This window comes from Vidua macroura, chromosome 9 (assembly GCF_024509145.1).
Source record: "Vidua macroura isolate BioBank_ID:100142 chromosome 9, ASM2450914v1, whole genome shotgun sequence".
Lineage (NCBI taxonomy): Eukaryota > Metazoa > Chordata > Aves > Passeriformes > Viduidae > Vidua > Vidua macroura.
In genome coordinates, this window is record NC_071579.1 from 26,741,473 (window position 1) to 26,862,758 (window position 121,286).

General features: G+C 41.2%; 3 protein-coding genes and 1 long non-coding RNA gene across 9 annotated transcripts in view; 2 read left to right on the plus strand and 2 right to left on the minus strand.

The window, feature by feature from the left end:
- CDKN2C (cyclin dependent kinase inhibitor 2C) overlaps positions 1–55 on the plus strand; it is a 6,348-nt gene extending 6,293 nt beyond the window's left edge. Inside the window, exon 3 of the mRNA XM_053985688.1 lies at positions 1–55. This exon is cut by the window's left edge and continues 1,863 nt beyond it. The gene's annotated coding sequence lies outside the window, so the exon portion shown is untranslated.
- A 17,215-nt stretch (positions 56–17,270) lies between these two features.
- On the minus strand, positions 17,271–22,930 carry LOC128811476 (uncharacterized). 2 transcript variants are annotated; one of them, XR_008438355.1, is made up of 5 exons: positions 22,701–22,930; positions 21,133–21,271; positions 20,541–20,732; positions 18,080–18,166; positions 17,271–17,918 (listed from the first exon to the last, which is right to left on the minus strand). It is a non-coding gene; the product is annotated as an uncharacterized LOC128811476 (long non-coding RNA). The 2 variants fall into 2 exon arrangements; XR_008438354.1 differs by having other exon boundaries at positions 20,541–20,748.
- A 12,681-nt stretch (positions 22,931–35,611) lies between these two features.
- On the plus strand, positions 35,612–65,996 carry RNF11 (ring finger protein 11). Its single transcript, XM_053984734.1, has 3 exons — positions 35,612–36,243; positions 64,217–64,386; positions 64,771–65,996. The coding sequence occupies exons 1-3, from the start codon at positions 36,121–36,123 to the stop codon at positions 64,940–64,942; spliced, it is 465 nt and encodes a 154-aa protein (XP_053840709.1). The 5' UTR covers positions 35,612–36,120; the 3' UTR covers positions 64,943–65,996.
- Positions 65,997–75,322: 9,326 nt separating this feature from the next.
- On the minus strand, positions 75,323–118,289 carry TTC39A (tetratricopeptide repeat domain 39A). 5 transcript variants are annotated; one of them, XM_053985500.1, is made up of 18 exons: positions 117,941–118,289; positions 107,484–107,588; positions 100,592–100,723; positions 99,846–99,922; positions 99,278–99,345; positions 96,902–96,966; positions 95,475–95,574; positions 94,512–94,577; positions 88,404–88,512; positions 87,716–87,783; positions 87,527–87,586; positions 86,599–86,760; positions 84,936–85,027; positions 83,861–83,981; positions 81,221–81,332; positions 79,277–79,391; positions 78,466–78,582; positions 75,323–75,511 (listed from the first exon to the last, which is right to left on the minus strand). In XM_053985500.1, exons 1-18 carry the CDS (start codon positions 117,973–117,975, stop codon positions 75,391–75,393), a joined length of 1,725 nt encoding a protein of 574 aa, XP_053841475.1. In that variant the 5' UTR covers positions 117,976–118,289; the 3' UTR covers positions 75,323–75,390. The 5 variants fall into 5 exon arrangements, with proteins under 5 accessions (XP_053841475.1, XP_053841477.1, XP_053841478.1 ...); XM_053985502.1 differs by lacking the exons at positions 84,936–85,027; positions 86,599–86,760; positions 87,527–87,586; ... (8 more) ...; positions 107,484–107,588; positions 117,941–118,289 and adding an exon at positions 84,148–84,230; XM_053985503.1 differs by lacking the exons at positions 83,861–83,981; positions 84,936–85,027; positions 86,599–86,760; ... (9 more) ...; positions 107,484–107,588; positions 117,941–118,289 and adding an exon at positions 83,508–83,557.
- Positions 118,290–121,286: the final 2,997 nt, after the last annotated feature.

Here is a 121,286-nt window from a genome sequence, read left to right on the forward strand (position 1 = left end):
TTACTATAAGCTCTGTCACACTGCTGTGTTCTGATTAAAAACCTCTGTGAAATATGAAAAATTGTGCTATGATCATTAATCGGAGCAGCACAGCACATAGGAAGCATTTTTGGGGAAATAATCTTAAAATTCCCGGTAGAAAGAGCACTAAACCACTTGAAATATTAAACCGAGCAACATAATCCACAGGTCCCCGAGGTGAAGTGACCCAAATCGCTCTGTGTTGCTCTCAATCTTCCTTTCCTCGTGTCCTGGAGGATGCTCCAAGCCTTTTCCTTCTCCATTCCTCTCAGAAAGACGAATTCTGTGCTACACCAGAAGGTAATATCCAGCTTTCCCACGTTTGTTATTTTTTTTTTTTTTCACCCATGCTACTAAAAAAACTCATTCCAAACCCGTTTGGAGCTTCACCAGCATTTAATTTACTCTAAGGCGAAGTTTAAGCAGTGGCTTAATAGAACAACTTCTCTTCCGAGAAAAATGCCCCGCCTAGTCAGAAATAGCGGCGTTTATTGCGTGCCAGGAGTTCAGGGTTAAAGCCAGGACGAATCACCCCCCGGCCATGCCCAAAGCCTCGGCGGCTGAGTCACGGCTGATAGTCTGGTGTAAAGGTGCGTTTTATCTGATTTCACTGCTGCGTTTTCTCCGTGAGCCCCTCAACTTACTAGAAACAAGATGATCAATTGAAAATCCTAGTTAGATACTTGGAAAGCAAAAATTGCTATTATCCCTGGAAGTTAACAGTTACTGCGAAGAGCCTCTGGGAAACCAAAGAAATCAGTCAGCTGGTGGGTTACAGGTACCTTACAGGGCTTGTCAGTGACAAAAGGTGCCTGGTTGCTGGGGAATGGCTTTCCTCCAGCAGTCTTCATATTTACAGGGCGAGGAGAAAATAGTATAAAGCAAGTCTCATTAATACAGAACCTTGACACCTAAACCAGATTGTATTATCGCATGTGGTTTCAGAAATTGCTTTGGCGCTTTTCCCCCAGTATTTTGGCAACATCAAAAAGTTCAGTTTCAAAAACTCGCATAATCCTGAAAATGTCGACAAACATATTTACCCAGAGATGCAAAACTGCAGCGTGTGAGATGGAATTAAAGATTTTTGAGAGCTTTTATTGAGATATAAACCAACTGCCAAGTAAGTCTCCAGGCAGGAGCAGAGATCGCCCTGCAGCAGCCCAGGAATCGACAGCAAAGAGTGCAGTATCGAGATGAGAGGTATAAATAGAAACAAATACAGCAAGCACAGAAAAATGTGAAGAAATAGAACATAAAATGTAGCTATACTAGGATTCACAGCGACCAGGCTGTATGAAGACACAACTGTGGGGCAACAGCCCTCTCCCCTATTTCAGTCACACGGATGAGCAAAGCTGTTACACTTGACCTTTGTTTCTAAATTATCCTCGGAACAACGGCGGGGGCTGCTGAGCTCCTTTTGGAAAGGGGCAGATCCTAAAGGGATCCTACAGGGAACGAAGAGAGTTTCATCTGTGGCAGCAGCGCCGTGAGAGGGTGAAATACCCGATCTGTGTGTGCTGGGGAGAGAGGGGCAGAGGTGCAGAGCTAACCCTGGCACTGCCCTGCCCTTAGCCGGGGGAGAGTGAATGAGAGGTATTTGAAGGTGAATTTTCCTCAGCCTCCAGTGCAATAAGGCACAGCACATTAAAGTACAGGAAAATACTTTCTTTCCAGCTTTCAGTGTGGGGAGAGGAATGGAATCAATGGTTTATTCCATGGTGGGGTAAGATATTAGCTCCCTAGGAAATGCTATTGCATTATTCACATGAAAAGAGAGTTAACACTGGAGAAAAACTACCACTTTTCATCTTCTAAAAGAAAGAAAAGGGTTTCTTCCACAAATGTACCTGGGAATTCACTGGGCAGCCAGAAGCAGCCGGACATTACTATCTCCTGACTAAAGTGCTGAAATTCCCTCGAAAAAGCGAGAGAAGGAAAGCTTTCACATTTATCCGTGGGGACTGCTATCCTGTGCATGGAGGAAGGGGGGGGGGGGGGTGGGGAATTAAAAAAAAAAAAAAAAAAAAAAGGAGAAAGAAGGACAGAGAGAGAAAGAAAGATTTCTCACCGGCTCTCAGCACAGCCTGCCCCACCACACAGGCACTCAAAATGTCGGTGCTCCCGGAGGGCTCTGCCGGGGTCCCCGGGGAGGAGGGAGGGTCGCGCCGGCCGAGGTGCGGGCAGGTCGGGCGGCCCCCGGGGAGCGCCGGGGCGCGGGGCCGCGGGGCGGGGGGGCCGCGCCCGGCTCCGAAACCGTTACTTTGGCTCCTGCGGCTCCGCTCCCCTTGCTCTTCCTGTCCAAATAATTTTAAATTTACGCGCCTTAAATAACAGTCTGATTTTATTTATTTAGTTTCCTCCGCGGGCTCCGCCGCCGCTTCGCTGCGCCCCGGTCCCTGCCGACAGGCCCGGGGCGGCCGCCGGCCGAGCAGCGCTGCGCGGCCCCGGGGCTCGGACACCCCGGCTGCCCCCGCCGCCTCTCTCCCGCCGCCGCAACTTGCACTGCGCCCTTTTTTTTTTTTTTTTTTCCCTATCTTCTCCTTCCTTTTTTTTTTTCTTTTCCCCTTTTCTATTTTCCCCTCCCTTTCCTCCCTCTCCCCGCAGCCGGGACTGGAGTCTCCTCAGCGAAACTCCGGTGCTTTCGCAGCCGCAGTGAGTACAGAGAAGGGACCCACGTCTTGCCGGGGGGATGTTTCTAACGCATCTTTGTGGCCGCTGCCGGGCGGCGGCGGCGGCGGGGCTCCCGCTGCTGCGCCGGGCTCTCCTCCCCAGCCCCGCGTCCAGAGATGCAGAAGCATCTTCTCCCACCGCAGCTCATGTAGAAGACAAAACCAGGTTTGTCTCCAGGTTTCCTTAAAAAAATGCGTAGCAAGGTGTATCTCCCAGCCGGAGCTTTTCATGACCTTGTGTTGCATTTTAAAATCAGGCAGGCGAGAGAGGGGGAAGGAAAAATCCACGTTTCTTGGCTTCTGTGTCACAGAGGTGAAAAAATTATCTTCGGATGTAAAGTACATGGCACATTTCTGAGAGCCAGATGTGCCAAGTCTGGCTCTGAAGCCCTGATCTGCAGAGCCCCACTCGGAAAAAAAAAAAAAAAAATCACTTCTGCCATGGCTCTGAGTGGTAAAATGGCTTCTGCGTTTTGAAGAAGCACTAAGTACAAATCACCAGGGACATTTTACAGTGCCAAAGGTTCCTGCTTGTCATTTTGTACTTTTTCCCTGTTTGAATTACCTTCCAGCACAGTATCAGTTATAATTGTGCGAAGTTCAGCTTAAGGATCTACAAGAGACCTCTCCTATGCTGGATACTTCAGAATAACCTTGACCTTTGATTAGTGCTTATCCTACAAGATAAGTCATGCAGGGAAAGCATGGAATTGGGCAAGGCACCTGCAAAACCACAAATGAAATGGCTCTATTTTTAAACTAGTGTTAAAATGGCTTCTGAATCTGACCAAACAAGGGGCACTCAGAGGCTAAAAGACAAAATCTAGAGCTCGGTGGCAAATTTCAGTTTGACACACAGAGGACCCCGAGCCAATTTCCTCATCCCCAGATACATTTTGTGCCGTTGGTGCAACCAGACTCAAACTGCCAGAAAGGGTAAATTCCCTCTGAAAGAAAGTGAATCAGCCAAAAGTATAATCAGCTTTTCAGGGAAGTACAAGACCACTGAACCATGTTTCCAGTTGCATTTCTTTGTTCCTCTGTAACTGTTTTTTGATATTTGTAGCAGCAATTATAAGGGCCACTAGCATTTATGAATCTGTTAAATTAAAGAAGCCTAATTCGGGGTAGGAAGCTTGAAACATTTTCTTCACAGTGCAGCCACTAAAAGGTTAAAGTCGATTCACAGCTCCTCTGAAAGTTTTCCTTCAGCAGATAGTGCCTATCAAGATGGTCTTTCTTTCTCCTGTTACACCCTGAGAGCAGGAAACGGGGCAGCATTTCTACTGCAACACAGCCCTCTTCACTCCTTAATATTAAGATTATTACCAGCACAATGATATTTTAATGAACACTTTTATATACACGGAGCTAATGAACATTTAAAGGAAAAGATACACTGCACAAACCACAATAAAATGCGATGCCTTGTAGGAACACTGAGTATTCAAAAGCTTTTCAGGGTTTGACCGTAATGAAACACAAGAGCAGTCCTGGGTACAGATCACATTTATATGCAGAGTATATTGCAGGCCTGAATGAGAGCTTCTGCTAAAGTTAATTGTAATTTTCTGGTGAGGGAGGATCCATGTTCAGGCCTGAAGTTATTAACATCTATTCTGATGGAAATAGGGACATTGGGATACACTTTGTCAAATCAAAAAAGAGTACTTTCTGCTTCAGATATGTCACCCTAGAGGTGATGTAGCACCATTTGAAAATCTGCACTTCCAAATCAGGCATGCCAGGATGGGACTGAATTGATCAGTCAGGAACTTTTGCTTGCTTCTAGTAATGCTGGAGAACAGGCAGAGGAGATGTTCAGTCCACACTAGCTGAATATACACAGGCCTGGAAACCAAGCTGTTAATTGTAAATGCTTCCTACAGAATGGACTTTTAAAATTTTTCTGAAAGGCGAAGTACACTCTGCTAGAAAAAGCAGTTTTTTCTCTGTACATAACATAGTCCTTGAGGGTGTGACTGTAGGTACACAAACAAAGCTGTATTTAATCTCCCTAAGAGAATTTTATAGAGAACATCTGTTAAAGATAGAAGTGTATTTGTTTCAGGAGCGCTGTAACATTTAGTAATATCACCTCCTTGCACCAACATATATGCTTGAAAATAGTGTGCTGTCTGTGGGTTTTTCAGATGCAATTTGTTTTAGCTCCTGTAAAATAAGGGCTGCAAAGAGCTGTGCTACACTTTGATACAGTCACAGTATTCACAATCCAGCACTGTATGCATGTATTACAGACAACAATTTCCTTCCTGTACGAGCATTTTAATTTATGGAAACATACTGTTTTGTGTAAAGAAGGTGGTAGATAATTAACAGTATTCATTTAATCTAATTATAGGCCTCTGAGGCAAAAAGCTGACACTTTTCATTGTGGTATATTCAGGGAAGTTAATTGAAACAACATTGCAGCCACAAGGCATAACATGCCCATCGTATATTTGATACTAATTCTTTTCTCAAAAATGGGACGAATCTGATGCTCCCTAGAGATAAGAAGTGCTGTTACTCACTCAAGTAAGGAAAGTCTGGGGAACCTCATTATGCAATGCTGCAGTGCACTGCAATATCTCTGCAATTCCAGAGCTAACCACAGACAACTTAATTTGCCAAATTGCAAGACGATTTTGTAATGTACACAAGTATCTACTACAAATTAAGAAAAAATTGAACACATTTTTAGCCAGGACGTAGGTCAGAATTTGAACAGAGATCTGCCTCAAGAAACAAGAGGTCAATGTACCAACTTTTAGCTCTGTTTAATCTTTAGGAGGAACCAAGCAGTAACAGCAACCTTCTCCCTAGGAGTTGTTATTAGAAGTGTAGTTTGTGGATTTAAGCTATCAGTATGACAAACAGATAAACAGACAGCAAATCAACACCTGCAGATCCCAAGTATATATTAAAAAAATATGTCAGACCATGTGCAGAGTAATTTTTTCTATCAACACACCAACAACTCAATCTTCTGACAGCAGTGCTGCTTTCATTCCCAAAAGGAAAGTAAAGCTCAATTCTGCAAAGCTTGCCTTCAGCTTACAGAAAATGTGACAGACCAAACACACTGTTTGTGGGGAAGCATTTGCCATTTATATATAAAAAAAAAATGGAATTTAACATAAATGGCAAATGCTTGCAAGTTAAAAAACCATGGTAGGGGCAAATTTCAATGTTTCCCCCTGTTTTGCCACTGGAGGAGTAGAACTGGTGTCTCTGCAGCTCCAGCAGTACCACAGGGCAGGACATCTCCCACTCCCCTCCCTGGCTGCTGCTCAGTGACCTCCAGCTCTGCTTTGCCCGTGGGCAGCACCCAGCCCTTACCCACTCTGCTCCTGTATCTCCAGGCTGTGTTCCTGGCTGGTGGGAGGTAAAATTGCCAAGGCAGTGCTGCTGACCCCTGTGATGAATTACACACAATGTAATGGGGATTACATTGTGTGTAAGGGTGCAAGCCCTCTTAGAGGACAAACACCCACAGTGAAAGGCAATCAGGCCGAATCAGGGCCTTGCTTTGCTCTGCCAGTGAGAGACACTGGCTGGCAGCCCTGCCTATCATTTCAAAATTACTTGTAGCATTTTCAAATAGATTTCGCAGACATACTTTTTACTATGATTTAAAAAAAAGCCGTATATTGTACTTTAGGCACTTGAATGTTTGTTAACAAAATCAGAGAGAGGAAGCCTGAAAAATAAACAGATAATGTGACACACGGTCACCTTAACTCCAGGGCTCTGGCTCACGAGATCCAGAATATGCGATAAAGATCTCTAACAAGAAAAGAAAATGTGGCTATAGATGTTAGTCATACCTGATTCCTGTTCCTATACCATTACAGATAAATCACAATTTGCATTTATGTCTGACTCAGAAGATCAGCCTAGTCTCAGAGTTCAATCTGTACTCACACCCCTTCTTTCCCTTGATGCTCTTCCTTCTGCCTGGCTCCTGCCTTCTCTTTCTCCTCTGTGCTGTTTTAAGGTAACTCCCAGCTCTTTCTCTTCCACACTGTTTATCCATCTCTTTCCATTTCCTGGCTCCTGCCTTCTTACACACTTCACACTCTATTTTCATCTCTTAGTTTCCCTTGCTTCAGCTGCACATCCAACCTCTTATTTTTTCTTAATTATTTCCTCTGGCATCTTATCTTTATCTCCATGACACTTATTCATCTCCTTACCCAATATATCATACCTTTTCCCATGGCATAGCAGAATCTCGTTATGTAAATATGTGTAATTTTTTTTTTTCCTAGTCATGCAGAACTGCTTCCACAACTGATTTCTGTCCATGAGGTCCTAGGAGAATTATTACTGGTCAGCAGTAGTTGTCTCCTTGGACTCTGCTGTCTTCATCTCCTTCCTCTCACTTTCTGCTCCCCAGTTGCAGGCCTCCTCCCAAACTCTTTCATCTTTGTGACCCATCCTCCTTTTCTCAGCAGGAGAAAGGGAGGTGTTGCACACAGGAGAGGCAGGCGGGAGGAGCACTCGTGGTCCCCACTGCTTTGGGCACAGACTGTACCTGGCTGCCCCACAAAGCCCCCAAACGCGGAGCACGCTCTGTCAGCTTGGGCTGCCCTTTGGAAAACTCAGCAAAATGACAAAAGTAAATTATTCTTAACCAATCACATACAAACTGAGATTTTCTCTTTTTTTGAGTATTTTAACTTTTTTTTACATTTGGATGCACATCTGTGAAACCACAGCAGCAGTGCTGCCAAACTCCAAGTTGCTGCTTAAAAGGTGCAAGGAGGAAAGTAGACCAGTGACGGTGTTCCATTTTTCAAATTCCTTCTGTAATGGGGATACCAACACTTCTGAATGAAGCAACCAGATTATTATTTTTTAATATGGGCAAAATATTTTTTTAACCTTGTTCTTGAAAATTACTACAGTGGTTTAGCTGGCAACTGCCAAAAATTAATCCTGAGGCAGATGCTTGGCTTGGAAAATACCAGCCCAAACAGTGACAAGCAACTGAAAACAAGATGTTATTATAAGGCACTGGACAAGGTTAAGCAGAGCAGTGGAAGACTTTTAAGTGACCTGCAATGAGTTTCTTAATAAAAACTTTACTGGAGTAAGCAGAATTAAGTCAGATTTCATCTTTTTGGGTGAAGATATTTCCTCTGAAAATCAAAATGAAAATAAAGGAAAATACCAGAGTGTTCTGATGTGAAGAGGGAGAGGGGAGTGTGCTCAATTGAGACTGGGAGCAGTATAGTTGAGGACTGGACCATTCACTTTGGCAACAAAACCAATTTGAAAGATCTACAGAAGTGCAGAAATAAATGATCCAAAAGTATTCTGTGAAGGTGAAATTTTTCAGAGACAGCAGAGTGAAGGGGGAAAGGAATTGCTTCTGGTGGGATAATGTCAAAGCAACAGAAAGGGATGTCCAAATATTTTGTTAGCTTTGGGGTTCCTAAATATCCTCATCAGTGCAGTTTACCATCACTAGCCCCAGGAAAAGCATCATCTAACAGTCCTCAAAGTGCTCCACATCTCCCACAGCTGACTGTTTGCCTTCTGTGAAAACTGAGGCAGCTCAGGAGCTGCTCCCTACACTGAAAGCACTGATTCAGGGCACCAGTGGTGGCTGTGGGAGCAGTGGCAGGGAGGGCAGCTGAGGTGTGCCCTGTTCCAGTCCTGTGCTGACACGTTCCACGTCCTCCCTACCACAGACTTCCAGAGCAGGTTCACAGCAAGAGTCACAGCAATTACCACCCAGTGCTGTTTGGCACCAAAAATTGTCATCCCATTCCTCTGCTAGGGATGAAAGTATGAGAGTCACAGAAGGCCCTTCTAATGTACAATGAACTGCCTGTTAATTTGCAAGTACAAACATTTTTTGTCTATAAAATTAATACCTTTAAATATTTTTAACAGATTTAGTGGGTTCTCTGTCACTTGATTGTACCATTGCCTAAAAGATATGCTCTTGCTTGAAAATAAATTAACTCAGGAGGTCCTGTGGCCTTTGTTTTGCAGGAAGTCAGAGGAGGTGAAAGTGTTGGTCCCTGTGGCCATCTCATCTCTATCAGTCTGTCCTGGATTTTAACAGCAAAACTACACTAATGTAAACTTTCTCTGCAGTTAAAATGTTCTGAAATATCTTGCACAGCCTGTGTTTGAAAATTTTTCATTGCATTTAAGCAAAATGCTTTATCTTAATGGTCATGATTATCCAAATTATGGTCAAAATGGATAACACCAGAGATCAGTATGAAATTAAAACTACTCAAATTAAAAAAAAATACATCTGTTTTCATAATTGAAAATTTTTGCTAGGTGCTGTTGTTTGGCATACAAATTCTTTGGCCTTTCTTAAATATGCATGTGTTTGTTATGTTTAGATTTCTCTTGGGTTTAATACTAGGCCTGGTCTGGCAGTGTTCAGTTCTGGGACCATTGCAACACTTATGCAATGTACCTTACTCTCAAAGGTATCTTATACTTAGCACATTCTTCCTTCTGATACAGTTTCTCGTTAAAAAAAAAAAAAAAACAAAAAAAAACAAAAAACAAAAAACCAAAAAAACAGGGAAAATTGAGGTTTAAGGATAGCAGAAAACTTGGCCTGACGACATGATCTAATGAACCACAAAGCAGCTTTCAAAGAGCAAAAGTAGCAGGAAGTTCTTTCATACCAGGTATTAAAAATAGATTGCACCAAGTCCCGGAATGCACACGGCAGTTATGTAATGATTTTTCAGTGACATGCATTAGGAAATATTCTCAGTACATGTTTTTCCTTCCTAGCACCCAGTTTACTTCTCTGAAGTTTGGAAATTCTTCACATGGATGCTTCTAAGAAGTCTAAAATTACAATGTTCATTTGAATAACCTATCAATTAGCCAGCCACATAATGACAACATCTAATGGTACAATTGAAGTATTTGAATTTAATATACCATTTTCATAATGGTAAAATATGAAACACACTATGAAATCCAATTTTTTCCCCCCACAAGTTAGGCTTAATTTATTCCTGGCAATGTAATGATTTTGCACTGGAGACACTAAAAGAGAGAAATCATTTTGGGTACATATCATAAATATTGAGAACACCAGCTCCCTTGGAGCACAGAGAAGTCTCCCAAACATTTCAAAAAGGTTTATATGTTATTGGGTACTTTCTATAAATGGAAAGACTGAGGCGAGGCAGAACAGCTCTATCTAGTTTCTACCCTGCTGAGGAAACTAAATGGTAAATTATTTTGAAGAATGCCTTCCTCAGACTTTTCCTTGGAGACTTCCCACAGGTCTAGGCTCTGGGTATTTGCAGTATAATTTGAGAAGGTAACAAAGGAGTTGGAAAACAGCTGAAATCTAACTTTTGGGTTTTCATAGTTGTATTGTTTTCTTGAATTAGTCAATGTTCAGAACAATCTGCAACATCCTCAGCCTATAGCAAGAGTAACATAAGGAAAGCAGCATTACTTTCTTGTTTGCCCACAACCTTTTCTGCCTTTTCTGCCTTTTCTGTTAAAAACCACAAGCCCTCCCACGGCCTCTAGCCTTTCATGGCTACCATGAACTTAATCACTAACAGTTTTAGTTTCAATTTATACTTCAAAACCCAGGAAAATTCCCTGATGGGAAAGCTCACACATCTCTCCCACCTGTGTCACACACAGTGTCAGTATTTCCTAGATTGCCATGTATCAGGATGCACCCAGAAGCACAATTACAGACATTTTTCATCACCCACTTCTGTCATTGATGGATAGTGATAGAAGTATTATGGCAAGTGAAATTTTGTCCAATTTTGCCTCCTACTCATAAGTTTTTCCCAGTTAATGTAATGGAGATTAAATACCAGGAGATCCTAAATGGTCATTTATGACCATGGTAAAACAGTAAGAGTCTTTTTTCAGGATGAGTAGAACTGTAAGTGTTGGGTCTGGCTTTCCTGAGATATCTTTAAAATATTTTCAGAGCTAAAAATGCTTTTTGTGGAGCAAGTGAAGCTCCACGCTGTTCTTTTTGAGAACAGAGAAAAACGTGATCAAAGTACAATCAGATAAAACATCTGATTTATTTTCTCTCTTTACTGTTCTGGGGAATGACAGAATTAAAATATCCATGTTTGACATGTGAACACACTGTACCACATCCAAAATACTTCATTTTGGAAAGACATAAAAAAACCCCCCGAGAACAAGTCAGCATCTTGTAGGGAACCTGTTTGTTTGATAAAATATTAAGAAACATCTTAATTAGCAGTCTGAAATAAAATGAAAAGGGGCACACTGAATTGATGTCAAAAATTGATTTTAGAAGAAGAGGTAGGAAGTGAGCACCAGAGCTGAGATGACAAACATGATTTTATAAGATCAAAGTGTCTTTAAGGCCATAAAATGAAAGAAAAACTGGTGGTTATTAACACATTCATTTGCTTCTAAATGCTGTTATACAAATATATTTCTGGGAATCCAGTGCCTAAAAAGTAATCTGTGAATAAGTCAATACTTATTTTTCTGCACTGATACATAGGCAAAGCTCGAGCTGTTTATGAGGGGAGGAACAGGATTTCATGCATAGTATTCAGCAGTGCTCCCACTTACAGGAAGACTCATCATGCAGCCTGATTAGCTTACAGGAACTGAAGCAAACAACATTCTGTGTTTTCTTACACATTTTATGACTATTTTCATATAAGCAAAAATCAGACTTTGTCCTTATTAAGGAAATTATAGAGCAAATAGAGAATTACAGCCTCTTGTTTAATCTAACTCTTCTGCAAGCTTTCTGCTCACTTCACTTGTGAATATTTCTGAGTTTTACTTGATATATTAACTTATTTCTCTATGAGATTTGTTGCCACTTAATGTGATATTCAAGGTCAACACTGCAAATGTATTTGTAAATGAAAGTTTCTGGTTTGGCTGAATTTAAAACCTCAAGTGTTTTCTGTCCCCAAACAAACATGGGAGGCCTCATTTGCATATTCAGAATAAATTTTTTTTTTTTCCCACCAAATTTGTTACTTTGCTTGCAATTTTCCTTTTTTTCACAAACCTTTATTCCCTCAATTATTGTTGCTGATGTGTCTAAATTAACAAGTCCAATTATTATATTCATAAATGAGGCAAATTTGAGCTCACCTCTGAAACCCAAAGCAAAGCTCTGCCACACCACATTTTCATCTGCTTTCCAGAAAGGCAGGGATTATTCTGTAGCACTGAAGCTCTGCTTTCATGGTGGGAAGGAATTCTGGATTTTACACTGTTTGCTGGCTGTGCACAACAGAAGAATAGACAATACCATCTGAGCTTGGGACAATTAACAGGATGTCTTTAGAATATTTTTATTACGTTAATCTTTTCTTTTGCTTGAGCCAGCATTCCCCTCGAGAGGAAGAGAAATGATGCTGAGACAACTTACTATTGCAAATTAATTGTATGGTCCATTTCCCAAGCATTTAATTTGGCCACAGCAACCTGTTTAACTCAAATGAGTTGTCAAAAAGTGACACAAAAGAGAGGCCAAGTTCTTTAGAGGTGGCCAGTAATTTTAAAGGATGAAGGGAAATGGCTGGCATTATTGCTTTAGTTCAAGTAAAGCCTCTTCTAAACAGGGCAGGGGAAAATCAAGTGATTTGGCCTCACCAAAATTCATGCTACTTGAGACCTTTCGGAAATGTTGAACTCTGGACTGGAACAGAAAATAGCAAAACCATAGGAAACATAAAGAAAATAAGTGTAGCATTTCTTACTTCTCATAACAGATAAGTTGGGATCTAAGTTTGGGATGGGAATTGGGATAGATGCACCTGCTCCAATCTGAGCCACTTACATGCAAGGCAGGTCTCTCTACTGCATGAGAGAAGAGGCTGATACATGAGATCTCTTCTGCTTCAAAGTCAGCAAGGTCTGATCTGATCTTTTACAGCATGGCTTGTCTTTTCATTCTTAACTCTGGTAATCTAGAAGTATTTCCATGTGTGTAGCCCCTGCCTGAGTCCACTCTTGGTATGTGGACCTCTGTGATCAAGCCATCCTGGATTCCTTAACCCATTGCTTCCAGTTTTCCCAGCCTCCTGCATGGGTGCTTCTCCACAGCTGTATGGATTTCAGCTTTTCAAAGTACAGTTTGATTCATTCTCTCAACACAGGAATTTATCTTCAGCATAAATATTTTTGGAACCACAAAGGTATAATTTTATAGTTAAATAATCACATTTTCCTGGGAAAGCTTCGAGGCAGTGGGTAATGCAGATTAGGATTTGGCACTTTGTCAGATGCTCAAAGAATCTCTCTTTCACTGGCAATATTTATTGTTCAGGAAGCAGCACTTAGTCTTTGCCATAGAAGAAGGTGATCTATCACATCAAAGATGAATTTCACCAGCCTGGTCACTCTCTATAATGATGTATCCCTCTTCCATGAAGCAGATATAACAAAATACTTCTGATAAGGAATTACTCTTTGACACTAGGACATAGATACTTCAGTTATAGGGAGTAGAAGACTAATAGACATGAATAAAAATTTGGAATGGATGGAATACTTATAATGCTGCATTTTGAAGATAACCAGTTCCCTTTTTGTTTGCGTGTCCTAGAGATGACTTCTTTGCAGATAATTACTTTTCATAAATTTAGATTCCAGAGCAGTATGATTCACAGAAGTGCAGGATTCCTTTTACTGAGCTGACCTTGAAGAACAGATCTGTTTCATTCTGTGCTTAGTCTCTTCTTTCCTGCCTCCTCTTATCACTTTGGAGCAGCCAGAACCATCAGTGATGTTCCCTCTGCAGGCTCCATGCTCCAGCCAGCTCCACTGCCCTGCAGATGGTGGCCAGGAGCAAAGCTCTTTGCATGGTCTGGGCACAAACTTCTTCTAAATGTTACTCAAAACCCCTATCTGATTCTTGGTACCAGATATCCATTCATTTATTAAGAACAAACACAGCAGACAACTAATGCTGCACTTTTTCTGTTATTCAAACCTGCTGCTAACAATGAGGAAGATGATGTCATTCCCTGGATGTGACAAAGGACTAATATTATATGCAGTAAAAACAATGAGTCAACAGTTTCTACTCCCTTGAGGTCAAACCATTCAGCAGTTTTGAAAGTAGACTGTTCTTTTTTGTGCACAGAGCTTGTTGTCTATTAACACAGAATGTGTAAAATCAAGATATAATTTGAAAAAAAAATTCATCCTTTCAAGGGGAATTTTTCAAACTGGAAGGCAAATTAAAATATCTTACAACATAAACCAACAGATATTTTTTTCCCACATATACTTATCATAATATTGCAAAAGTACTTTATTTTTTTTAGGTCAAAGATACATTATCTATGTTAAGTAATTATTTGTATGATCCTGAGAGGCACTTTGCAGTTCCCAGTAACAGGAGTATGAACTGTGAATATTAATGCATAACTAAATAAAATGAAATTTTCTGGAGATATTTTGTAATGATCTGAAGACAAGAAAGACCTTTAACATGAAAATGTGTTTTGACAGACAACTGAAAGCAAGGGGTCTAACAATGAAAATTTCCCAGATTTTCTGGGAGTAGATGAGGAACTGACAAAATCCTGGCCACCTCTAACCACAGCTGCACCTAGCTCAGGCTAGTGCAAGAAATGTTGTGGTCTTACAGATCCATCCTTCAGCAACTCTCAAACCTTTGAGGAGGATTATTATCCTGCTCATACCGACTGTGAAACTGCAGCACAGACAAGTGACAGTTCAAGGTCATTTAAAAGTCAGGAGAGTTTGGAAGAGAACTCAGATTTCTCAATCCCTGCCCAGCACTCTCCCCACTGGGTTCTAATGCCTGATAAAGCTCCTCTTCCAAACTGGACAGAATTTAACAATTTTGAGGAGTTTCAATTCATAATGTTGTTGCTTTTAATAATTTTATTTGCTGGGAAAATAGACTTGCCTAATTATATGAGGTTCAAGTGCAAGGGAATCCTGGGCCAGCTGCAATCTCCATTCCTGTTATCCTTGCAGACCAAATCTAGAGACAGGAGAGAAAACTGGATTATATCTAGATGGGCTTTTATGTTGGAAGAAATACCATTTTGCCTCATTGACACTGTCTGACCATGTTTTAGATTAAAATGCGCCTTAGAGTGGAATAAATAATATTCATCATTCTGACAATTAATTGAAATGAAATCTTAGACTCTGAATCCCAAGGAATTTCCTCTGGCATGCTGTCAAAGTGCTGGATAAAGTCTTTTAAGCTTATGCTGACCACTTTAGTATGTCACCTAAAGTAACTGCAAATGGCTTCAGGCATAGTTTGCCCAGTAGATCCCAGGCCCAAGTGATTACTTACCCAAAATGTGGAGGAGTACATCTGGCAGCCCAGCTGGTCAGTGTCCTGACAGATTTATTGGAGAAGTAAATGCAGGAGGCATGGCTAAGTCTGATCTTTAAACTCTCTGTCTTCTGATGCTTAAGGAACTCTTACCTTCTCAAGTATTCAACAGAATATTTAAACCAAATATCCAAGACCTAAAGACATCTCAGTTGTTTTGGGTGTTCTGTTACACTCTCAAGTGAGACCAGAAAGCTTGCTGAACATTTCCACTAACAATTGTTCTTATAAACTAAACAAAAATCAGTCAGATTTCAGAAAAGGCAAAATAAAGAGACTAAAGCAATTTACAGAATTTCCTCTGGATGTCTCAAGTTAATTGCAAATCCCGTGGCCTGGTATTTTCATTTCCACAGTCACAATTAAAGGCACAGTGATTTTGATGTCATGTAAGAGGGATGAAATAAATTTTCCATATGAAATTAGAGTCTCCTTTTCAAGTTGTGTGATGTTTTTGCAGGCAACATGTCTTACTGCCTAATGAAAGCCAAAACCTGAACAAACTGCAGGAAGAGTCACACATGCTGCAGCCATGTAGGTGTGCTGTTTGACTTCAATGACACATGAAAATATAAATATATTTGATTAAAGTTATTATTGTCTATTTAATAGACTTATAAACTAAAAAAAAAAAAAAAAATAGAGACTCATATCCTAGTGTGTTCCATGAAAAGGATCTTCACGTGATCTTTGTTTTTACAGCTCTCATCCCAGCAATCAACTGTGAAAACTTGCATAAGTACTCTCAGTATGATTGAAGCTGCTCCTTTGTTAAACAGGGTATTACAAGTTAAAACTAGGGACAGAGATTCCTATTCAGGAAAATAGTGAACATCTTAATTAAAATTAAACATATATTAGCATTACTTTGTAAATCAAGTCTTACTTAAGCAGGTGACACTTCCAAAAAAGACTGTAATGAGGCCACCCCAATGCAAAGGCATATTAATATCAGGAGGCATCAGCAGGACTATAATTTCAAAATTTTGTAGGTATGACATCTGGAAAAACTATACTTCTGTTCAATGTTAGTTTGACTGTCTGCACAAGAATTTCAGACCAGTAGCATTAAAAATTTATAAAGGAAAATGTATTCTTAATGTTAAATAATATAGACAGAAAACAATAAAACATTTTTTCATGAAACTGTGAAACAAATCATTAGGCTTTGGATTACTTTATATGTGTGCTTGTCACATCTTATTAGATGTTTTTATTAGATTGGTTTTATTATTAGATCTTTAGTAGGTCAGTCCTTTATTCTGTTGCAGGGTCTGTTTAGAACCTCACCCATAACCATCAATTCAACAAATCAATGTATACAGTATAGCATTGTATTATTGATCTGCAACACTATTACAAATAAGAATATAGATTTAGCTGTGGTCCACGGGTCAATACTTTTGATGTTTTGATTTGTTTCACAGTTCTACTGTTACTTTTCTCATCTATTAAGGCAGGCAAGAATGTTTCATAATATTAAAAAAAAAACCCCAACATTTAGTTGGAAGGCCTTTCTAGAGAACAAAATCTGTCTTATTTTCTCTTCCCTGGTAATTTTCTATTATTGGAGGAACAAGAAGGAAAATTAATACCAATTTTAATCTATTTTCTCTGGCAAAAGAAAGTAAGAAATAGGCACAGCATGCATAATATGTTACCTGTGTTCTGTCAATTTGTGTTGTCTGAGGAGAATAGGCTGGCACACAAAATTTGGAATGGTAATTGCCTCCCTCTTCTGAACAGATCCATATCTCCCTCCAGGAGGGAACCTGGGTGAGCCCTGGCTGGATCAGTAATTTCCCTGGGTGCACAGAAAGGTCTGAAGCCTACACTTTTTAAGAGAAATGGGGAGAGAGGCTCTGAGAGGGGCCTCCACACACACTGCCTGCAGCTGCAGAGCTGAGGGTCAACCCACATCCCACATCCTGGGAGCAGCAGCAGAACAGATTTCTCATTCCACACCAAGGTTGGAGGCAATGTCTTCCTGAACAAGGCTGGTTTGGGGATGTAGGATGGAAAGCAGACCTGTTCCTGAATCCTAAAGCTAGGCAAGTATGGATAGAGCAGCTTCAGCTAAGTGGGTATGGTGGGTGGGCTTTCTTATTGCGCTGAAGAAATAGGGCAAGACTTTGCCTGGGATTATTTATTTTCTTGCAGAATACATAATCTGCCCTATTAGGTAGATGGAATTATTACCCATTCACAGCAACCTTTGCAGCTAGAATGCTCTTACTCATTCTCCTTAACAGAAACCTAGCACTCTGGTTTTGGTGGCACACTGAAAACATATTTTGATCTTTGTTGTGTTTCAGATGGCAATGCATTGTCTCCTTCCTGATCTTGGATTACAGTCCATACAGAAAAAAAAAAAAAAAGTGATTAAAAGTTTAAGTGGATTTATTTGTAAATGCTGCTTGTGGCCTTCCCATAATGAATCGGCTTTTCCCCTAAAATAATGCTAAGTACTAGTCAGTAAATAATCCATTTTCCCTTGCAAATGCTGCATTATGTACAGGAATAAAATATTGCTTTTTAAACAGGAGTGGATGTTATCACTTCAGATGTGCCTATATGTGCTTCCTGTGCTGAGATGCAGCCCAGCAATAACAATACCACAATTACCAGAATGTATAGTCTATAATGTGGCCCTGTGTAAATCAAGCCCCCGCTGAGCAGTCGCACACATCCTGCAGGATACCACTGCCATCCTCAATTGCTTCCGGTGAGCGCCCTGCCTCTGCAGGAGGATTTCTGAGCCAGGCTCACACTGGCTTCTAACCCACAACACTGCAAGTCTCCTCCTCCCACGAAGATTCAGGCATAGAGCTGAAGCAGGTTTTGTTCATGACTGCCTAAATGGGAAACCAGAAAATCAGGCTTAGGGGAAAAACAGTTTTGATCTTTTAAAAATACTTATGGGATTTCCAATAAAAGCAGAAAATTGTTGCAAATACTGCAAGGGAGAGTGTTCAGGATTTCAACTCAGTTGTTAAACTGCTAAAATAATGCATACCTGGAGTTTCCACACTGTGGAGACTTATATGTATGATCTTAGATACTTTATCATTCATTCCCTTCAGAAGAGAGCATAATTTTTTCTCTGTGCAAAATATATGAAAAGTAAACATTTTTGAAAGAATTTTGCAAAGTTAAAGAAAAAGCAAAGTCCAAACTAAACTAGAAATATGTTAGTTTAATTTCAAGACACACTGTAGCCATACAGTCAGAACAATCTTACAGGAAAACTCTGACTGTCATGATTCAGTTCAAGCTAACTCAAAAGACTGACTCAGAAATTAAATCTACTTGACCTGTTCATGACTTTGTATTTTTAGTTAGTTCTCAGGTTAGATACTGACTTTTTCAAACAGATGTTGAAACCAATACAAAGTTTCAAAATACTGTAAAGCACTTTAAAATATAATTTATAGATATGCCCCTTAAAAACAAAATAGGTGGCCATTGTGTTATTTGACAACTTTTAGAATTGGACTCAATAAGCTTCTAACTCTCATTCTACTTCATAACTGGGGGACAAACCATCTTTCCTGGGTATACATAATTTCCACTGAGTCTCTTACTAGCCAGAAGAATTTTAGTACGTTTTAAAATAATAATGTAGCAATTTAGAGGAAACATTATGCAAACCCTGTTATTTTTCTCTTTCTGATACAGGCCTACCAAAGAGAGATTCTGGCTGGAGGCAAGTCAATGCACTGCTTGCCTGAATGGTATTTTAATGGATCCCTTTTTCTTGCTGCTTTTAGTACAAAATGAATAAATGATTCAAACTCAAATTGTCCACTGCAGAAGCTGGCAGGGAGTATTTCTTGTGCTAGCACAAATACCTGGATTTCAGAGGCCACTGAAGGGAGCAGGGCAGGGGTGCAAGCAGCACCATGTGGCCAAGGGTAGCTGAAGAAGTGGCACACACCTTCTCAGGGGCATGGCCAAATCCTGCTGCACTTCAGCTCTTCTGGGACATACAAAAGTCATCCAGATCCCTAGAAACAACTTTTTCCTGGAAGTTTTATTGTCTTTTCTGTACTGGACAGGTGACATCTTACATTCCCTGTTACTGCCTTGTACCTTCTCTAGTCTGATCTTTTCTAGAAAGATGCTCAGAAACTTGAGCATCTGTGCAGGTCCCTCTGTAAGCACTTCATACCCTTTGGAATTAATAGTCAGCTGTAGATTAGCATAGGGCAGGGAGCCTGGCTATCCCTGGCTCTAGAAAAAACTAGGAAATTCGGGTCTGATGTGCCATAGCTAGCCCAGGGTAAGTGAAAGCTGTCTTGGCTGAAGTTGTGGATGAACTATTCTGCTTGTCAGGATTCAGGCCGATTCCTGGTGAAGTGACCCAGACAAAAACATAAAACATGTGCCAGTGTTGGCACAGGTAACCCTGCTAGGAAATACACAGCTCTTTATCAGCCTGTCTGCTAAACCCTGAGCTGCCTCTTCATTTTTGTACAGGATTTGGGACAGTCACAGGCGTGTGGATGCTGCTCTCGCTCAGCAGACAGACCCACCTTAGTTCACACAAGTGGTTTAAAAAAAGAGCTTGCAAACATGCGATATTTGGCTTATGAAACAATTATTAATTCTGTAATGATGCAGATACTTTAGTCAGTTACAAAATTACTTTTGCCTTATTTGTTGCAAATTTCTTAGCTGTGGCACCACCTTGTGGACATTGCTATGTGGAGTGAGAACTCGACTGGTGGCACCAAAAGCAGGTAACCCAGGCGTTTTGGAAAAACAGCTGTGGTCACACATGGTTTGCTAAAGAAGAGTAGAATAATTACAGTTTAAAAACTATTCCTAAAAATCCACCTGCAAAATTAAATGTATAATAAATACCATCATTAGTTTGCTCAGCTGTCTTTGCAGCTTTTACAAACTCTTCTGCCTGCCAGCCAAGAGGAGAGGCAGCTTTCAAAACTACTTTTGTTCCTTCTCAACTGACTAAGGAGCAGCATCCACAGTCCAGTTCTGTTCTTGCTGTACATGCAGACACGACTTTTACACCTGTCCCAAGCAACAAGACTTGCAAAGTCAAAATCATAATACTGAATGCTTGGAGAAAACCTTGGGTCCCACTCCATAAATGTAAACTCAACAGTGAGATTGGTGTCCAAGCTAAGCCAAAAGAAAAACAATCTCTGACAAAGATAAACTGGGGGATCTTTTAAATGCTTGCTGAAACACAAGCCAAACAAAAATAAATTTAAATTCCACTCTTTTGGCCATTAGATTCTCAGAACCTTTTGCAGCTGAGGTAACGGGGTTCCTGTTATGAGTTCCCTTATCAGCTACAGGCAAAGCAGGAAAGCACAGGGGAGCCAGGATTTCTAACACTAGATCTCCAAGCTGAGTGCAGCACACATTGTATCTGTCTGAGTCACCTTGGGGAGCATGAAATAAAACATTGAATTGCATTTTCTATTTCTCTCTCTTCAATAGCATACAACCTGGTACTTGCATTAGTATAAAGTGCAGGAGGAGATGAAGACTTGGAGCAATCTCAGACTTGCTAAAATGAAACACTGAGCACTGCAGCCAGGGAAGCCAACTCATGTCCAGTGGAGCTCATCCCTCACTCTAGAACAGACACTGCTCTTGTTGCAGCTGGTGTCCCTCCTCTGCAAACAGCAGCATTGTACCTATTTTATGAAAGAACTGACAGTAAAATGTATTTTTTTTTCTTTATTATAAAATCAAAATATCTTCTAAAATATGACAATGACAGCACTACTTCTACAATTCAGATATTTTAAAAATGTTTCTTAGAAATGCATTTTTATTTTCTCTGTTCTCCATCTCAGAAAGATGAAAGAGTTTATGCTGGTAATTTTTTTTCCTTTGGCATATTCATACAGTAAGTATTAAAGTTATTTTAATTTTTGTGCTTGGAAATTCCTTAGCATAAGTGCAGTGTTTTGAAAAAAAAAATATAGGGCTTTCAAACTCTTAGTGATTATTCTCAGAGATCAACTATTGCTTCCAATTTAACTTAAATATTTATTTTGGAAATATATAAGGCATTGGCTACCCTTTACTCACACTGAGTGTAGAGATTCTCTTTCTCCTCAGGCACCATTAATGTGAATTTGTTCTTCATTGCAATTAGTTGCATAATGCATCCTCATTACTGCATGTATCTGCATGGAAGTTTTCATCCACAAAACTGCAGGAGCTGTTACTGTAAACATGGGGTGAGTGACACAGAAAAGACTGAAGCAAGTTTATTCTTATACAGAACTCAGTTTTAAAAAATATCTTATTTCTTTTTTTTTTTTTTTTGAGCACATGAAAATGTCATATTTGTGTCAATCACATTCAGCTTATTTGCTTTCCAAAAAAAAGCTAATAAACTGTGAGACAAAAATAACCTTAAATCTCCAAAGTGGTACTTTTTCCACAGACTTGGAACTCCCTTGAATATTTTAATTATCTCTTTCCTAAAAGCTAACAAAGTAGAATGGCACCAGATTAAAATAAGTTTCTTTGCCTTTCTGCTAGAACTGATTTCTTGCTGAATTAGCATATCAACCCCAAAATCAATTTCCACAGCATCAGTGACCTTATGTCACTTTATGTATTACAGCAGCAAGAGAGAAATGTTTTCAGAGGGCTGTAACAGTTTAAAATTATTCAGTATAAATCCACTTATTGAACTGGTTACATGCAGGAGACAAAGCCCTGAAATTATGTTGCTAACCTGTATGGCCTAAAGTCAGATTTCTGCATTTTTAAAGGCTGCACCAACTGACACAGAGCTGTGGTGGGTATTACCAGAAAATGGGATGGAACAGGCAGGAATCTGTTCAGGCTGGAAAATCCTGGGAGAGAGAGAATGAATGAGAAAGCAGCAGCACCCCCAGGATGAGATCATGGGGGACACAGCCCTCTGTGGGAACAAAGGGAGAAGTGGAGAAAGGGACCAAACCCTACATGAACATTTCAGGCGGTCCTTTAATAAGAGGAGAATTTTTCGGGTGAAATTCAGTAAGTCAGCAAAAAAGGATGGATAAACCCAGACTCTTCAAGCCCAAATGCAGAGCCAGTTTGGTCTACATAAAAACTAAGTGCACAGCTCTCTAGCAATCAAAAGACAAGGTAATATTATTATGTTATTTAATACTTTTTACAGGGAATGAAGGTTGCATAAGCCTCTACGCTTATTAGACATTAGATTTAATTTCCTGTATTACTGAGAAATGGGTGACTTGGAGCTCAGCCAAGCTTGGATAGCTATAATAGGTTACACATTTATAAAAGGGAACCAATACAAGTAGGAACTGCTGCTAGAGGTGTCAATTTAAAGTAATACTCTCCCCCCGAAAAACCCCATCCCACACAGGGTAGAGGAGACTGAATCAGAGATGTGCTGTAAAAGCATTAAGTCAGGGGAAAGTGGTGAAGAGACAGCAACCAATGACTAATTACATTTGACCTTCATGTGTTATTTTCTTCTAAAGTCTTAATTTTATGGTTTCAAAATGGGCTCATCCCCAGCAAAATCTAATGTCCTCTAATAATTACCACAGGTGTTATTTATACATTTATGCTTTGATCTGTCAGACCCAATGTGATTCCATATACTGATAATAAAGAAAAAGGTTATTTACCTATTGTTTCACTTGCTGAAGTGCAAAACCAAAATGAAATAAAATGCTTTATAATCTATATATTTCCTAATTACTTCTGCAATGTTGGTCAATTTCTTGCTTTCCAGTGTGGTTTCCTCTTTCCTTAAGAGGCAATATAAAAGACAAAGAATTTTCAAAAGAAGGACCTGGGGATTCTCAATACTGCAAGTTAGCTCCTTGGAATTTTCATAAAGAAAAACCACAGGTGAATCTCCCTACCACTATTCAGCTGATTAAAAAAAATTATCTTTGCCTTTCAACATAAATCTTGTTTCAACATAAATAATTCTAAACTATGAAAGCCCTTTGTGAATTTCATCTTCCTTCTTATTTTGAAGATACTGTAAGAATAGTTACAAACCAAGTGCCATAGAATATGCAATGTAATTATGTTTTGATTTTACCTGGCTCAAATTATGATATTTTCAACTCCTTGAGACATATTATGTGCTTATTACTGAAGTAATAAGTCAAAATAGATTGTAATTTGTTAATATCAGTAACAAAGTAGCAAGGAAAGAAAGTGTGGAACAAACCAGCAAATAAATTCTGCACCGTAAAGCACCAAGTATTAATTTCTAGAGTAAAACATATGTAAAGATTTTACAGAGCAAGGTTAAACTAAAAAAAAAAGTGTGTTCAGATAGAGAGAGGTTGTTACCATCTGCAGTCCAGCTGAAGTGAGAGAACATTATGAGTATTCAGTGTCATTAAGACCCCAGTAATTTCTATTTTGCATTTTCAAGTGAAATATCACTCTGATGAGACATTCAGAACACTTAACAACTCCTATTATGCTTTTTCTGGGCCTCAGCCACCTGGATGAATTTCTGGGGTCACAGCCTTTGCTCTCCTTAGGATTCCTCCACAGTCAAGTTGCAGCTAAAACACTGACAAGACACAAGCAAACTGCCTCAAATATTCCCAGTGTGGAAGCATCTCCAGAGATCACTCAGCCCAAGCCCAGCTCAAAGCTGGATCACCCAGGGCAGGGTGCTTGGGACCTTGCCCAGTTGAGTTTGGAGTTTCTTCAATGATGTGAACATCAAAACCTCCCTTGGCAGCCACAGGACAGATGCTGCTCTTGTCCACCCTCACAGCCCTTTCCTGCCCTCCCTCCAGCATCTCCATGTCCTTCCTGCTGTGGAGAGCCCAGAACCTAGCAAAGCACTCCCACTGAAGTTTTATTAGTGTTGGGCAAAGGGGAATGATCACCTCCTTTGACTTCCTAGCAATGCTCTTCCTAATTCAGCCCAGGATGCTGCTGGGCCTCTCTGCCAGTATACATGTTTACAGATATAACAGAATTTTAAGGACATGATGAGTTATGTATTTCCAGGGTCTGCTCTATATCAAGGAAATACAAACTATATTATTTTGCTAATACATGTTTTATGTCAGTATCAGGGATTGTATTTATGTTCTCATTACATGCTTTCCCAAATAACTGGCCCATTAAAACCATTGTTTGGGATGATTACACAGTGCTTTGTAAAAACATCTGTGCACAGATTTCTAAAGGTAACACTGAAAATCTCTAAATGCAGACCAGGGTAGGTTCACAGGAATGAAGGCATCTTGGAAACTGCAATTCTAAAAGATAGCAATTCTCAATCTCATTGTGTTGTTAGTGTTAAGATCTAAAGATAGCAGATTAATTACTATTATATTTAACTCACAGATAACCTTTTGTAGCAGTAACATCCAGCTTATAAACTTCCACTGTTTCCAAAAGCACTTCACACTGTTTCAGAAGCCAAAAATCCAGTTCTCCCTAATGTATTCCTGAGAACCTTCCACTTCCTCTGCAGCTGCCACAGTGTAACTGTGGACAATACACTTATGTATTGACAATACACAAATTTTCTGTGGAAAAAGGTCCATAGACTTTCTAGTGGGTCCTCAGGCAGCCTAAAGCAATGAGATGGTCTATCAGATTTGTTTGTCTTGGCAAGGAAGACAGCAACCTTGTTCTTGAAAAATCTACATTTAGTTCCCCATCTATAAACAATTTTCATCAGTTCTTCCATCTGCAGTATAAGTCTTTGTTTGGCAAACAATTTGCAATGTTTCTTGTTATACATGTCAAATTGTTTCTGTTCTGCATGAGCTATAATGACTTAAAGGACCAAAGTTCCTTGTGGTGAAAGGCGTTTGTTCCCTCTGAATCCAGGGGTACCTTTACTGCCCTGGTTGGTCCGTGATTTCTTTGAATTTCTTACAGTCTGTGACTGCAGAAAGCAGGAATAAAACTCCTTCTCATTAGTGACATAGCAGTACATGAGCCAACACACAGTCTAGCTAATGTCCTTTTACCTTCTGGAATAGTTTAAAGCAGGATGCAAAATATTCTTCCAAAAATATACAAAGTCCTTTCCATCCACTTTCCTGTAAAACTATGCCAAAAGCCCTGGGAAAGCCTTTTGACTCTAGCCTACATGCTCAAAAGAAATCTGGGAGACTGGCAAAAACCCACAATATAATTAGGACAATGCTGGGACTCAGATAAACATTATGGAAAGCAAACACCTTTCATACCACTCCCTGCTCTCACATATCCATGCTTAAGGGAGATTAAAATTCAGATGCTCATGAGCAGAGTAGCTCTTCCCAAAACAACACTAGATTGGCCCAGGTGGCCACAACCTGCACGATTTTTCATGGACTGACTTTCAAACTGCCTCATGGCTGCCTCGGTCTCAGAGATGTTGAACATCTTTCTCAGCTTTTTCCAATGCAGACCAGATGTTCTATTGTGATAATTCTCTCATGGGCCTTTCCCATTTTGACTCTCCATCAGCTAGGGATCCAAAAAGACATTACTTGAAAAACAGGAACCATAAAAGAGCCAGGAACTTATAAATTAAAACATAAACATTAATTTGTTTTCCAAAATACAGATGTCTTTTGTCAGTTCAAGCCTTGATCTCTCCACCAGTTAAAGGCAGCAGTTGTTCTGTGGAGGCATGCACTGGAAATTAGCCAACGGGCATTAACTTTTGGTTCTGATTGAACTGAGGAAAATTTGAAACAGAAACACAGAATTAAAAGTTGTGATAGCAATTATTGCCTGATAGCATGTTAAAATGCTCACAACAATAGCAGAAGTGTCCTGCCATAAGGAACTGTACATTACGGAACCTTTTTGGACGAGGCTCAGGAGAGATTTGGGGTGTCCTTGGTGACAGCAGGGGCCTGTCCTTCTCCTCTCCTGGCTGATGCAGCACAGGCACCAGGATCCACCCCTGGGGAAGTGGATCCTCTGGTGGTGACTGGTGCAATGGGGTCACAGCAATGTGGCACCACCGCAGCTCTGGACAAAGGGACTGCGCTGGAAGAGGAAGGGACCCAAGACAGAGACAGCTTTAAAAGAACAATTTTATACGTTACAAACACAAGTGCTCAAGGTTCAACTGCATAGATTTAGTTTTGTATTGACATAACACATCAAGCCTTGTTTTCAAATGGCCACTGAAAATCTGTCCTTTTTAATGCTAAATCACTTGATGTATCAGTATTATTACATCTCTTAACATTTTTATCTCAATAAAATTTTGAGAATATTTAAAATAGCAGAAAGGCTACAGGCAACCAAAGAAAACATCTATAAAAATGTGCATAATAAAGAGATAAGGACGAAAAATTACTTTCTTTTTTTAACATGACCTACATGTGAACTAATTTTTCATCTTTAAAAAGTAGCAATTCAAAAGTCACACCTCTTCATTCCCTTTGAAATCAATTTTATACACCTACACAATTCTTCTGACAGTGGATTACTGCAGGTTTACACTTAAACTTTGCGTTTCCAGTTCTGCTGTATTTTCTTGAAAAAATCTATTCGTGTGAGAGATAAATACTACTCTGCAACTTTTAGCAAGGAACCCTCTGCAACTGAACATTTTATTGTGCCTAAGCAGGGAAGGTACAACAAATTGCTTTTCTTGATGTAATCAGTTCCCTTCCTTATCATATGGGCATAAACAAACACCTGTAATTTATAATACAATCCAATACAAGAAGTATCATTGAATTATATCCTTTTCTTCTATTCCTTCAGAGACTTTGTTTTTACTAATAATTACTTTTTCTAGAGCCTTCTGCTCAGAATAAGGCAATAGTCTGTCCTTTACACCAAGACCTGTCCCTCCTCTGTACTATAATGAACTCACCTGGTAGAGCACGGATCGAGCAGCCTTTATTCCCTCCCCTGACACTGCTGGAATAAATCCTTGCTTTCCAACACCCTTTTATGACAAGCTTTACATCTTCATTTTCTTTTCCTAGGCTACAGCTCCTCTAGATTTCACACCATACTAATATCTGTCTGTACTTCTCTTGCTGAACTATTCATGCTTTATTATTTAAATGCAGGGAATTCTAAGTAGCTGTTCCCACTTCATCTGCTCTTCCCTTGAGGGGTCAACCAGCATCTGCTCTTCCCTGTCTCCTGAGGAAGAAACAACTTCCACAGAAAGGAGCTGTAAAGATCCTTTTATGGCTTCACTTCACACTAAGAAAGATTTTGGTTCCAGCAGAATTTCTCTCAGGTAAAAATTGTAGTCCTGTATATTGCTAAAGTTTTAATATTCTCTTCCTTAAGGAGAAGACTGAGGTAACAATTTGGAATATACATTTTTCTCAAAGGTTTTGCACTGGCTCAGACAATTCATCGAAGATGCCCTTCATTAAAAATGTAGAATTCTATTCCAAAAGAATATGAGAAGCAAAAGGAGTCAGATATTTCTGATATACTGATAATGTGCATTTATAGTTGTACCTGTTAGCTTATTAAGGAAGTAGATTTTTTCAGATCTATATATGTTACAAATGAGTTGTTTATGAAATTCCCAGAGTACAGAATGATGCAAATCTAATTATTTCAATTCAATATGAAAGAAACAGTTATTTTAAAGTTAGACTGTAAAGTACACTCACTCCTAAGGGTAATTTTAAATAGTAAAATGTATTGCAACTGGTATGTCTTAAAAGTGAACATTCATCCAGACTATTATGGGTAAGAACTAAGAAATTATTTCCTGGCTTTGCAATGACCAAATTCTGAACTTCTGCCCCTGTTAATCCCCTTGCTCAGTCAAACATCCACGTGTAGGAAAAGCAACCCCTGTCCTCCTCCCAACAAAGGGGCTGCAATGGCACCCTGTTCACATGCCAGAATCTTCTTTACTCTTGGCATGCCTTCCAAATCAGCCACTCCAACAAAACTTTCCCTGGATACATCCCCTTCACAGGAAAAGTGGCCACAGTTTCAGTGGGAGGTGTTTCAGTTGGAGGCACTTCTGCCAACCTTTCCCTAGATGTCGCCACATTTACTGGCTCCTTCGTTACAGCCTTAATTACTACATGGAAAACTATCAGGAAGGTTCCTACTTTCTTCATATGGAAGAAACAGAAAACTGTCATAGAGCAACTCAACTCCTTCAGAGCAGCAAAAAGAAATTCTAATTATATGTATATATTATTCTATTTAATAGAATATATCTAATATATCCTACCCAATGTCATATTGAAACCTGAAAATAGCTTTTTTTTTCACACTCTTTTTACTTCCTACTAAGTGTGTTGACTCATTGAGTCTGGAGTTGTTGACCTCATCCACTACTTTGTGCTGAAACAAACACTCTCCTTAAGGATATTTCCAAATTTTCCAGATTCAGTTTTCATGCATACTTTGCTATTCTTTCTCTCTTAACAATTTTTTTAAAAGGATGTCCTTCTGCCCTTATTTTTTATTTTTGCCACTAAAGACTCATTTGTACAATCCAAGTGCTACAGGATACTATTTTGGGAATTCAAGGTAGGATTCAGGCTTGTGTTTTAGCTGACTTGGACTTAAAACAAGGTTCTGAGGGCACCATCCTTGTTTCCACCCCAGTGCTAATACCTCTCTGCAACTCACAATTTCTTCCTGTGGAAATAGTCTTTGAAAAGCACATGCTGATTTCTACACATGAATGAAGTTTCCATATTGTCCAGAAATATGAAGACTCTCCAGTTTGTTGCAAAAACTACCAAAATATCTCCAGATTTTCTAAGTATTTCAAATTTCAGTTGTGCTGAAGTAGTCATTGATTGGTTGTCCACAAGATGGGGCTTCTACAACAGAGATCTTTATATCCAAATTTAAGATTCTGATGTAAAACCTATGAATGGCACCACAGTTGACGGGAACGTACTTTGAAATTTTGGCACAGGAATGGTCCTCACTGCATTCCTCATTTCTCATGTAAAAACAACAACCCCTCAGGAAACCAAAACAGCAGCAAGTGATTTTATCTTGTCCTTAACCCTTGCACTGTGCTGGTGTACAGCTTGTAAGCCAGAGGCAAAATGCACCATTGCAATCACCCTGTGTCTTGCAGAGATTCTGTGCAGTCCCCTATGTCTAAAGGAGTATTTGTGGAACAGCACACAGACCAAAACACCAAATGCTGTGCTTGTGGTTTTGGAGACATTTTCTAAGTCAATATGCAGCCTTCAGAATTTCTGAAGCAGTGTGCAAGTCCACTGCTAAGATGATAATGCCTCCAAATAAAAGTTAAAGTAGCTCCACAGAGTGTGTAATTTTTGTAAACTTAACTGAAAGAGGGAACAGCTTGCTGTTACAACAACTAATTGTAGGGATGCACTTCACAATAAATGAAAAGAAAAATAATTTATTCTTAGACACAAAAAAAATCTAAACATTACAAAAATAAAAAAGAATAGACTTACAGTACCTTTAGCTGTCTTATTTCACTGTGGTGTTTGTTTAAACACTATGTTCTGCTAAAAAATTAAAAAAGACCTTTCTCCTCTTTTGTCATATAAGTAAACAAGCAAGATTTTCATGTCTTATAGGAATCTCCACACAACCAAAATCAGAACAGACTAAGGAATTGTACAATTACCTTCTTGTATTCCTATTCATCCTGGCAGAGGTTTAATTTATGATAACTTCTGTTTTCTGCATGATATAGTTGTTTTCTAGAATTTTTTTTCAGGAAACACAGTAGGGTTTGAACATGCAAAAGCAAATACTGGTACAAATTTCCAGCCTGTCCCTCCAAGAGGAGGTTGTACAAACACAGACTAATCAAAAAGTAAAACTAAATGTTAAGAAGAAACATTTCTGGCCAGAGGATAAAGTGAATTTCCCAAGGGCAGTCATTCACAACCACCTCATACTTTTAGTACAAAATCTTCAATGGTTCCTTCTCACATTCCTTCTGTTCAGTCTCCAGTAACTTTGTCTGCTGCTCTTTCTGCAGCTCAGCCAGCTAAGCTGTCACAGACCAGAGCTTCAACAGGAAGTGCAACATAGTACCCTTCAGAATAATCATCTGGAGAAGCATAAAATAAGAAAATCTGAGTAGGCAGGAATTACATGGAGAAGGATAAGGGAGTGACAAGAGCTACAAACTGCAGGCAACGATGTGTTAGGAAAAAGGAAGGACACTAAACTTGATCAATGGCATTTTTGTACACACTAAATAGTATTCCTTTATTAAACCCTGAGGCTTTAACTGGATCACTCTGTGCAGCTTGAGGTGCCATGCTTACTGGAAAAGTGGACCAAAGAAGGAGGCTGCAGGGAATCATCTCAGAGAATTGCAAATCATGATCCACAAGGAAAAACTGAAACAAAGCACTGTAACGGTTTTCAGATACCTAAAATTGTTTTAACAATACAAACAGAACACCTAATAAAGAGTTGGACTTACAGCAGTCTCAGGAAATTTTTTGAAGAACCAAGGGATTACAACACAGTACCTGTAGCCATCATTCAGTATCCAGAAAGAGTTTCAACAGTTTTCTATCAAGGAATGACAAAGACATGGGTCTGTCATGTCAACCAGAGTTGACAGCTCACACTCCCTAGGTTCTCATGAATCTGTTCAAGGGTCATTTTATCACTCTGTTATTGCAGAAGACCTACAGTTACCTACAGGAAGAAAATAAGAGATTTTAGGCTACAGCAAGATTGGTGAAAATTAGAAAAACAGGAAGAGTATGGAGAAGGTGAACAAGAGGTGAACAAAATTTTCAGCAGAATGCATATTTAACTAGAATAATTAACTCCTCAACTCTGTTTCAAAGAATTACAAGCACTTTGGATACTGCCTCACTGTTGCAGAGAACAGGAGTAACAAGAAGTCTAACAAACTGGCTTCTAGTGAACCGTGGAAAGAGTTCACTCCTTGCAAATTCAGGAAATACTCAAACACAGCAAAAAGTGAAGCTCCAACTAAAATTTAAAACATTTATTTCTGTGCATTGACTAACCACCACTTGTTGAAAGCCAGCCCAATACTTGTGTCCCACAGCCTGTCAGGAGGACATGTCAGCATGTCACTCTGCTCAAGCACACCAGCTTTCCTGCAGGAACTGTGATTTCATAGTATTCTGCTACTGGGAACGTCCCCACCCATGCTACTTACCCAATTTTTTGCCTACTGACATATTTTCTTCCTGGCATTTTTTGAGCATATAAAGAATGAGAATCAAAATAACACAGCAGTAAAGCATCTCCTATAAATCACCTGAGAGAAACAAAACATCATAAACCAGCCAGGAAAGTTCTGGGATTATCTCCATATAATCTACTGCAACTAAAACCATTCCTGAGACATGTGACCTAATCTGCCTTTCAAAGCCTTCAACAAATGGGATTCCCAGATAATAATTTTCACTGCCAAACTACATTTTCAGTTTGAAATAATTTCCTAATATCTACTTTAAATCTCCAAGTCCATCACCTCTTGCCCTAGACCCACTGAGCATGAAGAAAAACTGATTTCTTCTCTCTGCAGAGAAACATTTTATATTTTTGAAAGATCATTACCATTTTTCCCAACACCTTCCTTTTCTTCAGACTAAACAACCCCAATTCTTTCAATCTTTCCCCTTAGATCATGTTTTATAGGTCTCTGATCATTCTTGAAGTTGAGACTGTGGCAACATGTGGTACAAAGGGGAAAAAAAAATATTCCTACACAGAATTCCCCAGGAAGCTGGGCGACAGAGGCTTTGTTTGAAGAGGTTACTTTTGTATGATGACTGTCTGCTTTGTTGCTTGGGTGTTTTAGTGCCAAAATACATGTTCTTTCTGTTCTCTGTGGCTCAGAGAACAGGGCAGGTGCCCCAGTGCACAGAATAGGCAGGCATTACACTCCTCACTGAAAAAACATTTTGGACCTGGGGAAAACCATTATTATGGAAGGCAAGTTATTCTTGCCAGTCAGGGAATACTTCTCCTTACCAAGATGGTATCTTTGGGATAAATTGATATAAGTGGCATATTTGTGATACCAGTATAATTTAGGCATTAGTTTAAGTAATTTTTAGAAACATGAGTAAAATCCTGCATCACAAAGTACATTTCAGGGAAATATATTAGTTCCATAATTGCTTTCTAGTGCTGCATTCACTCTGTCTCAGAAAGCAATATGCAGTTGTAACATACACTGAGAAATGTCTACGGTTCAGCTAAAATCAACAAAACTAAAAATAATCATGTGCATTTTAGAAGATGCCATGTTCTTTATAACCACATAAATTAATTCCGCCATCCTCATAATCAGATTCACATACATAATGGAAGAATGTAATTTACTTCCATTCTCCAGAGGTATACAAAGTCTTTTTTTTTTTTTTTCCTCCCAGAAAAAGGTTTTAAAATTGCATTGTGTTCTATTCACCAACATTAACCGAGCAAACAGAGTTATCTCTGAACCTCTGGGTACCATGGCATGGAAAGATTGCACTCAGAAATCAACTGGGCTTCTGTGTATGAATTGGGAAAACAATCCTATCCAGAAGAAAGATAAGACCTAATGAGAGATGGTAAGTGCTGGGAAAATAAGCTTGATGGAAGAAAAGGAAGTGAAAAAACTTTTCCATGCTGAGGACAGAAAAGGTCTTTCAAAAACTTTTGTTAAGCATGGCATATTAAACATATCCAAAATGTTGTCCAACAATAACATGAACATGGATCATGTAAAATGGTGTTATCAAAGGGTCTTTCATCTAAAAATTAGGCAATTTATTACATCAATTTTATAGAGGAACTCCTAACAAGAAGGACTTTTTATGTCCTCAGAGGATTTTAGATTTTTAACTCAAAAGGAAATGGATTTTTCAGTAAAACAGTTCATCATCTCTGGCTACCTCGTATGAGCCTTAAGAATACATCAATATGTCACCTGCCTCCTCTCACATCAAAAGCCTGTAAAATAAAACATAAACGTTGTCTGCATAGTTTAAAACTCTTTTTCTTGAATTTCCACTCTGTTTTGAAAGAGAGATATCACTCAGAAGATGCTAGCTGCCACAAGGTGGTGAGGACAGACCCATGTGTGACATTGTTGTATTGAGGTGTACCAGAACATTAATTCTGTACACTGGCAAACTTCAGAACATCCCCATTTCCATTCTGATAACAGATTACAGCCAACTGTTTAAATGTCTAGATGTGAGGAAAAGTTTCATTGACTTGCCTTGCCAGTTCTGTATTGATATTAGTCTGACACAAATTTTTGTATTTGCATTATCTTTTCTGTCTGTAGTATTTGTGCAGCCCTAAACCACAACATGAATCTTTCTTCCTCTACAGGAGCATTTTAAGCCTCTAGAAAATCCATTCTGACTATTACTTGTTCCCCAAACTAAACAGAGGAAGTAAAAACCAGAGAGAACTGAAGTAGTCAGTTAAACTGCACTATGGTTCTGCTAAAGCAAAGAAACCATACTCATAAATCACATCTTCTGAGGACCCATCCCTCTGCTTCCTTGTCCCCAACCTGCAAAAAGTGTGGTAGCAAAAGGAGCAGGCTCACAGCTACACCTCAGCATAAGCAGGGATATTAAAAGACATTTGTGAACACTAAAATTTTTCCATTTTCCATCTCCTGGACCTTTGTACAACTTTTGAGTCGGTGGTGCAAAACCACTATTAATGACCTATCTGACAAAACAGGAGTGAATAGCCAAGAAAAGCAGTGCCTTCAACCACCCCTACTTCAAATCCAGGCATGACTGGTAGTAGCTCTTCCCCCTTCAGAGCTCTCACAGGTGCAGTGTGTCTTGTTGCAAGGCCAAACATGAACCTCTGCTTCCTCTTTGGCCTCTGTAAGTCTACCATGAAAAGCAGGTCTCTTCTGGCACTTGACAAGTCTGCATTTTTTAAAACACGCCCAGATTTGGAGCATCCTCTACCTACTAAGGGTAAATTTTTAACTGGGCTTAGCAGCTATGCCTTCTGGAGATCAGCCTCAAAGTAAATAAATGCAACATCTCTACCACGAGATGCAGAAGAAATCCCACCTATGTCCTGACTGCATATCAGGATGAGACCAGTTTGCACTCTGGTTTCCAAAGGCTACTTTGGCACGTCAGCCAGCAGGGAGGCACCACAGGTTTCCATAGGACCTCCTCACTGTGGAGGATCAAAACTGTGATCACAGCCCCACACCACAGCACAGTGTGACCTGTGGTTTTCACTGAACTACACTGACAACACAGGCTCGAGCCTCACAGAGAAAACAAAACACGAGATAACAGCTGAGTAACTCAGTCCTTCTAGCTGCCCGTAATCTCGCTCCCAATGGTGCAACTGCACAAGAAAATACCCGTGACAGTGCTGGAGTTTCATCACCAGGTTCTCACATCAGACAGCTCTGACATTGCCTTAACCTTGAAAATCATGACTGGGTAAGGCAGTGGTTCACTGGATCCCCTCCAACAACTGCTTTGCCTAATTCTATTAAACCAAGCCAACAGACTCATAGGATAAACACCCAAATGAGCAAGCCATGTACCACAGTCATTATTTACAATGCACCATTGCAAAGCCTCTCTATCTTGAGCAACACTCACAATCCTGCCCCATTTTCAGTTTCTGTTTCCTTGAAAAGACTGAAACCGTGTTAGAACACCATAAATGGCAGCAATCACAGGCTTTACCCAGGGTTGTTTAACTTACCCATTGACAAGCAGCAAAACAAACCATCCTAAACAGTAATAAAATGAAACCTACAAGAATGAACTCATAAGGATAATCAGCAAAAACTCTGATCTCAGACAGAGGTCCACCAGCAAAGGTTGTGGAGGCAAATATATCACTGTGAACAGCAGGTCTGGAAATACTCTGACCCAAGAAGGTGCAAAGCAAGCCTGAGCTGTATCAGCAGACAAACTGGTGATAAGCAGCAGCCACGCTGTACTGTTTTACAGACCAGACTTCGCAGCTGCTCTTATCTGCACCATATTTGCTTCACCTTAAAAAATACTTCACTTTAAAAATTGGATTTTAAAGTATTTCCCATTATGTGACTCTGAAGGCCAAGGATGCATTTTGAGGAACCAAAGAACACTGATAGGACCATCGTATATTGCACTCTGTGTGGGTCAGTGCTGGCACACTAACACAGCGACACAAGGGCATTCAGTAACCTCAAATTTGCATTTATCAGTACTTACCTGGACTTATATCCAAGTATATTTTTATGAAGGAGAAAAAGAGGAGCTAAATATATGGCTTATTAGAGTACCTGCTCATCGCATAAAAAACCTTTAGAAACGCAAAAGCCAAGTGCCTGCTGCTGATTTTGCTCCACTCTGGGGTTCACTGCCCTGTGCCTACACTGACCGTGCCCCTGGGGTCACGCCAGCGACCAGCACGGGGAACCCTCTTCCCTGCCTGGGGACCCGCCCGCGGGGGAACCCTTGGGAAGGTCCCTGGGCCTCGCACAAAGCCCCTCAGCCGGGGTGGGCCGGGGTCGCCTCTGCGCTCCGGTCCCGCCCCGCCGGGCCCGAGCGGCCGCCGGCTCCGCCATGCCCGGAACACAAACAAACACCGCGCTCGGGGGCGGAGCGAAGCGGCTCCCACCATCTTGGGGCCGGGGGAGCCCAGCAGGCGGCTGGGTTCCCCAGCCCGTCCTGTCCCGCCTCGTCCCGCCGGGGGCGGGCAGGGCTGTCCCCGCGGCGGGGCCGGGGGGTGCGGAGCCCAGCGAGGCCCCGTGGCTGCTCCCCGGGCCCGGCGGGGAGGGGTGAGAGGAGGAGCCAGGGCGGCCCGTGCGACAAAGCCCAGTGCGCAGGGAGCTGGTGACCGGGAAGCAGAACCGCGCCGGGCAGAACTGCGGGGCGGGCGGACCCACCGGAGCCCGCTGCCCCACGGGGGGTGGGAGGCCCGTCCTGCCGCCCCCCCGGCTCAGGGGTCGGGGCGGCTGCGGAACGGAGCGGGAGGCGGCCGGGCTGCAGCTGCTAAGCTGCTTAGGGCCGGGGCTGGCATGAGCCTCCCCGGCGGGGCGGCTGCGGGCTGCGCGCTGCGGCGGGGAGGCTGAGGGCGCGGATCCGGAGCGGGAGGAGGCGGAGGGGGGGCCGCGCTCCCCCCGGGAAGATGGGGAACTGCCTCAAGTCCCCCACCTCGGATGACATCTCGCTGCTCCACGAGTCCCAGTCGGACAGAGCTAGCTACGGAGACGGGGCTGAGCCGGATCAGGAGCCGCCGCCGCCATATCAGGTAGGGGAGGGGGCGGGAGCGGGGCTGAGGGCAGCGGGGCCTCGCCGCGGCTGGCGGGGGTCGCGGGGCCGCTCGCCCGGGGGCCGGTCCGCACCGCCCCGGGGCCGCCGCCTCCCCGCCGCCGCCGCTCCGGCGCTGGGCGGCCCGAACCTCTCCCTTTCCGCCCGCACGTAGCGCGGGGGAAACCGCTTTGTCTCGGCCGGTGCCGGCGCTCCGGGCGGGCGGGAGGCGCGGTGCCGCCGGCGGGGCGGGGGGCGGAGGGCAGGGGCCGCCCGGCCGGTGCCGCGTCCTTTGTTGCCGCCGGCGGTGACATCACCGTCTGGCGCGGGGACGCTCCGGGACGGGGACCGCGGGCCCTGCCCGGGCTTTGCCCGGGCCCGCTCGCACCGCTCCCGTATTTTTAGCAGCATCTGATCCCCACTAAGTAACTCCACCAGCGCAGGGGATCCTGTTTCCCTCCGTCCTGTGGGGCACCGGCGGAGAAGTGTTTCCTATTGTTCGGTGGGTTTTTTGGTTTTTGGTTTTTTTTTTTTTTGTCTCTGAGAGAATCTATTAATTTACATCTTGATGACGGATCAAGGGGGAAAGAAGGAAAAGGTCGAGCATTTGCTTTGATGGGTTTGCTGTCAGCGGAGGGTAACGCCGATGTGGAGGGAGGATGGCGTTGGTGTGAAAGTCTGCGCTTGGCCGCCTCTGGAAGGGATGGACACGAAAAGGGAACCTGAACTTGGGGTTGCACTTGTCTGCTCCCGGAGATCTCCACCCCCACCTACAGAAATGTGTACTGACCTAAACAAGCAGTCTACGGCACTGAGAAATGAAAAGGAAAACCATCGAGCGATAGAACTGCACGTTCTATTCAAGTTTCGAAAGTATACGTACCAGAGGCATCTACAGAAACACACATTCTGGGGGGGTAACTTGAGAGCTGTATGTTCTCTAGGATGGGAGTCATTCCCTAATTGCAGAGCCTGATGTATAATTAACAAAATTGCAGGAAGTATTTAACCAGACAGGCGTGTAATCTACAAATGCTTTAGCGAGTTCAAGAATTCCACCCTGATAGGAGCCCCGTAAGTGTTGAAGAGAAGCCCTACACGTAGCAGCCCTTGGTGGTGCCCTGAAGCTGTGCTGATGTTTCTTGGCAGTGTGTGCCTGATTGTTGTTTTGAGTGCAAAAGCTGAATGTCACAATAAATTCCGTGAGGAATTTTTCTGTTCTGATTTCTGACCTATGTCTGCTGAAGTCCAAGGTTTTAAAGGTTGTGTTGTTCTAAATTAAGTCTGAATGGTCCGTGAGGTTTAGAAGTGCATTGTATTTTTATCAAATCAGCATATAAAGTTTGACTGTTTGTGCAATTTATTGCATTTATAGCTATGATTCTGGGAAGACTTGTGAAGGTTTTTGTTTTCTTCTTCCCTTTGAAAGCAACCTTTTAACTCTTGTAAGAGTCACCAATCATGTATATGCCTTATACAGGCCTTCTAGTGTGGATGTTGGCATAGAGAAGGACTCTGTCGCCAGAGGTTTTTACAATTTTTTTCTTGACGAGGAACTTGTCTGTAAGTGTGGATGGTTGACTGAGAACACGACAGACAGTAAAATAAATGAACCCACAGGTGTGTATTATCGAGTAAGTGTATTCATAGCAAGCCTTCCCTCAGCTGAAGAAGCTGTGCAGCATCAGGTGATGTGCCCACAGGCACTTGGCTGTGTCGAACATCACTGTCTGTCCTGAAAACTCCTCCACTGATCCTGGTGGTTCCTAAAGCTTCACCTTAGGGTAGCCTTTAGTGTCTCATAGTCAAAATCAAAGCTACTCTTTCCACAGGTTTTGAGCCACAATGGATTGTGACTTTAAAAAAAAAAATAGGCCTTAGCTACAATATTATGCAACATTTGTGCACTTTAGAGGTTGAGGGGTTTTATAATTTTAAATTAGTTAATGTTTACAAGATACACAAAACTCTTAAGTATGAACAATTGCTAATGCTCCAGTATTACTTCTGTGCTAGAAATAAGTCACCCATTTTGACTTCCAAGTGGCAGCTCAGAGTCACTGTTACAAATGGGAAAGTTGTGCCCTTGTTCCTGGTAATTACTTCTTTCAATATCTTAACCAGAGTTAGTGTATAATGAGTAGACATTAGGAATGAAAGCAAGGAAGGAGATAAAACAAGTTTGAAAACTTACTTGTGGCAACTAGCCTTGAGAAACTGGAAGGTGAACAGTTTTGAAGCCAGCTGCTGAAATGTCAGCTGCATATTTTAGAAGAAAGTAAAATCTGATGTGTCTGTTGCTCTTGGGTTTGCAGCAAGTGTGTCAACTTCCTGAATAGCTCTTGCAAGGTATGCAAACTAAGGGAAGGAGGTTTGCTGGGGGAAGATACGCAGTTGTAGAAGATGACTTCTGAATTATTTTGACATTTAAAGTACTTTTTTGTGTTCTGACAGGATTGTGCCAGGGATATTCATGTGGGACTCCTGTTATGGCTTAATATTTATTTACCTATTGAGTTCCAACTACAAAATGTACCCCCAGTAAAAATTGCAGTATAGCATGTGAAATTCCTTTGATCAGTGAGTGCTATTAGACTGGCTGTGTAAAATTCCTACTTCCAAAAGTGAGGTTGAGAATTGGATTGACAGTATGGACACATAGAATAATGGGCAATAACTTCCATAGAGAGGCTCTGCAAATACCTGTGTCTTGGTTCCTGTGGCAGTACCTGTTACCAGCTGCTTCAGAAAGGCCTCAGAGAGGAAGCATCTTTTTAAACAGGTATCTGAATTAATAAGAAAGTGGCCCGTTAAATATTTTCCAGCGCATTGAGCTTAACTACTAACACGAGAAAAAATGAAAACACACCAAAAAAAAAGAGTGTGTTTTCATAGCGGGGAGGAAGGAAGTGATTTCAAGAGTGGACCAACATTTTCATAGACAGATGCTAATTTTGAATGCCTCCATTTTAGAACTCAGAAATTACAACTGCTTCCCTAAGTGTTAAGAACATGCAGCTCCATTTTTAACCAGGGAATCTGTGATTAGGAAGACGTTAGCTTTGGTTTTGTTTTTTTTTTTCTCAAGTCCTCAAAATTGAGTATGCTTTCAACTTTGTTTTCCTTTTTGGTGTATGACTTCTTCACCATCTGTTGGCAATATGCCTTCTGCTGTTTTTCCATACAAGTTCACTGGGTTTTTTTCACTTTCTCTTATTTCTAGTAATTCTTCTCCTCAAAGACTTTTTTTTTTGCAGAACAGATGTGTCCCTTTTCTTAATCCTTGTCTCATATTTCTGTTCTTAAATAGTTCCTTAATAGCTGTAGAAAATAATTTGCCATTTTATTCAATTTTGGAAATTTTATCCAGTAAAGTACAAAATGCTTTGCTTCTTTTCTCCCTATGTTTCTAAAAAGTATTACTGTGGACAAAATACACTGCAGTCTTCTAAAAGGATGTATGACCCTTGCTAAATTACTTAGCTAAAAATATGAAAAATAAACACAACATCTTGGTGTTGATAGTAACCTCATACAAGCTCATTTGATATTTTGATGTGGGAGATAAACTGATAAAATATTTTACCTGAAGAGCTCCAGAGCACCCTCTGGTACTTTGTACCACCGTGTGTTGTCTTACAGGCCCAGATAAAATGTTTCAGTAGATCTAGTGGATTTTTAATTTTTTTTTTATTTGGAGGGATTAATTTAAAACCTTTTGGCCTGGATACTCATTTGATTTGGCTGTAGGCACAAAATGAGATGAGAAATCACAAACATGAGCTTAACCCAATGCTGTGCTCCCATAATCCTCCAAAAGCTGTTGGGGACAGCAGGTTTTGAAAGTGTAATTTAGGATGTCTCATGGCTTCTCTTAAAGCTGAGGTTGGTGCCCTCCTTGGGCCTCCTCTGAGCTGAGTGTCACCTGTACACAGTGTACATGTCCTCATGCCTCTGGCTTGTGCTTCATTCCAGCTGTTCCCAGTTCAGGGAGGTGGCACATCAGCCTGTCCTGGCAGTGCCATAGGCCAGTGAGGAGCACAGCACAGGGGGTGCAGCCTGGAGATGCTGAAGAAGTGCCCATTTTGAACAGTCAGAGAATCTTTTTTAAAGAGCCCACTGCATTTCTGTGTGAACCTTGCCCTGTGGATGGGAGTGTTGCATATTTTTTTGCTCAAGAGAGAAACCAAGCCTTTGTTACTCTCTCCTCATAACTTAAGTAATATGTTACATTGGTGTTCTCATGCTGTCTTTTCAAAGGCGTGGTAATCAATATAATTAAAAATTGCTAGCCAAATGAATTCTGATCTAGGAGTTGCACCCATTTATAGAAACAGCTGAACAAAAATTCCCTTGGGCCCCAATGGAAATGATCTGTGACTGTGTGTATTGTACAAGAAAGGAGACTATGGTAGTGTAACAGGTTATAATCTACCATGGAGTGGTTGTGCAAAGCTGGAACTCTTGATCTATGTTGGAACAGCATAAAAGGGGCAAAGATGCAGTGGGAAAACGTTACATACAGAAAGCTATCCGTGAAAAAAAGCAAACCAGTTAGTAGGGTTACTTTCATATAAGAGAAAGCAGTATATTTAAAAGTTGCCTATGCATGTCTTGCCCTTTTTTCTGCTTGTCCTCCACATCTTGGTGATGATGTGTATGAATTACAGTTGCACTTGTAGATGTGAACTGAAATATAACTCCAGTCCACAATTCCTTAGTCTGCTGGAAACTTCAAAGGGCTTCAAACTCTTAGTTTTTGTTGCTGTGTTGCTGGTTGGTGCCTTCTGGCAGCAGTGCCCAAGGTGAAAATCAGCTGCAGTGAGGGGCTGGAGGAGCTGAAGTTGAGAGTCTGCTGCATGGAAAAGAAGTGGTAGAGTAGCCAGTGATGTTTGGTACTTCTCTTCAAGGATGAGATTGCTTGAGTGACCTTATGTAATTAATTCTCAGAAATGAAGTGTTTAGTAGTTTTCTGGAATAACATTTTATCTGTGAAAGACCAAGCATTAAGTGATAAAGTCACTCCTGATAAATAGTTATGATGTAATTTAGACCTGCATTCAGAAAAGCTGTAAGTGTTCCATGTTTTATACTGCAGTTCTGGTAAATTATTTGTATGTGCAATGCAATAAACCTTTTTTTAAATATCAGTATAGGGCTATACAGTTCATTTTCCATACAGTAATGAAATATATGTATTATGACTGTCATCATAGTAGCATTGAGGATTATTTGGTTAGTGAACAATATGCCATGACGCTTCTTATTCTTCCACAGCTGAAGAATTTAGCAAGTTGTCTCGAGAATTGTATTGCTGCTAATCAGTTTTAGGTGAAAAGTTTCTTGAGGGTGCTAAGTCTAAACTTCCTTTCCAGACAACAGTTAGAAAAAACCTGCACCTCTATTTCCTGTCTCAATGCATATTGGTTCCAGCATAGCCTGCCACACTGACTGATGGGGGCTGTCTTTCATTTTGCTGGTGAAAAAATCTGGTGGGGGCAGAGGGAGAAGAGAGGAAGGAAGACAGACCTGAAAGTAAAGGTTACCAGATAGTATCACAGAGTCAGGTAACTTCAATCTTGAGAATACCCATTCATGAACAGTTTAAATAAATAATTAATATTGGTTGAATATTGTAATTCTTTATCTGCTTAAAATTGATTTTAAACTACAGTTGGTTAAAAATGTGTTAGGCATGGCTGGAGGAAGTGGGAAGAGTATGCTAATGTTTGATTTCTCTGTGTTACCACCTTTCTTATAAAATTAGAGCTGGTTTCTAGATTCACTGTTGTTGAGTTGGCAGTTGGTAAGGATCTGTTCCTAACCACTCTGTCCAGAAGATTTTCCAAGGGGCATTATGCAAAGAAGATAATATGTTCATAATCACATTTAACAGAGTATTGCTTTGTGCTTCACATGGATTTCTGCAAGAAGTGTCTTAAGTTGGCTCAAGATGCTCTACAGAGTCTGTCCCTGTTGTCCTGTGTCCCTGTTCATCACTTCAACAAAGGAAGGAAGCTCAGCTAATGAGCACTTCTGCAGACCCTGTTAATGGCTGTAGTCAAACTGGTTGCAGAATGTAAGGCAAAGAAACTAAAAATAACACCTCTTGCTTGTGGCAGACTCACATCTTCTAGTCTTTGTGCTTGTCCTTGTTTCTGCCTCCCCATATGCACAGAGAAACATATTTGTATTTTGGAGAAGTAAAAGTCTGTGGAGTAGACTAAAGCAAGTCAGCCATGACTTTTCTATGAGCTAATGAAGCAGTTCCTCAGAGACCAAAGAATTACAAAATGAGCAGGTTTTTAGAGATGTCATGGTTGAATAAGAATGAAACCTTTTTTAGGGAAAAAGCTGAAGAGTCACTATTCTCTTGACTCTGAAAGGCAAAGCAAGCTTCGATCTTGATTTTAGACCACAAGAAAAATTGGCCCTGACATTATGAAGGTCTCAGAGGTAAAGATGTGTCTTGCTCCCTGAAGGTAGGATGTGTTTTTGTAGAAGATGCTGTCATGTTCTGGCTGCCTCTTCAGGGACAGCTATAGCAGTGACCTGTCCCAGCAGAGCTAGAGTTGTGTAACTTCTTGCTGAGTAAAACTGCACTTCAACCAAAAAACTCCCAGCCCCAAGACTAAACAAAACAAAATCCACCAAAAAACCCCACTCTAACAACCTTAGGTAAGTTATCATCATCCTTATTTAATGTGTTCTGTTCTGTTTGTAACTTTAGCAAACCACTCAACTGCTCTGTGCTTTACTTTCTTCACTGTAAAAAGAGGATTGAAGGAGTAATAAAGTTTATCTTTAGTGCAGGCATGCTTAGTAATTTAATTCAAGTTTGTAAAGTGTTCAATGGTAATTTGATTTTAGTAAAATAATGTTCCTCTATTACAAAAGGAACCTCTGCAGAAATTTATGACAAACCTGATGCTGGAGAGAGGGAGCTTTATCAGAAGATCTGTTTAAAGCAGTAGATAAGTCTCCTAAAATCTGTTTTGGAATCTGATAGTTCAGCATTTATTTGGCAGCCTGCATTCCAGATGCTTGATTAGTAGGATGAAGAGTCTGTGGAGATGGTAATAAGAAATCTTGCCTAATCAGGGTGATGAATCTTTGCTATGCTGGAAGCTCATGCATTCTTTTGGACAAGCCAGCCCAAACATGCAATACCACCCTCCCTAAAATCTAGGACCACCATGCATTGAGGAAGCTCTTCCTGTATGTTTCCCGTATGTACCTTGGGTTCAGTGCTGTGATCAGCTGTTGCTGGCTGTACATCTGGAGTCAGTTTCTGACCCACGGAAAATAAACCACTTTTATGTTTTGAAGAGATAATGATCTGTGGAATGGACTAAAGCAAATCAACAGTGACTTTCATATGAACTAATGAAACAATCTCCAAGAGACCAAACAGTTACAGAGAGCGATTATTTTATTTACCAGCCCCTCCACAGGAATCTGCCAACCACTCTGTTTCTCATCAGTGAAGAAGAAAGTCAGAATGCTGGTGGCATAAAAGCTGCTGGGCCAGGATCCACACACGGTGACATGGACAAAGAGCAGATGCGTGCGGCAACTGGAGGAGGAGATAAAAGAACCATCCTTTAACGGCGGTTGCGCCAGCCAAATCACAACCAGCTGGGGTATTGCACTGGGCATTTCTGCTGATCCACCACAACGCTCACGCATGCTCTGTGCATATTTGCACCCACACGTACCCTCTGTCAAAGGCCAGGCTGATTTCTGAGCCTTCTTGTCCTCCCTCTGTTTTGAGCCATTGGTTTAGTTGAGGGCTGATGCAGACCTGAGGTGCCCGGGGGAGGACTGAAACTGTTGGAAGGATGAGAGAAACTGTGACTCAGGAAATGGAGTTCCTCCCTTAGCCCCAGCATGCAGTGATGAATGTGCAGACTATTATCCTTGCAATACTGAAACCTGTTTCCCTTGGTTGTATTTTTGGACACTGGAGTGGCCTCTGTGTCCTCTCATCTGCTTTTTGCTCAGAGGGAGCAATTTGTATTTTTAGAGACAAGGTTCAGGAGCAGTCCTTGCATGTAGTACCCCGTACTCCAAGGCCAAAAGCTCATGCAGGGACAACTTCATTCACACTCAAAGACAAGTTTCAGGTGGCTGACAGGGCTGAGTTTCCCAGAGCTTGGGACTGTAGCTAGCCCACATCCCAGTGGAGTTTGGACTGCTAAGAGAGGTTTTAGAAGCATCAAGGAAACGCCTGGTTTATGACTAATAAAATTTAATAAAGCTGCTTGACTATCCAGTTGTAAGCAAAAAATGAGTCAGTCTATGCTGGTTTGGACAAAAGCAAGGAATTGACCATCCTGCAACCATGATTAAAACCATTACATCTACCACATGCCGCCAGTTTCTAATCTGCGTCATGGCAAAACTGCATTAGAAGAGAAAATCAGACTAGAATATATCCCACAAATATATTATAACATAACTACTGTCCAAGTAAATAGCTCTGTGGAGACTGTAAAGTGTCCCTGTAGTCCTCACCACTTTCACTCTGTGTGGCTTCCAGATGATTTGTGTACAAGCTCTAGCCAGAAGGAAATGGAGCAATATTTCTCTGTATTTATTCCCATAAGATGTATCTTGGTAGTGGGGATACAAATCTCTTATGACTCAGTGTGCGAACGCTGCAGAATTGGATGAGATTGGGTGCTCTTGCCCTTTCGGAGCTGTGGGAGGCTTATCTAAGAGATCAAAGTGCATCAGATTCCATTATTTCAGTATCTATGGGACAGTATAATGCATGAATACTCTGGGCCAATGCCTGTGTCTGACTTCTATTCATCACTGTAATTGAAGCCAGATACAGAGCTTGTTCTGTGCACTGAACGTTAATCACAGTGTTTTATTAACACAGTTGTTGAAATCTTTAATTCAGACATTGTGTAATTTTGCAATATAGATTAAGACTAGTATTTATTTTGCCCGGATGCATTAATTTTATTTAAAGTTCAGAAAGAAAAGAGACTGCTCCCAGGTTTTGAACAAATGAGTGCAAGCATTACTTGACTGCAGACGTACCAAACTGCTAAACTGGTTTGGTTTGCACTGTTGCTTAACAAAAAGCAGTGAACTGCTGTATTCAGTGGAAAATACATAAAAGGCTCAGCAAACTAGTGCTCTAAATTCAGATTTAGTTAAGACACTGAAATTAATATTTTAACATCTGTAGACTTTATTTTATGCTCTGTAGTAGTACTTGCTTAATTGTCATTGCCAGTTTCTGATGTTTTGGGATTTCCCTTGTTTGTTTTCTTTTTATATATTATGATTTGGATTGCAGTTGCATCCATTTATCTTCAGTTTAGCTTATGAAATATGACTAAGACATTGCTTTAGTTTCTGCTTCACAGAGTTCTTTAATGATGCATCTATATATTTGGAGACCTTGAGGCTGTTGTGGATTGTCCCGTGGAGAATGGTGTCCTTGAAAGTATATTACTCTTCTTGGAAGGGAAGAGAGTCAGTTTTAAAATTCAAGCACAAATACTTAACTTTAAATTAACTGTTAATTCTTTTCTTGGTTAGTGCTTATTCACCTCTCAGTTCCTGGCTCTCTGAGTCTCTGTGGGCTGTTTTGATTGTTCTCACAAGAACTAATGAAATCCTCTCTGTAGTCTCCAAACTGAAATACAGGCCCACACCTCTACTTGACACTTTTTAGGGATTTGCTGATTGGAAGTGGGTGAGGAGGACTGCATAGGTAGTGTTGCACTGAGGTCTGTCCTGAGCTGAGAAAACTCTTCCTGCCCTGGTCTCGCACCTCTTCAGCTGATGGCACCTTCATGTTGCTGCAGTGGCTGAGTTAGATGGTGGCCCTTGGCCCAGACGTGAGTGAGATCCTTGGTTATTCTCCCACCTGCCCTTGACTGGAAGTGGGAACGTGGTCTTTAATCCATCGGAGTGGATTCATATGAAAGCTCGCCTGGAGCTCTGCTGGATTGTGTGTAACCATTCTAGCCCCCTGTAAGAATCACAAATGAGGTGCAGGGAGGGATTTTACATTATGTCTGAATATAGACAAACTCCCTGAAATTTCTGAGACCTGAAGTTGTATTTGCTTCACTGTATGGCTAAACTACTGAAAGTAAGTTTACTAAAGAATGCCCATTCTTTCTGAAAATATAGCGAGTTTCTCAGTTTAAAGTGGATGAAGTCAGGTATTCAAAGAGACAGTGTTTCATAGTGAGTTTTGTTTTTAAAAGTCCTTTAGGAAACAAAAAAATACTATCCACGCAAGATTTCGTGCTCCAAGTAATCTTTTATTTCCTTTAGAAACTGTATTCTTGTTCAATGAGTAACCTGGTTTTTTCTGCCTCCCAGAAGAAGCAAGATGACCTAGATCTAGAGCTTCCTGGGGAAAAGTTCACTTCACCCTATATATAGCATTTCCTGAAGTGTCTTTATGTAGCTGTCATTTACTCTGAGCTGATGAACTGAAAGAGAAAAGACCTGAAGTTTTAGGCTGAGGTAGGAAAGGAGGGTGTTTTATCCCTGCTTTTTTTGGGGGTCTATCTTATGCACATATCACTGACTGGATTACAGCCAGGTGAAGGCCAAGACTGCCCAACTTCCAGTTGTAACACTGAATTTTATGTCTCTGTGTCTCCTCAATGTGCTGCAGCTGAAAAATGACCAACTCCCTCTGTAAAAAGGAGTGAATTGGATCCTGCCTTTGTGCCAGCAGGAGTTTCTGCACAGGACTCAGAACGTGATATCCTGGGGTCAGTGTGTTCTTTGCTCCAGTCAGATCACGCAGATGGAGACTCCTGCAAGCGGCACTGCTGGCACAGTGGTGTTTTTATTGGAAAGCAAAAACTGGGAAAATGGTAGTAACAACTATACAACAGAGCTACCAAGCAGGCTGTTGGTGTTGAGGGATCAGGCAAGTGTTTCCACCTCAGGGTGGTGAGTCAAACGGTGAAGTGTACTGCAGGCTGAGGGAAATCTGCCTGTCCTTTTGTCAGCATAAGGCTTTTTTTTTTTTTTTTTTATCCAGGAGAGTTTATCTGAGTGCATCAGCAACTTGAGCAGTTTGGACTTCTGCAGCCTTTCTGGGGAGAGAAGGGAACTTTCCAAGTCCCTACAGAAAGTGCCTGCCTAAGGACACTGCACACTCCTCTCCTGCAGCTTTCCCATAGCGGGGCCAGTGCCGGTGGAACCCATCGGTGCTCCTATGGTGGGCTGTGTACACCTCTGGCATGTGGAGAAAGCAGCATCTGTGGCTGTGTTCATTTAACTTGATGGCAGGATCCTGCTCCAGCACTTACAAATAATGACTTCAGCAGGCCCAGCTCAGGAATTAACACAGCCAAAGCCTGAGGAGGGGCTTGGAGGCTGTCTCGGTGTTCAGCACACCACTGACTGAAACCAGGCAAAAATGTGGTGTGCCTTGTAGTGCTGTGTGTGTAGATGTTTCTGGGACAAGAAGGTCTGATCTAATCATCCACTGCTGCCAAAAAGGGATTGTTTAGCTTTTCCCTCCTCTTTTCCACATGGAGCCATGTTCTCTTCAGTCACTCATGGTGGCTCTGGTGCTTGGTGGGTCAGCTCATACCGTTCAAGTGTCTGAAGTGGGTTGTCTTAGTCTTCCTCTGGTCAGATTAGTGAAATTAACTGACTTCCTGGTGGTGATTTGATTTATCAGCACTCTTTGCCACCTGTAGATTGCATTTAACTTAGTGACAGCTGTGGAAAGATCTAGAAGTGTCAGGTAGATGTGTGCTATTGCTGCCAAGCACTACAGAAATTTTGGCTTTTCCATGTTGAAATTAAGGCTGTACTTGGACTCAGCTATGTACCAGAGCATGCACAGGATGAGTATCTGATACTGGTTTGGGCAGCGAGTGCATTTGGGAATGGTCTGCACATGAAATGCAGTCTGAAGTTGCCATTTTTAACTTCAGCAGGGTGGTGATTTCAGTTGAAGGGATTTTACTGCTTCAGGACAAATGTCTGATGTGGACAAAGGCTTAATTCTTTATTTCTTAAATGTGATCTTTGTGGTTAAAAAAAAACCCCAAAACCAGAAAAAAAAAACACAAGAAAGAATCTTAAGTTTGTCTACCACAACCACCTTTAAAGATTGAGTGCTTTTCTTTGCTATTTTTGTTAAAGAAGTTTCATTAGTGTTATCTAACAGTTCATGGGTAGACTTGGTAAGTGCAGGAGTGTCTGAAGGCTTGGGCAGCCTGTTCATATTGTGCAGCAGACTGTGCTGTCCCTTGGGACACAACTGACCACAGTAACATCATTGATCTGCGTCCTGGGTTCTGCTCTGCCTCTTTCCTCACACAAGCCTTCCAGTTACGACTCCGTGGATGGTTTCCAAAGTCTGAATGTTGCTTGGCAAGCTTTGTCACTGCTGTTAGGAGTTTGATTACCTTTGTGCATATGTATGTGAGGACTGCCAGTGTCCGTGGCTTTTAATAAAACAACCTCCTTGTAGTCTAAAATGTTTAGAATTAAGAAATTATATAATTGTGCAAGAGCAGGAGCTAGGCTGGCTGCCTCAGTTTGACTGTCCTGCTTTATATGTTGTTTCTCCTTATTCTAGTTTGGCATCACTCAGAAGAGGCCACTGGCTTCCTGTTGAAGCCAGTCTTACTTAAAGCAAATAAAGAGACAAAACCCTGTTTCAGAAAATAAATTTGAGAAACAAATCGTGCTGATTCTTCATGCATCCACTCATGCAGCATTACCAGTTCTCCTTGCTGGAGTAATGCTGTGCTCTTATGTATCTCAGTCCCCCTTGCTCAGAATCTTTCTGTTCAGCTTTCTGAATTCAGAACCAGGAACACTGAACACGAGCAGTAAATACCATCTTTACAGCTTTTTTTGCATCTCATTAACTGTGTTGGGTCAGGCTTAGCTTTTGGCTTGGAGACTACCAAAAAAACACTCAAAGCCACAGGAGATGGGGCTGCTGAGGCAGAGAGCACACCCTTCCTTGTCAACATTGCCAAGGCTGTGGGGCACTGCAAAGCTGTAGAAATTGTTTTCTGAATGAGACCACTAAGGTTCCTTGGATTATTTCACAGAAAATGCTGGCCAGGTTTCAGTTTGAATACAGTTACGCATTTCAGCTGGACAGAATATAACTACAGAGCAGTAGCTAGTGCCCTTTCTGCCTTAAAAATACTTAAGTAATACAGCAAACTAAAGTAAGACAAATATTTAAAATCCTAATTGCAGAGTGGTTACAGCAGTAAAGTGCCTGTAGATTGACACAGACTGCAATAATGCCATGTACACTTGTTCACTGATGGCCTTACATTTTGCTTGCCATGGGCCAAATCCTCACTAGTGATGCAGCTGCCTGGTGCTATTCAAGCAACACAGGTGGAACTTCCAGCTAGCATATATTCAGCAGAAGAAAAAAGTATGTCTTTTATTCAGCCCTGCCTTCATTCCTGCTTCTGCCTGTAGATTGTGCTGCAGGAAAAAGGGTTTGGCCAAGAACATTTGTGCTCCACTGTAGGTATTTTCCACCAGTGGGCTATCAAAAGCCTCCCTGAGATCAAACCAGAATTCCTAATGGAAAATGATTTTGCCCAAAAATTTATTTTCTCACATTTAAAGCTTTTGTTTTGTTAGTGTCTTAAACTTCCAAGTGGGTATGACAGTGTTTGCTGACTTGGCTTCAGCAAAATGAGGCTTGGATTTAATGAGCATTATCTTTTGTATTTTATTTAAATTAGCTTTGAGTTAAACATGACAAGCATTATTGCTAGTTTTAACACTGTGTCAGAGATTATATTAATTTGGATAACAACTGTTTTCAGTACAGTCTTGAAAACTGGATATTAGCAAGTGTGTAAATTGGGCACTTTCTGGTGTCTGGACAAAGGAATATGTAGATAATTTTGCATATACTCAGTGAAGTTACTTTCTGCAGACCATGGATGATTTTGAAAGACACTGGTCAAGCTTTGCCCTGTTACCCCTACAGGGAACCTCTTTTGATCAACCAAGAGCTAAGGCTCAAGAAGCTTATTTCACAATTCTAGATTATTAATGCAAAATTGCACCTGTTATTCTTCTACCAGATAGGTCTTTAGATGTTTACACTCCTGATTTATTTAGACATCCTATATCCCTTTCAGCCTTTGTTTTTCTGGGCTAACACTTCTATTTTTATTTTGTTTATTAGCGGATATGATATTCAAACAACTTGGTTTTCCTGAAAAACAAAATGTCTCATCTATAGTCAATGAAACCAAACAAAAACAACACTGAAAGAAAGAAAATATTAAACTGGGGCATGTGCTAAGTGATGGAGGGAGCATTGACTGATGGCTCAGCATCTTGCACTGAATTTGTCATGGGGACTCATGATAGAAGTTAGAGACAATACTGAACTCCAGATCTGCAGAAAGTGCAGCTCCAAGGGGTGAGCACCTTTTCATGTGCTGCTGGATGTTATCCTCTCTCACTGGGGTAAACCATTGCATAACATGATGAAGACCTTACCAGGAGTGCAGCACTACATGGAATGATACAAAAAAATTATAACCAGGACTGTAAGTTATTTCAAGGCTAATTTCAGTATAAAGCTTGAGCAGAGCAAAGAAATTTTCTTTAACCTGATTTCTAGTCTAAAATCATTCTGTAGCGTACTTGCTTATGGTGTTCAGCAGACTTCATTTGATGAACACTGGACTCTTTTTTGGCAAAGTTCATGGAGAAGGCCATGCCAATCATTTTCTGCCCCCAAGGAAGAACACAGAGCTGCCCATCTCCCAGAAGGATCAGTTTATTTCTGTTTCTACTGTATGATTAAAAACAAGTGACAGAACAAAAAACTGTTTGCTGCAGTAATTTCTACTCATGTCTTTACTGCACTGGAGATTCACCCATAAGAAAGGCGGTATCCCATTTAAAGACAGGAATTCAGGTTCATCTTGTTACTTTGCCTGTTAGGTTCAGCACATCTTCTGGTGTTCCCAGGAAGGCACATTCCCTGACTTCACTTAACTGCAGCTGACCATAAGGAGACAGAGTTTAGTCCTGTAGACTTGCAGGAGTGGCACTAAAGGCCATCTGCTTCCCAAGTTACTCTGCTGCACCCACTGCCTCTTGGAGAAGTCTCCATTCAGGGATCAAAGGGTGAGCTAGAAAGTCTAGAAAGATAACTAAAATATTTCATAGTCATTGAGTCATGATATTGCTGCTTATGAAGTTTGAGCAACAAGCTGCTTTTTCTCTTGGAGCTTATCTAGGTATTACAGTTACTTCTGTAGTTACACCCTAGTAACTCCCAAGGTAACAAGACTAGATGTCCAGACTAATGTCATAAATTAAACATAAAGAACTCACAGGTTTTCTTGATAGCTGTTTTGTTTCTTTTTTACCTCTAAAAAAAAGCTCAGTGTTACTCCATTCTGGTGTTTTGTCGTGACTGCAGTTTTTCTGTGTGAGTATAAACTGACAAAACTTATTTTAGTGAGCGTGTAGGTTGCAGCAGGACATGGTTATTCAACCCTAAACATTAATGCAGGGGAATACAGTGACTACGAGTGTTTCTTCATATTTTCATAAAGCCTGAGAGTGTTGGTAGCATAACGTTAATGACATCAGGCTCTTGTTGCTGACTCAGGGGGACAACAAAAGTAGCATGAACCTCACCCAGAGCGGTGGAGTTACATTTCAGTACAGCACCTGAGCTGTATCTTTGTATGTGTGTGTAAATGTTCTTGGTAAATTACAGCTTTTAAATTTGCCCAGACAAATTTTGTATTTCCATGAGACTTTCTCACCTCCAGCTGTAGAATTGCCTCCTGTGTGTCACTGTATTTAGTGTTCAGGGTTTCTGATGTTCCTCACACAACGTGAACGATGGGTTGTTGTGTATGGATGAGCTGAGGCTGGAAATCTCCAGGCTTTGCAGCTGCCCTCATGCGGGTGTGTCAGGGTGAAATGGGGCTTTGTCTTCCAACCAGTCAGTCCATATTTGGAAAAATGACCTCTCTGTTCTCATGTCCCTCCTCTCAAACAGTTTTCTGTTCTTCTGAGATTTTGTGGCAGCCTGAGCCATAATTCAGGCAAGTGCTTAAGTAGGTGCTCAAGTGCCATGTCCCTGGTAGTATTTGAAATTCTTACTAAGTGTGCTGCTGGGGCTGTAGTGGGGACATTGGTAGATTTTACCGATCCATGCAGACAGCAGGATGAATTCACTGTGGAAACTCCAAGTTTTCCTTCAGAAAGGCAGCTGCATATAAACAAAGCTCTGTCCTCCATGACAGTGGGTGTAAGCAGGGGAACGGTTGACAAAATAGAGGTTTTTCTTCATCCCATTGCAGCTGAACAAGATGAAGTGGGAGCTGCAGAGGCTGGGGTGGGCTCTGTGCTCCCCATCTCCCCCCTCACTTTTGCAAAACCTTGGACCTGCTTCAGTTCCTCCTTTAAAGCACCTACTCTGAAAGCACCTGTGCTGAAACAGATACAGGTATTTTTGCTGTGAAACCAGCCCAGGCAAGATCCAAAGATGAGGGTAAAAAGCTCCATTACACCATAGATTGAAAAGGCTGGTTTGATGGTAGCTCCACAGGCCTTTTTATTTTCTTATTGGCATCTGAATAAGAAGAGCCAGGTGTTTGCATGTACAGTTAGTGGTGAAGGTTGTACCTTATTTGTCTGTGAAGCTGAACATTTGCAATTTGTCCTGCTTGCACCAACAACTGTTTCATACATAGCAGTGAAATGAATCCGTGTTGTCTGGTGACACATTAAAGGGATGACCGGGTGCCCATTGAACTGTCTCTGTGCATTTAAAACTTCAAAATAGTAGGAAAAATGTATTCTGGAAATATTTCACTTGTATAACCAACTCCTGAGAGAGCTGTTTATGATTTCTCTACCTGTTCTTGGCACAGGCTTTTTTTCTGTTAGAAGGGGTTTGACAGTTGCATGAGATCACACTTGGATTTGTGCCCTGTGAGCTGAAAACGCAGAGTCATTGCTTGCGAGGACAAGACTTAGTTGGAAAAAATAGAAACACTGCCCTTGTGTTCACTGCTAATACTGCATCGAGAAGTGCAGCTCCGTCAGGCTTTAGTGTGCCTTGAAATTCATGCAGGCTTATAAATAGAGAGCTGCTTTAAAACAAAACCCAACAAACCAAGAGATTTAGAAATATTCATTTAATGCCTGGGACGTTCCTTTAAGATTAATAAATGACTGGATGAGATGAGCCAATAGGCTGACTCCGTGCCTCTGGCTATTTACAGCTGCTGCTTATTAACTCAGAGATGAAATAATTAATGTTATTATCAAATGATGCTAAACAAATAGATCACATTTTTTGTGTGTGCTCATTCTCTCTGAAGTGGGAGATGGCAGGGAGTGGGTGCCTGGGGGAAATGTCAATGTCCATGGAGTGCCCTGAGCTGTGCACAGCCCAGCAGTTCAGGGTGCTGCTGGCACCAATTCAAACCCCAGTTCCAGCCTCAAGATGTGGCTGAAATTGCAGAAAACCCCAGTCAGTTTCCCAGGATCTGGTGGAAGAGAGGAGCTGTTGGCTGGGTGGATGGTAGGGACAACTTCTCCAAGCCCCCTCACTGCCAGTGGTGCACAGAGACTTAGGCTATGTTTGAGGTGCCCCAGTGCATGGCAGGTGTATGTGAGGCTTTCCAGCAGGCTGATGCAGAAACATGCTTTAAAAAAAAAAAAAAAAAAGCTGTGGTTATGCTGTTGCAAAATGCAGCCTTGATGTATCATTTAACTGGCCTCAGGAAGCCTCCTGGCTGCCTGTGCACAGTCCCCTGCTGCACGGAGGCTTCTCACACACCTTGATCTCAGGGGTATCCACTGTCCATTAGAAATTCAGATGCCAAAAGAAAATAAAAAGGCCTGTGGAGTTGAGTGTACCATCAAACTGCCAAGGTGTGGCAGCTTTCTGCTTGAGCAAGCATTCGTAATTGAGGATGGCTTTGCTAAAAAGGCAATTAAAATATTTCAAATTGAGTACAAAGTTATGATGCAGTGAGCTATAGCACAGATTCCTGGGTTTTGGAACAACCCCTGCTGTCACGGGCTGCCTCACTGACACAGTCTCACAGCAGGTGCCCCACACCAGCAGTCTCTCTGCTGCAGGTTTTCTTGCTCTGTGGTTACACAGACCCAGCTCATCACCAGCCCTATCTGCTTTTTGAAGCTCTTCTGCAATACAGCGTGGACTGCTGCCCCTTTTCTCCCCCAAGTCTTTCATCCTTAGTAGAGCAATCTGTTTTCTCTCCTTTCCTTTTCCTGTGGCAGAGCTTTTTACTGCATGAGATTCCCACTCTCCTGAGTCCCTGTTTGCTGTGAGGCCTGATGGAAAATTCTTCTGTCAGGTGTGGCAGAGGTTTGCAGCGTGTGAGAGTCCTACGCTGCAGAGTCCCTGTTTGCTGCCTGTCCTGATGGAAAAATGTTCATCAGATTCCTGCTTGGCTTCCCTTGCTGGGGGAGCCATTGCTGGCCCACCTTCCCAGGCTCTGGCACAGCTTGGCCTCATCAGCTGGGCCCCGGTAAGGAGAAGGTCCCTATCAAGGTTTGCAGCAGCCCTCTCTTACGTTGCCTCTTCTGTGAGGTAACAGACTTTAAAAAGGACAGCTGTGTCCTCTTTCAGACCTCTCTTTGGTGCTTGCTTACAACCGGGTGGCTACAAAAAGGCAGTTTGTGTCATGGGCTAGGATAGTGCATGAATGGGGGGCAGATGATCTGAGGGAGCTGCTGCTGTTTGGTTTTGTTACCTGCGTTACCTCTTAGCTGAAGCTGAATTGACACCTCACGGAGACCTTACATAAGGGTGATGTTCTCAGTCTGGCTGGGACTGTTGTGTCTGTTTTAGGAACCTGATGTAGGAGGACCTACACTCCTCAATAGGATGCTTTTGGATGTCTGTGGAAAGGAGCTTTAGGCAAGGCTGTGAAACTGCATTCTGGGGAGTCCTCTTTGCCCAAGGAGGGTGCTTGTCATGTGTTGAACACTAACGCTCAGCCTGGAGATAATTTGTCACTTGATTTCTCCGATCCTTTGATATCCTACTCACTCTTTTTCTAAAATCCTTTCCTAGTTCTGCATAATATTTCTCTGCTTATAACATAATGTTTCTCTGCTTATAACGTGTTATGATGTTCTCATTAGTTCAAACTAGCACCCTTAAATACACACATATACGTGTCTATTTACACACTGAAGTACAGCCTGTATTTATGCCCCCCCTGATGGATTCACTGCTCGTGCATTCAGTTTATGTGCATTTTTATGTTTACTCTGTGGCTTGGCCCCTTGTCCCCAGTCTGTCCTCTTGGCTAATTAGAGCCAATTTCCATAATTTTGCTATCTGGTTCCTGAAGTCCACGGAAGGGCTGTTTTGTTCTTAGAATTGCCATCAAGCTGACCTAATTCTTGCCAGAAGATATATTTTAACACTCTTGCTATTTTTTAAGTGTTTGGAGTCAGGTTTTCACAATTGGCTTGAGTCCCAACAGGGGCACTCCTCCCATTTTCCTCTTGCATGCCTGTTCCCAACTTTCCCAGCAGCTGCAGAGATCACACTGTCAGTGGCAATGGCTTGTTTGCTTTCCGTAAGGGGAAGAGTCAGTCGGAGCAGTGTCCTTGGAGCCATTGCAGGGACGTGGCAGGACCCACAGTCCTGAGGCAGTGCTGTTTTAGACCAGCTGCAGTCAGCTGTGCCCTAATCCCCAAATTCCCTGAAACGGCGCCATAAGCAGGGGCTGCGTGTGCTTACTCAGCTGCACTGAGTCTGTTGGTTCAGTAGCAGTTCAGGGCACAGTGTGCACTGCTGTTCACTCTCGGTGCCTTGCACTGCCCACCTGAAGTCCCTCATATCCCTGTGCTCCTCCCTGGGAATGCCATACCCAGCCCTTCATACAGAGGACTTGCACACACTTGTCAGAGTGATGCAATGCTTGGGGAGCTTTGGGAGGGAGCTTTGGGCCAGGCCCACGTCTCAGGTGGCAGAAGCACGTGTGAGCTTTTTGTACCTGGGGGTGAGTCAGAGCCTCGGGGTGTTTGGGGTGTGCACGGGGACGGTGTCCGGGACAGATCCTGCATGTCCCACATCAGGGAGCAGGGCAGGGTGTGAGCAAAGCCTGTTTGCTGCTCTACACAGGGCCTGGCTCAGCGAGAGTCACGGTTGCCTGCATCCTCTTCCCAGGATGATCAATACCACCATTTTTTAGCTGTTACCCCTTTGATTTATACTGTAAACAAGTTGTGCTGACTGATATTTAGCCTTTGCAGAAAGCAAACATGTCTAAAGGAAGTGGGAACTATTCCCCGATGTCTATGTGGACTGTTCCTGTTCTGTCAGCTTTTCCATCATAGCTTCCCCCGTCTCTTGTGCTTGAATGCACCTCCAAAAAACATGTTAACTCCATTCCTTTGTTTAGGGTGTTCTTTTTCATTCTTGCTTCCTGCTGCCCAGCAGTTCCACAGCAGTAAGTGGGTGGCACACGGTAGGTTCACTTTACCTTTCAGCAGAGGAGACAGTCAACCTGAGGTATTTGTTTTCAGCCTTTTCCACCTCAGAACTGTTTTTTTCCCCTGGAAACTTCAAGTTTTTATTTCTTGCTAAATCTACTTCTCAGTTTTCCAGCAGCCATCTCACTTGAACCATAAGTGCTGTGTTTAATGCAGCCATAGCACTGTAATAACTGTCTGCTCTTGTCAGGCCTAAGGAGGGGTTTCTGCAAAGAACCACTTGGCATCAGTGGGAGAGAACATGTACCAGTAACACAGATGTGGGGTTGCTTATGGGGTAGGATGATCCACATTCACATGCTATTTTTCCACCACCAGCTGCAGAATTCATTGATGGTCCGTTCTGCTAGATTTTCTCCCTACCCAGCTGCTTTGCTTTGTAGTCCCTGGGGTTTACCAGTCTCAGGAGGCTGCATTTTGTGCCTGAGTGTCCTTAATTTAATGTTTAGGTGCAACTGTTCTTTCCTGGCTTTTCTCACTGCAGCAGCCTGACAGAAAAGCATGAATTTTTATAAATTGTTTATGAATCTTTTCCTTCTCAATATAAAAAGAAGCCTATTAAAATAAACATGCTGGGAGCTGTAACAAGAGGGCTTTGTTATCTCTCAGAAGTTGTGGCCTGATGCTGTAAGTTGAGCTGTCAGTGAAGCTGTCTGGAGGGAAAGAATCAATTCTCTGGTGAGCAATTTACTGGTCTGGGACACGTTGGTGTATAAGTTACTGACTTTCCTGAAAAAATTCACACTCTGATGTTTGATGGGATCTCTGGAGAATGGAACAAGGACACCTAAAACTGACACAAAGCTGGTGAACAAGAAATCAGCAAGTGGAATCATCAGTACCCAATGTTGACGCCCTTGAGTCAGAGAAACCTGCTGTGCAGCCTGGAAATGTAAAAACTGGCTGTGTCAGGAGATTGTGCTTCCAGGGAGTAATTACTGCTTTTTAATTACTGCTTTCCCCCTACAACTCCTTCTTGCTAGTCTTTTGTATTTTTTATGTATGGTTTGCCTTGATGGTTAATCAAATTTCAGGAGACTCTACAGGGCTGCAGGTGATTTCCATCTGCCAGGTGAGGCTGGGTTTGCTCTGGCCAAGCTGCATGGGCACTGCCAACTGTTTGTCTTGACAGTAGGTTGATAGCCTTTTTGGGTTTGTGTGACAGCACAGGGATGAAACTTGAAAGTCCTTTTCTCACAGCCCTTGTCACTGTCTAGGAAAGCAGCAGGCAGGATACATCTACTTTGTACCTCCTCTCTCTGTCCCAGCCCTATTTTTGGTAGCAAAGCTTAGCTCAGGGGACAGGTGATATTTTAAGAGTCAGCAGTCAGGAGTCACTTTCTTTCATGGTTGCTACTCTTCCAACTCTTCAGATACATTTATTTCCCAGTAATTTCAGTGGAATAATTGTGAAGAATGCACAAGAGAGTTTTACAGTTTTGGTTATAGTGTGAATGAGGCTGTGCCATCTCTGCAGAACCACTGTGGCTTTCACCAAAAGACACCTCTCTCTGAAGTGTGATCCATGACTCAAAACAGGTGTTGCTTCTAAACTGGAGTCAGCAGCTGGAGAAACACAGCACAGATCCTGCAGGTTCCTCTCCTGTGTACAAAGTGGTTCCTCAGTCTGTTTGCATATTTGCAGTGCCCAATTCCTACAATGCCAGAATTCTTAATAATTTTTCCTTAGGAGCACCGTGGTGGGAAGTGTGTGTGCACATGTGTCTGATCTGTCTGTCCCAGATGTCCCCTCCAAAAGGGAGAGGGGAGACGAGGGGTTTTTTCCTTCAGAAGAACTTTTCAGCGTTAAGTTGCAGCTATTCGTACTGAGTGACTACTTGTAAGCAGAAATATAAAAAAAAATGGGTAACAATTTCATTACATGATGTTTTATAGCAACTGCTGTTCACCTTTATAAATTAATTACTCTCTTCTGTATGGCAGAAAAAGGCTTTTATACTTGGCAGGCTGCTCGTAATATTCTAAGGATTATTAAAAAGTAAGCTGTAGTTGTCGTATAATGCATGTTATAATGATGCATGGTTTTACATTAATATGTCTTGGGGGAGGATATTATTTCAGAATGTGTATTCATATATGGATGGAGTTTTGAGTTTTTCACCCTGATCAGAATGACATTCACAGAAAAGGTCCCTGGACCATCATTCCAGCAAGTTCTTTGTGAGTAATAAAGTGGTGAGAAAATTTCATCAAATTCAGCAGGAATTTTTGAAACAGACCTCAAAGAGCACAATTTGTTTTTTTCTCACCTCCTGACTTTACATTTATGAACTGAGGTTGTTCATATGTAGGTGAGTTATTTGGGCTGCTTGCTCTCCTTAGAGGTGAGAAAGCTGGGGAGCAGCCAGGCTGAGCTGTGTGTGAGTGGGGTGATGAGTGCTGCAGGGGGGCTGCAGTGTAGGGGGGGCTGGTGTGTGTGAACCAGGGCAGCTGCCTTCAGACATCCTGTTCCAGGCAGGACATTTGCAAGTCGAAGGGATTTCAGAACAGAGCTGTGGGAACAGCTGGGGAAATGCAAATGGAACTGTTATATTTGCATTAATTAATTAGGCAGCAACCACAAGGAGCATAAGCACTACAGCTACTGGTTTAAAAAGTGTGAAAAAGATGTAGGATAACATAGTTAGGGAGGTGTTTGTCTCCTCTGTCGGACTGAATTAACAGATACACCGCTGATCTGGTGATAAAATGCAAATTAATATCCCAGGGTGAGACACACAGAGAGCACAGGATTAGGTGAGGAAGAAAATTTAGAGAAGGAAACAGGGCAAAGCAATCAGTAGAGGAAAGCAGAGGCTGTGGAAAGGATCTCAGGGAGAGCAGTGAGGCTTTAATCTTGAACTATTTGATGTTAGGAATTATTCATCTCACCTTTGACCATCCTGAAAGGATAATTTGGGCATGTTGGTGCAATTATAAAAACAACAAACAAAAGCCCTGATAACATACTGCTGATATGTGGTGTAGAAGGATCTTAAAATAATCTTTATCCAAGGATTAAGAGTTTCTGATCTACTAGTGACCTGTTTTCATTGTATTACAAATTCATGGTACTTGCAAACACAAGACAAAAAGGCTGTAAAACAAGAGAAAAGCAGATTTACAACAGCATAAGTTACTAAAGTAAGTTGCATTGATGAGGAAACTTCAAACTAAAAACCATGCTTGGTGAAACCTCCTTTTTCTAGTCAAGAATCCAAAGTGTGCTTGGAAATCTTTGTGTAGAAAGTTTCTGGGCCTTTTAGGCCATGTGTGAAAATGTTTTTTTTCATTAGGAGTGAGAAATGCAGACCTCCAGATGCCCTTTGATTTCTTTCCCCCCCCAAAGGGGGAGGAGCTGGGGTGAGATGGAGACACAAACACTGCTGTAGTCCTTGAGTCTGAATTAATGCTGCTATTTTTAAGGGCTGAATAAACATTGGGTGTGAATTATTCCTGTGCACAGAAAGCCAGGGAAACTTGTGCTGATACCACTGACTTTGTGAACAAAGAGAAGTTGTGTATCTCCAGGATTATGGACATCTGAGGTGTTTCATCATTACTAAATTCTTATGGGGAAAAAATACTTGACTAAAGCAAATTAAGTGCCAGAAAGTGATTTTTATTTCATTGCCTAACAGTAATATGTGGATTTGATTATTTGTTTTGGCCTTTCCTAGGGGTTTTTGCACAAAGTAATAGAGTTAGCATGAAATTTCATCTTAGTTTGAAATGCCTTACATCTTTATCAAATGATAAATAACACAGACTTTGGCTAGAAGTTCAGTATTTTGTAATTTTGTCTGCAAAAACATTTTCCATGGTCGATAAGACAAATGTGAGACACCAGAGCAATAAATTCGTGCTCGTCTTTGGAGTAAAATAATAATTACGTGGGTAATACGATCTTTTTTATATACACCCATGTCAGGGGGCCTCTGGCTACAAATGTGAGCTGAGTGAAGTCTCGAGTCATTCCCCTTGAACACCCCCCTGGAGGAGCAGGACCTTGGTCAGTGGAAGCAGCTTTTATAAACTGTGAGGGATTTGCAAAGGGATGATAAACCCACATGGGACCAGCAGCTTGGAATTATTGCTGGATGTTTTAACTCCCAAAGTCGCTGCAGAGATTGGGTAGTGGAGAAATGCAGGGCTGCAGCTGCCACGTGGCTGCGAGCTGGGCCAGCGCCCAAGGGGCTGCCAGGGGGGCAGGAGCCCAGCTCCACTCAGGGCTGGTGGGCAGGGTCTGCTGAGGGACCTGGGGACGCCACTTTGCAGTCAGAGAAACCCGGGCTCTCAGATTCTCATTAATAAGTAGTTCCAAATAGTTTTAGAATCGTACAGGTATGAACACACCTTTTCTTTTTAGCTGTTGGAGGGGACAGGGCTGGTTTGAAAGGGTCAGTGTCAATGTACCCTATAATGTGACACTGCAGCGTGTGTGGCTGTGCCCTTCATTTCCCTGGTACATTCATGTGCAGGGCTCAGTTTGGGCAGGCTTTTAGCAGCAGTCGGGAGGGGAGATCAAAGTGCCACCGGGCAGGGTGTTCAGTGCCTGGCTATCGAGTGGTCTCTGTGGTTTATTTACAGTAATTTGTTCTGCATTTTTCACAACAGCCACACCAACCCCAGCTCTCTGCATTCAGGAGCGTGAGGACATCGTGGTGAAAGACACCACCATTTTCACCCAGTTACTCCTTTGACAAGAGGTTCTTGTCTAGAATGTGAAATTGTAGAAGCCCCCAGCTGGCGACTATAAATTCCTGCCTTAATGGGCTGTGTCAGACATGTCGGGGTGGCTGTGCCGGGAGGGAACCTGAGACTGGATGCCAAAGGGAGGAGTTTCCATCCAGCCTGGCAGCCGGGAAAGCATTTGTGTGCTTGGCACGGGAAGGGGGCTGGGGGTGCCTCCAGCCCCTCTGCAGAGAAGGTGACACCCAGGGGAGAGGGGACTGCAGTAATGCACAAGTGGCTTCCCCAGCTGCAGGGTCCGTCCCTCAGTGGTCAGTCACAAGTGCCTGTAGAAGACTAGAACAAGAGAATGAGGTTTTGTTCTTGTCTGGCCTATCACAGGTTTAAAAGCTGTGTTGATTTCCTGTCCAAAACTTAACCAAAGCAGTTGTTGACTGGGCAGTGTGTGACTGTTCAGGGTTCAGAGAGTTCAGACTGCTCACTCACTTCAGAGTTGTCCAGACGTGACTGTTCTAACTCACAGCAGTTAGTACCTGTAGTTTCCTTTTGTTGTATCATTTTTGCTGAGACCATCAGTTTGCTGTTCTTCTGCTACAGACATTCACCGTCAGTTTTCATTGCTACTTTAAGACATTTTGAGGATTTCTTGGATCTTTTGTCCTCCTGTTTTTGCCTTTCACTGAATTTCTGCGTTATCACTTGCAGCCATGGCTTCAGCCAGGGGAGCTGTGTTAAGTACAGTTCCCTCCTCTCTTCCTGCCCACACTGGCACCAGCCTATGCTGTGCCTGTGGTTCATTGTACTGCTCTTCTCTTTTTCCTAGGTGTGAAGGAGGGTACATCCCTCTCCAATGCTGCTTGTTCTCTACATCTGTGTAACAAGTGAAGGAGGTAGCAGTAATGTCCTGCTATTGCTTCAATAACCTGTTCAAAGTACAGTAAAGCCTTGGGAAAAAAAAAGTTACTGATAGTTTGTGGTGTTAAGTTCTTGAAATGTGAAACCAGGACCAGGCTCTGCTTTGAGCTGAAGTGTTCAGTGCAGAGGGTCTGCAGCATTTTTCAGGGGAAAATGCTTTATTTTGCTGGCACCAAACGTTGCAGTCACTTTCTGAATACTGTTATATCTGACAGGCCAGCCCTAGGTTCACTGTCCAAATGATGATTAGAGAATACTTTAGGTAATTTAAAATACTAAAAGGCAGCTTATCCAAAAAAATGCTGTGATTCTGTGAAAAATGGTTCAGAGTAGTCAGGAAATTAATCACTTGGAGAACCCCTGGCGTTCTGTCTTTTGAACCTTCTCATAATTCCTCTGAGTTCTGCCAGGAAATGAGAGGGGGAAATCCTAGGCTAGCTAAATTAAGAGATGACTGTGAATTTTACCCCACAGCTGAATTGCCAGTGGCAGGCACTGTGTTCAATGAAGAATTGCCAGGCAGACTTGTATCTGTAATTAGCATTTCTCACAAGCAAGGGCTTCTGCTGCTGGGTGGCACCAGTGTTCACTCCTGGGACAGTTTTCTCCTCGCCTTCCAGGAGTCCTGGCTGGCTGTCCATGTGCTGTGATTCCTGGCAGTGAAAGAAAAGCTTTATTGGGTTTGACAAATGCAATGTTACATGTGGGAGGTGACCTATGCTGCCTCAGCTGCACACACCTGCCCTGGGCTCAGCTTCCACCAGTGTCCTCTAAAACAGCAAATTTGGCATTTGCCAAACAGATGATTCAGTGCATTGTGTGTCTGATGCAGCAGGTTTATTTTCAGACACATCTGTAAGTTGAAATTTTTTTCTGCTGTTTAAGAAGAACCATTAAAATGGGTCTCTTGCAAGAAATTGCCTCCCTGTTAATAGCAGATTTATGGCTATTAGCCAATACTGTCCTAATAGAGTATCTTGTTCAAAACTGGTATTTATGTACCAAAAAATGCTTTTAAAGCAAGTAAATTAAATACCATGTTAATATAAATGGTAGTGGAAATATCTGATCTAAAGTTCATTAATAATCAAAAGAAGCTTCTCAGAATGTGGTCGAGGAAGGACTGCATAATAGCTATATGTTGCCTGTATTTCTTTTGAAAATATATACCTCAAACGTGTCCATAGTTGAATCCAGCTTGGAAGGACTTGTAAAGTCATACTAGTGTATGAGAAGAAACACAAAACTTGGGTTACTTATTTAAGCTGTTGTTTGTGCTGTCCAGGTAACATTCTTTTAACACATGAAAATTAAATCTACAGTTCTAGATTTAAGCTTATGTGGCCCACAGCAATTCACATCAATTTTAGATATTGCAGAATAATTAAAACCTTCCTCTCTAAAAATTTTGAGAGTAAGCAGTGTCTTCATCTTTCCAAAGAATTCTTCCTGAAGGTAAAAAGAAGATAAAATTCATAGAATCTACTTTCAGTTGCAGATACTGGGGCTCTCCCTAAGCCCTTACAGTGCTCAGTTCTGTACCTTAGCACTTCACCAGGTGCCTGTAAGGTTTATTTGCCTGCTGGCTTGTGGAGTTTCTTGTCCATGTGTCTCTTGTATGAACAATTCCTGGAGATCAAAAGCTTTTGCAGAGAACAACCACGAACAGCTCCTTGCTCTAATACTGCCCTCAATTCTCCATCCTGTTCTCATTATAATTATAGCCCCAAAATTGCAAAGTAGGAGTGGGAGTTCATACAAATATTTGTAGGACTGTGAATTGTCCTGTGCCGTGGAAGGCTGGGAAAGCTCTGAGGTGGTTTTTCATGGGAACGTTTTGCTTGCAGGAGCAGGTGCCCGTTCCTGTGTATCACCCCACGCCGAGCCAGACTCGCCTGGCCACGCAGCTGACGGAGGAGGAGCAGATCCGGATAGCGCAGCGCATCGGCCTCATCCAGCACCTTCCCAAAGGAGTCTACGACCCCGGCAGAGACGGCTCCGAGAAGAAGATCCGAGAGTAAGTCCTGGGGCCGAGTGCAAGGGATGTGGCTGTTGCCTTGGTTTGGGATGCTACCCTGGGAAACCTGACCTTGTCATCCTGGGTTTGCCTTATTTCAGGGACTGTGATTTAATGTAGCTTTAAAAAAAAAAAATAAAGTCCTGCAGAAGGCTGATGTAGTGAGTAGCATCCCTGCCAAGGGCAAGGGGTTGGAACTCCGTGGGCTCCATGGTCCCTTTAACCTAAACCGCTCCATCCATTTGAGGCTCTTTACTTTATCTTACACAAGGCTTCTTCTCACAGTATCTACAAATACTAAAAGCATCCAGGAATAGATATTACACTGTTTTTAATTTCCAGATTGGCAACAGCAAGCTTAGTATTTTATTTTTCCCCTTCCAGATGTGTCATTTGTATGATGGACTTTGTTTATGGGGACCCTATCCGATTTCTGCCGTGCATGCACATTTACCACCTGGACTGTATAGATGACTGGTTGATGAGATCCTTCACCTGTCCATCCTGCATGGAGCCAGTGGATGCAGCACTGCTTTCATCATATGAGACTAACTGAGCCAGGGTTTCTCTACTGAACCTTCGAGGAGACCATCCACTTCAATGGGTTTGATCCTTTTGTCATTCAGCCCAAAGAGCCAGGAATTAGGAATTAAGATCATGCACAAAGTATACATTTCCTAATAAATAAATAAAAAAATATTCCTGAATGGCTGCAAATATTGGAAAACATAGTATTTTAGAGACTATAGAAAAGTAGGTTGTTATTTTTAATGTAAAGCCTTGACCCACCATTGTCTTTTAATGTTTGTTCTTACACCCATATATAGGAATTGTGTAAAGTGTTACAGCAACTGTAAATGTTTAAACTGCGTGTATCCAATTTTATTAGCAGCAAGATAAGAGTATTTTTTTCCTAAATAAAGTAACCAGTTTTGTTCTGATTCTTTTCACAAGTCCTGGCATTTGGGTCAAGGCTTTATTGAAATCTACATTTTATAACACTGGCACAAAGAAATAGTTTTAAGCTTGTTTGCACAGTTCTTTTTCTTTTTCTTTTTTTTTTTTTTTTCCATTGGAGATGGAATTCATTGCCTTAGGTCTTTTTAATAGTGTATTGTTATTGTTGGGCTGGCTCTATGCTTGAAAACCAGTTTATTTATAACCTGTTAAAAGTGCTATATTTTGTTTGCAGTTAGGAATATGCAGACTTCAAAGTGATCTCCTAGCTTATAAGCAAACTGAGATGCATTATCCCTTTTCTACAAGTGATACAGATTATGAAGATATGACACAAGTCCTGCAGTGAAACTGTGGTTTCATGGGGTTTTTTTATAACTTCCTTTGGTTTCAATGAAATAACAGTCCTTAAACTTTAATATGTGACTTTTAACTTGATCAGATTAAAAGTGGGCCAGATGAACAATAAATAGTTAAGCTGCCATAACTGAAAAAAAAAAATATTTGGAACTAATGTAGTGTTAGCATTGATCACTTATTCTATTTTTTTCTCCCTTAAATGGTTGTCTTGGATAATAGCAAATGGATACTGCATCTCTCGTTCTTGTAGTTCTTAGGTTATCAGAAGTTAAGAATAAACATACTGTATCTCAGTCTCCTGTATTAAATGTATCTGTTGAGTCCTGCTGGCTGGCACATCAGTCCACCAAACAGGAATGAATGCAGAGAGGAGAAAAATAGACTGTGTTCTGCACATAAATGCAAAGTTTATATAAACACAGAGTGTCAGGGTAGCAGTGGAGGGGCAAACAGTCCTGCTATAGCCAGAATGACACAATTCCCTGATTTCTGTAGCAAACAGTATGTGCTTGTTAAGAGAGGCTCCAGCAAAGATTGTAGCTGTAAAGGCCTTTTCCCTCTTAGCATGCTTTTCTCCTTTTTTCTTCTCCCCCACTCCCTTGATGTACCTACTGTGACTTCTGTGCATTCAGTGCCACCCTGACACAGTGAGAAGCCCTGGTCTCATGAAATGAAACACAATCTCAAGTTAACCACAGCAAATTGGGGGATATTCTTTGATTGTGTTTCAGATGTAGTTTGAGTTCTTGATACAACAAGTTGTGTTTAAAGACCCAGGTCCTTTGAGGACTTAGTGCATTTACAGAAGAGGAGAATTGTCATTCTGTGGGTTATGGATAACTGGTCAGCACAATGGAGAGTCAACATTTGTTTATTATTCCTGCAGCTGACAGCACCCTACTCCCTTAGAAGAGCTCCAAGGAGCAGTCAAAAGGAACTGAAAACACACTGCAGTTCTAGATTCACTCAAATGGCCACACATTTATCTGGACACAACGTTTTGCTGAATTCATACATACCTAATTACATGGATCAAAATCTGGGAAGAGAGACCTGAAGTTGTGCAATATCATTGTTCCTTTTCATCATTCCATGTGTGTTCCTTTGTGTCCTTTTTGTCTGTTTGTTTCAGGGGTTGGGTTCTTTTTTTTTTTTTTTTTGGTAAAACAATGTCCACATTAAGTATTCATTTCTTTATCTTGTTAAAACTGGCAAATGAACAATTTGAAAAAAACAGTGTTGTCATGGTGGTATTAATCTTTATTTATTACAAGACTTAAGAAAGATTAAAAAGAAGTAGGAAGTGATGGGTTACTGAGCTGAATGCTTTCCTAGGCAGCTGACACCTGAGCAGCTGAACTTTTAACTGATTAACAATAACTGATACTGACTGGGCTAAGGGAAGAAATTACTTCTATTAAAATACTGGTTAAATAGCAAAAAGGTGTGAAGGGCTGAAATTGAAGGTGATGACACAAGACCATTACAAAAAAGTTCAAATTTCAGCTTAAAGACAAATGTGTAAATATAACAAATAAATCAAATTATTTTTCAAGTTTTTAGGTACAATACTGTTCTGGGTGATTTCTAATTCAAATGCAAAGAAGAATTGAGCTAAATTTAATGCAAAAAAATGTATAACCTGAATTTTAGCTAACTGTGGAACCAGATCTGTGTCTTATTTCTACCATGTCTAAGATGAAGGTACATTTACCTCCTGTCCTAGAGGTGTCTAACAATTACTTGCACTTTAAACACATTAAGGCTGTTCCCAGCTGCAGTCTCCTGCAACTGAGGGAAGGGAGTTGGCTCTGTCTTCACCTGAACCTGTTCACTCAAAGTTCTTCTTATGCCAGGGTGGGCAGGCCCATAGAAAATGTCTGCAAAGCAGTTTGAAGGAAAAAACAAACAAAACCCCCTCTTCAGCCACTGTGTGCAAGTAGCTGAGTTTGGAGGTGCTCAACAGCCCTCAAGAGCTGTTGCTTTGAAGCATTTTCATAGGGCCTGCACTGTGTGATGAAAATGCTGAGTGCAGTGATGGCATTAGTAACTTGGAGCTGGAAGTGGCACAGCAGCCCAGGCACAGACCCAGCTGGGCTGAGGGATCAGCAGGCTCCATTCCAGCAGCACAAGGGACAGGGGGTGTGAAACCCACACGCCCCAGGTCAGTGGCACCACATCACTGCTGTCCCCTGCACTGGGAGGGAGCAGCACCTGCACCCAGGAGGCACAGCAAGGACGTGCTTGGGTTCCACTTGAAGATTAGAGTAGGAAATGGATTTTGTCTCCTGCATGAGAGAGAAACTCCCACAAACCTGAAGCCAGAGATGTAATGATAAGTAAGGAATACTCAGTTTTGTACAGACCTTTGTGCTTAAAAATTCCTGCATGCTACGGGAATTACCACTTTAATCATTTTACATCTAAGGATGGTAATCCTTATTACTTGTTGCCAGTTCATTATGTAAATCTGGGGGAGAATCATACATAAACAAACAAACCCAGCCCAGAGCATTTCTTTCTAAGGAACATGAGCCACATAAGGGTTTAAAAGCTCTTATGGTCTTGCAGCTTCCCAGGGCTGAAAGCAGTTCTGTGTTTGGAAGGCTGACAGTTTCCAGTGGCAGAAGGGTACACTTCTGGGCTGAGAGATTATGAAATACCTGAATTTACTTCAGTTGCCACAGTTTCAGGACTTCAACATTTCCTGTCCTTGTGCAATCGTGGTAAAGATGAAAATTCTTTTGAGTCAGACTGTCAGTGAAATAAATAACAAGATGGCTGAAACTAAACATACAGGGTCTCTCAGAAGTTAAATCCTGGATTAAAAGGACTCAGGAAATAATGTGGATGCTGGCTGATTACAAACTCAGTTTGTTACAGATACCACATTTTTATTAAAAAATACATTCTAGTTGACAACCTATAAAACACATGAATAAAATCTGTTCAGAAGAACCCTTCTTGACTTAATACCCAGAATAAAAATTAGCTTCAAGGATTAACTTTTCCTTTTATATAGCATTTAACTTTGAAGAATATAATTTATGCTAACCATCCTTTGCAGATTATCTTGCATTTAAACCTGTTCTGGGATAAGAGTTCAGGGCTTTGGAATTCTTAGTATGAAATGCAAAGTTAATGCTTTGTGATAAAGAGAACAGTCTAAGTGCACTCTGCTAAAGCATCTTTTTGATTTAAGCAGAAGAAATAACTCTATTTTCACGCTAGTAGCTGATTCATTACAACATCCACTCTGCTCTGACACTTTGCTAAGTAAAAGCTGCAGAGAGGAGTTTATAATGAAGAAATCCTTTGTGCAGAGTCCTTTCTGTGTTCCCACAGCCCCGAGGTATTTGCTTACTCAGCAAGAGGGGCCCAGCCACACGGAGCGTGCACAGAGAGCCCCCAGCCCTCCTCTGTCCTCCCAGCTGGAAAACAAGCAGCAGAAGCTTAATAAACCTGCTCTTTGCAGCACCAACCCTTACAAAACATTTGTCTTTCTTTCCAAGAAGGCATTTCAAGAGCTCTGCACACAGCAGTAAATGTTGGATTCACCACACAGTGCACGGGCCCTGGCTGCCCACACCGAGCACTTTCCCAGCCTCACTCTGCTCCGTGGCTGCCCTTTTGCCAGGGCTCTCACTGCACCACGACAGACAGACTTCGCCTTTTCAGCCTCTTTTGCCCACACTTCTGCCACGTTAGCAGGAGCTGCCTGTGTAATCCAGGATTCACGCTGGGGAAGCAGATTGAGGGAGGCAGACAAGGCAAGAATTCAAGGGGGGAAAGGATGAATCACTTCTAAATTGTTTTCTGAGCAGGACAGAGCCATCCCAGGCACTGTCCCACTGAGGCAGAGCTCTGCTAGTCCAGAGTGAAAACTGACGCCCTTCAAATCTAGAGCATAAAACTGCATTTTTGTGAGGTTACCCCACTGAAGGGCTCTTGCTAGATTGCCTGTGTGCCTTGGGATTTCATCTTCTAGAAGGCTGCAAACTGCACAGTCCTGCAGTGTGATCCTACTGCAAGCCATTAGTAAAGGCCTTTAACATCTGCATTTTCCTCAGCCATCAACAAAGCTGTCTTTTCTTTTTAAAGTATCTTGCCTTTTTTAAGTCCTGAATTTAATAAATAGTTCAAGCAGTTCTGATAACTTTTCAAAAAGCTTTGGCTCCAGAACCTGTTACCACTGTGTGTGAGTATACATACATACATAGATGGTTCATGTATATTTATATATGCTTTTCTTTGTGTGTGTGTGTGTGTGTGTGTGTGTGTGACAGATCAGACAACAACAAAGACTCTGCATGGAATTCCTGCTGTTTCTTAGGAATAACAACATATATTTGCATCAGTGAAAAGCCCAGCCAGCATCACAGAATGGAAACCTGACTCAGGTATCCATAAGCCATAAGAATGAAAGGCAAATCACATTTTCACAATTGCATCAGTCATTGGAATAATCTCCCCAGGCAATGTTAGATCTCCCAACATTGGGTACTTCTAAGATTCAGCTGGACAGGATGCAGGGCCACCTTGCCTAGCATCTGCTTTTGGCAAGACAGGTTGGACCAGATGATCCTTGAGGTCCCTTGCAACCTGATATTATATCTATGACTGAAATATCAAAACTGTAACTGGCCCTGATGTTTGCATCTAAAAACCTCTGCAGCTGCACAACCTTAGTGGTGGTGAGAGCAGTGCTGGGTACTGTACCCAGAAGAAGATGACACTGAACATGAGCCATGTAATTCTAGGATCCTCTGGAGTTAACAGCCTTGCTTCACTCCCCAGAACGAGTTACTGAACTCTACTGAAGATACAGTTCCTGTTCCCCATCTGCAGAGCAGAGGCAGCTGCAGGCATCTCACACCAGCACCTTCCCCAGAACATCAGGGCAAGCACCACACTGACAAAGCACCAGCTCCTCCTGGGACTGCCCCTGTGACACAGCTGACACCAAGCACAGCCCCGGGTCTCCAGCACTGCAGACAAACATCCCACACAGCTCCAGCACCAAGGATGCTGTTCTTACCTTCACACCCTGTGCGCTGCAGGATGAAAGGAATAGGAAGAGGAGAACCACCCAGAGTATTGCAGCTTCTGCCTATCTTCCCTTTCCACCACATCACTACATTACTTTTAGGCCACAGGCCTGAAACTGCTGTTCCTGTACTTTGCTAGCACAAGATAAACTTTTCTTTGCCTTTTTTAAAATTGAATCAGCCCATAAAAAGAGCATGCAGGGGGTTATGACTGCTCTGTTTTGTATTCTTCCTGTAAAACAGCCAAGGAGAGAGAAAGCAAGTAGATTTCCCTGCAATGCATAATTCTAAATAAATGTTTTGCCTATGCTTAGCCAGCAATGAAAGTAAGTAGGTCCTGAGGTTTAAAAAAAACACAGAAGATAATGGAGTACAGCCCAGTCCTACAGAGTCATGATTGAATTTGAGCAAACACTATGCAGAACTTTACCACAGTGCAATGCAGGTATTTATTAGCTCTGTTGCTATTCGTAAGTCTTGGAGACAAGGATTGACTGAGCATGTCCTTAAAGGAAAGTACTTGTATTTTTTTTTAAAACACCTGAAGCAAACCTAGATAGCATCTTTTAAAAATATTCTATGATGACAAATCATTCAATTAAAACACTTGCTGGTACACGCTGTGCACATCACCTGCCACCAAAATGTATTTGCAGAACACAATGAGAAAAGAAGCAAGTTCTTTTCTAGTCTGTTCAGGTTGCCCAATCTCATTCATCAATGATGTTGCCAACCATTACCCATTTTCCTGTAGAGCAGTAAACAACATGACTCACCTCTTTATCTTCTCCTCTTCCTCCCAGAGGGGGAACAGTGTTGAATGCGTTGTTTTGGTCATTTCATATACATTTGCTTTGTTTTTATGCTTGAGAAGGCAAAGAAATGCAGCTTGCAGGTGGAACTGGAGGCTGAGTATTGTATTTAAACTCCTGGGAGTGCTTTTTGCATTCTGGAACTGACCTGTAGGAAAGCTTTGTCTCACATGGAAAAGCATTACTTGGTGCCTTTGTTGGGCCAGAGGAACACAAGCTGTCAGCCTGTGAGCTTTTAGTCCTGGACCCAGGCCACAGATAACTAAAAATATTAAAGCACTCAATACAGAATTTAATGCCAAAACCAGTGTGAAATGGGAGGAAATGTTTGATATGGTCCTGATCTATGCTTCTGTATTTCATAAAATGCTGTTTCCTAATCCAAACTTTGAGGTGTAAACAGCCCAAGGCCAGGCACAGTCAGAAGGGGACAGAACCTAAACCACCCATCCCTGATGGCACGTGTGAGCTGTGGATGGCAAATGAACTGCCTGTCAGTAAGCAAAGCAGGCTCCTTTGACACAGGTGGAGTTGAGCAATCTTAAGCGTGTGTTTCCAGATCACAGTATCATGGTTGTGACATCATTAAATTCTCTTCTAACCATCCAGAAAAGCTGCGCCCAGGTCCAGCTCCAGCCCAGCATCCTTCACCCAACAGTTTGTATCTCATCTCCTGTTACTCACAGGAGCTGGGGGCTGATGCATTTGCACCTGACCAGACCTCAGCAGGAGCTGCTGGCTCTTCAGCCCTCAGTTCACTGGGAGACCTTGCACACAGGGATTCCACATCACAGAGCTCATGATAAAAGGGATGCCCCTTTCACTGCCTTGCCCTTCCTGCCAGCACCACTTTCAGGTGACAGCATTGTCCCATGGGGCTCCACAGCTGCTGCTGCAGACATCCAGGAAACTGAGTAGGAATTTTTACCCCTCCCTGGTTACTGGCAGGAAAACACTTCCTAGTTTAAAAAAAAATACATAGAAGAAGAAATAACGTTTGTGGGGTTTATGATAAAGGTCCTACCAAGTGCAGAAAACTTTTCTCTTGTCTGAGTTAGTAATTTTTGTCTTTGGGTAAGGTCTCTGGCTTTGCTGAGGATGAGGAAGAGCTGATTGCAGCAGCTAAAGCTGGTGCAAAGAGTGAGTTTCTCAAGCATTGCTCAGACAGTTCGGTGTTTGAATGCAGAAGGAGCTGCTCCTTCTGCAGTTGAGGTGTGGATATATCCATCTGCAGTCATACTTCCATTTCCTGAATCTTGGGCCATGCTTTGGTCTCTGATGTGCAATTCAATGACAATATCTGCTATTTTCTGCTGAGTACCCTGAGGGGAGAACTCACACCTTTGTGCTTCCCCTGATTCACTGCATTTGGGACTCCAGACTGATGAAGCACTTTACTGTCCTGCAGAGCTGCTCCAGGCACCACGCAGCAGCTGCTGGAGGAGCAATGGAAAAACCAGCCCAGCATCAACCTTCCAGCCCAGACTGAGCCCAAGGAGTTTGGATCCCTGTCTTGGAGGAGCAGCAAAATGAAGGAACTGATGAGCAGAGTGATGTTGGGCAATTGCAAATGTAACACATCAAAAAACTTACACAGTGACAATGCACCGGACCTTCCACTCGTCTTCTCCTCAAGTGAATCCATATTATTACAGTCCATAAATCCTCACTGCATAAGGAAGGTGATTATTTGCTATGGCTTGGGAGCCAAGGAGTCAGAGTGAAATATCACAGTGACCTACAAAGCACTCAGCTGAAGCTGGAGATCAGGTCCACAGTGTGACTGGTGCTGGTGTTTGAGATAAAGATTAGGAAGGTTATGAAAACCTTAGGAAAATCTTGGGATTTTCATTGCTGCAAAGCAATGAAGCTGGCTGAGTATCACACAGTACATCCTTTTGTGATCTATCTAAGATCAGGCAAAACTGAGTTGTGGGTGAAATTTCAAAGAAGAGAAGTGAATCTACACTCAGAAGGATTGTTCACTTTCTGCAAAGTACAATTTATGCTAATTTTCACGTGGCATTGCTTGCTTAAAAGATGCTAAGGCTGCCAAAATATTTGAAAAGGACACAACTGGAAGAAGAGGCGTTATATGCATGAAGTAGAACAAGAAATTTTTTTTATTCTATACAAAGAATGACTGAATTTTTACACTGAAGTTTTGATGTGCGGCATGTAAATAGCATAACTGTTTATACTGAATTTTATCTGAATCAAGAAATTTATCAGAACTGAATTTATCTGAGAAAGTCACTTTAAAAAATGCATTCTTCATCTATGATTTTTAACTTGCAAAGACTTTTATAAAGGGCATCTATTTTTAAGATAACGCAAGTTCTCCATGTTGAGGAACTGGTGGTTCTGTCTCCTTGCATATTAATCTACAGTTATAAAACAATTTTATTTCCTTTGAGGAGGCAAAAGCAGAGCTATAAACTCTCAATTTTCTCTTTTGCTGGGAACAATCACTTTAGAAAGGTATGCACTGTGAGGTACATAGATATGAATCTTCCTGACAAACGTCTCCATTGGAGAAAAAGGGCTGTCAGAAGACCTCCCATCTCCACCCATCAGAATGGGTAATGGGGAAGAAGCTCTTTCAAAAGGGAGGTAGAAGTGTGTCCCAAAACCCCAGAGGCATACAGACATGGAGCTAGCCTGGAGAACGGCAAACACAAGGCAAAGCTGTGGTACCACTGACTTCACCAGTTTTCCAGCAAAGCAGGAATTCCATGGCAGCAGTGGAAGGCAGACCCAGCTCATTGCTCTATTCTCAAAGCCCCTTACACAGAAAATCTCCCAAAAGATCAATAAAGAGCAGAAGGGCTGTCCTTTGTGCTGAGGGAGCCTGCTCCAGCCCCAGCTTCCTCCCACAGGGAACATCAGCCTTGTGCAACAGGGACATCTCAGCTTGGGAATCCCAAGAGCAGTCACTGCAGGAAGGGCTGCACTGTCACAGTAACTCCTGTATTGCTCCAGCCACTGCAGTGTTGCCATTTCCTAAATGACCTTCAAGGACTTGTGCTTTCAATTTGACATAAGCTTCAGATCATGTTCATCTGACAAAAGACATTTCCTAAGAACCTCCCACTGTCAAAGAAGAAGTGATGCAGTTTTATGGCATCACCACCTTTATCAATCCTCAGTAAATTAATTCAGCTGCTACAAACAGCAGACTTGACAGGAAAACCAAACTAAAGAAAAAGTCAAGGTACTTGCATAAGGGAGACCATTCTTTTCACCAGCAGGGTTCTTGCAGAAGCAAAAATATGACTGGTGGGAGCTGGTAAAGAGAAGCTTTCTGTGCACAACTAGATATGCCCAGGATCCAGAGCTCCTCCCTGCTGTGAGATTTTCTCCCACCATTCCAACTAAGCGGGTACTGGGAAAAAGCAATGCTTCCTTCTCAGCTGCTAGCAGTATGGATCCAGACAAACATTTAGAACTAACTGAGATTAAATCTGGAAATCTTAAAGTTTTGCTGTTTGTTTTCTTTTCAAATGTTCCCCTTTCACTAAGCAAGCTACAACATAATGTTGTGAATGCAAGAAAAAGGCACACAATTGAAAAATGAATTACACAGATGTAGGTGTGTGCAAGTGTCAAAAAGCCACTGTTGGAAAAACAATATTTTTCAAGGTTATGGTTGGTTTGAGAGATTTTTTGCCATGTTATTACACTAGAGTAATGTTTTATGCATCACCTTTGAAATTTTAAGTTATTTGGTTTTTCACTGACTTGAAAGAGAAGGAAAAATAATTCTAAAGTGTCAGTAATTTTCTGCACCAAAGTTTGCAACAAACAGAACATCAAAGAAGAAAAAGTTACGACACTGCCGAGGCTCCACAGTGCATTCCATTTTCTGGGGCGGATTTGGCTTGGTGCAGGGCAGCTTGAATTCTGAAATGTGTCCTTGTTTCCATGGAGTAGTTCTTGTAGTTTTGTCTGAAACAAAAGAAGATCCACTCCAATGAATATATATTTTTAAAACATTTCTAAGTTACCTTTGTATTACTGTTTTAAGCAAAACAACAGCAGACAGAAAAAAATTCTTTCTTCACAAGTTCCTTTGTTGCCTACTCTAAAATACAAGGCATGTGTTCCTGGCCAAACAATGCAGCTCTTTGTTCTTTATTTGTAGTTCCACTGTCTGGCAATTACCAGAAAAATATAGCTTAGTAAGAAATTGAATCTGGTCCACTCAATCAAAATATTGAGTCCATATTAATTATCTGTAACATCTACTTAGTTTACATTCAGAAATTAGAAAATTTTTCCCCCTCTCAAAGAGTAACTGACAGATTTGAATATAAATATTTTCAGCATTTTAAAAAATTACTTTAATAAGGCAGACTCATTTCAAGAAAGTAAAGAGGAAGGGAGAAGAAAAAGAGAAAAAACAGAGAGAGAGAGAAGGGAAACTGTCCTGATCCAGAGGAGGGAAACACCCCATCTCCATCCTATGGTTGCCAACAATGTGAATTCTGTGTGTAGAAAATGAAGGCAGAAAATTTGCTGCTCCAGATCTTGGAAAGAGAAAGTGGGCACACACCAGGTTCCATATCAGCTTTGGAGGAGCAATTCACCATCCCAGGGAAAGACTGGCAGGATTTCCACCACACACATTTAGTACCTAGCTCCACACTGTCATCTGCCTATAGTTTCCAGTAGTTCTGTCATGCTCTAACGAGTTACTGGAAGATTCAGAGAACCTGTATTTTCATGGAAAAGCTTATATTAAAAAAAAGAAAATTTGCCCCAGGGCCACATAGAAATTGCAGATCCTACTTAGTAGGAATTAACATGTCAACTCCTACAGGATGGATACAGAATCCAGATACAAAACAGGATTAGACCATGCTAATTTTCTCATAGAAGTTATTTGTAATTTTTACAAAAACATAACATTAAGTATTAAACTCTGTGTATCTTAACAGCATTTCAGTTCTAAATTCATAATTCAAACCAAGCATGGCAGCATGGTATCTGTCTGTGGCAGTGCCAGTCTCTTGGTGAAAACAAGGAATTCCATGCCCATCCTACACCAGCTTATAAATTTATGTATGCAACACCCAAGAGGCTGACTGAGAAAAGGAGGTGGCCGGGTTCTGCTGTGTGCTGATCTGAAACCCCTTGGAGTTTTTCCTTTAAATGAAATCGATTTTGTCATGCCGAGCCTGTATTTCTCATGAGTACACTGATATTCTTGTTTGTAGTTTACAGTCATACAAATACAAATATTTCCATGCATGACCAAGCCAAAGCTGTTTATCATCTCGTCCCACTCTTTCTCACAGAGCTCAGGATCCAAGCCAGCAGCAGGACGTGGATTTAGGTCAGGCAAATCAAACGTCACACACCAGCCAAGCGCTCGCCTGCGCTCCTGCCAACTGCAAACTGAATTCTGCAGCCCCACCAACGCTCTGCCCTCCCTCCCTGTCTCATGGCTGCTGAGACATTCAGTGTTGGCAGCTGAAAGCTCATAAACCCAGAGCATTTTAATGCCACAGGTGAAAATGTAAGAGCTGCACCTTTATTTATGGCTGACTGAAACAAGGGGGTTTGTAATGAGGGTGGGGTTGGTGTTTTGGTTTTTTTTTTTTTTGGTTGTTTGTTTGGGTTTTTGTTTGGTTGTTTTTTTTGTCAGTCATTACAGTTTTCAAGAGTTCTTTGAGCACAGCAAGTCTGAGTAGCAGCTTTCATACACTGGGCACAACACATTTTTAGAGCTGCTGTCTGTTAAGCCAAACACCTTCTCCTGAGGGGACCTGAGACACTCAGAGCTGCCAGGCCAAGCAGCAATGACAGAAGTTCCAGCTGGAATCAGCAGCTCCAAATCATTCATTTCTAGATCTCTTGTTAAGAGAGATTTGAACAAAGGAAATGGGGACAGGAGAGGTGTGTTTTGAGGAACATGAAACCAATTGAAAAACTTTCCACCGCACTTTGCTAATGCAATTTTTGTTGCTCTTAGTATCTTCCATGAGTCTACAGAGAACGAGGCTCAGAAGCACAGGAGATTAAAGATTACAATATTTTAATTTTTGTGCTGACAGGCTTTTGGCATAATCTTTGGTAGGCTTGATTTGCTACTCTGGCTTGCAGAGTTGCCTGACTTGGACAAAAAGCAACATAAAAACTCTATCTGACCTCTCTGACCCAAGGGCAGACATCAGTTTTGTAGCTGCTCACACCTGTGGCAGTGACTCTGCACATCTGGACTCATTCAGGACCCAGGCAGAGGTGAACTACCCTGCTGCTGCTGGATGCTTGAAGAGGGGGAGAGTTGTTTGGGTTGGATTTCCTCCCTCCCCACCACTGCTAAAATTTTGGCTCAGCAGAGAAATAAAGGTTCAAACAGAGGCAAAACCCATATTTTTAAAATTTTATAATAAAGAACACACATGATCAAATCCAACTTCCCATAAACCTGCTTTGCTAGAAAAATCAATCACACAAAACAGTAAAAGCAGGTGTTTTAGTTGCCTTGATGCAGATGATACAATACAAAGATACCAAGACACAGGCAGTGCTGGCCATCAGTTTAAGTAATGCTATTTTAGCCATAACACAGAGCTTTGATTAAATTTAATACATCCTTTATATGAATAAGCAAATAGATTACAAAGATTATTACATTTGTTACACATGGATTATTTCTTATGGAAGCCTTTGACAGTCCTATTGAGATACTTAATTTTTTTGCTCTTTTTTCAAGTCCAAGACTTAACAAATGCAACACCTACCACTGGAAAGGTCCAAACCAAAATTAAGGCATGCATGCTCCCATTGGAAAAATGAAATGAGTTTCCATTATATTAATGAAATTATTCTGCTCCCTGCTAACCAGTAAAACACCAAACTGATCCATCAGACACGAACACAGCCTTTTCACTTACTTTGCTTTTTCCAGAAGTTTTATTGCTTCTTCTCTTCTATCCTGGTCCAGATACAGTATTGCCAGCTCCAGCAAGGCATTTGGAATTAGATAATGGTCATATTTTATCTTCTTCTCACTGCATTGGAAAAGAAATAGCCTAGAGACCTTGAAATGATATATTGTTTCCCTCATTTAACAGCTCCAAACACAAGTAAATAGGAGATTAGCTAAGATCAGAAGGAGCAATCAATCTCTATTACAACACTTGTCATGTTCTCTATCCAAAGCTCCCTTCTGGGTTATTATATGTGTGTTTTGCATAAGCATCCTACACGGTATGTATAATCTCAGGATCAGAAAATAATGCCTTTATTATCAAGGAAATGTTAGAAAAGATGACAATATCATGAGCTCTATCCATGTGAGCTGACAAAAAGAGGTGCCATTCACCACATGATGTGCAGAAGGTCCCAGTGTAATCATGCTCCCACCTGTCTCTGCAGAGTGCATTTGTATTTTTGGGTACAGCTTCTTCATGACTGGGAAGAGGAAGGGGCAATAAAGGCCAAGTGTTATCTGAAAAATTGTGTGCACCTATAGTCCTCCAAAAAGGAGAAAATACTTCAAAAATTATTTAAAAATAAAATAAAAACTGAAGATTTTATATTCTTCAACACATGGCTAATAACAGTGGAAATTAAAATTGAAATACCTTGAAGCAAACAAACACTAAAGATACTGCAATCCTCTCCCTTCTAGTCATATCATGGTTGCATCTCCTCTTACTTGAAACTCAAGAGCTCTCCTACATGCCAGGTATGAAAACTTACTTTAAATAGATGTAATTAAAGTGGTCTTCTGCTTCTGAGATCTTGCCCAAATGCTTGAAGCATAATCCCTTTAACAGCTTGATCACGCACCGGTCATCTGCCAGTAGTTCTGTAGCTGCAGGAGGAAGTAAATGGCACATTTTAGAAAACTCTACAACAGAGAAGACTTTCCTGCCTGTAGGGAAACTTTTTGAAGGTAAGTATGAGTACAGTCTATCTACTGAAACACAGGAAAAAACCAGTTGGTGAATTTAACTTTCTGCAGAGACAAACACACATCAACCTTTTCATAAATTGATTGAACTTTGTCCAAAAATTGGTGGGCTGTTCTTTCCCTCCCTACTCCCACTGAAGAGCTATTCCACAGGCTTACTGCTCTGACACCTAAGAACTAATTTAAGGTGTCCATTTTGTAAATACTGAAGTCCAACTTACAATCTCTCAACCCTTTGCCTTTATTGCCCTGTGCAGCTCTTTTGCTTCCTGACTTGACACGGCCTATTCATGGGCAAGAATTTTGTCAATTCTCCACCTTCATTTGGCTAAATAAAAATAGGTGAAACTTTGCTACCTGTACATCACATCTTACCATACTTTCTTTGGAGTTTATACTTCTGAGAGCCCAGAGTCATACCAGCTTAACCTAGTTCAAAATCCTTACTATCAACACTCTTTCTCCATCAAAAAAATTCTGCATAATACATAACAAAGAAAACTGCTGGGTTTTTCATAGCCAATACATATAGGCAGCTTACACTTAAATGTTTACAGGCAAAATATTCAGCTTGGTTGCTCATTTCCAATTCATTAAATATGCCTGAAAAGAGCAAGTCAGTATTTTGAACAGGCAACACTTTAAATTGTTGGCATGTTTAAAATATATCCCATTTTTCAATTATATGGCCTCATGGTGTTTTACAAACATGAATCTGATACAAATCCCTGCAAAATGCAGCCTTAGCCACAATTTGCCAACTAAGAAAAAAAGGGAACATGGAAATACTTCACTTATTTAAAATGATGAAACAAAATCAGTGACAAAGAAAGTGAATAGGTCAAAGGCCTTTCTCTAAGATGTCACTGAAAATATTTTCCCATTCTCTTTTTCAATTGATTAAAAATAGATAGCTTTAGCCAGTCTTTCAGCAACCCTTTCAAATCTTGTGTAACTCACTGCACAGAAGTCCAAGGCCCTAGAAAAGACTGCAATGCAGTGTTTTAGCCTATATTCCTTTGTCAACAGGGGCTTGATCCTTTCGCAGGAAGGTTGTATATAATAGTAGTAGGATCAAATATTGGTCAAGGAAAAGCTGACAAATGCTGTGCAGACTGCTTGCACTCCCACAGGAACTGGGAAAGACTGACAAGAAATAAACACCAATTCAATTTTCTCATGGATAGCTAATTAAGAGACTGACAGAAAATGTTGTAGCAGGGGCTGTTTCAGGTCAATCCCATATTGTGCTCATTGACAGAAAGGCCATCCCTGGTGTCCTGGATTTCTGCAGCACACTGGTGACACCAGAACATTCAACCCAAAGGTCACATAAAAACTGACAGCACTTTTAAAACAAAAAACCAACTCCTTTCCTATTTATCCTTCAAAATTGAGGATAGCAAAATTTGAGGGTAACAAAGCTTCAGGATCCAAGTAATGAAGTCAGTGAATATGCTGATGTTGATCTAACAAAATAAACAGACCTTTATCACATGTCATAAACCATTCCTAACGCACACTTGTGGATGGAAAAATCTCTTACTATTACTGTAAATAGTTGCTACGTCAAAAATAAAAAATATTCCTATTTGCACAAATAAATGGTTTCATTATCTGTGTTCCTCCTGTGACCCAATTAACTTTACTAATGAGTGTGTCTCTATTCACAGATAATATCTCTAGCTATTGCAGTGTACAGTAACTGCTTAAACCCTATCACTGGTTACCTGAACTTCTTGCCAATGCTTCTTCTGCTTCATTTAAAGTCTCTAACATGCCTTCTGTTAAGTTGGGACATTTTCCAATTACAGCATAGCCATTCCAGATATACATCATTTCCTGGGGTCAGGGAGAAATGACAGCACCATTAATTACAGCACTGGATAAATGTAGTTGTCAAATATTTCAGTTTATCTCTGCATGATGGAAAAGTAACAGGTTCCTTAAATAAAGTCAGTTTGTCAAAATGTATTTTCATTGCAACTGAAAACTTGTTACACTGTTTTTCAGAACAAATTAGCCCTGGAAGACACCTCAAGAGCCACTTACAGCTAACAATGCAAAGGAAATTGCTTGAACAGAATGCAAACACATTGTCATTTACAGAAGAAGGCAAGTACCAACAAAACAGACTTAAAACAAAACAGACTTCATGGCACATGGCTAATTGCCCCTTCATTAAGGTTTCCTCTTTTTTTCAGTTCTATCCTAGCAAAGGCAGTAATACCCATAAATAACTGCAGTGCACTGCTTCCACAGAAAAATTATGAAATCTCAGGACAGCAGAACAAACCAAAAAGAAAACCAAACCCTCTAACCTTTAAGCCAAGTTTCAAACAAACAGACAGAATTTTAAATCTGAACTGTAAACTTCTTACATTCCTCAGGTTTGTTTGATGTTCCCAAAGAAAGCAACTTCCTTATTATTCAACTGTCTTTAGAGTAAGTTTTATTAAAAACTATTGGCTGAATTCCTATTTGCTATTGGGATTCTTAGAATATATCACCAAATGTGCCCATTGCTACTTACTACCAATCACAAAGTGAAAGATGAAAATATTATAAAGACTTACAACTGGCCTTCATCACATTATTTAATCATAAAATCACAGAACATCCTGGCATGGAAGGAACCCACCAGGATTGCTGAGTCCAGCCCAACAGCAACCCAAGAACACCACCCTGTGCCTGAGAGTGTTGTCCAAAAACTTCTTGAGCCCTACCAGGCTGGTGCTGTGACCATTCCCTGGGGAGCCTGTTTAGTGCCCAACCACCCTCTGGGGTGGTTGAACCTTTACCTAATATCCAACCTAAACCTTCCCTGACACAGCTTCAAGTCATTCCTTCAGGCCCTGTCACTGATCACCAGAGAGAAGAGATCAGTGTGTGATGAAGTCTATTTATTTATTTGACCTTATCTGTGCGTGCTAATTTAAAGCATTTGGATACAATTTCTATATAGAAGAACTGAATTGTGGAACTGTGGCACAAAAAGCTGTCAGGCTAGAATAGCTGAAACAGCATGTTAACCCCAGTCACTGTTGCTTTCACCATCTGGTCTCTGTTGATTGGAAAACCTGTGCTGAGCTTACTGGACCTAGTGCAGAATCATTAACATGCTTTTCAAACAGAAGTATTCAAGCCAAATTTATTCAAGCTATATCTCTGAGCTAAGACTTGATTGAGGACCCACTCTTTCCAGCAAGTCTCCTGATAATGAAAAGAAAAGTCCTGGAGATGAGATTCTGTCCCCAGTTCCACATCCATAAAGTGCTTTTATCTGTTCAGCTGCGGCATCTGCTGCCTCGGAAATGCAACTGCACAGCAGCCAAGGATGGGTGCCCAGCCAGAGAGCTCCTGGTACAGAAACCTGCTCTGCCAAAATCCCAGCAGGACAGCCCAGCCAAATCCCAGGTGTGTACACTCCTCCCTCTCTGAAACCTGAAAGGCACATCAAAGTAACCTAATTATTTCTCTCACTTCAGTCTTACTAGTGGAACGTGGCCCCTGGTGAATACCCATGCTCTGCTGTAACAACTATTTCAGTGTCACATACCCCTGGTATGCTGGGGAGTGGTCTCCAAGAGGCTCTCCCTGTTCTGGCATTTTCTTAAAAGAGTATTTACTAATTATCCATCTCTTTCTTAAAAATACAACAGCTGAAAGCGCTGCAAGTGTTAACACCACTGCACTTGGGAAATCCCTGGACTCAAAACCCTTTTGTGTTCTTTTTCACATGTTCTTTGCAGACAGATTTTTATAAGTGCAATGGGTGTCTCATGCAACTGGCCACAGAGAACAGGCCAGAATTACAGGGAACAAAAAAATTAAACAAAAACCCCAGGAGTTGCAGTGGTTTTCTGGGGTGACCAAAGGAGTCAGTTGTTTCATCCCAGCACCCATGAACTGCTCTGGAGAGCACCAAACTGCAAACACTCAAGGGCACATTAAACAGCTCCTTACATGCAGGCCCCAAATCTTCCATTGTTTCCTTGACACCACCCCTCCTTGTACCTTATAGTGCTCTGTTAGCAAGTGACACGACAGAAGAGACCCAGGGCAAAGTTCCTCCAAAGGGAACCAAAAGAAAGCTGTTGGGAGCACGCTACTCTATAGCTGGAATAATGAGTTACACATGCAACACATTTACGTGTCACAAACAGCTGGCTGAGTTCCCTGTGGCTGGTGCATGCCCCAGTTTTACAGCATTCCTTGCATTCATCTGGCTTTGCTTTGGGAACATTCCAGTCTCCTGCAGAGGTTTTACCTTAGAAACACGGAAAGATACTATTCCAATTATCTCGGGTTTATTTCTCTAAATTACAAAAATGTTGGAAAGGGGGTGTGTGTGGATATTTCTAACTTACCAAAGGTGGCACAGGCAAAGGAACGGGGTTTGAAGAGAGATACCGTCGTGCTTTCCGAATTGCAAACTTTTCTGTGGGCAGAGATTTCCCTGCAATTTTCAGTTTCAGGCTGGGAACAATCCTGAAAGTTTAAAGGAAAACATAAAGAATTTTTCCCCTGTGAACCTCTGAGATGAAGACGTTCAAACTTAAAAACAACAAAAAAAAATCAAACCAAGGAGAACTTTAAAAAGCTGTTACACACTGGGCTATTGCTACCTCGGGGAAGCTGAGCAATACATACTCACAAAAGCTGTCTTTATGCAGAGCACGTTTATCTCTAGGCTTCCTCTTTAATCAAGCAGGAGGAGAGGGACTCTTCCCCACTGAAAGATTAAATTAGATGATGCACCTGACTTATAAAGGGCTCATCTCTCTTCACAGACTAAGAAAGAGGCAAACTAGCTTTTGTCTCCCCACTCTCCCAAAGACTAAAACTATTCACTTCATAATGTAGTCCAAATTCAGTGAAATCTGTTTATAATGATTACAAAAGACAGAGAAAACTTGAAAAGAGCAATGTAATCACGTTTAAAATAATTAGATTTTATATAAAAATTGTAAACCCTAAAGTAACCAAATTTTCTTTGCCCCAGCAAGCCTTTTTTGAGCTTAAACATTTCATTAACACAGTGAGGTTATCTCACTGTGTTTATAATGCATAGTTTTACTTGCACATTTAATTATGTCTTACTTCTCTGAGACTCAGAACTCAATAATCAAGTTGTGCTGATGCTCCCACTAAGGAAGAACACATCTTGCAGCATAATCCATTGAAGGCTTTCACATCCTACATTCCATTTTGATTAAAGGAAGCAACTGAAAAGGAATGTATTTCATGGAACAGCAGCAGCCACTGTATGGCCAGGAGAAATCTGCTGTCTGAACTTAGGGTCCACTTTAGTCTAAGGGATGTTTAACTCTGCAATTTCTTACCAATCCAATGCTATTTGCATGATAATTTTGCCTCTGTTTCCCCAACACTGTGACATGAAAAGATAATAAATTGTTGTAACTGTGAGTTTGCAAATTTTACCTAAATAATTCAACTTCACTGTCTCCAAAAGGACTGCAGTCATCTGGTCCAAACATGCTGAGATAAGCAGCTTTCATGTAAATGTAAGTAGCCTGCAAATGCAATGAAGAGTATCTATACAGAAAAATGAATTTACAGCATCATCTTTATTCATATAAAGCACAAAACAGCAACATAAAGGGAAGAAGTTGCTGCTTTTGCTTACAGTCTTACAAAAAGTTAACTCAAGTATTCTAGAAAGTGAGTATAGAATATTGTTTTTAAATCATATATGTGTTTGCTTAGTATGAATTAGCCAAATTCCAAGAACAAATCTCATGCTTGAGTAGAGTAAGTTTTTAATACCATTAGAAACACATGCTAGAAAACCTAAGATAAGGTCATGCTCAGAGAAAAAAACAAATAATATACAGTCTCTGTCCCTTCACAACTTGGCAACATATCCCAAATAGTAGGTTCTAGAAAACAGTCACTGCCTGGAGTTCAGGAGAGCAGACTTTGGCCTCTTCAGGGATCTGTGTGGTAGAGTACCATGAGATAAGCCCTGGAGGGAAGAGGGGCCCATGAAATCTGGTTAATATTCAAGCATCACCTCCCCCAAGCCCAGGAGCAATGCATCCCAAAAAAAGGGGAAGTCATGCAAAAACTCCTGGAGGCCCATGTGAGTGAAAAAGAATCTCCTGGACAAACTCAAGACAAAAAGGAAACCTACAGAGGGTGAAGGGAAGGACAGGTAGCCTGAGAGGAATTGTTTGAACAGCCAGGGATCAGGTTAGGAAAATTTAAGCCCTGATGTCTGGCCAGGGAAGGAAAGAGCAACAAGGAAAGACTCTATAGGTATATTGGTGATACAAGGACGACTAGAGAAAATGTGAGCCCTCTCTGGAAGAAAGCAGGAGACAAGGTTACCCAGGATCTGGAGAAGGCTGAGGAACTCTGACTTTTTTCCCTCAGTCCTCACTATCAAGTGCCCCAGCCTCCTTGCCCAAGTCACAGAAAGCAAAAGCAGAGAATGTGAGATGAACTGCCCAGGGCAGAAGTTTGAGTTCAAGACCATCTAATGAACCTGAAGGGGCACAAGCTCATGGATCTCAAGGGAAATGGTGAATGACATTGCTAAGCCCTGCTCAGCATGCCTGTGAAGTCAAGCCAGCTCAGGAAAATTCCCAGTAACTGCAATCGGGGAAACATAACCCCCATTTTTAAAAAAGCAAAAAAAGAGAAGAGAAAGGGAGGAAAGCTACCAGGGCTCTGGATTGAAGAGCTCCTCCCTTCCAGATGCACAGGGATAGGCACCACATCTAGCTGTATTTTTCACCCTGGAGGCGCCTTCATTGCTAACCTCACTCACCAGCAGAAGCCCTTTTATCCATAGCATAATGAAAGAAATGGCAACTTGCACCATTAATTGCAACATCTGATGACAGTCACTGCACAGCATCTTTAATAAGTTGCTCTTCATCTACCAGTTGGGCCCAAAAGATTTCTGCTTGCCCATCTGTTCAGATTTGGATGTTTGCAATTCACATCATTCTGTAGCAGTCACAGCAGGCCAGGTTTGCCTTACAGTCTGCACCTTCAAAGCTACAAAAAATCAGCTCAATTTGTTTGAAAGTTAATAGATATTACGAGGCCTCCTGCCCTCCTGTTCTGCTGAAGTTACCTTTGACCAAGTGTTCTCCTTGCTCAGCAGGTCTGCGTAGAAAAAAGCCATCTTCCACTGGCGCTTGTAGGTGAAGCACCACATCAGCTCCCAGTAGCACATGTGATGAAACTGCTTCCAGTACTGCTGAGCTTCACAGCATTCCTCATACCTATGGACTGCCTGCACACAGAGATTTCCAAACACTGCCTTAGTCAGGTGTAAATGCACAGAGGAGCTGTAACACACACTGGGGCTACAGGATCTGCCTGCAGGCTCCTGCAGCTTCCAAATTATTGCCAGCCCAGTGTTTCCCCAAATCACATCTGTTTGCTTCACCCAAGAGATTCTTGGCTACACAGTCATCCTGGTGTTAGTAAGTTTACTCTGCCACAGAGTAAACTTTAAGTTATTCCTTTAAGTTATTTTTCTAAGCATACTCAAAATGAATGTTTGTGTCTTGGGAAATTAGGAAACTGAAGGCAGAGGACAGATGCTCAGCTGACATTTATTGCTGCACTTCCATGGATTTCAAGGGAGCTACTGCCCTGCACACCAGCTGACTCTGTCTCAGAGTATTTTGGACATGCATTCTTCATCTTAATAATTTTTTTCAAGTCTTTTATGACTATGTTCACACTGAAGGCAAAAGATTACCACTGGGTCTCATTAAAGATACAATCTGCTGCAGGATGGGAAAGACAATGATAAAACTGTGTCATTAATCCTGGTGGACTACATTATCACCAGAAATTGAGAGGGGTAGCAAAATGAGGTAGAGAAACAAAGCAAAATGATGTACAAAATTCCTGTTTGTAATTCAATAAACTACAAATTACATATAGGCCAAAGCCAGAGGAAGCATCAGCCAAAAAGGAAATAACATTCCTGGAGGAATTTTTCCAAAAGTTTTGAAATTTACTTTCTTAAGAGCAAAATGATTACTTACCGCATCAATATTACCCTTTAGTGTTTCTATCCTGCCTGCAAAAAACAGGAATATGGCTCCCTGTAATAAATAATAATAAAAACACAAGTATTCTATAACAGTTTTCAATCTGGCCATACAGTCTAGATCTTTCAATTTTGGCACAAAAACATTAAATGATCACACCAAATAAATTATGGTTCATTTTACCTTTGGATAGCGTGCCAAGTAAGGCTTAAGTAGTTTTTCTGCCTCCTCAACATTTCCTTTTCCTGTCCCTAGAATGTGTAAAAATGCAAGTGATAAAAATAGTTAGAAAACAAAGCAAAAAAAAAAAAAGAGAACAGGAATGCAAGGTACTGATTTTCTATGCTCAATTGGCCAACATATTAGTTCCTCTCTCCACTAAGTAAGGCATAAATACAGGTTGGTGCTGCACTAAGGCAGCAACAGGAAGCCCTGAAAACATTGTGCTTCCTGACTTGAAAACTCAGGCACAAACACATTTTGTAGAACGATTTAGCAGGAGATAATACAGAAATACACATTAGCAGGAAGCTGTCACCTCCCAAAGAAAATCCAATGTCAACAAAGCAATTATCACTTACAGTCATTATTTTAACCTCCCCAACAATGCACCCGGCTAAAACAGATTTTAGTTCTCACAACTCTCTTGGCCATCCCCAGTATCTCCCTTCTCACCTGTTAAAAAAAACTCCATTTTGAAAATGAAAACATGCTCTTCAGTTATGATCATTACTGTAAAATGGCCCACAAATGACCTACATTTAATCTGCTTACAAACAAACAATTCACCAACAAATAGGTGAATCATCTTTTTCCCCTTTGTGTCCCACAAGAACTAATCAAATCCAAGAGTTATTATAAACAATCTTACCTAACACAAAGGTCATGAAAGTATGATAGCAAAGCAACAGCATGGTACACAGCACAGACCTAAAGCTGTATGATGATGCTCCCTCTTGAAGCTGCAGCAGACCATGTTCCTGTGCAAACACAGGGAGGGGGACAAGGTGTTGGGAAAGAGCCAGGGCTGTGCTTTGCTGGCTTAACTTCTGCAGGGTCAGCTACAGATTGCTCACTCACCAAATTCCCTAAAAAGCACTGAAAAATTCCTCAAAAGGCACTAATTCCTGACACAGCAACTAAAGATAAAAATACGCCTATTCATTTATCTAATAGTTTTTCATGGTGTTACTGCTTAGCCTGGGAAACACCTGGTGACAGAGCAGCAACTTGGGATGTATTACATGATTAACATAAGAAAACGAGAGACAACTTATCACTGTGATCCAAGCGCTGCTAAACAGCATTCCAGAAACAAAAGTTTTGAAAACAAAAAAAACAAACAAACCCCACACCATTGTATAGTGTATTCTTGTTTGCTGTGGTTCACTGCACAGAAGAGTTAAAGGTATCAAGAAAATAAAATCTGCAACAAGCAGAGCAAAATATGTCAGGGTGAAAAGGCATTTTAAAGTATGCCAAGAACAAAAGGAGCTTTGCAATGATGTTGGCCCACTACTACCAGTGGAAAAATATGATGAAAAGAAGAGTATTTCTGTTCCCTTTGGGAAGAACTAAAGCAATCAAGTATAACACTGTGTTCATAGTCAATGACAGCATGATGGATAACCAACTTTAGGGATTCAAGTTCCTGAGGCAAGAGTGTTCATCAGCCCATTCTAGGACTAGTTCCAGGATATCAACAGCAAGAATATAAATATGCAAATATATCAAACAAGAGACCTGCCTACTTTTAAATATGCACAGTAAGACATCCACTGTGTGCTGGGACAAAATCTGTTTAAAAGTTACTCCATCACTGCCCTGGAAGGTCAATGGAACTCAATGTGTGTGACTACAAGGACACCTTTTCAAACCAGCTGCACTATAAATAGGAACCCTAAGGAATGTCTATCAGAGGCATCAGGAAGGGCATCAGGGAGAGCCCTCAGAGCACGATCCCAGCACAGATTTACATCTTTTGTGTGTCCTTGTTGACTGAGGGGTGCTACAGCACCACGCCTTTATTGCTGATTGTGTAAACACTGAAGCCTATAATCATATTCTCATTTTCCTCAGACATCTATTTTTGCACTTAACTAGTGCAGTTAATTGTTTTCACATAAATATAGGGGAGGTTGTGCTTTTGCTTCTCTGTGTTTTTATTTTGAAAACTCCATGTATTATATTAATTACTGCTACACAGAAAAAAATTATTCATATTTGCAGATCAATTATTATAATATCTAGTAGTTCTAAAATAATGAAAATACTGACTTGAATGTCACTACAGAAGAAATTAAAAGATAGTAAAATCTTTACAAAAAATCAGTGACTTAATGGAAATCAAGTACTTAGCAAAATCAAACCAGCTTCATTTTTTGCTGAGAGGAAAAGTTTGATGGATACAAATAAGTAACAAAATATTATATATTGAGCTTCTTCAAACTGCCCAGATGACACCCACAAATATTTGTATTTTTAAAAAGTAGCACTTCAAGGTAGAAGTAAAACAAAACATTCTGTGGAATGAATTTTGGCAAAAAAATTTTCCAAAGTACATTTCCAAAGTACAATTTTTTGCAATGAAAAATCTTCAGGCTTGACATTTCACTGAGCCTTTACTCACACTAGGCCTTACAGTATCTTCCATATTATATATATATATATATATATAAAAAAATATATATAATGAATGTGAATAGCACTAAGAATTATTCAAACAGACTTTGTTTGTCATATAAAATAATGTAACCTTTGTCAAGTTGATCTCAATTATGTTTTAGTCTCAAAAGCATATTTGAGTGCAGCCAAACACAAAAGTTATAATCTGTATGGACAAGGAATGAATCCACACCCATCTTACACAGGACTACATCCTGGATAGCAGTAACTGGATTAAGAATATTGCCCATTCATCAGAAAAGGGCTGCAAATCTGACGCCCTTAATTCTAAATTCTTGAACTGAGTAGTTATACAGGCATGAGAAGCTCACTGAGCAAGTTAGTTCACTCTGTGGAATGTCCATAAGCCTATCTAGTCCAGCAGAGGTATAAAAGGCTGTTTACTTTTCACTCTGCCACCTGAATATCCCAAACTTTCTGTATTAATGTAATAACAATTAGTAGAAGGCACAGCCTAAATAAAAGAAATCTAGACGTAGTTGTTATCAGTATTTTAATACCTGCTTGTAGAATACACTGCAGCAAAGCTGCTTCTCCTCAAAAAAACCTCTTGCAAACTGCTTCTCTTACAATGGGATGCCCAGAAAATAGGAATATGAAGGGTGTCACTGGGAATCATGTTCTACATCCCACACTCCCTAGCTGGCCTCCCGAGGCTCCCTCTGAGCCTGGCTGAGGCAGAGGTGCTCCCCTAAGGAAGAGTTTGGCACAGCAGCCTGGATCAGGCACATGAATCACCTTTTCTAGCACCACCCTTTCTCCACAGGGAGCCTACAGGGATTAGCCAACAATCCCCATCAGCCAAGGGAGTGCCAGGAGCTGGGCAATGTATGGCTCTCCAGGATCAGACTGAGGATCTGGGAACCAAATCACAAGCAGCTACTTGAGCCTGAGGAATAACTCTGCAAACACACTGCACTCACTTAGGGACTGGCCCAGTGAGTACATTACATTTAATTGTCAGAACACACCTTCTAACCATAAATGACCCAAAACTATCTCCCACACCTATGTCACAACTGATAGAAGCAATCCCAGAACACCAGGAATGAGCCTCCAAAGTCCATTACAGGGCATTTGGTGACAATATAAAACAGATGTCAAGGCAGTAAGTGTTCATAATTTTTCCAGAGAGACATTTTTGTAATTTTCCTAATTAACATTAACACATTTCAGTTTTATTTTCACACAAAACATAAACTACTCTGAAGGATATAAGATAGAACACAGAGCAGACATGATCCAGTGTGGTAACTCTCAGCATTCTGTGCAAGTTCCTCATGACATCCCACAATCTAAATCCCAAGACTGTCACTACATTATATTATATCAGTATCTTATTGATTCAATTCTTGTCCCAAGACATCCAATGGTTGATTCAGGACTCCCCACGTGAGCACTGGGGATTCCCACAGCAACTGTAGGATGAACAAGGACAATGCTCAAAATTATTATCAGACAACATTGAGACTGGTTCATAATTATTTCAGCTGTTACTGACTAAAACCCATCGACTTTCCAGAAGCAAAAGTTCTTGGATGTTAGTTTTAAAACATTATTTTAATTAGGGATCTTGGCAATGAAAGCAAAGCAGGGTCATTTTTCATATCCATGGCCTGACACATTGCTTCTGGTTTAGCAAGGAGGATGGATATTACTAACAGCTTTGCAAAGAACTGACTAATTAAACTGATAGGGCATTTGAATGTATCTCATTAAATAATATTCAATTTAAGCTTCATTTAAAATTTGAAGAGACCAAAATGCAATTCAAAATAGATGCTTAGTGAGAAACTGGAATTCAATTTATTAGAAATTGACACATCAAGAGTATTCTTCAGCTTTGGGTAAAATGTCCTCCCACATTAAAAAAAAAAAAAAAAGAAAAAAAAAAAAAAAAAAAAAAAAGAAAAAGAAAAAAAGTATCATTTGAAAGAAATTGGTTCTATCTGACAGGTTTCCTGCCTTCTCATGAAATCACGCTGTCATCTGACCCCTGACAAATTGCACTTAACATATGGTAGGCTCACGTCAAACTGTTCTACAGTTTAGCAGCACAGCATTTGTAATCACCTATAAAATAAGCACAAGAGTAAATATTAGCCTGAGACCTGGCAGAGGAGGCGGTGGGGAGGGTTCAGGCTTGCAGGGAGACAGTGCAAGGAGTCTCCTGCTCTCGCGTCACAGGTTAGTCAGGGCTGAACACCCAAGTGCAGATGGGACACACACTCCACCTACTGCCCAGTGCGGCTGCTGAGCTCCCCAGCACAGCCTCTGCCCACGAGGCTCTTCTCTCAAAAATGGGCAAAACTGCACTCAACTTCACTGCCCAAATGTGGGGCCTGTGCTACTAAACACAAATAAGCCCATGATTTGAGTAATGATGCAGGGGAAAGGAGCTTGAACAGCGCACAGCTGGCACATCTTGGACTGGAAGGGAACAAACATGGCCTCAGGCTACTTTTTATATTTTCTTGATCTTATCCCACCTACTATTTTGAGACTCCAGACTGCTGTTAAGTTGATCATGATGTCCACAGAGCCTGCAAACAGCTTAGGAAGTGCTGGAGCTTTGGGCATGTCCTCATTTGCTGTTCCCCATGACATGACTCAGAGATAAACGAGAGTCCCCAGGGGCAAACACGCTGGCTTTGAGGCAGGTTGGTATCGTGGAGGGTCACACAATGCAAATTTATATCCAGTTTTAATAAACATGTGACCCACACCAAAATCAAGCTGTCCTGCAGTGCACTACAGCTCTCCCAGGTAATCTGTAAACAGCTCAAGGCACTAATCATGACTGCTGCACAATCTGATTCTCAGAGGAAGCATTCAAAGGAAAAGGCTGCAGCATCAAACACAGGTGTATGAAAAACTCCTGGACAAGTGCAGCACAGATGAACAAACTTTCCTCTCCTCCTCTGTCACTGCTTCTTTCACCCTCTAGACTCCTGTATATTGTCTGGTTGGAAACTTTGGAAAACCATCACTGGAAAGGACTGCACGTGCAATTACAATTTTGCTTTTGGCTTCAGGCACCTGATTCACAAATGTTAAATGCAGACTTTTTTAGGGTGTTAAAATAAATTTTTCAACAAATAAATTCATTGTTGATCAATGAACTTCGATCAGCATGTTTAAAATGCTCCTTTGTATGGAGGGCAAACAACAGGGTTTTGCTCAAATTTATGGTAATCTAGGTCATGCTTCAGTGAGTTATTAAGAAACTGTATTAGGAGCTGACTCATCAACACAAATATCAGCCCACTCACAGCCATGCAAGAAATCCCAGGGCCAAATAAAAACTCAGTTGGAGGGACAATTTCCATCTGCAGGAGTAAGATGAGCATTCACCAAAGTATTCTCAGAACTCTGCTGGTATGTGAATTGCCTTTACATTGCCTTTACATTGCTTTAAATGCTCTGTTGTTGAAACTGACAGGTAGAACTATTTGATTTTTGCCTTTACTTCTGTGAAAGAGCTTCTGGTCTGCACCTGGAAATTTCTAAATTGTAATTCACACTCTGTTCCTTGCTTTTAAATAAGACATTTTATTTTCAGATATAAGATCCTTCCTGTAAACCAATAAAATTGTGATGACAGTCATTCACCTGCCATGTAAGGCTTCAGCTCTGATAAAAAAGACACTTTTCTCCTTAAAACTTGTTTTGTAAATAGAACGTATTATAAAAGAGTGAGTTTTCTGGTGCTCCATTACTGAACTTCCTTCCTTAAACATCTTGCTCAAACAACATAGGTCAGACTGGTTACTCTACAGGCAAAAAAGCACTTACTCCCTTAAGCAGGAGACTTTAGGTGCCACACTCAAATTTCCAGTTGCTATTAAAGCAGAAATAAAATAGATTTTTGTTTTCCCCTGTCATGCAAGAACCTGTCAGGAACATTCAGACCCCATAATGACAGTAACCACCAAGGAAGCTATATAAATATATTAAAGGAATAAACTTCTGGCCACAGATTTCTGAGCACAAGCCTACATCAAAAGACCAGTAACTAAAAACCTAAATATGTTGACACCCCTGTATTAGCCATTGCATTTACCATGTTTTACAACTGTTTCAACACTGAAGAATGGTATGGCAACCTTTGAAGTGCGATAGTTCAGGAAAAAAATAAAGCAAAACTGAGCTGCATGAAAGCATCAGTGCCACAGTGCACATGTGTGATACCAGAGGGTTACAGCTAATGTGAGGGAGAAGAGAGAAACTCCTGCCTCTGTTTTTTAATTTAAGAGTCAGGGGAACGTACCAATAATATTTAGTTCACATTTACCTTATTCCCAGAAAATCCAACAAACTCCAGTAATCTCAGAATCCGTGCAGGAAACATGGACAATGTCTATAGGGAAAAATATAAGATTTATGCAGTAACAGACTTTCTGCCTATCAGCTACCAATGGCCTCCTCCAATTTTTCCAAACACAAGAAATAATTAATAAAATTACTAAAATCATCTCTATATGACATTTTTTCAGGGTAAATGCATACACATGCTGTATTTTACATAAAATTTAAAAAGAAATAGGTTTAATATAGGCACTTTGTGTCTCCAGGATGCCCTACACAGAAATATGTTTACATAGCACATGCTTAGTAACTCCAGTACTCCTTGGATGTTTCAGAAATGCTGGGTTCATATCACAGTCCATATTTGTTCTTTGTGCAGTAAATATGTTATTTGGCATGTACCAGACTCATGCAAAGCAATGCAAGCAAAAGAAAGCTCCAGGCACTTTCTGCAGCCCATCCCCTGAACAACCACATGCACCCTCACCATCTCTGGGTCAGTCCCTCCCCAGGAACCATCCTGCACCATTTGCTCACCTGCTTTTTGTAGAACACAAGCAACAACAGCCAACAGTGGCTGGAGCAGCACCTCAAACTTCATTCATGTACCCCACCCCTTCCAACTGCCCTGCTAACAGCCTAGACCCTGGCAGTTTTCCAAGTGTCAGGTAAAGAGTAAGTGGAATTCAACAGGCAGAGGCAACTGGTGCTTCTGGGCAAGGCTTCTCTGTGCCCTCATGCCATGTTATGGGCAACAATCTCTTTATTTCTGAAGTGTTATTATCTGAGGTTCTCAGACCAGACACTGGGATCCTGCACTGTCAGAGCACACACTTAATTTTATACACATGATCCATATGATGCCAGTAGAACTTCTTAGGAATTCAAGTTAGGGTCATTTTCAGGAAGTAGCAGGACACCAGCTCAGGATGAGAGTGTAGGTACATACCAGGTTAAATGCTCCCACTCCAAGTTTTACACCTCCCTCAAAATGAAGATGGTTCTCTCCTTTGACATAATGTGGGGACTGTATAAGACTGTCCAACTCCCTGGAAATGCACAAGATTCTGTTACAGTGTCAGTAAATAACATGATTAATTATAACTCAGTAGGAAAGTAACCCCTTGACCTTGAACTATAGTTTAAAAAAGGCCAATTTGTCATCTCACTCAAGCAAACAACATTACATTTTGTTGGATTTATCAACAAATAATTTCTATCACATTACTATAAATTAAAAGCTGTGGAATCCTGGAGAGGAATTCCTGTCAAACAGGCACAGTCAATATTCAACCACATATCAGACTGCAAATGTTTCAAGGATGGCTGTTGGGAGCAGCACCAAACTTTGCCACTGCAAATCAAGGTAATGGAACAGTGCACGAGACTTAAATTTAAATGAGCAAATTTAACTTGAGTGTCACTAATCCCTGGACTGACTGCATGTTCAAAAGAATATTTTGTTTTACATAGGAAAAGGCAACTGTAATAAATATTCCAAAATGGGCAGATGCATCAGAAATTACTTTCACTCATTTTTCTAACTTTTATAGGTCTCAGCTTTGTAGTGTCCCTTTATTTCCCATGCAATCCCGCTCAGCTTGAAATCAATTTGCCTCCAAGCTTTCTATAGCCATGTAGTTTTTACATTACTGTTTTAGTTTATTTTGTTAATTATTAGGAGAAGAAAAACATTGGAAAAAATGGAAGTATGTATTTGTGTTCAGGCTGTCACTTTTTTTTGATTGTGTGTTGCCAACAGACTCAGCACTATTCCCTGTAAGTGTAGTCTTCTGGACCTGCATTTAGAGCCACCTTCAACCCACACAAACATGGACACTGTCATCTCTCTCCCTTCCAGTGGACCTCTGGAGAACCTGGACTTGATGCTGTTTTGTGTCTGCTGGACACAAGACATTTTGTGCCCACTCTGAATCAAAATTTATAATTCTAAAATAAATAAAATATGATGCATATTTAGCCTTCACTTTTTACTGTACTTCAGCTACTGGTATTAAATGCTCCAAAAAGCTGCAGCTGGTACTATAAATAAATGCCATTTCATTATGCCTAAAGCCTACAAGACCTGCAAATTCTGCTATGCTGACACAATGAACAGTACATCATTTAGAACAGTTAATTTTTGGACATAATTTCAAGGATATAGTACTTGAAGTAGAATCCAAATCAACCATAATGTTAAAGTCCTTTGTTATGCAAAGGAAGAATCTGTTTGGGCTGAGGAAATCTGTAGATATGAGGTCCATAATAAAGACTCAATAAATACAACAGTAATGAAATTGTGAATTGGATCATTTCACCAGCAGCACTTTTTACTGATAGAGTGCACTTAATGACATCATCCCTCTGACTCACCTGTAGGTTTGGTAACTGTTGCGGACTTTGATGCCTCCTTTTATGAAGCTGACCATATTCTCATCCTGTTGGAATGGAAAAGCATTAGCAATATGAATTTCTAAGGGCTTTTGTCTTCTGAAGATGAATACACACCTGAAACATAACCAGCATGACACAGACAATATAAGCCTCTAAGACATAATACATAGATTTAGGATTTCCCTTCTATATTAAAATACTTTTTTACTCTGTTTAGACACAGGTATTTTGTTTTAATGCCTTCTGTGAACAGTTTAGCCCTTGTCACCTTTGAATTTGTATTAATGAACACAGGGACTCAGCTAATAGATTCACCTAAATTACATGCATTTGTGGCTCTTTCAAAAAATAGCTTTCTCTCATTTGTACTTGAGTGTAGTTAGGATGTATCTGGTGCTGAGCCAGGAAATGTTCAAGTAAATTGCCTGTCCTCGAGAGTCTGCAGAATACAGTTTCATATCCTAAGAGTGAAGCAAGGTCAGTAAAATTATGCAGGATATGCTCTTTCTGGTTTGAATATTCACATATTCACATCCATACTAGGAAGATAACATGTTACATGATAAGCTATAATAAACTGATAAATTACAGCAAAGTATCTGGGGGACCATTATTTAGAGGGTCTTTTGTTTCATAACTTTTTGGAGGCACTTTCTGGACTCACTTATATAGTCTGTCATTCTGGTTTGTTTTGATGTCTGGTGTTACTTTAAGACAGAGAGCCTGCATGTGTTTTAACAGAGGATACCATCACAGAAAACATCATAAGTGGGCATTGTGGAGAAAATAGCATGGTTTAGATGAATTAATTAGATGTACTAACTAAGTACAGCATGTTGGGGGGGGGGGGGGGTGCAGCACACCCAGCCATGTGTAAAGGTTTAGTTATATTTTCCTTTGGAAAGTGGAACAAGGAAGGAAGATGGTTTTGAAATGTTTACACTCAGAATGATACCGACAACAGGGATAGCCAATGTGAGAATTTTTCAGCCCTTGAAAAATGCTGAGATTACATATTATGTGTTTTCAACTAGATTTGGTCATTTTTACTAAGCATCAAAACTAACCCATTTCAGTAGCTGTTGGAACCAAGTGTCTCTGTTTAATTTTTCAAACTAGTTCATGTGTTCATGAAAAATTAAATGTAGAAGAGAACAGGAAGCAAAGAGACCTTTGCAAAAGAGGACAAGAAATTGTTTTTGTACACTTAAATCTCATGTTTCTATAAACATTTCCATAAACAGATAAAAAATAGTGCTTAAAATCAAGAGACACTGCTTTAAAATGCTCCTTTCCTATAGACATAACAGAGAAGTTGTCAAAAGTCTTCCTTCCATAGTTTCAGATCTCACCCAAACTGTCCCAGTGCTAGAGGCTACTCATCCCAAAGGAAAATGGCAATAGGTAGCTACACCTTGGTCATTTCAAAGCCCATCATCAGTACTCTAGAAACTACTAGAAGCTCCCCTGATTATGAGTGTTGCTTTGAAACAATAGTTTCTAGCAGAGGGACTTAGCAGATGGCTGAAAAAGTTACACGGTTCATAAACTGTAAGCAACATAAATCAGAGCCTACCTGGCAACTCCCAAACACTATAAAACCACCACCTGCATTCCATTTCCTATCAGCACCCTTGAGCCAAGAAGCAGCAGCCTTTTTCTGACTGTGGCCTTTATTTATTATCCCCTTGGTAGATGAAGAGGCCCACTTTCATACAGCAAGTACAGCCAAATCAAGAAGAAAAATCAATTATTTCAACTGTGACTAACAATTAAAATTGCATGCTGGAGCCCTAGCAAGTACTGCTAATGTTGCTCCATCAAACAAATTAAGCTTCATTAGGACAGACAGATAAAATCCAAAAAAAGAGAGGGAGAGCTCCCCTTAACAGCATTGTTAAGGAGAAAGCCTAATAGCTATGCAGACCATAATTGCTGTTCAAGAACAAACCTGTGAGAAAGCAGTCTTGGGAAAGCAAACACCAGCCAGACACAAACAAAAGCCTTGCTTGTATTCCAGCACAGCTTCAGTGACCATCTTTTTTTTTTTTTAATCTGATATCCCAACACATCATTTGAAACTTGGTGCTTGCTGCAGTTACATTTCACACATCCAAAAGGGAGTGGGGAAAGGTGTCATAGGGCACTCAGCACTATGTGTCTTGACATAAGTATTTTTTAATAATCATGAGGGAAAACTAAACATTCTAATATCTCATCAGATAGTCCAGAAAAAATCCTGACTTGATCCAGCTGAAAGATCAATTAGATCAAATGATAGTCTTCTACCAGTCCATTTAGGAAAATAAACCTGCATGGTATTTTTTCCCCCAAGAGCCATGCAGGAATCCATACCTGGAGGAACGTGAGTGCTGCTCTCTGAAGTAAACATTCAGCATAACAAATTTCTGCATGGATCTCCTCTAACAACACACAGAGAGAAGAAAACAAATCAATCAGTCAAAAAGTAATTAAAAAACACTTACCCCATTAATGTAGGAATAAGATCACAGAGCTCAAACTTGGAAAAATATTTTCCAAATTTGCTGTAGTGTTTCAGTTCTAGACTACTGATGTAACTCCAAACAGAAATGACATGCAGTTACAGAAACTTTGCAGAAATTTTTCTGGTGTTTTCCATAAATTCCTGGATCTAGAACCTTTACAGACATTTCAATACTTCTTTCTAGATATTTCTTTACCCATCAATTTTTGGGAGTGCTGAGTCAGAAAGCAACAAGACCAGTGATTTTGGATTGGTTACACAGCAATGGCCAAACCACTGACATTTGGTACAGCAAATCCAGATCAGTGATTTTGTCAGTGAATTCACAATTTGCAAGCACATATTGAGTGAACAATTCTACAGGATTCAAACTGCATAAATAAAAAAGGAAAGCATTACTCATGTGAAAGATGTTACCTTCAGTGAAGTGTTCAAGGCTTTGCCTATGCACAAGGTTGTTGATAGAATCAGCTACAGTAGATTTCTTCCTAAATCTGCAAAAAGTCAGTTTGGTCATTCTGAAGGAGCATCAACAACAAAGAACCATATCTTTCAGTCAGCCTCTACAGCCAGCCTTCACACAGTCTCTAACGTGCCTCCAGTGCTCACCAGCCCCCTGTTATCTCACCACACACGCAAACTTCAGCTCAGTGCACAGAGAACTCAGACAATGTGGTCCTCCTGGGATCTGTCTCTTACCTTTTGTGCACAGAAATCTATCTTGACGAAGGAGAGGGATAAGGGAGTGTTTTGATTTGGTTTTGTGTGTATGGGTGAATGTGGGTGCAAAAGTGGGAGCACAGTTGACTCAGACAGACAACTGCAGTACAACTATCACCCAGGGAACATTCTGCAGTGTTTGAACATGGTAAACAACTTCCAGACACTGCAGAACCAGGACTACAGGTAGGACAAATTCTAATTGACAAGAAAAATCAGATATTGTGGTAAACTGAAGTTTTCAAGACTAGACTGCTGAACACCCCCATTTATGTGCTGTGATCCTTCTCTGAGCAGGAGGCTGGACTAGATAACCTCCTGATGCCCTTCCAACCTCAGTTTTCCTGTGATTTCTGTAAGATTACATTTCCTTTTGTATCCAGTAGTCTTTCAAAACTTTCCCAAGATGGAACTATTTACTGTTGGAATTGCTCCAGTCTTACCTTTGACAGGTGGCTTGAGCTTCCTTCATGGTGTTCCCTGCATTCAGTATGTCCTGAGGATCAAACGTCATCATAGCTTGCATCTCCAGTATGGTGGCATAAGTCAGGGCATGATACATGCTGTCTTTAGTTCTGCAAGAAAACAAGAACTTTAGTTCTGCAAAGCACAGCTGGTTTGACTGTATTATTGCTTTTAAAAAGCAGATACAAATCCAGTTCTAGAAATATACCAGCCTCATGGGAACAAGGTCTAAATGAGCTAGAAATCAAACACAAAGCACACAAAATAATCAAGAAACTGTAATAGATTGAGATTTGTACAAGAAATCATGTTTACAGTTCTCCATACTCTGCTCAAATGAATTAATTCTGAGCTGAGGATAGATATTTAAATATAAAGCACAGGAATTAACCACATGGCTCACCATTCAGAAACAATAGACTCATGGTGGGGTTTATTTTGGTGGGGGTTTTTTATTATCTAATGAATGCCAGAACATATGACACAGATCCAGCTGATATTCTTCTAATTTTGGACAGTTACTCAGTACAGGCTCAAGGAGATAAGGAACACAATACTATAACCATGGCCAAAATAGAATCTCCTTGAAACAGATCTTCTCACCAGAAGCATTAGAGTCTGTATCAAAAAGTACAGCTTTTTTCTCCTCTCCCCTTCTGCCAACCCTCCACCTCAATCTGTTCAACTTAGGTATTATTCTGTAGGGTTTCAGAGAGTGCCATGTTGGCAGAAAGCAAAAAACTTTGGCATTAGTGCAAGGAAAACAATTAATTCCTATGTGCAGCCATTGCTGGCATCTTTCCTCTGACAGCAAAGAGGGTTTATATATTGCACACATTTAGAGCATTCACCTGTGTCTGGTGTAATTCTCTGCAAAATATCTTCAGGCACAGAGGTTTAATAAGGATGACTTGAGAAATATGTTGAAGGGCAAGCTCAGATAAATTCCTGACACAGAAACTCTCTGTAGACCTTGCTAATCCATCCCTGACAAATAGCACAACTTAAGACAAATACTGTTAAGGAGCAACAATTGCTATTTCAATTGTTTACACTCTAGAACAGATCAGATAGCTCTGTATGGCAGGGAATATTCAAAAATACTTGCAGTCAAACAAGGATATCCTTTCAAAATCTCCACCCTCAGCACACCTGTTCTCAGTGTGTTTACTTCAGGTGCTTCTTCATTTTCTTTCGAGGAGAAAGTGGTGGGCCAACAACGTGCTCTTGACAAAGATAGGGCTGCATTAAGAGGAGAGTTGCTGCCAGCAGGATGAGAGAGGGGCTCCTTCCCCTCTGCACAACACTGGTGAGGCCCCTCCTGAATGCTGTGCCCAGTTCTGTGCTCCTCAGAGCATGGACACACTCAAGAGCAGGGTGGTGAGGATGATTAAGGGACTGAAACATCTCTCCTATGAGGAAAGGCCAAGAGAGCTGGGACTGTTCTGGCTGGAGAAGAGAAAGCTCAGGGTGTTCCTATAATATACAGAAATACCTGTGGGGAAGAAGCAAAGAGGACAGAGCCAGGCTCTTTTCCCTGGTGCCCAGGATCAGAGGAAATGGGCACAACATGGAACACAGGAGGCTCTGGCTGAACATCAGGAAACACTTTTTTTTTTTTATCATCAGGGTGACCATGTAGTGGCACACATCATCCAGAAAAGTTGTAGAGTCTGTATCCTTGGAGACATTCAAAATGGCCCTGCTTGAGTTCATGACTTTCTGAGGTGCCTTCCAACCTCATCGCCTCTTATTCTGTAGGGTTTTTTAAGGAAAAAAAGTCAGACTTTAAAGACACCTCAATCAATGTAATTTCTCATCCCAGAAATACACTTATCTCCCTAGGTTTTGGTATCTGGACTGAACTGAAAGAAAATTTAATGGGTAATTTCAGATCATCCTACATTAATCAATAATCTATTAATTCACTGTGGTGACCTGGAGTTTCCCAACCCTCACACTGACGATGAAGGGCTTCTTTTTCCAACACACAGGGCACAGAGCAGGATGGCTGCACTGAAGGAATTTGCCATGCACATCTTTAAACTTCACTGAAGTCTGTGCTCTGTGGCTGTCCTTAATTCCTACTTGCCCTCACCATCTAAACCAATCTAGCAGAAAAGCTGTTTTGGGAAATATCCTGGTGCCATAAGTGCTATAAGCCCCAGACTATGCTACCATCCATCTCATTTGCAAGCTAAGAAGAACAGACAGATAATGGAGAAATACTTTAAAATCCAGTGGAGTTAGGACAGCTCTTTCTTGGCCTTGTAGATCATGATTCTTTCAGTAATGATAATGTAAAGTAGAAAAAAATGAACACACCAAACTGCCAGCCTGATGAAGTGTTTCTGTTCATTAGATTATTCATCAGCCGCAGTGGGCACATAAAAACACACTTCATCTTGTATTTACTAAGCAAAAACCCTTCCAGGGCTCAAATTCAAAGTACAGGGAAGTGACTGAAATAATACCCTTTCAAAATTACAGAAATTTGCTTTCTAAAGCAAAGCAGATAAATATTAAAATCAGTGCACTAAAAGGAAAATTAGTACTTTTCACATATATGTGGTGAAGAGAGATTTCCCTCTCCAGCAATTTGTTTATGAAACCAAACCACCCCTTCTCTAATCAATAGTTTCATCTCTTTTACTTCTAATATTTAAAGGAGATAATAATTAATGTCTATCATTAGCCAACTGGTATTTAGCAACATTCAAATTTGTTCTTTTTATTTCAGGGGTGGGGATGCTGGCAGAAATGCAACTTATCTATGTTATTTCTATTAACCATTCAATTAAAGTTGCCAGCATGTAGCTGGCATATTCCCAGGAGTTTTAAGGCCTGGATTTCATATGGATGGATACAGACTGAAACTTATCTTTTCACTTTTCTTCTTTTGATTCCTCAGCAGCAATTTCCTCAGGACATTGTTGGAGTTAACAAGCCTCTATGACATGAATGCAACTAATATTGTGATTAATGACTTATCCCAGTAGTTGGTATCCCATGACTGAATAAGAAGATTATAAGTAATATCTTTAGGCACTTATGGAGTTCTGCCACATGCCTCTTCTCCAACCATGGTGCAATCATTATCATCTTGCAGTACTGCCCTTTCTTGGAGCTGTTGGAGAACACTTTTATTCCTGCTCTAGAACAAGTGCTTAAGTAAGAATAGTCACAGTTTTCCAGCTGAAGTATGAAAATCAAAAATGCTTGGCTTGGTTTGTCCTCAGAATTAACCCAGGGCTAGTAATCTTTTGTGAAAAACAGCACTCAAAATCTTTTCTGTAGATCCTTTACAGTAATCCAGCAGATAGGACATGCATTCCTAAGCTACAGAAACCTCAGATTCAAATCCATATGTTGATTTAGTATCAAGATGCTTCCAACACTTAAAAGAAATCCCAAATCCAACCACAGAGTGAGACACTGCACAGACCAGTCAACAGTCTGTTCATCCAGGAGGACTCAAGTGAGAGATCAATACCCAAATCAAACTTGCATCAGGAGAATGTGGTCACAAGGGGCCCAAAGGCTTTCCTCATCTTTGATCCCAGGTTCCACCCAATATCTGAACAACCCACTAGATCCATGGCACAGGCTTTCACAGAAATGCTTCAATTTGATGAACCAACATTTTCTGATAAAAACCCTTTTCCTGCAAGACTCCCCAGTAGCATTAAGTTAATAACCAGCAACAACCTCTCCAGTCAGCCACCACAGCTCCCTTGCTAGCACAGGCCACCAGGATGGCCCAAGACAAAAAGCTGTGCTTCAACAAGAGAATCCCTGAGCCTTTTTAACCAAAGCCACTTTCCAAAATTCAGAACCTGCGACATTCTTCCAGCAAAGAGGTGAGACCAACAATTGTGTTAGGATTTGCTTGCACTTAATTTACTTACAAAGACTATAGAAGTTGTGTTCTTCCAGACCTCAGGTATAAAAAGATAAACAACCTTGCTCTTGTTCATGACATTCCTTACAATAAATAGCTAACCCAAGCTTTGAGCAACATATTTATCCAAGCACTGTCTAGAGCTTCACTCTACCTGGGTGTGCTTCCCCCTGTTCTTTCACCCCTCTCCATTTGACAATCACACCTGGGAGATCAGCTCCCAGGGAAAGCTTTCAAAGCACAGTCATTCTAGAATTAATATTCCACCAAACGACACCAACTGCTTTTTGGAGTCTATTTTCAGAATAAAGTCAACTGCCTGGAACAAATCATTGTCTTATTATTCCTTTAATATTGCAAGCAGCAACACATGTGGTGCACCTCATCCAATGGTCCAGATAATTCTGTCAGGAATTTATCTTATTTACCATTCTCCCAACGGATCTGATATTGCCAAACTGTCAGGTGATTATGCCATGTTTTCCTTCAGGATAATTATTAAAACATTAAGCATTTGTCTTGGGAAGGGAAGGGGACACCTCACCAGAATCAACCCTTAATTTATTATTGTCTGTTTGCAATTACATGAGGGCTAAAATCCAGTCAGCATTTAATGGATTTACTGCATGTCTCAGGGCTGAGAAGGAAGATGAGATTTTTTTTTTTCCCTGCTCCAGTGATTGGACAGTTTCAGTATTCAGTTATGAATGTTAACAGTTAACACATTACATATTGAAAATCACTGCTGTGCTTGGTGACTGAACTTTGGGAATTTCTTAAGAGTTCTTAGATGCAGTGTGAGTACTCTATATAAAAGATAAATTTAATTAAACTTACTGCAGAAAGCACAACATAATCAGAACCCACTATTGTACAATGATTGTTAATAATAATGAAAACTGACTCTAAAAGCTAAAAGGTAGTTCAGGAAACAAGAAAAGTTATGTAACATGAGGCAAAAACACCAGATGTATTTTTTCTGTGAAATGAGATCTCTTCTTTATAATGGATTTGTTTTCCTTTGTGATGGATTTGCTTTTCTAACAGGAAAAAAAAAGAGCTTTACCTCAGCACAAGTCTAGACATCCTCCTCAGATATTTATTTTTAAGCTGTTAGGAAAGCTCTTCTGATTTTAAGCCTCACACATTGTGCCAAATCTGCTGTCAGTTTCACATGGTACAAATTAGTTGAAAATACACTTATTGTGGAAGTCAAATGTGAGTAATTTAGTGAATCTGCATTAACGTAATACAGAGCAGAGTATCTCCTACACCAGAAGTGTTAAAGCCACAAAAAATTGAAAATATTTTAAATTTTCCACAAGCATATAAAAACTGAGAAGCATTTTTCTACACACTGATAGTATGTTTACGGACTGTGAAAACTAATTTCAAAACTCAGCACACCAAAAGGGAACACTGAGGAACTGGTGGCTCTGAAAGAAAATACTCAGGACTATCACATATGCCCACTCTACAACTCTTCTCATTCCTAAAGAGATGGAGTGTGTCCATAATGGATTTCATCTGTGGAGAAATTCAGCATGCTGTTTCTTCATTACACTCACAAAGATCATAAGTCTCTATTTCCCTCATTGCCAAAGGCAACAGGAATAAGGGCCTCCTCATAACAGGCTAACATGAAAAATTAGTTTCAAAATGGTTTTGCAGTGTGGAATAGAGTCAGGTACAAAAAGAGAATCAGCTCATGAAATATGTTCTGCAGAGCCCAACAAAACCTGAATGAAAACCATATGCAACAGAAGAAGAATGGATTTACAGAAAAAAACAACCCACAGCCTCACTAGCTTTTGCAGTGTTTTGGAAACCTGCTGCAATAAAAAATCCCCTTATTTTATGCTAAGCACTGAGTGAGCCTTCCCAGATGGGCACAGGGGCTTTACTGTCAGGATGTAATGAAAATACAGTTATTCTTTTTACCATTTTTATTATATCTTCTGATGATATATAAATGCTAAACAACTTTGCTGTGAATAAATCCAACATTATTTATACAGCTGATGCTATAATTTATCATTAGTCCCTTTCCCAGAGTGTACTTACATGGCTAAACTACAGATTCTGGCATCAAATATGAGGCTGATACCTCAGCAAAGGAAATATGTAGCATTCACTGTAGTTACCCCTGATGCATATCAAATACACACTATGAATTTTACTTCTTTCATATTCCAGTGTCCTAAAAGAAGGCATGATGCAATTTGCTGGTGGCTCAAAAATAAATCGAGCAAATTGGGTGGATGGGGGAGAAATTTAAATTAACCACAGACTTCAACAAGCCAAGAACACAGGTAACTTCAGGACAGGGTATGACAGATCACAGACACTGTAAAGACAACAATTTTTAGGAACTATTTAATGACCTCATTGCTTGCAGCTGGGCCACTCATTACAAGTTGGGCTGCAACATAATTAGGAAACAGAGTGCATGACCACAACACTGAATTGCAAAATGAGCTGTGAGAAAGTTTCTGCAAGTGGTTACAACAACAAAGAAAGAGCTCATACCTAATGTTTCTCAAACCTTCAAGTGATGGTCAGTTGCTCATTTAGAGACATAACTATAATTATTCAGATTCTCACAGTGTACAGAAAAATATGGAAAAGAAGACAAAAATAAAATGTGACAGAAGATGGTTTTTACTCTTCCAGGGGAAAGAATCTCACATTGTGCATTACAGCTGAGGACATCAATGCTATAATTTTAGAAGACAGATAAGTTCTTTACACTTGTGTGAGTAAACAACAAGATTGTATTTACTCACACAAGTGTAAAGCACTTATCAGTCTTCCCCAAAACTTAACACATTTACTTACCACTTCCTTCTGAACCACATACAGACTTATCAACTATTAAGAGAGAACCAGCTGTCTGGTCAAAATCTCCTGAGAGATGGTGAAGCAAAGAAAAATAAACAGAGAAAAAGTAGGGAGCCTTATCAACTTACTTTGCTTGTAGAGAAGCCAAAGCATCCGAGAACTTGTTGTTAAGAAATAAATCCAGAGCTGCCATACATTCACGTAGGGCCACGTTGAGGTCTGACGTAGATGACCTGCCAGAAGAGAAAATAAGCTCAGCACATCTGTTCTCCTTCTACCAGTGCATTACTGCTGCATTTGAACCCCCCTTCTCCAATTCCAGATTTATTTCCTTGCATAACCTGCTATTTTATCTTTAGTGATTGCAAGAAGTGACTCCTTTTATGTTTGTGGATTTGTGGTTTGGGGTTTTTTTTTAAACTATGCTTTCACTAAGTAACATGTGAAAAGGAATTGAAGTCTTTCATTTTCTGGAAAAAAAAAAAAAAAAAAAAAAAAGGACAACCTGCACATTCTTTATGATAAGAACCTGGACATGCTGAATTTGCCATGTGGGTGCACAGCAATTTGATGAGCTCAGGTACCAGGATCACAGAAGCACTGGGTGACAATGCACATCTCATTGTAAGGCTGCCAGACTCCAGCTGGTGACATCATGATTGTGTTGTCACTTTAAGGATGAGACATTGTCAGTCTGCATCAGAATATTACACCAACTGCTGCTGGAACATCTGCCTTCATTCACCTCATGTTCAGAGTGGTGCCTGAGCAACAAACCACTACAAACTCACAGGTGGTTAAAATTTCCCATTGTGCATGTTCGTGGGAACATCACTGTCTCTAAGAAGTGCCACTGCACTCAAAATAAACTACTGTGGTATCTCAAAGTCAGAAGACTCTCAGTGACTTAGTCTGGCTGTACTTTTCTCCTGTACAACATTCAGATGTCAGCCTGACCTGTCACAAGGCTTCTCAGCTGGTCTTTAGGTTACTTACAACAGGATAATACAGACCAGCTGAGTTAGTTTGGCCCAAGTTCACCACCACCAGAACTGCTGGACAAAAAAAAAAAAAAAATCAAAATAAAGCCTTGCACTAATGAAGTTAAGGTCACCCAGAGCCAGTGTTAGGACAGTGGAAACATCTGCATCCAATGATCAAAGAGCTACACTGCACTAATATATTGTGTACAACCATGTACAAAACATCCTCCAACAAAATACAAACAAACCCTTACCATGTTCCTGATTCTGAACAGCCCTAACCAATGTGATCTGTCTTGTGACTTAGAAACTGTGTTAGTTCTTTAAAAAGTAGCACAACACAGAATGCTGAAAGAAAACCAGAAAGCAAAGTCCTGATAATATCTTAAGGAAAAGGCAGGGGAGCACAGCACAAGCAGATAGCATCAGTAATAACCACCCACTGGTGGTTTGATTTTGGTTTCAGGAATAATGACTGCAGAGAAATAAAGAGTATAATTATATATACAAAAAGCAGGACTTTAAATTTGAGAGAAACATTATGTGACGCTGTTCCTAGTGGCTTTGTCATCACAACTTCAGCTACACTGCAAATCCTTTTGCACCCAAGGCTCTCTGTGAGTGCTTTGCAAGCATTGATTAACCAAGTTTTGGCATCCGCCTCATACAAAATGCAATATCATGTCTGCCTGTTCTGAGCTATTCTGAGCCCTGCTTAATAATTAAAACTTGGTCAATTATCGCTTATTGTATTAAAACTCCTACCTTCCTGTTTTTAAATCTGTGTCCCTGAACCAAGTAACATACTTAACAAGAATACAGCACACCTTCACCTGGTTTAAAATATTTAGATTGCTAGCATTTTACCTGGGTTTTTTTTTGTTTTTTCGTTTCTTGTCATGCAGGAGAATTACCCCATTCAATACAAATAAACCTTTTCAAAATGCTCCTTTGAAACAGAAAGATGACGAAGAATAAAACCACTGCTGAAGCTCAAAGCAGAAATAAGATACTATAATCACTTGGCATCTTTTCTGGAGTAACAATGCACACTGCTACCCAGAGCAGCAGCAGAAACACAAGCGGCACATTTCCCTCATACTCCAAGGAAACCTGGCACAGGATGTAGCTCCCAAGTCAAGGGCTTAACACCTGGGCAAAATACACACCTCACATAAATGCTACGAACCATCACTTGTCACTGTTAACAATAGGGCAGAAATACTTTAAACTCGAGGGTGCTCAGCATTTTAGCAAACTGATTAGTCATGCTTCAGTGGGCTGCAGATTCCCTCCTGCTTCCAACAGCAGGATCAGAACTGCCTCTAAGCCAAATGCAAAATGCTCTGTGCTGCTACTCACCTCTCTGCTGAGCGTCCTGCGTGTTCTGACATAGTCATTGTAAGCCCACTCAGCTTTTAGGCTCCAGCATCAGCAGCGCTCGGTGCTCCTGAGCCAGCTGCGAGTGACAGCCCCGGTGGGAGCGCAGGGCAGCGCCTGCCTGCGGCACCACACTCTGCGATTGGACACTGCCACGGGAACAGGAGCATCGCTAATTCACCGGCCACATCCTACAAACCAGCGAGTCGGAAGCCAGCCCGTGGCACGCCAGGTTCATGTGCCACTGGATCCAAATGCAGCTGGATACCTCTAATGTAGGAGGAGCTGGCGGCTGCCAGCCTATCTCTGATCTACAGACCTGTCTGGAATGAGCAGCAGCATCAGCCACCTTTTCTCCTGTCCAGACCGGGCAGAAGCCAAATACCCTTGTAATTACAGACCTGAAACAACAAGAATTACTGCATGTGGCAGTGGCCCACATCAGAAAGCTGCGAACCAGAAGGGAGAGCCAAACGAGAGCAGCTGACAGGCGGCTCTCAGGCAGTAATTGCTGCAAATGTGAGAACCACGCAGGCGAGAGACACAAGCAAGTGCTTCTTCCCAGCAAGGATTCTCCACAAAACAGGCTCCAATCCAGCAGCCAAACTGCTGCTTCTTGTTAGTTCTTGTACCTTTGGGAGGAACTGAGACTTTACACGCTCTTTGTAACAATCTCTCTTAAATGCCATGGAAAATGAGGTGAGTTGGCACTAACAATTTAATCAGTGGAGTGAGTGCATCTGGCTGATTTTGCCCAAAATGAAACAGTGAATTCCCCTGAACTGCTTCGCTGGCACATCAGCTGTACCAGCCCTGTACACAACTACAAGCAGCATTACCAGTCCTTCCACTCATTATGAGAGCTGGACTGTGGAAGTTGATCAGCCATGATCTACTTACATAAATTAGTTTCACCAAGAGCATCTAATGGCAGAAATTATCTGTTTGCTAGATTACCCAAAGCAGTACCAATAATGAAGACATACACTGCAGAAGGAAGACCCAAAAATGATAAACCAAAGGACAATTCCAGGAAGATACTCTGAATCCATTAACATACCTGATTAAATCTCTTGCTGGTTTTATGGCATCCTGTACAGAAAAGCCTGTGCTGCATTTGGAACAAAAATTACTGTAACAGATCCACAGGCTGCCTCAATAATGACCCCGTTACATGTTCCTAACAGCATTGGGTACCTGGGCCACAGCAGGAGATAAAAGACATTACTGTTTTTTTTCCCCTAGTTGGGAATAACTACTGGTTACAACTGAAAATTAACTGTCTGGCTCCATGGCAGGATCACGGGCTACTCTGAAAAGGTTTTTCATCATTCTCACTAGCTGAGAATTTCTAATTAATGCTGTATTCTCCAGATAGTCCTCAAATATGGTGAAGGCTCTGGCTGTCTCGGCCAAGTTCTTCAAGACTTGATTTGGCAGGTTTTTATTTGAATACCACTGCTCTAGAAACAACTATATGCTCAGACAACCTTCAGTATGCAACCTCTCCTCCCCCACATATATGTATGTTTTCTTTTAACTAAAGAAAACAAATGTAAAAACTCAGATCTGAAATATTTCCACATTTAGGCCATTTCCCTGCTGGTTTTACAAGGTTCTTTCCTTTCTTGCTTTTGGGCAGCAGGTTTTGCAAGGACAGTCATATGGTTCTTCTTGTGGTTTTGTTATTCTTGGAATTGTTGTTTTCTGCCCCAGGGACCACGAGTGGGGTTGCTTCACAAATCACAACCACAGCATATCCTGGTAGTTGCAGCAAGAACTGCTCTCCTTACTCCACTGCATCCCCATTGTCTCTAGCTGGAAACACAGCTCCTTGGAATATTCCAGGTAATGCCCCTTTTACTTAAGCACCAGATCCCTTCTATGTCAACAGCAATATCAAACAAAATGAATAAGCAGAAATAAGCAAAACCAAAATCTGGAATATTAATGAACAGTAAAGCATATTAAAAAAATATTATGTTTACCATTATCAAAAGGAAAGAGGCACATGATTTTTGAGCATGGGAGTTACTATGTTTATGCATAATTTTATTTCACTGTGTATATGACATTGACTGGTTTCTAACTACGAGTTTGCAGTGCATAAGCTTTGTGATTTGTCACTGGGTTTTACACATTTCTTCAATAACAAAAGCATCTTGAACCTTATACTGTGCAAAATGCTAAAATCCTCAGCCTCAGTAATTATCAGAACTTTAAAAAGAAAGGTAAGTCTGAGGTTTGTGCCTTTGTAGTAATGCTTTTAATAGTAATTCAAGAGCTCCTTCAGTACTGTGAAACATTAAAAGCAAGTTAAATCTGATGGATGCATTTCTCTGCCAAATCTACCTTATCTGCATAAGTCAGTTGCAGTTGCGTGGGTAACTTCACTTAGAGGAGGAGAATAAAATACAAAGGACCAAACACCATTTAAGCTTCACCAGTGCTAACATTTCAACCATTCACAGATGTGAGAAGCCTCCCAAAGCACATTTCAAAGGCCTCCATTTCAGTGTTAAGGAAACTTCCCTGTCTGACCATCCAGGAGCCACTGGCAGTCACACTCCCATCACCTGAGCTGGGACCAAACCCCTTCACAGCTGCACATCACACACTCACAGTGAGACAGGCTTGACCTCCAATTTCCCATAACAGTCTCAGATGTCCCAATCCTTAAAATTATTTCATCTTGGTCCAGTAACAAAATAACAGCTTGAGCTGGTGCCTCCGAGGACGGACTTGGAACAATGGAACCCCTGGGGCTTTTAAACCCTCATCGTCTAAATAGGAAAAGGTCTGGGGGTCTTCAGCCCCTGCTGTGTCCCCAAGTGTTCCTCCCTGTGTCCTTTTCGTGCAAAGGGTCAGCAGTTCACACCCCATGGTATCCTCATTGACACCAGGATGTCCTTCCCACTGCCTGTTTTCAAAAATAGAAATATGGAAATTCTGCCGTGACACCATTTTCTGTTCCGCTGGATAATCACAGGGACATTAGGAGATACCAGGGTACACCTGGGGTTACTTCCTTAAGCCTTTTCCAGTTCTCTACATCATTCCTAAGTCCATTACTGCTTTTCTAAATCATTGACTTCCTTGTGCAACACTGCACTAGAAGTTGTGAGCCTGAAAAAAATCTCTACATTCAAAGAAAACAAAAAGCACATCACTTGGGAAGAATTCTTTTCTTCTGCAAGCATTTCCAAACCCACATGAGATCAGAAATAATCTTGGATGAAAAGAACAAATAAGCAGTTCTCACAATAACTTGTTACTATTCCATTTTCAGACAATACAAAAACATCTTCATAATTCAAAAGCAAATAAGCTAATGCAAGAAAATTAATTCTTCCATATCCCTTCCAGTTCTATGTGCCAAGCTGTTAATACCTCAGCATTTATCTTTCTGTGTTCTTGAACACTTTTCTGGCCGATGTCTAAGTCTCCTCAGTGCTGCAGAAATGCCATTACTTCAACAACAAAGCAACTGGAAAGGTTTCAATATTCCTGTTCTCCAAATATTCTGCATAGAGACACAACAGTGGTTCAATTCTGGAATTCATAGTATTTCAAGTTGTACATGGAGTATGACACCATTTATTTTTGAGGTTAATTCAGCTCTCAAATCACTGAGTTATTGATGCCTCAGCAATGTCAAAGGTCTTTTAGAAAGCTCTTCTGTTCCAGCAAAGGCTCACAAATCAAAAGGTTGTGGCAAAGCAGTCCAGTGAGCAGCACAAAGACCAGGGAACTGGCAGACTCATGTTCTGCCCTTGGTCCCACCATGTTTAACTTGGACCAAGCAGGATCTAGTTTGCATTAGGCTCACAGTTCTCATCCTGTATTTGAATGGGCAAACAATGCAATAAATTCATTAAGATAGGTTTGTTCAGACAAACAAAATGTAGTGGTGTCATTTCTACTGCTCCCTTTCCTTGTTGTGCTGCCATGACTGCTCAGAGGGCGAAATGCACCACTGTGGGTGAGCACTCCCAGTCAGCAGAACTGCCTGCATCAGACAGAATGAAAATATATAAAAAGACACACAATGTAGTCTGGCATATTACAAAAATAAGCCCAAACATCCTGCAACAGCACTGATCTATTGGAATGTACAAAGAAAAAGTTACCTCACACAGGATCAACACTGAAATAAAACAAATATATTCAGCATTACAGAAATTAACAGGATTGCTGCAATTAGGAGTAAATATTCATCATAAATCACACCACAGTAATGTTTAGCAAGCTTTAATAGCTCTTCTTTTTAAATTCAGATGATCTACAATCTTTGTCACTTTGAAGGTCACATGTGATTGATATAATTCCTTTTGGGCTTTTTAAGGGTTTTTAGACAACCTTATAATACCCACTTGCTCTTTTTTCCAAGTGCTCTGACTTTTCAGTTTTACTGCCTCTGTTCCACCTTCTGACACCTGACCTCTGGTCTACACTTCTGACATAGTTACTCTCAATTTTTAAAGGTCTAATTCTTGTCTCACCAAAACGAATGAGAAAAAATAAATCAGCAAGAGCTGCACTAGACCACTATCATGCAATGGTATTGAGCACATTTAGGTACCCAGCAAACAAACAAATAAAGCATGAAGCATATTGCAAACTCACTCTGCCATGTTCATGGTAAGAAGCCAGACAAAATCTGTGAGATCTGATTTTCCTAAGGACTGCAAGGTCATGGTAGAGATCTGTATTATTCTGAGTAGTCTGTAATATTCTGAAATCAGACTGGGTGAAAATTTAGGGAGGGAAGTCAGGCAATTCCCCCTGTTGGCTGGATTTTGCACTTCCCAGCAGTGAAAAAGGCTGGGTAGGTAACAAGAGAGCTACCTGGGCATGTCTGTTTGTACTTGTTTATGCTGACTTCACTTCTTTCAGACTTCAGTGTGGTGACCAATGTATAAGGGATGAAATACACATTCTGGCCCAAAAAGCATTTTCCTGCAGTACTTCATGTGAGTTGAAATGCTTCTTTGTTTGGTTTTATTTCATTTGGTTGGGTTTGGTTTTTTTGTTTCATTAAATCTAAGCAAAGTATTTTCAAAATAAATTACTCTGTATCATATTTTGTTGCAACTTTAAAAAAAAAAATCATGCTTTTCTTTAATCATTGAACTGCTGAACAGTATCTTATGCTCCAATAGAAATAATATATAGGAATGACACAAAATACTTGAACAAATAGGGGATTGCTGCTTTGCCTTTAATCATTGCTTTACATGACATTACAGATTATGTTTCCCTGAGAGCTTCCCCCAGCCTGAGTTAATTCTTCAGAAGTCATCTGCAAAGCATACTTCACAGCACATTGATCACTAACAATGCCATTTTCTCTCCAATTAAATAAAAATTCAAGCATAGCACTTCAATACACCTTTACAGTTCTCTTGAACCTGCCCACTGAATCAATACTCAAGAACAGAAAAAGAAGTAACAGTAGAAAGTTGTCTTGGCACTCAGCATTGCCAAAGCCTTTTTGAAGAGTTATTCTTTGGCACAGTGGCTTCAAGAAGAAAATAGTTACTCTTATCTCCATTTCAGAGTGCAAAAAACAACTAAGCACACTACCTGAGGAGAAAAAACAAAGGAAAACCAAAACAAGTGAGGCTGATGTTGAACTTGGATTCAGTTAGTCTGGGATCTTCCTGTCAATTTTTCCCTTTCTGACAGGAAACAAGGATTGGTAAAAAGTAAAAGCTTTAATGCAGATGCAGTGAGAAGATTTCATCAGTTCAGGATGGCAATTTTAGTTAGAAAGAAATGTAAAATGACATCCAAGTTCAGTATGATTGAATGACAATCATTCAATTTTTGACATACAGCTGAGGCTTCAGCCACTGAGTCAAGTATACCTGAATGAGCATCCTGAGATTGAGACTTTCTTCTGACGATTGTTTTTTCACAACAGGATGACTGAAAGTTTTATTATCAAGTTGAAGACAACAGCTGAAAATCTCTAAAATGGGAGGTCATTTTTCATCATCCCTGCTCAAATATCTGTTTACTTTTCAGTTCCAATCATTCCACTAGATCACTTTTCATCCACCTATGATCTGATAATCTCAATCTATTCCCAAAACATACATGATACCTAAAGAAACCACAAATTCAGATCTGTGGAAACACTGTCTGGGAGCTTCACTGGGGTTTTAAAGGAGTGATTTAAGTAAAATGTGAACTACAATAAGGAAATAGTAATCTTTTCCCACAAACTAGCCAAAATCCTGATATATGCTTTTCAACACTTTGTAGCACAGTACTGGAAACATTTGAATCCCTTTAGATCCCAGTGCAGTGTCACCCTGGAATGGGAGAGCTGGTTCCAGCAGATGGAGCTCCAGAAAGGCGATGAGGCGCCAGCACCAAGAGCTCCAGCAGCTTCAGTAACACGGACTTTCAGGAGAACTTGCTCAACATGGCAAAATTCACCCAGCTCCCTCCTGCTTCTAAATATTTTTGCACACATTGTTCCCCATGCTCAGAACTTCCTGAAGCACAATGCAACTGTAGTCCCTCAGCCTGCTGCTATTGTCAGTGCAAACACAGCACCTGGAGGTCATTTAATGGTATCATTTAACATCATTATTACAAACACACAACCCACCTTTCCAGCCTGGAGTTAAAAAATATTTTTTAAATTGCTGGGCCATCTGTTAAAGAATTATCAAGACAAATGGCAACAAAATTATATAAAGCTCTTAAAAATCACAGAATCATAGAACTGACAGGGCTGGAAAGGACCTTGAACATTATCTCATTCCAAACCTGTGCTGTGGGCAGACACTTCCCACTACACAAAGTTGCTCAAAGCCCCATCCAACCCAGCCTTGAGTACTTCCAGGTAGGGGTTATATATATAAATACTAATAGACAGGTCATTTTTGATCATTAGCAAGTCTATTACTCTGGATTTTTAAATCCCACAGGACTTTGTGCTTTAAATACCACTAGACCACCTCCTCTGATCTTTGTAATAACTCTAACATTAATATTAGTGCCACCAAAAAAGAGCAGTATTGTACAGCTTATATAGTCTAACGTTCAGGAAATGGTTTTTCCCATTATGGTTTCTTCAGCAGAAATAAAATCTCAGGTAAATGTTTGCTGTTTTCAACTTTAAGATAAAGGGAAAGTGTGCAGCCAGAGAGAGAGCACACCACTGCTCCAAACACTTGATGAAGAACTATGAACAGAGCCATTATCACTCTTCTAAGCAGCAAACCTCTCCAACAACTGCACTCTTAAAAGCTTCTACTCCTGCATAGATTATAAAGCAGATTATTATAAATGTCTTATGTCAAATACAGAATCCACAAGCTGACCTTTAATGCAGCCATGTCTACAGTTTAACACGCCGTCATCATGGGGGAAGAATGTTATTTGCAGACTGATTCAGCTTTTGAAGAAACAACTCTCTCACACGCACACAATGGAAGTTTATGTATTTTAGGGGCAGTGGGAGTGCACACCTGGAATGGAGAAAGTTATCCACCTGCAGCTCCCTCTTGAGGGTGAGCAAGAAGGTATTGAGTTACAGGGTAATGAACGTCAGCGTTTCGCTGTCAAGGTGTGTTGCAAGCTGCACAAGCAGGAGCAAAAGGACCTCAAGCAAAAGGACCTGGTCTTCCACAGACATGACACGCTCTTCAGCAACCCTTTGAAGCCCAAAGGCAGTTTGCATATAACTACTGAAGGGCTTCTGCGCAGGTGTGTAATTAGCTCAAGCTAATGCTCCTGTCTAAGAAAAAAGAAAACCCCCTCAAAGTGCAAGAACCAGTTTGTGCCCGCGCAGTGGCTGTGCTGGGGCGGCTCAGCCGGCACAGGTGGGCACAGCCCCCGCCCACAGCTGGGTCAGGCCGGTGGCCAGAGCGGACCGCGGGGTGGCCCGGTCCGGTCAGTCGGTCCCGGCCGGTCGGTCCCGGCCTGGGCAGCCCCTGCCCACGGGCCGCAGGCGGCTCCGGTCCCAGCCCCCGGTGCCCGTCGGGGTCAGCCCGGGGGCCCGAACTGCCCTCAGCGGCTGCAGCGCCCGGAACCCCACCGCCCTGACACCGTCCCGCGGCCCGACCCTCCGCTCCGGCTGCCGCAGCGACCGCCGCTCCCGGCCCCTCCTCCCGCCCGGGACGGAGCATCCCCAGAGCCCGGCGGAGGCGGCGCTGCCCCCGGCGACCCCCGGCCCGGCCCCCCGGCCCGCCCCAGCCGCGTACCGGGCGCCGGTGCTGCCGGCCGGCTGGGCGTCCATGGAGGCGTCGCGACGGGCAGCGGCTGAGGGGAGGGCGGGGGCGCGACGGGCACGACTGGCGCTGCTGCTGCTGCTGCTGCTCCCCGGCGGCCGCCGCAGCCAGCTCGCATGGTGTGTGTGGAGCGGCGGCAGCCGGAGCCTCGGCGCATGTTCGGGCAGGGCAGGGCCGGGCCGGGCCGGGCCGGGCGGAGGGGCCGCCCCCGCAGGTGAGCGGCTGCGGCAGCGCCCGCCCTCCGCCGGCGGTGGAGATGGGAATGGGGATGGGAATGGGATGGGACCGGCTGGAGTGCGATGATGCCCCGAGGTTACGGTCCCACCGCAGCGCTCGGGCGGGACCCGGCCGTGTCGCTCCGCACCGGGAACGGCCCAGAGGAGCGCGGGCATCGCTTCTGTGTGCTGGAATTAAAGAGTCATTAATTCCTCTCGAGAAAAAACATGAGGAAAACATAATTCATATTTCGCCAAGTTTTCAGTTAGCTGCACTCTGCACCTGCTGCCAAGGCAGGGTCTGCCAGGGTGCAGCCGTCTACCCCCAGCACAGGGAGTTGTAGCACAGGAGTAACACCCCACAGGGCCCACACATCAGAGGGACCAAATTATTACCAAATCACATAAATAAATAATTAGATCTAAATAATTAAATTATTTAATTTGCTCATTAATATAAAATTCATAAACAAAATATTTACAATTTTAACTTGCCTCTTCCATTAAAGAAAACCAAACCCACTGAAATTGCAAATAGAATATGCAATACTAAAAAAAAAAAATTGCATTACTTTGGCCATTATCATATTATAATTATATCAATCACACAGCTTCAGGGTTACAGGGATAACAGTTCAGAGGAGATTAACAAAAGAAAGGAGCCTGTGGAAGGAAATGAACAAGGCAAAGGAAGGCAAAGGTATACACGGCCGAGGGAGTGGCAGGACAAACAGAAGGACTGGGTTGACATAAAGAAACAATGGGCACATTAACGGGAACAGTGGGTGTATAAGGTTAAAAAAAGAAAGAATTTATTAGCTGCACACTGACAATGTGGCTCGTGACGTGAGGAACAAGAGGTGGGTGGCAGGACGGGCTCACGCTCCAGTGCTCCAAGAGAAGAGGCACACATCCAGTGACTGAAGGATGATTCCCTCTTCTGACACCAGCCAAGAAGTCAGGATTGTCTCCACTAAATCAAACATTTTAGCTCAGTGAGGGACAGCAAAGAGAGTTGTGACAAGCACCTTCCCGTGCTTTCTTTGCCGAAAGAGCTATTTTGGTACAAATGCAAGCCCACGTTTTCCAGCATAAAATACCTGTTTACATACATTCCATTTTCTGAACTGTGAGGCTCACGCATTCCAGCTCACAGTGCTCACAATGAAGCCAGACGTCCTGTGTAGTTCTGCACTTCAGCCCATTGTCAGTAGCCTGTCACAGCTAACTTAAAGAACATTTTATTACTAAACACCCCAAAATATACTCTAAATTGCTTTTTACAACTTTTAGAATTATATGTTGTAGGAACAAAGTTGAAAAAGCTAAAAAAAGAACAAATTTGCTCCCCTGAGCATAGTATTGTATAATGAGAACAGTTGTGCTTTTAATATCTGACAGTAAAATAAAATAAATATTTTAAGTTAAATGGATAGCGTATTACAGAAAATTAGAGAATTTAAATATATGAGTTTAACATTCAACAAGCACTTTACCTGTAGTTTTCAAGATTCAGGGTCAGTGATTTGAACCTCCATTGAATTATTTATTCAGCAAAAGCTATTACCAATTGTGGGTCCAAAATGAGATTCATACTCAAAAATCCTCAGAACTGTTTGGAACTCAAGGATCCTAATTTTAAAAATAAGGACGTATTAGCAGAGCTTCAGTAAGTGTTAAAAAAATTTTACAAGAATCTTACCTAAAAACCCACTGAGTCTTTTAAAATGACTTTTTTCTGTGTAAGTGACCACACCTGTTCATGTAGCATCTCAGGAGAGACTGCATTCTATGGAAAACAATCCTAAAGACCTTCTGGCTTTGAATACAAACATTTCAATGCTACATTGTCTCAACAGAATAAACAATAATTCTGGCCACACAGGAAAATCAGTTTGTGTGGATCTGACTGAGTCTGGCACATGAAAACCTGCCAGAGCTGACAATTTGCAGACAGTGTTACAGGATCTCTCGCCAGGACAGACCTCTGAAGTCAAAGGCAAGAATTTCTCCCTGTATTACCAGCAAATCAAACCCTCAATTATCTTGTATAAAACAGCACTTCTGTTAAATTCTTGATTTATTTCCAGTTATTTGTATAGTCCTGTATAGGACTACAACTGGCTGCTTATACCAACAGAGAAAACACCTCATAACATCGCTCCTATTTATAGGATACAAAAGTAAAATGGGATAAAATTTCTTTTACTCTGCACAAGGTTGTCTTTCCAGATTAGAGCAGTTATGTAATAACTTTGAGACCTGTTAGCACTTACAGAACAGGAAATGGCTTCGCATTAAGTGATTTGTCCATACTCACTTATTAAATCAGCAAGAGATAACTAGAAATAACATCCTGACCTCCTGAACATACATCCAAACAATGCAGCATTTTCACCCTCTTATCAGCAGATCAACTGCTCTAAAAACTAATGGTCCTTTTTTGGGGGTTAAAATCTAAGGTCCAGGCAGCTCCAGGTGTCTCAATTTTAGCACCACAGGAATTCTGAAGTATCCTGAGCAAGGAATGGGAATGCAGCTGGTGTTATTGATGTATGTTTTGCTATTCCTTGTTTCTTTAAAGAGCTTGTGGATAAAAATGACTTCTGTTTCAGGATATTACTGACTGATGGCTTGTCAGCTGATGAATTACAAGTTCCTTCCCACCTTTTCTGGGATAACATTATGCTGTCTTCCCTCTCTTCCTCTTCTGCGCCTTTCCTAATTTAAGCCTAATAGGTCCCTGCAAACACAACTCTGCAGAGAATTCAAGAGTTCAGTAACACTAACATGGGCAACTAAACTCCACTCTACCTACCCCAAAAGATCAAAAAAAAAGATCTTTCATTAGGGAAAACCACTGTCTTCTTCCTTCTTATAAAAACAAATGGATGCATCTGAAAGCCAATCTTCATTGGAAAATGGAATAAAAATCAAGCATATTCACTGACATGATGCAGAATTCCACAACAAGAAAACACAGGACTTTAGTTGCCAATATTTTGAACAAGTATGTTATTTCCCAATCTTACTCTCTCTTATCTAAATCCAGTATCATCTAAATTACCATTCTGTTAGTATTGCAAACACAAAAACGTGAGGTT

What these genes read in the sequence shown, in the direction of transcription:
- RNF11 (XM_053984734.1), top strand. Translation starts at nt 36,121, where the DNA reads ATGGGGAACTGCCTCAAGTCCCCCACCTCGGATGACATCTCGCTGCTC. An exon ending in AGCCGCCGCCGCCATATCAG is followed by an intron (nt 36,244 to 64,216) that starts GTAGGGGAGGGG and finishes TTTTGCTTGCAG; the next exon opens with GAGCAGGTGCCCGTTCCTGT. An exon ending in TCCGAGAAGAAGATCCGAGA is followed by an intron (nt 64,387 to 64,770) that starts GTAAGTCCTGGG and finishes TTCCCCTTCCAG; the next exon opens with ATGTGTCATTTGTATGATGG.
- TTC39A (XM_053985500.1), bottom strand. Translation starts at nt 117,975, where the DNA reads ATGGACGCCCAGCCGGCCGGCAGCACCGGCGCCCG. An exon ending in TTGGCTTCTCTACAAGCAAA is followed by an intron (nt 100,724 to 107,483) that starts GTAAGTTGATAA and finishes GTTTTCTTGCAG; the next exon opens with AACTAAAGACAGCATGTATC. An exon ending in GCTCAAGCCACCTGTCAAAG is followed by an intron (nt 99,923 to 100,591) that starts GTAAGACTGGAG and finishes GACTTTTTGCAG; the next exon opens with ATTTAGGAAGAAATCTACTG.